We start from the raw sequence: 144,179 nt of genomic DNA, 5'->3' as shown, positions 1-144,179 counted from the left end.
TATTGAGACATGATTCACCTACCATACAATTCACCCATTAAACATGTATAATTAAATGGTTTGGCATCTATTACGTTATTGGCAAAATTATGATGAAATATACATAACAAAATATACCATTTTCACCATGTTTCAGTAGTATACAGTTCTGTGCATTACATACAGTCACACTGTTGTGCGGCCATCACCACCATCCATCTCTAGAACGTTTTCATCACCCCAAACATAAACTCCCTACCCATTAAACAATAATTCTCCATTCTCTCCTCCTCCCAGCCCCTGGTAATGTCTAATCTACTTTACCTCTATGAATGTGTCCATTCTAGATATTGCATATCAGGGAATTATATAGTTGTCTTTTGTGTGGTTTCTTTCACTTCGCATAAAATCTTCAAAGTTCATCCATGTTGTAGCACATATTACAATTTCATTCCTTATGGCTGAATAATATTTCACTGTATACACATTCCACATTTTATCCATTCCATGCGTTGATGGACATTGGAGTTGTTTCTACCTTTCGGCTGTTGTGAATAATGCTATAAACATTGGTATATTGGTCTGTTCTCACGCTGCTAATAAAGACATACCCAAGACTGGGTTATTTATAAAGGAAAGAGGTTTACTGAACTCATAGTTCCACATGGCTAGGGAAGCCTTACAGTCATGGTAGAAAGCAAAGGAGAAGCAAAGTCATGTCTTACATGGCAACAGGAAAGACAGCTTGTACAGGGGAACTCCCATTTATTAAACCATTGGATCTCATGTGACTTATTCACTATCACAAGAACAGCAAGGAAAGACCTACCCCATGATTTAATTACCTTCCACCAGGTCCCTCCCATGACATGGGGGAATTATGGGAGCTACAATTCGAGATTTGGGTGGGGACACAGCCAAACCCTATCAATTGGCCTATAAGCATCTGCTAGAGGTCCTCTGTTTAGTTCTTTTGGATATATACACAGGAGTGGAATTACTGGATCATATGCCAATTCTATGTCTGGCTTTTGAGGAACTGTCAAACCATTTTCCATAGCAGTTGTACCGTTTTGTAGGAGGGTCCCATTTTCTCTACATCCTCACCAATACCTCTTATATTTTCCATTTTTTGTTTTGTGCATGTGTGTTTATAGCCACCCTAGTAGGTATGAAGTGGCATCTCCTTGTGATTTTGATTTGCACTTCCCTAATGACTAATGATGTTGAGCATCTTTTCATGTGCTTATTGGCCATCTGTATGTCTTCTTGGGGTAAAAGTTGCATGAGTTTGCTAGGGCTGCCATAACAAAGTACCACGAGCTGGGTTCAACAACAGAAGTTTATTTTCTCTCAGTTCTGGAGGCTAAAAGCCCCAGACCAAGGTGTGAGCAGGACTGATTTCTGCTGAGGCCTCTCTCCTTGGCTTGTAAATGGCAGTCTTCTCCTGCGTCTTCACATGATCTTTCTTCTGTGGTTGTTTATGTGCTTTCTTCTGTGTTTATGCTCTAATCTCTTCTTATGAGGACTAGTGCTCACCCCAGTGATCTCATTTAACCTTAATTACCTCTTCAGAGACCCTGTATCCAAATACAGTCACATTCTGAGTACAGGGGGCTAGGACTTCAACATATGAATTTTGGGGGATACATTCAGCCCATAATAAAGGTCAGTTCAAGTTCTTTTTGCCCCCTACCCCCTCTCTTTTGAGACAAAGTCTCACTCTGTTGCTCAGACTCAGAGCATAGTGGCATGACTTCAGCTCACTGCAGCTTTGACCTCCCAACTCAAGTGATCCTCCCACCTCAGCCCCCTGAGTAGCTGGGACTACAGGCACGCAGCACCACGCTCAGCTAATACTTGTATTTTTTGCAGAGAGGGGATTTCACTAAGTTGCCCAGGCTGTTCTCAAACTCCTCAGCTCAAGCGATTCTGCCTGCCTCAGCCTCTCAAAATGCTGGGATTATAGGAATGAGCCACCATGCCAGCTTTGCCCATTTTTAAAATTGGGTTGCAATCATAAGTTTTGATGTTGAATGCATGGTTTTATTATTCATTTTGGGGGTGGTGAAGGTGTCAGTAGAATAAGAAAGAGAAAGGTTATAGGGTTTTTAGTCTTGGACTGTTTAATGTGATCAGTTCTAAGCACAGTCACTGTCCCAAAGGAAATGTCTCCATTTTTTCCCCACAGAAACCCAACCATACTATCTATCTTCCAATAAGTAGTGCAATAATAGTCATCAGAGGTAAACAAGAAATCACTGTATTATGATTAAACCAAAGTCAGTTTTCGAATGTCTGCTAGACTGTAAATTTCTTGAAGGTAAGTGTAATTTTTTTTTTTTTTTTTTGGAGACAGTCTCACTCTGTCGCCCGGGCTGGAGTGCAGTGGTGCAATCTCAGCTCACTGCAACCTCTGCCTCCCAGGTTCAAGCGATTCTCCTGCCTCAGCCTCCCGAGTAGCTGCAACTACAGGCACATGCCACCACACCCAGCTAATTTTTATATTTTTTGTATAGACGGGGTTTCACCGTGTTGGCCAGGATGGTTTTGATCTCTTGACCTTGTGATCTGCCCACCTCGGTCTCCCAAAGTGCTGGGATTACAGGCATGAGCCACTACACCCAGCTATCATTTCTTACTCAACTTTGAGTTGGAGTATGCCTCAGGCCATAAAAACATTTTCTCATGTAATAAACCCAATATCCCATGTGGTAGGTAAAATAATCCCCACTCCACAGATGGGGAAACAGGGCTCGTAGGGGTCAAGTGGCTTGCCCGAGTTGATGAGGCAAGCAGCAGAAGGAAAATGTGGGGTCCTGAATCTGTCCAATTCTTCTTTCCACTACACTACGATTCCTTCCTCCCTCAACATGGAAATAAGATATGCATGCTCTTAAATCAGGAAAAACATTCATTCCCATGAGATCTCTGAGTGAGCTGAGCTCATCTCCTACAAGTACATGTTTACCAGTTAGAAGATATCATTCATTATCTGTCTCCATAAAAGATTTTTCTGCCTTCCCCCACTCCCTTTTTTTTTAGACCTTACATATGAATTAAATAGATTTTTTGTTAATAGACAAGAACTCAAGCCCAGGCAGTTTTGTTCTATTCATGGTAATTGTAATAAAGATATGGGATTCAAAAGAAAAAAAGCAATAGGATTGGGGGTGGGTAGGCAAAGGGAAATGAGATGTAAGTTTCAATACACCAAGAAATGGAAAACGGTCAACAGTTGTTCTCCTCTTTTGTAAATGCTTAATCCAAAACAAGTGACTCACAAATTATACACACTGGTTTCAGCCCTCTGCTTCTGAGATACATATCTCTTTGTGTGGACATTCAAATAGACCTGGGCTTTTCTTGTAATGGACAAGCAGCTTCTGCAGGTAAGTCACAGCCCAACTCCACAGACTATCAGACAGCTGCTTCCCAAAGGGAAGGTGTCTCTGTTTCTGCCACAGTAGAAGCCTGTGCTATGCTGTATCCAATCACATCTCTTCATTTAATAAAGCCTAATGGGCAGTCTTTCTCCAGTGGCTACATCAACCATCAGTCACCAACATTGTTAAAGAGAAAATTCTAAAAATTCTAAGAAATTTTGCAAACATTACACATTCTTCTCATGCTGAGATATTTGTTTTTTGAGGAAGGACATACACAGCCATGTGGTAACTTGTTTAATAATCAGCATTCATATATCCCATCTTTTTGCCCAGGAAGGAAAACTAATCACATGCATAGTACCTGTCAGTGAAGTCCTTGTTTCATAAGAGGCAATCTGACCAAGGGTGTCCCAGAACACCTTTTTATATCTATATGTGTTTTTTTGTGTGTGTTTTACTTTTTATTCTCAACATACTCATTGCTCTAGAGGTATGGCCTAATACAGTACATGGTGGTGGGTGTTATGAAGACATGTTACACTTTGAGGGCCTGAATGATTGGGGTCACATGCTCTGTGGACAGTTTTATAGCCCAAATCACATGCGCTATATCAAAGTCACCTGGTTTGTACTTTATACAGTTCTTCTGGTGGGTGACTATTCGGGTGGGCTCAGTAACTAGTGGGATCACATGAATGTCTCTGACCAGCTTCGACACTTGTTTCCAGTGCTAGATTCAAAGCCTGGCAACATGTGTGGGCCTCTAAGAACAGGGATTCCAGAGCAATCCTGCAAAATGGTTTGGGTTGAATAGTCAGGCAATGTCCATTGCTGTTACTCAGTTTTATCCTGTTTCCCCTTTGATCCCATCCAGCCAGTGGTGTGCTAGTAAATGTTCAACAACCTGCTCTCCAAATAATGCATGGAAATATATACATACCTGAGGTGATTACTGATTTTACTGATACACAGAATGTGTATCACACAATTTACAAATAATAAAGTCTACATTGTAAATTCCATATAGCCAATTGATTCTCATAGAATGCTTCCCTTGATTTTTGCCAAGCTCTTGTTTTCATATCCAACCTATGGTTGTGGCTGATATATGAGTGCAGTTTTAATTAGAACGTTGACATTTTTGTTTGCATTAATGAGTATGGTGAAGGTGAAATAATGAAGATATACGTAGAAACACTACTTGATCATCAATGATCGGAGCAACTTCTTTGCTGATTCAGGTAACAGTTTTCTAATGCTAAAAGAGTATTTCCTCAAGTTTTTGTGCTATTGACAAGCTAATGGCTACAGACACGACAATCTTTAAATTTAATATGAATAACATTAAGAGTCATCAGAACAATAAATCAAGCTTTGATTTATAGCAGTTGCCAATTTCCATGACACAAATATCCCTACTATGACTGACTTTAAGCTACCGAGGTAATGTCCTTGAACATGGATTTGGGAAGAGATGCCCCATAGTGCCCCAAGATATACTATTTGCATGATATAAGTGAAATAAATGTAAATAATTCAAAAGGTCAGATGATATTAAAATAAGTAGAAAGTACTGAGGGTTTTAGTACTATATTTTTAATATAATTTAATTACAAGTTTAGACAATTTAATAAACCTGCTGTGTTTAACAACAAGTGCTAAAAATTCTGGAAAATTCAACAATCAGTTCTTGCAGCTCCAGCATGCTATGCCATCCAACCCATAAGAGGTTAGGTTACACCATGGATTTTTGGGAATGCTTTAAGCTCTAGGTAACAGGGTATATGACTAAAAGTGTCTAGAATACAGCTCTATGGAACTCAATGATTTTTGTTCATATTTGGAAAGTACTTAAAACAGTGACTAACAGATAATAGATGTCAATAAACGTCTGTTGAATTGAATTTATTAAAATAGAGGCATTTAGTAATCACACATTGTGAGCAGTCTGGGCACAGGTGATTCTAGAGCTGATCCCTCCAGGACTCTGGGTCAACCACTCTGTGAGGTTCTTGGTCTTTTCCCTTTAGCTGAAAGGTGGCCACCCTAAACACCATAGCCCAAACATAGCCCTAAACACCAAATTCTCACAGTGCAATTTCTAAGAAAGGAAACAGGGAACAACCACATTGATGAGTGATGCCTCCTTGCCACTTTCCTGTTTTCTCAAGTAGCTAGAACAGGATCCCCAGCAACTCTTTTCTAGACCCTCTGATGGGAGATGGGCAAAAAAAAGGAGGTTGGGTGTTTCTATGACAGTCAAATAATTTCCCTGGTTTCCTACCAGGCCAATTCAATGCAAGGAATCAAGCAATACAAATATTTATTTCAGTTCAAATATCTTTTTCTGACTAAGACATAATCATTATTCTGGAACTTTCCATTCTCCTTGAAGTATTTTGAAAATAAAATCTACAATGACTCCTTCTAATTACCAAATAATTACCCTTAGAAAGAAATCTTCTTTCTACCTTAATTACCTCTTCAGTGTTTATGTACAACTTGACTGAATGTGGTCTATATCAGATCACAAATTATTGTAGTCAAATTTTTAATAAATATAATCGTATTTTTAAATCCCTTATAAAAATTTCCAAATCCATAAAACATTTACATAAGTTACAATAAGGAAATTTCAACATCTTTAGGAGTATATTTTCCTGGGTTTTGAGTACCATATATGTTATGATTAACAAAGAGAACAATTGAAAGCCATTCACACATAAAACATTTGTACCCAAGTAACCTTCAAATATTTCAAAAAGTCCCTTTCTACCCAATACTCAGAGAGTGCCCAAGGAAATAAATGCAGCTTACCTTGGGCTCCCAGGCCTTTGGCATGGATTCTGGTCACTGGAGAAGATTCCCATCTGTCAACATCCAGACACATCTGTGGCAGAAAGATTTCCTGAGTTCAGGAAAAGGCAGCAAAGACATGCCAGAAATAATAGTGACCAGGATTGACTGTCTTTTCAAAATCAGAAAAGAGCCATTGTACTTAGAACCACAAGGGATCCTAGAGATGGTTTTCCTCACTTGCATCCAAAACTATGTTCTCCATGGTTAGTTCCTTCTGGGAAATGATTTTATAGAGAGGATATTAGATTTTTTTTTTTTTAAACTCAAGACTTCTCAGGGGGCTGGGCATGGTGGCTCACACCTGTAGTCTTAGCACTAGCACTTTGGGAGGCCAAGGCGGGCAGATCACTTGAAGTCAGGAGTTCAAGACCAGCCTGGCCAACATGGTGAAATCCTGTCTCTACTAAAAATACAAAAATAGCCAGAAATCACTTGAACCTGGGCAGTGGAGGTTGAAGTGAGCTGAGATCGTGCCACTGTACTGCAACCTGGGCAACAGAGTGAGACTCTGTCTCAAAAAAAAAAAAAAAAAAAAAAAACAAATAAAACACTTCTCAGGGGATTTATATACATCAATCTTTAAAATATATATGTATAACTACCTTTTCCAAACCTGATGTATCTATAGAACCTTTTTTTTAATGGAACACTTTAATTTTTCTGTTTTTGTGGTAAAATATGCATAACATGAAATTTACCCTCTTAACCATTTTTAAGTGTATAGTTGTGATAAGCACATTCACATTGTTGTGCAACCAATCTCCAGAAATTCTTCATCTTGCAAAACTTAAACTCTGTATCTATTAAACAAAAACTCCCCATTTCTTCCCCTACCCCTGGCAACTACCATTCTACTTTGTTTCTATGGATTCGACTACCCTCGGTACCTCATACACATGGAATCATAAAGTATTTATCTTTCCGTGACTGGTTTATTTTATTTAGCATAATGCCCTCAAGGTTCATTCATGTTACAGCATTTGTCAGAATTTCCTTCCTTTTTAAGGCTGAGTAATACTCCATTGTATGAATATACTACATTTTTTTAATCCATTCATTCACCGATGGACATTTGACTTGCTGCCACCTCTTGGCTATTATGAGTAATGCTGCTACAAACACAGGTGCACAAACATCTCTTTGAGATCTTGCTCTCGATTCTTTTGGGTATATACTCATAAGTGGAAATTCTGGATCCTATGGTAATTCTATGTTTAATTTTTGAGAAATGACCACATTGTTCTCCATAGTTGCACCATTTTACATTCCCAGCAACAGTGCACGAAAGTGGAACTCTTTTTTGAAGAATGCTTTAATTAACACAAAACTTAATAAACACCAGTCTAGTCCAAATCCGTCCTTTTAAAATGGAGAAGTAGAAGCTCAAGAGGGGAGGGACGTGTGCAACATCCCACAGCTCCTCAGTGGTGCGGCAGCCAGGGGCTTGCCGGGAAACAGACCACTCAGCTAGTTATGGAGAGAATTTAATTTCGGAATTGCTTACAGAGGATGGGTAGCACTGCAGGGTGCCTGTTAGGGATATAAAGACACTCAGGAAGAGTGACAGTGAGAAACACTTACCACCCTTTGGCCTAAAGAGGAAAAGAGAGAAAATGGCGCAAGTGAACCCAAGGAAACCTAGCACCTTGAGGGCAGGTTGCTCAGCAGGAGCTGTGCTTGGAGGGTGTGGTCGCCACCAGAGCCTCGGCACAGAAGAAGCAGGTAAAGAAATACCCCAATCGCTCTCTCTTTTCAGCCATTGATCTCCTGCCAGTACCTCCAATGGCCAAACAAACCCAAAGCCAGAGGGCAGGGGAACAGGGCACATACGGCTAAGTCCCCAGGTCCCAGAGAAGAGCAGAAATAGGTGAGGAGGAAAGAGAAAGGAGGGAGGATGGTGTTGGATGGGCAATCCAGGGTGTCTGATGCAGAGGGTGTCTGTAGGTGGTTTTCTACACTCAGTGTGTATCATAGAAAATTAAAAGTTTAGAATGTTTAGGGCCAGGCATGCTGGCTCATGCCTGTACTCCCAGCATTTGGGAAGCTGAGCCTGGCAGATAGTTTGAGCCCAGGAATTCAAGACCAGCCTGGCTAACATGGTGAGACCCCTGTCTCTACAAAAAATACAAAAATTAGCTGGGTGTGATGGCACATTCCTGTGGTCCCAGCTACTCAGGAGGCTGAGATGGGAGGATTGCTTGAGCATGGGAGGTCGAGGCTGCAGTAAACTGTGATCGCACCACTGCACTCCAACCTGAGTGAAAGAGCAAGACCCTGTCAGAAAAAAAGAAAGAAAGAAAGGAAGGAAGGAAGGAAGGAAGGAAGGAAGGAAGGAAGGAAGGAAGGAAGGAAGGAAGGAAGGAAGGAAGGAAGGAAAAGAAAAGAAAAGAAAAGAAAAGAAAAGAAAAGAGAGAAGAGAAAAGAAAAGAAAAGAAAAGGATGTTTCAGACATTAGAAAAATAAAAATAAAAAAATTACCAACAGTCTCATCACCCACAGATACCCAAGTTAACATTTCTGTTTCCAGTGTATAACATGTTGCAAGATGATATTGACAAATGAAGTTGGGCTTGTTTTCACTACTGTGCAGCGGCAGCTCCAGAATGTCTACAGAAGGAATAAAGCAACTGAAAGGAAGGACTAGACGTGAGTCCTGACATCATACTTACAGAGGAGGCACACTGGTTTTAACTGGATTCCGTGTTTATTTGGGGACCTATCTGGAGCTGCCGATGGAGACAAAAGGCTTTATTTCGAAGCTGCCATGTGCAGAGAGGCCTTCTCGTTTATTTTGGTAAGGTTCAGGAAGAAGGTGATGATTTATGTGGCAGATGAAAGCTCCCCTGCTCAAGGCACCCCTTGACAATGCTGTGAAAGAACTAACATGAGGGTTCTCGGGGAAGGGAGAGAACATATTTTACATGTAGAAGAATGTGAACTGTGGTGGCCAAAGGGCAGATTGTGTCGCATTGTGTGTTCCAAACGTCACCACCACAACCTGCCCCATCCCACTTGCCCTTCTGGCAATATCACCTTGACGCTTTTCTTGTGGTGGTAGTCTCAGTCCTCTCTTCTCGAATCTGGACAAAACTCAGGCTGCTGTCACCAATATAACAAGTGAAGCGACTATGAACTTCCAAGGCTAGGTCTTAAACATGCCACACACTCCTGCCTTGCTGTCTTGGGAAGCCAGTGCTTGGAACCCAGCCACAGTGAGGAAGCCCAAACAAGCCCATGTGGAAACAGCCCATGGAAATGACACCTCGAGGTTTTTAGGCTGATAACTCAGCTGATAATGAAAGTTACTTTCTCTGGATTTTTCCTTGCCCACCCCAAGAAAGCCTTTGTGTTTTCTTCCCCCATGAATAGAATCAGAAGTAGACAGTTCTCGAATCCTATCACTCTTTTGGAGATTACATCCTGAGAACAGAAAGGAGAACAATCGGTGTTTGGAAAAGGGAGAGGGGACATAAAAGGAATGACTATATATAAGGGAGAGTCCCCTACACTAGGAAACTAGAACAGAGGTAAGTATGGGAACTTCCAACCCACCAAGTCCCTCAAAATGGCCAAGGATGGTGGCCATACCTCAGGGGAAATGGCTGCTTGTTGTGTAGACACAGATTGGACTCCCAGCCCAGGGCACTGCTTTGGCAGAGATTTCTGGATCCATGATGGCAAAGAAGCAACAAAACTAGCAATGGGCCTCAGTGATGGGTTTCTCGGGGGTAACTAGGTCAGACTAGAGGTCAGCTTCCAGGATAACTATTCCTGCTTATGATACCCCAGGACCTTTCTATATAACGGGGTACCCCCAAATGACTGAATTTTTTGCCAATGATATAAGAAGGTGGCTTGGAGTTTACTTTCATTTGACATTTTAAACAAATGTTCCAAAACAGATTACCAGTCCCTCTTACATGACATTCATAGAAATTAAAAAGATATAAAAAAGTAAACATGTAAGTGCATAGCCATGACTGGAAAGAAGAACAGAAACTCTGGATGAACCAGAATCATACAGAATCTCTTTCTTTTTGAGACAAAGTCTAGCTTTGTTGCCCAAGCTAGAGTGCAGTGGTACCATCTCGGCTCACTGAAACCTCTGCCTCCAGGGTTCAAGTAATTCTCCTGCCTCCACCTCGTGAGTAGCTGGGACTACAGGCACATGCTACCATGCCCGGCTGCTACGTTTTGTATTTTTAATAGAGACGGGGTTTCACTATATTGCCCAGGCTGATCTCAAACTCCTAACCCTGTGATCTGCCTACGTCGGCCTCCCAAAGTGCTGAGATTACAGGCATGAGCCACTGCACCCAGCCCAGAATCTCTTAAAATTGGAAAGCAGGCAGGCATAAAGAGGAAAAACTGCAGCCCAGCTGGGAGTGGCAGAATTCTGCTATGAGCCTCAAGGGGTGCACCTGACCAACAAGGGAGGGATCCAGAAAGAGGAGGAGGAACTCAGAGTGGCCAAGGTGAGAGCAGCGTGGTAGGGCAGCCCCTGGGCTGGGCACCCGTGCCCATGGATGCAAGTGCGTGCCTTCCCCACAGCAGTAGGTACAGGAACTCTGAGAGCAACAGACGCAGTGCAGTGCCACAGGTATGCCTTAAAAACCCACTGTGAGATGCCATCTCCTTACACACCACAGGAGCCTCTGCCAGGCTCACTAAAGCCAGTGTAAAGCAGCAGCGACAATGGCAGTTCCCACCCCGTCTCAATCATCTGTGTGAACTATTATAGCAGATCTTCTAACAGGGAACCTTGGCATTGATTTACATAAGCAGAATCAAATATTCCAGCAGATCCAGCATCAGAAGATAGAAATAAGTGAAAAAGGAAAAACTTTCATTAAAGAAGCAGGTTGGTAAATAGAAGCTGTGTTTTTGTGTGTGTGTGCGCGCGCGCGTGTGTGCATGTGCACATGCACATATAAAATATTTTTAAATATTTAAGGACATAATGTGTGCGATCACAAGAATAGAAAGAGGCTGGGTGTGGTGGCTCATGCTTGTAATCTCAACACTTTGGTAGGCAAAGGCAGGAGGATCACTTGAACCCAGGAGTTCAAGACCAGTATGGGCAACAGAGCAAGACCCCATCTCAAAGAAAAAAGAACCAATCAAAACTATTGGATGAACATTTTAGTGGTTGAAATGTAAAAACCTAATATGTGGGTGAAAAACAAAATAAGCACAGTGGAGAGGCAAATAGATTGGAAAATGGAACCACGGAATTTGCTCAAAATGACACAAAAATTAAGAGGTTTGTAGAATAAATCTAGTTCCAGCATCCACGTAATAGGAGTTACAAAAGAAGAGCCTAAAGAAATTAAAAGTAAAAAAAAAAAATTTTTTTTTTGAGATGGAGTCTCACTCTGTTGCCCGGACTGGAGTGCAGTGGCGTGATCTTGGCTCACTGCAAGTTCCACCTCCTGGGTTCACACCATTCTCTTGCCTCAGCCTCTTGAGTAGCTGGGACTACAGGCGCCCGCCACCGCACCAGGCTAATTTTTTGTATTTTTTTTTTTTTCAGTAGAGACGGGGTTTCACCATGGTCTCGATCTCCTGACATCGTGATCCGCCCACCTCTGCCTCCCAAAGTGCTGGGATTACAGGCGTATGTAAAAAGGAGTCAAAAGTAAATAAAATTTTAAGAAATAATTGATTAGAAATGTACAGAATTGAAGTAAGACATGAGGTCTCTGAAAGAAGCCATCAATACCCAGCAGGATAAACATTTTTAAAATGATCCAGACACAGTTGATAAAACATTTGCATCCACATGGCTTAACTATTAGGGCCAAGGACAAAGACCACCTGTTTCAACATGACTTAAGTATTTGCTCCAGGAAATCCTTGCCCAGAAAGATAAAGCTGTAAACCAATAAATAACTGCTATTTACTTTAGAAAATTCCTGCAAACCAATTTGTCTGGGCAAATAGTTTGGGCATCTGGCCAGTTTTCCTCACAGGACAACCATGTTTTCATCTGGGCAAAGAACTCTTTTATCAAACAATTTACTTATCAATATTTGCTTTGAGCCTGTAGCTTCACTGTGGCCACAATCCTAAACTATTAGTTACACAAACTTTGCTCATCCCAGTCAGTTCCCCAGCTTGAAAGAACTGCCTCAAATATCATGAGCTTAGACCCCAAAACATTATAAATATCCTCTCCTGACTTCTCCCTTTGAGCCACTGCTAAGATCTCAAAGTGATGGTCTCTCTTACTATAGTAAGTTTAATAAACTTAGCTTTGCTTTATCAAAAGGTTATTTTGATAGATATTTTGGAGAGTTGACAGTTGAAAATCCATGAAGAAACTTCATCATTAAAATAAAAAGAAAATCCTTAAAATCTTCTGGGGAAGAATAAACTGGATATCTACAAAAGAAAAATAATATGGCCAGGCATGGTTGCTCATACCTGTAATCCCAGCACTTTGGGAGGCTGAGATGGGTGGATCACCTGAGGTCAGGAGTTCCAGAACAGCCTGGCCAACATGCTGAAACCCCGTCTCTACTAAAAATACAAAAATTAGCCAGGTGTGGTGGCAGGCACCTGTAATCCCAGCTACTTGGGAGGCTGAGGTATGAGAATCACTTAAACCCAGAAGATGGAGGTTGCAGTGAGCCATTGCACTCCAGCCTGGGTGACAACAGCAAGACTCCGTCTCAAAAAAAAAAAAATATATATATATATATAAAAATATATATAAAAAATATATATAAATATATATATATATAAATATATATATTTGATTGACCTCAGCCTTCTTGACAATAACCATGGGCACAGGGAGACCTTGGAGCAATTATCTTCAATATCTAAAGGAAAAGAATTTTGAACCTAAAATTTTCTAGCCAGACAAGCTATCCTTTAAAATTGAAGTCAGCAAACTATAGCCAATGGACCAGCCCCATTTTTACAAATTTTTTTGGAATACAGCCACACCCATTCATTTATGTAGGTATCATTTGTGGCTGCTTTTGCGCTACCTTGGCAGAGCTGAATAATTGCAACTGAGACCATATGGCCAAAGTCTAAAATACTTACTATTTGGACCATTTAAAAGGGCTTGCTGACACCTGCTTTAAAATAAAGACATTCAAAAACTAACAGATGCTGGCGAGGCTGCGGAGAAAAGAGAATGCTTACACACTGTTGGTGGGGATGTAAATTAGTTCAGCCACTGTAGAAAAGTTTGGAGATTTCTCAAATAACTTAAAACAGAGCTACCAGTAGACTCAGCAATCCCACTATTGGGTATGTGCCCAAAGGAAAAATAAGTCGTTTTACCAAAAAGACACATGCACACGTATGTTCACTGCAGCACTATTCACAATAGCAAAGACATTGAATCAACTTGGATGCTCATCAACGGTGGACTGGATAAAGAAAATGTGGTACATATACACCATGGAGTACCGTGCAGCCATAAAAAAGAATGAAAGCGTGTCTTTTGCAGCAACCTCTGTTATCCTAAGTGAACGCAGGAACAGAAAACCAAATACCATGTGTTCTCATTTATAAGTGGGAGCTAAGCACTGGGTACACACAGACATCAAGATGGGAACAATAAACACTGGGGACTACTAGAGAGGGGAGAGATGAAGGGAGCCAAGGGCTGAAAAACTACCTATCAGGTACTATGTTCACTCCTTGGGTAACAGGATCATGTGTCCCCCAAATGTCAGCATCGCTAAATTTACCCATGTAACAAACCTGCACACGTACCCCTATATCTAAAATAAAAGTTGAAATTATAAAACTTTCTAAAAATTAAGATAAAGACATTTGCAGATATGTAAAATCTCAAAATTTACTATCCAACGATCCTCCTTGGAAGAATTACTGAGGATTCTGGGGGAGTGGGAGGGAAGGTTCCATTAGGAAGAGATGAGAGGTATAATGCAATGAGTTATAAACACAACAGCAAAATTTATTTTTACATTAAAATAAGTGGTAAATGTTTAAGCTTTATGTTTTAAAATCCCATGCAATGTTAGATGCAATGGAAGCAGGTGAGATTTTAAGTAGAGAAAACTAAAAGGTCAGTAAAGTTTGTCTTCTCAGTGGGACTGAGGAAAGCAGAGGAAAAAGATAATTGCAGACAAAGCTTATTAATTCTAGATAATTTCTAGGTAATTATTAATTCTAGACAATGTTTTTAAGTATTTGATATAAAACGTGTACATTTCCAACTTACAGAAGGTAAAAATGGAAAAATGAACCACTAATTAAAGGCAACTAGAAAGCCTTTAGGAGAACACAAGTTAAGAAAATAGGAAAAGAAAAAAAGAAAAGGAAATAGGAATAAACCCAAACATACCAGTGAATTCCATAGATATAACTAAGGGACTTAGTTCATGTATATATTAGTCCATTTTCACACATACCCAAGACTGGGCGATTTACAAAAGAAAGAGGTATAATGGACTTACGGTTCCAGGTGTGTGGGGAGGCCTCACAATCATGATGGAAGGTGAAAGGCACATCTCACATGGCAGCAAGGAAAGAGAACTTGTGCAGGGAAACTCTCATTTTAAAACCATCAGATCTCGTGAGACTTACTATCAAAACAATAGCAAGGGAAAGACCCACCCCCATGATTCAATTCCTTCCCACCAGTTTCCTCCCACAACACGTGAGAATGGTGGGAGTTATCATTCAAGATGAGATTTGGGTGGGGACACAGCCAAACCATATCAGTTCAACCTTGTGCTGATGATGTGTATGCTTTGTGGCTGGCATTATTACAGGCACTAGAGACACCACAATTGATGGCTGTCATGAAGCTTACACTTTAGTAAGGAAACAGACCATCAACCAATAGGTATGTTATAGAATCTCGAATATAGGTGCTATTTTAGAGAGAGAAAAGGCAGAATTAAGGGCTGGAGAGCAACATAGGTTGGCCAACTTGGAGGTTATTGTCTTAGTCCAGGCAATATGTGATGGGGACTTGGATTAGGGTGGTATTTGTAGAAGCAGTGGCAACTTACAGAACTGGGGAGTTATTTTGGAAAAGATGACAGGATTTGCTGATGGAATCTATGACAGGTGGGGGGAAAGTTAGGTTAAATTGGTGTTGAAGGGGATCAGGATTTGTCACCCCAAAACATGCCATTTTGGCATAAAAATTATTTTGAGCTGAAGGCAATGGAGAATGAACAGGTGCAGGGAGTTCTCTGCCGTCTCCCATCCCCTAAAACTAGGGCATACATTTCCCTTTGTGAAGGTAGCATGTTTCCCTTTGTAAAGGTGTCCCCCTCTCCTGTCCCAGGAAGAGGAGAATGACTCTTATCCCCTGAGATGGAGAGGTGGCACCGAGATGAGTCTGCATAAACACAACTTACTAAAATAACCCTTTTCTTCGTTTGTTTCCCCCCACATATTTCATTGTCATTTCCCCACAATTTGTTACCCCTTTAAGCCCAAAGCCCCTTTCCTTTATCAAAATGACATTCAGGCCTAGTGTCTAATCCCCTCTTTGAGTTTTACTTCTCTTCTCTGAACTCCCATACACATAAATATTAATACAAATTGTGTCTCTTGTTTCTTTAATTCATGGGTCGCCATCACTAACCTTAAGAGGGTAGAGGAAAAAGTTTTTCCCCCCCTATGGCATATTAAAGGGAGTATTCAATTTAATATTAAAACACATACACATACAAACACAAAATCAACTACTTGTTTGTAAGACACAGACTATGGTAGACACTTGGGACTCCACCCAGACCCCTTTTCAGCCTGGTGAAGCCAACCCCAGCTGCTGTGAGTATCTGTTCTCAAAGCCTCACGGGCTGCCTGCCTTCTCTAGAGAACTGCTGACTGCAGCTGCCCTCCCCCACCCCGCCCCCAGGGTGGTTACCCAACCAAAAGCCCTCCAGGTGGAAAAGAGGAGCTGTCTTTAATGATTAATCATGTCATATAGGACACCCTGATAGGATCCAGTTTCTTTCCTGCATGACATACATTTCTATTAACTATTATATTGTAAGAAAGTAGAAATGTTGAGTCCTCTTGGGGTGTTCTGATTTCAGTTTAGAGTGGAGTGAAATGGTGGGAGTAAAAACTTTCATCTCCATTGCCACATCATTCTGAACCATTGTGAAAGGATAGTCCAATCTCAAAGAAGAATCCTCAAAAGAGCAAAGCGAAGAGAGCATTTACAAGAAACACTGAAAGCAAGAAGTACCTTTTTTCATTATAATATTTTTAAACATAAGCAATTATTTTCAGCTGCTCTCAATACTCATGCCTAGGATATTTTAACAGCCAGAAAGAAAAAACATTCAAATAGCAAAAGCAGTAAGAGTCGTGATGTTTTTGTTTTGTTTTGGTTTTGGTTGTTGTTGTTGTTTTTTAGTGTAACCAAAAGCTGGTTGCAGGAGCACACGCCTGTAATCCCAGCAATTTGGAAGGCTGTGGTAGGAGGATTGCTTGAGGTCATAAGTTTGAGACAAGCCTGGATAATATAAGATCTCATCTCTACAACTTTTTAAGATTAGCCAGGCATGGAGGCACATGCCTGTAGTCCCAACTACTTGGAAGGCTGAGGTGGGAAGATCCCTTGAGCCCAGGAGTTTGAGGCTGCAGTGAGCCGTGATCACACCACTGCAGACCAGCCTGGGCAATAAAGCTAGACTCAGTCTATAAAAATAAATAAAATAATATAAACAGAATTTTTCTGGAAATAAACTTTTAACATATTCCTGACAAAACTCACAGATAAAACACTAATATGATTTCTTGCAGATCAACAAGACACTTAAATAAAACTTTTTTCTGACCATAGTCTCTCCTCATGCCAGTTTATCACATAAAGTATTTTATTTTCCACTTCCTATTAAACGAATTAAAAATAAAGTGGATGCTGTGTCCTCTCATTTTAGTAATAGACCATATTGAACTATCAAATTCGCTTACTGTTGCTATAATAACAAATTATTACAAACTGAGTGCCTTAAAACAACGCAAATTGATCATCTTGCATTTCTGGGGGGCCAATCTGAAATGGATTTCAGAAGGCCACAATCTCGGTGTCTGCAGAGCTGCCTTCCTTCTGGAGGTTCTAGGGGAGAATCCAGTTTCTTGTCTTTTCCAGCGCGTAGGGGCTGCCCATGTTCCTTGACTCATGGCCTAATTCCTCCACCTTCAAAGCCTGTAACGTGAGACTGTCCTTCTCATGCTGCCGTCTTTCTGGTTCTCTCTCTTCTTTCTGCCTCTTCCACTTATCAGGATCCTTGTCATTACACTGGGCCCACCTAGACAATCCAGACTCATCTCAAGGTCAGCTGACTGGCAACTTTGCTTCCTTCTAAAACCTAATTCCCCTATGCCATATAACTGAACATATTCACAAGTCCTAGACACTAAGATACAAACACCATTGGGTAGCTGGTATTTTGCCTATCACAACTGTTAAGAAACAATTCTAATAACATGTAGCTTTAGGTTTATTATTTATCAAAATTTGTAGTATATTACTCCATATAATACATTCATATATTATTTTGATCAATTGTATTCTAATTTGTTATAACTAAATATAAACTTCTTGTCACCAGAAGTCTGATATTCATAAGAAATAAAGCAAGAGTTTGAATCAATAGACACAATTTTACTGCAAACAAATATAATGGAGTGAGTACTAAAGACTTTCAAGCATAAAATTCCATTATAATTTATTGGATAAAATTCTATGGGAGAAGTAGAAGAGAAATTCAAGCCAAAGAGAGAGATGAAATACACATTTTCCCAATGTTTAGGAAAGGTTTTTTGTGTATGCGTTTGTAAAAGATGACAGTGTATAATAAATCACTATAGCATTTAGGTTCCGTTGGATATATTTGGAAGTATAATTGACAGGTTTGCTTTAAGATGTTGATACTATCAAATCTCACCAACTATTGCTGAGCAAAAGAAGTCAAATGATATGATTCGTTTATATACTCAGGACAGTCCTCCCTGTGATCTTGGACCAACTCACTTCTCCCCCCACCCCCCACCCCCCACCCCTCTTCTCACTTGTAGTTCTCAAGAATAGCTGTAGAATGTGCTGGGATGGGGGAGCTGGCCAGAACAGCCCAGGCTCTATTCTAGCCCCTACCCTAGGAACGAGAGGTCCTTCAACATTTTAGCCCAGCAATTCACGTTTCTCCAGGGCATAAAACCCTAGGTACAAAGCCCAGGGCAGGCTGCTTTTCAGGGTCCCTCAGCTGTAATGGAAGTGGGTCATGTACAGTCAAGATTCCACCTGTCCTGGGCAGCTTTCCAGAGCTTGGGGGAACGGCTCATGGTGGATCCTAGGCTTCTGTCATCCCTTGCTGCTTCTATGTGAGTAATGAACCTGCTCTATGTAATTTGTATGTGGGGGTGCTCTGTCTCACCAGACTCAGAGAAGTTGGTAACCAGGGCACAGTGAACTTATTTCACAAGATAAAATTCAAAAATAAGCAAACTAGCCAATGGTATTAGAAGTCAGGATGGGCCGGGGGTGGTGGTTCACACTTGTAATCCCAGCACTCTGGGAGGCTGAGGCGGGTGGATCACTTAAGGCCAGGAGTTCAAGACCAGCCTGGCGAACAAGGCAAGACCCTGTCTCTACTAAAACTAAAAATAAGCCTGGCATGGTGGTGCATGCCTGTCGTCCCAGCTACTTGGAAGGCTGAAGTACAAGAATCACTTGAACTCATGAGGTGGAAGTTGCAGTGAGCCGAGATTTCACCACTGCACTCCTGCCTGGGCAACAGAGCGAGACTGTGTCTCAAAAAAAAAAAAAAGTCAGGATGGTGGTTATCCTTGAAATGGAGCAGGGAGTGACTGGAAAGGGGACAGGAAGCTTCCGGGAGAGTCTGCTAATGCTTTGTTCCTTAATCCAGGTGTGGTGCTGGTTATACAGGTGTGCTCACTTTGTAGAAATTCATGAACTGTACACTTATGCTTTATTCACTTTTCTGTATGTGAGTTGTAATATAATAACATCATTATTTAAGATGTCAATATAGCCTTTATGCATTATGGATATCTGTACACTGTTATTTATTTTCAGATATTTTTCTCACTCTGACAGTTGTACTTTAAATGCTTTATAGAAAACTGCACAAAATTGACAAGGAGGTAATTCAAAGAGGGTACCACACATTAAATAGCCAAACAGACATGAAACGACATGCAGTTTCACTGCTAACCAGGGAAATGCAAACGAATACAACATATAACTCTTTCACTCAAATTGGAAGACTTTCTGAAGGTTTCTAACATACACTGTTGACAATGAGAATGGGGAAAGAGGCATGCATATGATTTTGTTCAGGGTATTAAATAGTACAAAATTGCTGAAAGGCAGTGTATTAGTCCATTTTCATGCTGATGATAAAGACATACCTGAGACTGGGTAATTTATAAGGAAAAAGAGGTTTAATGGAGTTCCACATGGCTGGGGAAGCCTCACAATCATGGCTGAAGGCAAAAGGCACATCTCACATGACAGCAGATAAGAGAATGAGAGCCAAGCAAAAGCGGTTTCCCCTTATAGAACCATCAGATTTCGTGAGACTTATTCACTAACATGAGAACAGTAGAGGGAAACCACTCCCATGATTCAATTATCTCCCACCGGGTCCCTCCCACAACACAAAGGAATTATGGGAACTACAATTTAAGATGAGATTTGGGTGGAGACACAGCCAAACCATATCAGGCAGCTTGGCAGTATCTAACAAAACTCCACATGTAAGAACCAGAAGAGCCTTCTGACATTCTTGAGCAGCTGAATGGATGTAACCAACCATCTATCTGCAAATCTCTAGAGAAGAAAATAAACCCTAATAATTCTTTTATTCTCAATATAGATACCCCCACCTCCATCCAAATTCACACCTTGTGAATTCAGGAACCAAATAGAGTTTGGGTAAATCCCTCACTATCTGAACTCTCGCTACACAGCATCCAAAATTTATTAATTGAATATTATATTTACTATTAATATTATTCAAACATCATATTCTTTTGAACCATTTAAACTTACAATTTTTTTTTTTTGAGATGAAGTTTCACTCTGCCACCCAGGCTGGAGTGTAGTGGTGCAATCTAAGCTCACTGCAGCCTCCACCTCCTGGGTTCAAGCGATTCTCCTGCCTCGGCCTCCTAAGTAGCTAGGACTACAGGCACCCAACACCACACCTGGCTAATTTTTTGTGTTTTTAATAGAGATGGGGTTTCACCATGTTCACCAGGCTGGTCTCAAACTCCTGACCTCAGGTGATCCACCTAACTCAGCCTCCCAAAGTGCTGGGATTATAGGCATGAGCCACTGCACCCAGCCTTACAGTGCGTATTTTTAAATGCCAACTTAAAAATGTACAATGGGGAAAGGGTGTAAATTTTTGAAAAAAGTCTTTTAGAGCAAAAGCCTTTGAAGAAAGCAGTCTTAACATGCCTCTTTTGAAATACATTCTTCAAGCAGACCAAAAATAAATAAGCAAGCAAAAATTCAGGATTTTATTTAAACAATTAACAAGACTAAACAACTTATGTTTTCTGTTTCCCAAAGCAGAGGATATGCGTTTTTTTTCAAATACCCACTTCATATTTTGAAAAATTAGCCCTATTATAGGCCACACAAAGCTCAAAGTAGTTCAAAAAAATTGATATCATACTGTCCCAATCACTCCCCATGAAATAATGTTTTAGCCCCAATATATTTTTGCCTGGAAATGTTTAAACACACATCTACATAGCCTTGAATTAAAGAGGACATCAACATAGGGGGAAAAAAGAAACTAACATTTCTTACACTTCTCATGTGTCTGTGGGGTTCCCCTGGGTCTCCCCATGTTGATACCCAGCTGCCATGCTTGCCATGTCCCCTCCACTGACAGCACCTCCCTATGGCCAGGGCTCTCCCCACCTCCCCCAGCCAGTGTAACTAGCAGGCAAAGGCACCCAAGAGGCAGGGCTGCAGCAAATTGCTTGGGCCCTCCACACCCTCCCAGATAACCTTAAGGGGCTCTGCCAGTGGAAATTCCTGTCCTTCCATGACCAATTAGTGCTGTCTTATTGTTACACATTCGATGCCTATAACCCCTCCTTTTCTTTTGAAAGGGAGGTTTTGAACTTCTTTTTAGTTGCCTCCAGAAAGATCTTAGTTCATTTTGTTCTTGGACTTCATATTTTTCCTCAGCCTAAATTTTCTCATGAAAAAATCTCTTTTTTGTTCTATTGTAAGGCTTCGGCTTTTGGCTCTTGTCTAAGTGACTTGACGGTATATAGCTCCTCAAATCATTTTTGGAAATAGATATGGTATAAATATAAAACATACATATACAAACAAAACTTAAAAGGTGAAATTTTCATGATAGACTGGAGATCGTCAAAGGTGATATTTTTTGGCAGCTAAGCTCTTGATGTATTGTACAGTCATATCAGGGATATGACCACTCTGTGCAAGAAATTTTCTCCATTCAGAAACAGTATAGATTGAACAACACTGAGAAAACCTTGAATACGGTTATCTCCTGTCCTGAAAATGGTTCAAAATTGCAAAGGAAGAAATGCCTCCTCTGGAAAACTGAGAGTTTAATATTCTACAGACAGCCCTGTTGGGGACCCCACAGCAATTTCCTGTAGTAATTAATAGATTAGCTCTTGGGAGTTTACAACCGTCATTCTGTGCAGAAATGACTGAAAAAAAGACACAGGAGTTGCTTGGGGAACACAGTCATTTATTCGACCTTTGAGATAGAAGAACCTGCAATTCCAGTTGTATTATAAAGAGGCACTCAGAAAGTGGAGATAGCTGTATTTGCAATTTGGCACATTGCAACTTCAGTCATTCTTAACATGCTTTAGTTGGTTTTCCATCAAGCAGCCACTACACAAACACACCAAACCTTTTGATCTTAAATATTTCAAAGTGACATATTCACAATAAATTTCACAAGAAATAAGTAGAAGTTGGTTTTAGACTTTCAGGTAAAAAACAATATAAACCTTAAAGCTCTGTTCTTGGGAAAATTTATTTTTCTGATGCTTTCCCAGCACGGTTTTTGAAAGCAATAGAGAAGAGATATCTCTTCTTTTCCAAAATGCTGTACCAAAGAAAGTAGCTGTTGGCCAAATGAACCCTTCTTCTCAACCTGATGTTTGTTTCACAATGTGGTTTCCTGGAAGAGTGTTAGCGAATTTTAAGAGATTTATACCTGGAACAAGTAAGCCTAAAATGAAGAACGACCAAAAGTGGAGCTGATTGTTTTTTCATCAAGGACAAATGCTGTCTTTGTTTGAGTTGCTATAAAGTAATACCTGAGGCTAAGTAACTTATAAAGAAAAGAGGTTTGGCTCATGGCTCTGCACGCTGTACAGGAAGCATGGCACCAGTGTCTGCTTCTGGCAAGAGCCTCAGGCTGCTTCCACTCATAATGGAAGGTGAAGGGGAGGCCGCATGTGCAGAGATCACAGGGTGAGAGAGGAAGCAAGAGACAGTGGAGGGAGGTGTCAGGCTCATTTTAACAACTGATTCTCATAGTCCTAAAAGAGGAAGAGCTCACTCACCCTTAAAGGAAGGCATTCATTGATTCATGAGGGATCCACCCCCATGACCAGACACTTCTCACAAGACCCCACCTCCAACAATGGGGATCAAACTTCAACTTGAGGTTCGATCCAAACAGCCAAACTATAGCAAATGCTATTTCCATAAAATGCTAGCATTATGATCCTGCTACCCACCAGGGTCAGGGCAGTGAGCTAGAGGAAGTCCTGAGCCAGCAAAGAGTCCCACCATCTTGAGTTACTGTCCTCTCCTGCTCTTTTCTGGTGCCTTCCCTCTGGCACTGAGCCTACCGATGCCCCTACCCACCACACCCCTATGTCACCCTCACCCTCTCCCCCACCATGAAGAACAACCTGGAATTAGGTATGACCTCAGGCCCTGGCCCCAGTCCCTTCCCACCCCCAGCTCTGTATTCCTCTCCTATTGCTGCTAGAACAAATGACAACAAACTCAGTGGCTTAAAATAACAGAAAAATATTAGTTCTCAGCTCTGTAGGTCAGAATTCTCGGTGGGCTCAGCTATTTCTCTGCTATGGGTCTCGCAAGGCCAAAATTAAGGTGTTGGCCTGCATGGGCTCTTTGCTGGAGACCTGGGAGAACCTGCTTCTAAGCTTATTGAGGTTGTTGGCAGAATTCAGTGTCTCCCAGCTGTAGGACTGAGGTGCCCATTTCCAGGAGCCTCTCTCAGCTGCCTAAGGTCACCTGCATTCCTGAGCACATTACCCCCTCTGTCTCTAAACCAGCACTAGCACGTGGTATCGTCCTCACACTTGAGTATCCTACTGCCCTCTCCTAGGACTCTCTGCTTGAAGGGTTCATGTGACCACACTGGTATCCCTCCAACCCCTCCATGACTCAGGACAGTCTCACTATCTTCATGTCAACTGACTTAACAGTAATCTCAATCACATCTATAAAATCCCATTTGCCATGTAATGAAACATATCCACAGGCTCCAGGAATTAGAATGCGGACACCTTTGGGGGACAATTCTGTATACTCCCCTCCCTCCCAGGATTCACTTGTTGCCAAGCACATCTGTCATCTCTAGTGCCTGGGCTGGGGCAAGCCCTCTGCACCCAGGTACACCTTATGCTGGAACTAAACCACGGAATCAGCCTCCAGCTTTCGTTCCTGACTGTGATGCATCATCCTGCCAGGGGCCCAGGTCTCCTTCCCACCTGAGCACCCATATCACAGAAGCTGGGTTTTGGACAGAAGGGAGGCGGTTGGCTTCCTCTCCAGGAGCCTGCCACAGGCTGGTGTTACACTACAATTGCACAGCACTCTAGGAACTGACTGCCATCCATCAATATTCTCCATCCAAGAGTACTGGCCTCTGCCATGCCCTGCTCCCAGAATCCGGTACCAACAATGGCCAGAATTATCCTCCCTCCTCCATACTCCCCTGACTGCTGCCACCAAAGAGACTCTCTTTGCCAAAGCCAGCAGCAGGAGAGCAGGAACCATAGGAGGCTATGAAGCTGCAGGCTGCCTCTTTAAGCCACAAATCAAGACCAGTTAGTTTTTCTGTTGGAAATCCTGTAAATATTTCTGATCAAATCACATTTTTGTAATTTGTAGATGGTGATGTGTTCTCCCAAATATTGCTTGTTTAAAAACATTTCTCCCTAAAAAGAAATATGTTCTAGCTCTCTTTTCTCTAAAGCCAGAAACATAAACAGCACCAAGAATTTATATAAGAAAGATTTAATATTTCCCAACCTCCTCATCATTTCTACTCAGCTTTCAACTCCTACTCAATGCATTTTCCTCAGGGAGTCTAAGTTCTTACCCAATTCACAAACATGGAAAGCTGACATAAAGAATCGCTGCAAAATCTGTAGTAAGGAAAAGAGACAGGAAGGGCAAAGAAATCTGCCCACAGAGGTAAACCAACATGTTCCTTGACGCCAGCTAGTGAGTGGCCAGATAATTCATCTATCTCCCCTACTTCATCTTCCAGCCCCCCACACCATGAGTGTTTCTGTACATACAGCCCACCCTGAAATTATGCATACACACGTGAGATCGTTTGTATTAATTTATTCGATGACCCTTTTTTTGTTAATTTCATGTAAGTATCAAGTTCATACAGGAATTACAGTCCACAAACTCAGGAAACAGCACATCTATTTATATAAATTAATTTGATTTCTGATCCCAATGCTAATAATATCAGGCTGATAGAAAATTTAACCTCAATGACTTTCAGAGTTTCCGGATGGCTCCCTAAAGCTATCGCACGGTGAGGGAGGTCTCTGTGCACTGCTGCAGGTCTGTGACAGGCCCCCTGGACTAGCATCAGTTTGCTAATTGCTGAGACATCTTCTTCCACCTGCATGGCCCCAGCTGGGTCCCATTGCTGCCATGAGACTCCATCTCCCTAAATGAGCTGGATGGCCCTTGGATTCTTGGGTTCTCCCCTGGGTCCTTCGGCACCTCCAGGTGCTTCCAGGAAGCCATGACCAAGACCCCCTCTCCTCCAAGACCCTCAGACTTCCAGCTGTTAATTCACATACCTCTCCCTCTTGCCTCTCTACAGTATCACATCTCCAAGCAGGACACCTCACCAATGAGGTGCCTCTCAGGGACCTACAGTCTTATCTCCTCAGTGGGCTTAGAAGCAAGTCAGGCAGCCTCACACCTTCCTGGGGGCAAAGAATCTAAGGGTCTATCTGCTTGAAGGAGGTGGGTAAAGGGAGAAAATTGGGCTGAAAGGCCATAAATATCTCAAAAGCCTATTTAGCCAATAGCAATGAAAATACATAGCCTTTCTCATGCATTTATGGACAGTTATGCTCATGTCCAGCAGAGAAATCCTGAAGTATACATGAGCCCTCCGGTGTCAGTGATGCAAGCCTTTCTTAGAACCCTGAGCTGGCAGGAGGCTAACCCTAGCCACCAGCAGCCTTAGTGTCGGTGGCCTCAGAGGACTAATTTCTCCCTTTGGAGGTGGGACAACACGTCTCCCTTCTCAAAAACAGTCCACAAGTTATTTTAGCACTACTGTATCAGAATTTAAAAGGAGGCTCTTTAGGAATGCACCATGGTGTTTTTCAGCAGATTGCTGCAAGGTTGCCTTCCCAACCTCCTAGGACAGAAGGAATTACTCTTTCCTTTGTTCCCACACAGTGTGAAATTTGTAGGTATTTTTAGCACTTTTTTTATTCTGCCTTTTCTATGTAGAAATAAATTAACACCACCCACACGAGAAAGGCAAAGGCTATTTATTCAGAGCTTGCTCCATCAAGGGAGTTGGCCACCATCACTTTCGTTTGGCAGGGACTCAAAGGCAGGCAGGGAAGTAGGAGAACTTTACAGAGCACACAAGAGACAGCTTCAGGTGTGCCCTGATCAGAGGCTATTGGCCTGGGGAAGTCCACGGTGGCCAACTAGGAGCATGGAAGCCTATCTGATTGGTTGGAGCCACAGTTGGCTTTCTCTGGTTGGTCTTAAATTGGAAGCAGGCACAAAAATTAGGAAAGCTGTCAGTTATTAATCAAGTCCTGTCCATTTGGGGCTGACTACTAGAAGGGTTATTGTTTGGCTTCTTAGACCAGTTGCTAGAGATATCCTTCTTTCTAAATTTCTTATAGGAAGTAGCCTGACTTCCCATAAGTCTGGCTTTTAAAGGCAGCAGGTGGCTTCCTGGGCTGGTTACTGTATACAATGGGTTGATTTTCTGAGGTAGTTGCTGCAGATTTAGGGGTCAGAGTTCTATTTTTATATATGGTCTGGCCACTATCTATTTGTATATTCAGTCTCTCATCTACTACAGTTGGCTGTTTATACTGAAGGCTGTAAGATCCTTGAGGACAGGAGACAGATCTTTGTGTTTGTATTGCCAATGGACAGGGTCTAAGACAAACATATTTTGAAAATTGAGCTGAATCAATTTCACATACACATTTGTAGAGGTAAACCGAGTACATTTCATTTTCCCTAGTATAGTCATTAGTCTTATTTTTCCCTTTAGCACAAAATATTAACAGATAGCACTGCACTGTCTTCCATTTTAAGCAAGGCTTGCTCCCCGGCTAACAATACTGCTAACTCCACTGTATTAGTCTGCTCTCCCATTACTATAAAGACATACCTGAGACTGGGTAATTTAGAAGGAAAGATTTCATTGACTCACAGCTCCACATGGCTGGGGAGGTCTCAGGAAACTTACGATCATGACAGAAGATGAAGGGGAAGCAAGGCATATCTTACATGTCAGCAAGAGAGAGACAAAGGGGGAACTGCCACTTTTAAACCATCAGGTCTCATGAGAACTCACTATCACAAGAACAGTATGGAGGAAACTGCCCCCATGACCCAATCACCTCCCACCAGGTCCTTCTCTGGACATGTGGGGATTACAATTCGAGATGAGATTTGGGTGGGGACACAGAGCCAAACCATATCATCCATGTATGAATAATTTGTCCTCAATTACATCTCTATCCTTTTGTTATTTTCCTACAACTTCCCTTGCCTGCCTTCTGTCTGAATTAAGGCAACAGCCCATGAGCTGGAGAATACCACCTGATGGGGTTTGTCAATCTGTATTTTTTATTGTTGTTATGAAATTGAGCTGTGTCTACCTTTCCCAAGTTGGCTTAAAAACAAGATGCATTTGTATTGAACCAATATTTTCCTAGTATATTTTGGCTTAAGACATACCACAGACTGAAGAGATTTGAAGAGGGCCTTCTCTCCCAGGTGAGAGAATTAAGAATGTATCATTGGTATCCCTTTGGCTTTGGTATGAACACCCAAACAAGTAGTCCTCACCTCTCTAATCAAAGTAAAATTCTCATATATAACATTAACCATTTGGAAGTATACAATTCAGTGGCATTTAGTACATACACAATGTTATACAATGGTCACCTCTAATTCCAATGCATTTTCCATCACCCCAAAAGGAAATGCCAGACCCATTAAGTTAATCTCCATTCCCTTCCCCTACTAGCCCCTGATAAAACTAATCTGCTTTCTATCTCTATGTATTTACCTATTCTGGATTTTTTATGTAAATGGATTATACAGTATGTGTTCTTTTGTATTTGGCTAATTTCACTTCACATAATGTTGTCAAAGTTCATCCATGTTTTAGCATGTATCAGTATTTTGTTTCACTTATGTTATCTGTTCATGTGTCAGAGGCATTTGAACCAGAGCAACCCCATCTTGAATAGGAGCTGGGTAGAATAAGGCTGAAACCTACTGGGCTGCATTCCCAGATGGCTAAGGCATTCTAAGTCTCCAGGTGAGATAGGAGGTCAGCACAAGATACAGGTCATAGAGATCTTGCTGATGAAACAGTTTGCAGTAAAGAAGCCAGCCAAAACCCATCAAAACCAAGAAGGCCATGAGAGTGACCTCTGGTCGCCCTTACTGCTACACTCCCACCAGTGCCATGACAGTTTACAAACGCCACGGCAGCATCAGGAAGTTACGCTATTTGGTCTAAAAAGGGGAGACATGAATAATCCGCCCCTTGTTTAGCATATCATCAAGAAAAAAACATAAAAATGGGCAACCAGCAGCCCTTGTGGCTGCTCTGTCTATGGAGTAGCTGGGTTTTTTTTATTCTTTCTTAATGAACTTGCTTTCACTTTATTCTATCGACTTGCCCTGAATTCTTTCTTGCACAAGATCCAAGAACTTTCTCTAGAGGTCTGGATCAGGACCTCTTTCCTGTAACAGATGGACATTTTGTTGGTTTCCACCCTTTGTCTGTTGTGAATACTGCTATTATGTATGTGGGCATAAATGCTTTTGTGTAGACATATGTTTTCAGTTTCCTTGGGTATATACCTGGGAGTGGAATGGCAGGGTCATGTAATAATTTTGCATTTAACTTTTTGAGGAATCTTTTCTTGTTTTAAAGCAGCAGACGTAAAGAGTGCTGAATCCAATTGAAACATGCAGGGGGGCTAGAGAGAACTGGAACGGTTCTGCAGACGCTCCAGGGGTGTTCGCCTCCTCCCTGAAGCCTGCTGAGCCCTGTGTACCATACCAGACTGCACGATAATAATCTGTTTCCTACGTCTGTAATCCCAAGTAGCCTGCAAGTCTCTCTGCAGCAGGGGACACATTTTATAGGCACCTCTGTGTGTCCCCAGTGTTTAGCAGTTAGCACTGTGCCTAGCACATAGTAGGCATTCAAAAATGTGGGTGGAGTCTAAATCAATTTGTGAATGATTAAACTAATTAAGGCAGCATTGGCTTAGCGGTTTGGTCCTTGTTTAATAGGAACATACTTTTCCTTGGGATACCCACTGAGAGCTGCTGAAAGGGTACAGCACCATCATCTAACACAAAGAACATGTAAATTTGGAAAGCAATAAAGCCTGAGATGCGCTAAGGATGATAGCAATCTCCACTCTGGGATGGTACATTGAACTTGTGTTTAAATTAAAAGTGAGCGCCTTGGAGCATTTCTCCATTCTTAGTACAATGGCTCATTATCTAAAGCAAAACACAATCTCCAAAAACACTGTTCAAATAAAGCTACGTATTGTGTCTGTAAGAACAACGATCTAAGTGATTCGCAGTTATATTGTGTCTTCATCATTCAGAATTTCTAGGACTAAGAGTTCACCCATTCTGCTTCTACAGAATGATCAGTACATCTTAGGATCATGAAGGACAGAGTTAATTTTTAAAATGTACAATAAACTCAGCCCTACTGTTAAACACTACAGTTTCACAGCTCAATCCTCACAGCTCACTGCTTTGTTGGCATTAGGTGTTATCTGAATGCAATGCCATGCCATTTAAAAAGCTGTAAAAGAGGACTTAACACACCCAGCTCTGTGAAACTGGGTGTCATCGCAATGAGATCTTTTTCGTTCCCCTGTAAATTCTCCCTTGATGTTGAAGAGCCGAGACTAAAAATGATCAAACACCAATTAAGCCATAATGATCTAAGAATTATGCCAGATGATGACTTGGAAAGGAGGGTCTGCTCCTGGAAGATAAATCAAGAAGAATGCGAGGGAAAGAAACATTAATGCAGAGTGAAAGGGTATGATTTCAGAGTGGCAGACAGGGATGGGAGATGGAATTCCCCCTCTCCCTTCTAGACCAGCCCTTCTCTCTGTGTTTCAGATTCCTGCCAATGGCACCGCCTCTCCCCCCACTCCAGGGCATCAGTGGGGGTGCCTTCTCTCCTGCCCCCTGGCCAACACAGCGTCTGAAGTCCCCCTCCTGTGCACCGCATTCCTCACCCTCCTGCTGCCGCACCCTAAAAACTGATTTTAAGCTTTTGAGAACTCAGGATTATTAAAATAGCCTTCCAGCTGCCTTATTGCCTCCAAGTTTCCCCCACGCTAATGTATTGATTAACCCCCCTCCTGTAGGCTGATTGGCAGTTGAGGAGCTGCTGCTGACATCCCCTTCCTGCAGAACAGAGTGCAACCCAGCCTTGCCTGGCACTCGAAGCCGACTGCTCTTTCTGCACCGCAGTTCAAATGAGCTATTTCCACTCCCCAGACACTTTCCTGCTGTCTCAGGTGGGGTTCTGCAGAGGCCCTGAGATGAGGATTCATGTGCAGGTGACTTACTGAGGAAGCCAGACAGATGACAGGCAAAAGCCTAGATGGGGGTGACTTCAGACACAGACCTTGGAGGGAACAGAGGGGAGCTCTGAAGTTTATCTTTGTCCAGGCTGAGGGCACTGGGCCTTCAGACTCCCTATGGCCCCCAGCCCCTGCCTGCCACTGGAGAAGGGCCAGGTGGGGGCGGGAGGGAAGACGGGCTGTAAACCCAGGCGCTCCCGGGCCTCTGTAAGAGAAGGCAACGCTAACTGAGTCCCAGGTACAGAGCTGTGGGAAGCAAATCACACAGAAGTTTGTGTAGGGGGATGAGTGGGTGGGGGTGGAACAAGAGGAATGGAAAAGGGGCCTAAGGACTTTGGGTGGAGTCACATGTTGGTCACATCTGCTTCCTACCTGGTGTTTTATGGGTGACCATAGAGAAGGCCATACCTTCATCTCCACTTGCCTAAATCTAGACTATCTTTCATAGCCCAGCATCCACAAGCCTTCCCCAACGACCAGACACACACGCATGGACACACACATACACACACACAGAAGTAGGCCCAGGCAACACTGCCCAGCTACCAAATGGACGAGGTCCTGATGAACACAGTATTCCCAGGCCTGGCCCTGGGAGATGGGGGCATTGGAGGAAGAAGGGAGAGGGGGCACCCCAGCAGGGCACTGAGCCCAGTGACCCTGGGTCACCAAGGGTGGGTGGCACCTGGGAGTCCAGGTGGTTAGAAGAACAGGGCCAGGCCTCTTCGTGGGTGGTGGGGCTCCAGCTCCGGTACCAAGTTGGGAGCAATCCCTACCAGTCTTCCTGGAGGGTGGTGTAGCTGCGGGAGGCAGAAATAAAATCAGAAACAGAAGCCAAAAAACAGAAGTAAAATTACATGAACTGGAACCAACAGTGGAGACAGAAGGATGAGAGAAAGAAAGCTGCAACTTGGTAGGTGACCAGGCCCAACCAAGGTACCACAGCCCAGTCAGCCTGGCTGAGCAGGGGGCCGGATATTGACCTCCACCCACAGGCAGGAGGACGAAGCTGCTGAAACGCAAAGAGGTCCTCTCAAGGATCAAAGAGGCTGCCTTTAAAGTTCTTGAGATGAAATGCCAAAAAAGAGACTAGTGCCTACTTGCTCATTTTCAATACTATGTCCCTCTACAGTAGAGACTGGCAAACGAAATATTCAAATTCCCCGCCTCCTTTGCAGCTAAAGGTAGTCACATGCCACAAGCCTGGCCACTGAAAAATAGGTAAAAGTCCCCAGAAAAAAAATAAAAATAAAAAAATAAAAAAATAAAAAGAAAGTATAAAATATGAAAAAAAAATACAAATAAAAATAAAATAGACATGTAATTATGTGCCTAATATCACACCTGGTGCAGTAGATATTAAACAGAAGATTATTATTTGTTAGCAATTGTAACTACTTGTTAAGCAAAATCAAATTTTCATGATAATGTGTTGCAGTTTCTCATACATTATAGATAGTCAATAAATGTTCATTCCTTTAAAAAAAAAAAAAAAGTCCCCAGAAAGCGTTCCTCTCTGCTCTTTCCTGGTCTCCTTTCTTTTCTGGCTGGGATGCAGCTATTGGTGGCTGGTGATGTGGCAGTCATCTTATGACCATAAGGATGAAAGCTACATCTCAAAGGTAGACAAGGTAGAAAGAGACTAGTCTCCTGATGTAATCTTTGTAACTTAACAATAACTGCAGTAACAGGCAAACTCTGAACTCTCACACAACAATCGTTTATGATGTATGTAAAGTTCAACGAGCAGGAGATGGAAGGAATTGCTCTGCTCCATGTCATGATTCAGGGACCCAGACTGATGGAGGTGCTACCATCTTCAACATACGGTTTCTCAGATTACCCTGGGTGTAAACATCCAGCCAGCAGATAGGAAAAGAGGGAATGAACCAATCCTTCAGTAAAGTTTTATGAACCAGAACAAAAAGCAGCATATATCACTTCCAACTGCTTTCCTTTGGCCAGAATTCAGTCATCTGGCCACACTAACTGCAAAGAAGTCTAGGAAATGTAGTCCAGCACAGGAGGAAGGGAAAATAATTTGGCATATGACATAATACTCTCCTGTGGCTATGCAAACCCCAAACTGCCTCCCTCTTGCCTTCTGGTGGCAGAAGGCTGGAAGGAAGATATACATCTTCCTTAAGATATTGTTTGTTGGAGGTCCTTGCTATTCTCAGCCAAGTATAAACCCAGGATAACAGACACTGTGGTACAGTTCAAACATTTACATGTATAAAATTAATCCTTTTAATATTCCTACAACAAATGCAAGATTGTTTTTTGGTTTTCTTTTTTTTTTTTTTTTTTTTTTGAGACGGAGTCCTGCTCTGTCACCCAGGCTGGAGTGCAGTGGCCGGATCTCAGCTCACTGCAAGCTCCGCCTCCCGGGTTTACGCCGTTCTCCTGCCTCAGCCTCCCAAGTAGCCGGGACTACAGGCGCCCGCCACATCACCCGGCTAGTTTTTTGTATTTTTTAGTAGAGACGGGGTTTCACTGTGTTAGCCAGGATGGTCTCGATCTCCTGACCTCGTGATCCACCCGTCTCCGCCTCCCAAAGTGCTGGGATTACAGGCTTGAGCCACCGCTCCCAGCCGCAAGATTGTTAATCACAAGATAATTAAAGCATGTACTAAAAATATTAATTTATAATGCTATAGAGGTGTGGTTAGTAATAAGATGCAAGGTTCAATTTATATGACATCATTTTTTCTCTATCTTGTCAATCATTTCTGTCCCTGTGTGTTTAACTTCAACAGGAGAAGTGAAATCTAATGTCTGAAGTTTTTCATGGATGTGGGGCCTGGGCCAAAACGCTCCCCCTGCTCAAATTGGGAGAGGGGGAATAAAGGAAGAGAGGAAAAGAATTGATCTACCTCTGCCTCTGCCACTGGATTAAGAATAGAATTTATGTGACTCATCTTTATATTTCCAACACCTAAAACTTAAAAGTGGATAATGGATAAGACTTTCAGAGTGACTGCTACAATGTCAGATATTAGCAGCTACAATTTTCTACACAAAAGACATAATAACTTTGGAGACATGTAAAACTGAAGATTTCACTTTTGGTAATTTACGCATTTTTGAAATAAGGTATAATGTGGCTTTGTGAAATATGATTCAATATTCATTTCATAAATCTTAGGACTGGAAGGGATCTTAGTCCAGGCCCCTGTTTAAGAGGAAGAAAGGAGGTGAGAGGGTGAGGTGACTCGCCCAAATTATAAGTGACTGAGCCAGGATTGAAACCCAGACTGGGCTGACATCCTCCATATCGTGTGTGATAAAAAGAAGTGCAGCAAGGGTTATGATCCAGCATCTTTTGGCTACATACCCAAAATAACTGAAAATAAAGACTCAAACAAATACCTGTACACCCGTGTACATAACAGCCTTATTCACAGTACCCAAAAGGCAGAAACCACCCAAATGTCCCTCAACTGATGAACGGAGAAGCAAACTGTGACATATACCTACAGTGGAATACTATTCCACCTTCAAAAGGAAGGCAGTTCTGATACCTGCTACAACACACATGAACCTGAAAACATGTCAAGTGAAATAAGCAAGACACAAAAGCACAAATGTTAGATTCCACTTATTTGAGATAGCCAGAAAGCAAACGCACAGAGACAGACAGCAGAATAGAGGATATCAGGAGCTGAGAGGAGGGGGAATGGGAGTAACAGGAACAGTTTAACAGGAACAGAGTTTCAGTTTAGGATGATAAAAAAGTTCTAGAAATGGATAGTGCAGATGGTTGTACAACATCACGACTATACCTAATACCACTGAATTCTTCACTCAAAATATGGTTTAAGTGGCCAATTTTATGCTATATATATTTTGCTACACGAAAAAAAGGAACTACAAGAACTTTAAAAAAAATACTTCTGGCGGGCCGGGCACTGTTGCTCATGCCTGTAATCCCAACACTGTGGGAGGCTGAGGTGGGTGGATCACGAGGTCAGGAGATCAAGACCATCCTGGCTAACACGGTGAAACCCTGTCTCTATTAAAAAATACAAAAAATTAGCTGGGCGTGGTGGCGGGCACCTGTAGTCCCAGCTACTCGGGAGGCTGAGGCAGGAGAATAGCGTGAACCCGGGAGGTGGAGCTTGCAGTGAGCCGAGATTGTGCCACTGCACTCCAGCCTAGTCAATAGAGCGAGATTCTGTCTCAAAAAAAAAAAACAAAAAAAAAAACTTCTGGCTGGGCCCAGTGGCTCACGCCTGTAATCCCAGCTGAGGGAGGCTGAGGCATGTGGATCACGTGAGATCAGGAGTTCAAGACCAGCCTGGCCAACGTGGTGAAATTCTGTTGCTACTGAAAATGCAAAAATTAGCTGGGTGTGGTGGCGCGCCCCTGTATTCCCAGCTACTCAGGAGACTGAGGTGGGAGGATTGCTTGAACCCAGGAGGCGGAGGCTGCAGTGAGCCGAGATCGCACCACTGCACTCCAGCCCAGTCGATGGAGTGAGACCCTGTCTCAAAATAATAATAATAATACTTCTAATATGTATTTGGGAGAGAGGGTTCTGCCTAAGAATTTGATCTCACCAGGTAGAAGAAAGTTTCAAACACAAACTTTCAACCTGCTATTTGTTCTGAAGATGAGTGGTCCCTTGGCAGAACGCCTTAGAGGGCGCCTCAGGTCATTAAAACAGTGCCTGTCTCCTGGCAGGTGTTCAGGAAATCAACGTTGAATTATTTGGGGGTTTTCTGGATTTTTTGTTTTGAGACAGAGTTTCACTCTGTCGCCCAGGCTGAAGTGCATTGGTGTGATCTCAGCTCACTGCAACCTCCATCTCCCAGGTTCAAGCGATTCTCCTGCCTCAGCCTCCCAAGTAGCTGGGACTACAGGCATGCACCACCACACCTGGCTACGTTTTTGTATTTTTAGTAGAGACGGGGTTTCACCATGTTAGCCAGGCTGGTGTCGATCTCCTGACCTCAGGTGATCCACCCACCTCGGCCTCCCAAAGTGCTGGGATTACAGGCATAAGCCACCGTGCCTGGCCCAAATGATTTGTTTTTAACTCAAAAAGAAGGCCCAGAGTCCAGTTAGAGATGAGGATAGAGAACTAAATTGCTTTTTATAATTCAGTAACAGTTTTTTTAGTCTTGCATTGGTAATTGGAGAAAAATAGTTTGGAGGTGGATGTTAGAATGGAGGAAGGAAGTATGGGAGGTGATTTGAGAGAGAGGAGGAGGAAGAGAGAGAATAAGAAAGCACACATACCAGGAAACATGTGGAAAGCTAAATTTAGGAAGAACGTGGGCTGGCAGGTGAGGGATTCGTGTGCTCAGATTGGCTACAGAGCTTTCAGATGGAGTTGTTTAGAATATGGAGCTGGGATGAGCACGGGATTACAAACTCCAAGGAAATTCCCAGAAGCATGTAGAGAAGATGCTCAACACCCTATTCTATGCTCAATGTGACACGTGCCATGTTGCTTTTGTGTTAGAGAAAAAGGTAACCCCAGGAGTCTGTAGGACCTGGAAACACCTAGAATACCAAAGGGTGCCAAGTGAAGTGGCTCATACATGTGGTACCAGCTACTTGGGAGGCTGAGACAGGAGGCTTACGTGAGTCCAGGAGATTGAGGTTACAGTGAGCTATGATTGCACCACTGCACTCCAGCCTGGACAACAGAGCAAGACCCTGACTCTCTCTATATATGTACGCATGCGTATACATATATGGATATCTATACTTATATTTGTGTGTATATATACATACACACACAAAAAAAAAGATATATAGTCATGCATCAAATAACAACATTTTGATCAACAACAAACCGCATATACAACAGTGGTCTAATAAGATTATAATGGAGCTGAAAAATGTCTATCCCCTGGTGAAATCCTAACTGTCCTAATGTCATAGCACAACATATTACTCACACGTTCATGGTGATGCTGGTGTAAATCAACCCTCTGTGCTGCCAATCACATAAAAGTATAGCAATACAATTATTCATGGTAAATAATACTTGATAATAAATGACTATTACTAGTTAATGCATTTACTATACTACACTTTTTATCTTTAGAGTATGCTCCTTCCACTTATTTAAAAAAAGGTAACTGTAAAAGAACCTCAGGCAGGTTCCTCAGGAGGTATCCCAAAAAGGGACATCGTTACCATTGGAGATGACAGCTCCATGCAAGTTATTGCCCCTGAAGACCCTGCCATGTGACAAGACAGTAATATTGATGATCCTGACCTGTGTAGGCCTAGGCTAATATGTATGTGTGTATCTTAGTTTTTAACAAAAATATTTAAAAGGTAAAAAAAATTAAAAAGTAGAAAAAATGTATAAGAATATAAAGTTATTGTACAACTGTGTGATGTGTTTGTGTTTTAAGCTAAGTGTTATTACAAAAGAGTCAAAATGTTTTAAAAATGTAAAGTTCATAAAGTTAAAGCATTACAGTAAGGTAAGGTTAATGTGTTATTGAACAAGAAATATTTTTCCTAAGTGTAGCCTAAGTGTCCAGTGTTTATAAAGTCTAAGTAGTGACAGTTATGTCCTAGGCCTTCACATTCACACTGCACTGACTCACTGACTCACCCAGAACAACTGCCCATCCTGCAAGCTCCTTTCATGGTAAGTGCCCTGTGCAGATGGACCATTTTTAATCTTTTATGTGGTATTTTTGCTGTACGTTTTCTATGTTTTGATACATCAATACTTACCATTGTGTCATCATTGCCTCCAGGATTCAATACAGTCACATGCTGTAGAGGTTGGTGGCCTAGGAGCATAGGCTATACCATATATAGGTATATATAGGCTAAACCATATAGCCTAGGTGTGTGATAGGCAATACCATCTAGGTTTGTGTAAGTGTACTCTATGATGTTTGCACATGAAGAAATTGCCTCATGATGCATTTCTCAATCTATCCCCATCAATAAGCAACACATGACTATATACCATATATATAAAAGATTGTATATGCAGATGGTCCCCAACTTATGATGGTTTGACATAGGATTTTTTTGACTTTACAATGGTGAAAAAGTGAAATGCATTCAGTAGAAACTGTACTTTGAGTACTCACACAACCATTCTGTTTTTTCAATACATTACACGAGATATTACATACTTTATTATAAAATAGGCTTTGTGTTACATTATTTTTGCCCACCTATAGGCTAGTGGAAGTGTTTTGAGCACATTTAAGGTAGGCTAGGCTAAACTATAATGTTTGGTAGTTTAGGTGTATTAAATGCATTTTTCACTTACAATATTTTCAAATTATGGTGGTTTATTGGGATGCAACCCCACCAAAGTTGAGGAACATCTCTCTATATACAATCTTACTGGTTTTAGAAAGAATGTCCAAGGCAATTTTGCTCTTTGATTTTCCTCTGAAGAATTGCATGATGCCTAGAATTGTCATGTTCAACACACACTCATGGAATTCCCCGCATTCAGATGACAATAATTTATAATCACTACAGCTATTTGTTAATGCTTCAGTAATAGTCTGTCCTTACTGGTCGAAACATCAGCAAAATAGAGTTATGCACAGTTCACCCACAGCAACCTGCTCTTTCTCTGCAACTTTTATTCAAAAAGCATGTCAGCATATTAAATAAGTAGTGACCAGTCGTTAGTTTTGTCAAGTCAATCGTCTCCAGCTGATAGTGACACAACTCCAAAGTTGAGTGTTCTTTAGAATTACCTGGAGAAGTAATTCTTAGGAATGTACAGGTTCCTAGGCTACAACCCTAAGAGATTCCTATTAATATCATTTCAGGTAGCCCAAGAATCTGCATTTCAGCAAGTACTCTAGGAAATACAAAGCTATTTGGAAACGCTTATCTTAGAGAGACTTTATTTTTAATACAATCTCCAGAGGTACTAGCTAGAAGTGCCCCATCAAGGCTCTGGATGGTGGGGGTGAAGAAAAGGAAGAAAAGAAAGTCATATGCTCCTTCCAAAACCAATTCCTCTCGGCTAATCAGCTGTTATGGGCTAAACTGTGTCTTCCCCCACCCCCATATTCCGATATTAAAGCCCTAACCTCCAGTACCTCAGAATGCGACTGTATTTGGAGACAGGGCCTTTAAAGAGGTGATTAATTTAAAATGAAACCATGAGGGTGAGCCCTAACACAACCTGACTGGCGTCCTTATAAGAAAAGGCAATTTGGACACAGAGATACCAGGGATGTGTGCACACAGAGGAAACACCACACAAGGACACAGTGAGAAGGTGGCCATCTGCAAGCCAAGCAGAGAGGCCTCAGAAGAAACCAGACCTGCTGACACCTTGAAAAAATGCGTTTCTGTTGTTTAAGCTCCCCTGTCTGTGGTATTTTGCTACAGCAGCCATAGAAAACTAATAAACCAGCTGAAATGAGTCAGTTCTCACACTGCTATAAAGAACTACCTGAGACTGTGTAATTTTTAATGAAAAGAGGTTTAATTGACTCACTGTTCCACAGGTCATAGAGGAAGCAGGACTGGGAAGGCCTCAGGAAACGTGCAGTCATGGCAGAAAGCAAAGGGGAAGCAGCACATCTTGCCAGGGCAGGAGCAGGAGGAAGAGCGAAGGGGAAGGTGCCGCCCACTTTTAAACAACCAGGTCTTGCGAGAACTCACTCCCTATCACAGGAACAGCCAGGAGGAAGTCCACCCCCATGATTCCATCCGCTCCCACCAGGCCACTCCTCCAACAGTGGGGATTACAATTTGACAGAGATTTGGGTGGGGACACAGACCCAAACCCTATCACCAGCTCTCCGTGCCTGCCTCACCGTTGAATCACAGCCTGCGGAGCTGGCGCGCAATGTGTCACCATGATATAACTCTTTTCATTTTCCCACCTGGGATGCCAGAAATCAGGACCACAAAGCCCACTAATGTTCCTTTGTGGGTGAGTCGCAGGTTTGTGGGAGAGAGAAACTGGAGATCAGCTCATCAACCACTGAGCTAATACAACTGTGCCAATGAGGGTCTGACCTAACCTCTCACTTTTGCATGAATGATGGAAGAGAGAGACACCTGAGGTTTTGAGGCTCGGCTATCAGAAGCTGGCTCAGCTCGGTAAAGCCTCTTCGTCAGCAGTTACATGCGGCAGCTCATACAACTGATTGATCTAATTGGAATCCCTCAAGTATTCCGCAGGCACCAATGATGTACTAGCCAATAACAAACCCCACTGTGAGACAGAGTCCATGGATTCAAAGTCTTATTGCCAAAGTTAGGATCTGTAATCCCTTCTTACTTATTTTGAAATATGCTGCTGCACTTCAGCGAAATCTGATAACATTCTGGCAGGTATTATAAAAGTAGTTGAATAATATTAGCTTAATTAGACTAATTGCTTGCTGTGATTATCTAGGGAATTTCATCCTTATCTTCGCTCTCCTTTCTGGGCTCTTTCCTTCCAGTGTGTTTCCTTATGGGTGGTATATTCAAGATTGCAGGACACTGAGTGAATGGGAGAGGGAGCAATTGCTGAGAGGCGTGTCACGCTAAAGACATTCACCTGTGCTCTTGCTCACCTTCATACCCCTCTGGGCTACTGTGCCCCAACCCCAAGGGAGCCAGCACCACCACCAGGAGAGACATGGGGACTCCTATGAAGCTGGAAACGAAGGAAAGGCTGGTCTGGGGTGAAGGTGAATGAGACGGTAAGATACAACTGTGTAAAGAGAAAAGGGAACGGTAAAGAATGGAGTAGAAGAGAAGGAGGTTTCATCAGAGGGGAAGAGAAGGAGGAAAGAAGAACTTTGTGAGTGGATTGAAGACATGTTGAAGTCTTAATCCCCAGAACCTGTGAATGCGCCCTCATTTGGAGATAGGGTCTTTGCAGATGGAATCAAGTTAAAATGAGGCCATACTGATGACAGCCGGCCCTCATCCAACACGACTGCTGTCCTTCTAAGAAGAGAAAAATTTGGACACAGACACAGAGGGAAGATCACATAAAGACGGAGGCAGAGGTTGGAGTGATGCTGCTACAAGCCGGGGAGTGCTGGGGGCCACCACAAGCTGGAAGGGGCAAAGAAGGACCCTCCCTTAGACCTCAGAAGGACAGCAGCCCTGCCAACAACTTGATTTCAGACTCTAGCCTCCAGGACTAGAGAGAGAAAGTTTCTGTGGTTTTACGACTCCCAGTCTGTGGTACTTGGTTATGGAGCCTGAGCAAACTAACAAGGAGAGAGTGTATGGAGAAGCTTCCTGAAGGCTGTGTACTTCTCATGCTGCCTGGAACACGGTGGTACTCAGTAAGGAAGTGTGGATTAATAGACTAGGTGACACGTACACAAGGCACTGATGACAGACGTGTGAGAGGAAATAAAGTGCAAACTGATGCCATATCATATGTCTTTTTTTTCCCTCATTGGCTAGCTCAGTGCCTTACAGAAAACAGGTGCTTAACAAATGTGTTGATGAACTGATTAAACCATTTCCATAGTTATCTAACATTTATAAACGCGGGTGCGCAGTTCTGCAGTGAGATCTTTTTTTTAAGAAGTGGAACGGCAATTCGCCTTGAAAAATCTGGGCATCTCATTATGGACAGTTTTATCTCTTCGTGGTTTGCAAAGGAATGAGGGGAAGGACAAGGAAGCAGAAAGACAAGAAGAAAGAGAAGGGGAGAGGAAGGAAAAGAAGGAAGAGAGGTTGTTTTCTCTCTGAATGTAGGAGAAGTGATGAGTGTAGCTCATGCGTGGTACATGGATAGAGAAAATTTCACTCATCATAATTCTCTTAAAGGAGAGACTTTGTTTGGCAGGATGCCTTCCTAAGTTCCTGCCCACTGAGAACCTGGGTCAGCAGGCATAAAGTCCTCAGGGTGGGGAAAGACATTTTAAGTGAGGACAGAGGAGAAATTTGGCTAGTTTGACTCTTGAAGAGAAGTGATGGTGTTGGCAGGAGCAGGGGTAGAGATGGGGAGAGGATGGGTGGGGACCCAGCGAAAGTGGGAGATGTAGGGAGAGATGAAGGTTAAACTCAGTGGTGGAACAACTACTTCAGTTATGTACTGTTCTGTATAAGACAATCCACCCTAAATCTGGAGTCACCTGAGTGTTTCTTTTGCCCCACAGGATGAGTGCTGGGTCTGAAGACATCTAGGAGCTCAACTGAAATCTCCTTAGCGAAATCCACAAATTCATTGGCTACGTTTCCTATCTCCCACATTATCATAAGCAGCTGGAGTTGTGACATCTGGGTACTCAGCTAGACTAGAATGTCCAAGAAGGCTCACTCACAGGGTTGGGATCATTTTAATGGTCACAGAAGACATTCTCATTTTTAAAACTCCATCCGCTGCCTACTGTTAAAGATGGCAAACAAATTCTTTGTCATTCTCCTCATTAGAAGAGTTTATATCCCCTTCTTTTGAGTCTGGGCTGGCCTCACGCTGCTTAGCCAATAGATTGCAGTACAATTGATCGATATCAGTTTATTTGAGGACTGGTGGCTTCTGTGACCATTAAAATCATTTGCTTTGTTTCAAAATAAACCTCTTCAGCCTTCTTTGGGAGTATACATTGTTTATAGAAGCTTTGCATAGAGGATTTTTTTGAATCCAAATATTAACTTTCTCTTCTGGATTAATGTGGGATAAAATAAAAACATTAGATGCAGAAAAAGACAGCTGTAAGAATATGTATCCCTGATAATTCAGTGGAAGCCAGTCTGTTCTCTAACACTGATAAATAAATATAAATAAAATAGTATTTTCTTAACTTTTAGAAAGTCATTACAAACAATATAAGTAGAAGTATTTAAAACAGGGAATCCTGGGGGGTAAAACTGGATATCAGGCTGGTACAGATGACATATGAATTTAAAAATTTTCAGTGTTTTATTTGAAATATTTTTGAAAACAAAATTAAGCTTTTCTTGCCTATCAGAAAAATCATATATGGTGATAAAACCTGTTTGGGCAAAACATTGAGAAATGAGATTTTATGTATTGTTGAAGGAAATATAAATGGGTATAACCTTTCTAGAGATGTTTTGTAAAATGTTTGCAAAATGCCCCTTGATAGAGAGTTAATTAAGTAAATTATGTTACGGACAATGCGATGGTCTCCAAACATCATAAGTGATTTTTAGATTTAGATTTATCAAAATGAAAAGATGTCCATGACGATGGAGTAATGATGCTGATTACAGAACATGTATAGTATACATTTATAGAAAACTGTATACATACACTTAATGTGCCCGAATGCACCAATGTAGTCATCACTGTGAAGTAGAATTTCTAGTGTTTTCTTTCTTTACTTTCTGCTTTATTTAAATATTTTCCAATAGGTAGCATTTTCAGATATAAAGCTAAGTTTAAACATAGCTACGAAAACAACCATAACAGTATTTGCAACAACTCAAGGTTAAACCTAGGCTTTTGTATATCAACTACTCAGAAAAGATGAAAATATCTCTGTATTTTTGTAAAACAAAAACCATAAAGAATAATACAAAGTGTACTTTGGCAACTGTCAAAAACAAAGCAAAACAAACAAAACAGAAATTGTGGCCTCCTCTCTTCTGAATGAGGTTATTCTACCCAATTTTCTTAACTGGTTTTCCAGAAATAAGAACAGCACCAATCTAGGCAGAAAGCCAGAGTTGTCACACCAAGAAAAGAAAAAGGAAGAGTCACTTACCTCGGGGGTGACTTATAGTGACAGAAAAACAGGCAAAAGAAAATGTTACTGAACATTATAACCAGTTGAGCCATTTTGTCAGCCTGGGAAACAACCAAGGTCAGATCATTTTTCTAATTTCTTGTTTGAGCCCCTGCCTGTGCTATTTATTAGAACTTTCATTATCTGCTTCTTGAAAGCTTCGTTATATTTGCCATCTCAGTGCCAAGAATTCAAAGTTCAATTGCTCAGCCCCAAAGGAGCAGGCAGAGGAAAAGCTCAGCTGTGCAGACAGAATCCAGCACCACTGCTCGGAGGCCACTATGCCCAGTAGATGCCCAGCGCTTTCTGGTCTCAGACACAGCAGTGCCCCTTAGTGGGACCTTGAGGCGCTATCACATTTAGTGCAGCCATCTGCACAGCTGCTTTCCCCTGCATGATACTTGGCCAGAACAGCTGGATTTAGAAAGGCCACAAACAGCTATGGCTTGTGCTGAGCCTGGTTCACCAACCCAGACACCTCCTCCACCCGCATAGATACATACATGTGAGGTGGGATTTGATTTCTGGTCACAACCCTGCTGACTGAAACGGAATCTGGTCCATATGGCATGAAGTCAAGGAACCAGCAACTAGCAGATGGTGAAAAAAGCGATCCCTAGCTGTCCTCATTGCTCATTAGTGTAAGACACTCCCGCCAGCACCGTGACAGTTCACAAATGCCATGGCAACTACTTGGAAGTTACTGCCCCTTTCCATGATAACAACCCAGAAGTTGCCACCCCTTAAGGTTCTAAATAACTCCCCAAATTTGCATTAACCCACCCCTTAGTTTGCATGTAATTGAAAGTGCGTATAAGTGAGTATAAACACGGTTGCTCAGAGTCCATATGTTGCTGACCCTGGGATCACTGCCTATGAGTTAACCCTGGGCAAAGCCCCAATTTTGGAGCTCACCTGTCTTGCATCATCTGGCGACCATGAAGAGACAAAGATGTTGGCAAATGGCAATCAGTGGACAGGCAGTGAGACAGCAGAGACAGTGGTGATTGGCAGAGAGATGAGACGACAAGAGACAGCGAGAGATGATGAGATGGTAAGATGTCAACCAGAAAGATGGTGAGAGGTGGTGCTCAACAGGGCAACAAGAAACCAAGAGGTGGCGATCAGAGAGAGGTGGCTAGTGGCGATCAGCAAGCAGCAATCAGTGATTGGTGAGAGAGCAGAGAGACAGCAAGAGACAGCAATGGGCAAGAGATGGCAAGACGCTGATAAGCGCTACAGCAATCAAACCAGCAGAGCTACAGTACCAACCATAGACTCTTTTAAGAGCCATTATCTTTCCTGACAAGTGGCAGCGCCAGTCCCCTTGCATCAACCGAACCCACGCAACTGGGAAAACCCGGAGAGACCTTCACTTGGGTCCCATGTTGGAGACTGGACAGCTCCATTTTGGCTCCATTGAAAGGGTGTTCCCTCTACCACTCACCTCAATATCAGGTGAGCCAGAAAATAAGGCTTTTGGCTAGATAGTCGATTCAAAGTCCCCAAGAGCAGGACAGATCAACTACATCCTTCTTGCAACTTCTCTCGGTCATTTCTCCTATAAGGCCATTTTAATTTGCTTCACTGACCATTTTCTTTATTTCTGCTCTGAAATGTATGTTTCATTTGCAATTTTTGCTGTCACTCCCTGTTAACTATACTTGGGCAATTGTTTACGGCAGGACACTTGGCTATAAGAGGTCCCCTGTTGTGTTGACCCTGGGATGACAGAGTCACATTGTTCTGTCACCTGAATGAGGCCTTTGGTGTTCACTGTTGGTCCCCTCTGGATGTTTCAGGGTTTTCAGCCTTTGGTGTGGGAACCCTAGTTGGCTAATACTTGGGTACTCTGGGTTTTCAGCTTTTGGTATTGTTGGCCACCCCCAGGATTCTCTAGGGTTTTGGTGTTGGCATTTCCTCTAGGATTGGGGGTTGAAGACCCATCCAAAGGAATCTTGGTCTACCTTTTCTTGTTTTCTGTCCTAAAGTTATTTTCCATAAAAATTATTTTTCTTATTGTCACTGTATTACACGTTTCCTTCTATACTTTTATTAATCAATATACTTCTTTTGTCATATTTTGTTCACCGGCAAACACTTATAGTCCACTTTTGTAATGCCTTGCTGCCTATACTTACACCTTCTCTGCAGGAACTGGGAATCTAAAAGGGAACTTAATGAGCCCAGTTGCTTTCCCTCTCACTAGACTTAGAAAAACTTCTGTGTCTAGTAGAAATTCTTGTTAGATATGGGACAATGATGAGCATCTCATAGGACTTGCCACTAGGGTGCCTTTTAGGCTATTAGAGCAAATTCAAATCCAGCTTAAAGCAAAAGAAACTCATTTTCTTTTGCAACACCATTTGAGTCCAACACAAATTAGAAAACCAAGGTATTTGGCCTAAATATGGTTCTATACATTATAATGCTATTTTACAATTGGACTGATTCTGTAAAAACAGAAGGAATATGGGAGGAGGTCCCTTATTATGTAAAGGCTTTTGTGGCCCTTTTCTGGCTCATGTTACTTCTAGGTACCAGGACGCCATGCCTAAGGGATCCCCTCCTAGCGGCTCCCCCTAGAGGACTACGCCCTCCTCAGAGCCTCCTCTGCCCCACAATTCTGAGTCAGTCCGCCTCTTCTCTAACACAGGATTCCACCCCAAGGTCATCAGGCACTCCTCTCCCTTATCTGACTAGCCCCAGCTTATGTCCCCTGCTGCCCAAGAGAGTAAGCCCAACCAGTACCACCAGGAGTGGGACCTTATCTCAGCCCCTAAAATCAAAACTGTATCCGTTGTGGGAAGTAGCTAAAAGAAATGAGGAAACACTCAGAGTATGTGTGCCATTTTCTATCTCGAATTTGACTTTATACAAGGAGAAATGTGGCTGGTTTTCAGAAAATTCAAGGAGGTTTATAGAGGAGTTTGTTCAGTTGACCACATCCTTTAACTTGGCATGACTTGCAAATTTTTATCATCCACTTGCTGTGCCATGGAGAAGATGCAGAGGGAAAAGTGTGTGGTTAAGGCAGTCAATTATGACAAGGTTAGAGAAGTAACTCAGGGGAAAGACGAAAGTCCTGTTCTGTTTCAGGGTCGTTTGGATGAAGCACTCAGGAAATATACTAATACAGACCCAGACTCCCCAGCAGGGCAAGCTCTACTGGGCATGCATTTTATTACTCAATCTGCCCCTGACATTAAGAGGAAACTACAAGATGCAGGAGTGGGACCACGAACACCTAGGAGCCAACTCTTTTTTTTTTTTTTTTTTTTTTTGAGACGGAGTCTCACTCTGTTGCCAGGCTGGAGTGCAGTGGCATGATCTCAGCTCACTGCAACCTCCGCCTCCCGAATTCTAGTGATTCTCCTGCCTCAGCCTCCTGAATAGCTGGGACTAGAGGTGTGTGCTACCACGCCCACCTAATTTTTGTATTTTTAGTAGAGATGGGGTTTCACCATGTTGGCCACGATGGTCTTGATCTCCTAACCTTGTGATTTGCCCACCTTAGCCTCCCAAAGTGCTGGGATTAGAGGCATGAGCGACTGCACCCAGCCATGAGCCAACTCCTAAATATGGCCTTTTAAGTTTACAACAACAAAGACAGGGCACAAGAAGTGAAAAAAAACAACTAAAAATAATCAAAAAACACAATTAACACAATTATATGTGGCTGCTTTAAGCTGTCTGCCACTTCACGGTTACCTATGCCAAGAAAGTGTCCTGAGGTCAGTGTCTGGGATTCCCAGATGAGATCCCCTGACTCGCCTCCCAAACATTTTGCTTTTCTCCTTTTTTGATTTTTCAGACAGAGTTTCACTCTTGTCGCCCAGGTTGGAGTGCAATGGCACAATCTCAGCTCTCTGCAACCTTCACCTCCTGGGTTCAAGCGATTCTTCTGCCTCAACCTCCCAAATAGCTGGGATTACAGGTGCCCGCCACCACGCCCAGCTAATTGTTGTATTTTTAATAGGACGGGGTTTCACCACATTGGCCAGGCTGGTCTCGAACTCCTGACCTCAGGTGATTTGCCCACCTCAGCCTCCAAAGGGCTGGGATTACAGGCATGAGCCACCATACCCAGGCCCAAACATTTTTCTTTGGCGTCTCCACTGAGTGAGTTCTCCAGCAGCTCAGGGACTCTGAGGTCTCCCTTGAGCAATGCAGTTCACCCCCTCCATTCCTTATTTGAGACTACAGGATCCCCTTCCCTGCGTTGTCCTGTCTTCCATGTCTATTGGGGCAAACAAAATTTGGCCAGCAGATGAGTCCCAATTTTATAAATAACTTAGATCCAGTTATCTCATGTAGGTCACCTCATTTGTGTGATGTGTGTTGAGTCCAGTGTGCTATCCAATTGGCTTATAAATAGAAGAGTGCTCATAAACTCAACAAATAAAATGAGTCTAAACTTACCAGTTTGAAAAATATGTGTCTTCTAGAATTTAAGAATTTTACCTGGATAAACCACTGAGGATTCATAGGCTTTAGAATGGTTTAAATGGCTTTGAGTAGAGAGTCCTTTGTGTGGCTTAAAATCTTAAAATTGTTAAATGGTTCTCCTCTATAAAATACCAATAGGCATTTCAGGATTTCTTGCTCCCTAGGTTTATATAGAATATACCAGGGAAGGTGTATTTTTTATTGTGAAAAAAATTTTGTTGGAAAAAAGAATAATTTTTGTTTAATTCGGAAGTTACTAAAAGGAAGGATCAAAACAGGAGAAAACCAGTCAGTAGAAAAGAGAGATGTGAGGAAAGTTATAGATGGAAGATATATTTTTTGCAGGGAGAGATGTGGAAAAACAATGATTTTATATGAAGAGAGATCTTGTGTGGTAGATTCTTGTTTTAAAATAAAGTGACTGGTTGTTTGGGAGGTAGGTGGTACAGGCCAGGTTAGAGGGTCCAGCCATGTCACTGAATGGCCTTTGTGGGGTCATAATAGGGTTTGTGAAAGGGAATTTGCAACAGAAGTTTCGTGTGTGATTAAGCTGGCTGTGATTAAAGGGAAATTGTTTGTGGTAGACTTTCTAGAAAAATGGTCTATGTGTTGTACCTGGGTTTTCTTAAAATATTAATTTGCCAAATTGTCAGAAATGTTGCTTTTCAATCCCATGATCTATTTCTTTCAAAAGCTTTTCAAATTTGTGTCTTGAACATTCGGTTGTTATAGCGTCTTGCGGCTTTCAGATTTTTCTCCCTGTTAGAAGGCCTGAAATAACTCTTTCCTTTAGCTTTTCCACCAGCTCCTGTGACTTTTTCTCCTGTTTCTGATTATTGTTGTTTCTTAGAGGTCTGGGGGAGCAGTGTTTTCCCCCAATATAGCTTGATTCTATGCTCTTGGTGTCTTAGTCTGTTCTCGTGCTGCTAATAAAGACATACCCAAGACTGGGTAATTTATAAAGGAAAGAAGTTTAATGGACTCACAGTGCCACATGGCTGGAGAGTCTTCACAATCACGGTGGAAGGCAAAGGTGGAGCAAAGTCATGTCTTACATGGTGGCAGGCAAGAGAGCGTGTGCAGGAGAACTTTCCTTTTATGAAAACATCAGATCTCATGCCTGTAATCCCAGCACTTTGGGAGGCCAAGGCAGGTGGAGTACCAGTTCAGCAAATCGAGACCATCCTGGCTAACATGGTGAAACTCCATCTCTACTAAAAATATAAAAAATTAGCCAGGCGTGTTGGCATGCGCCTGTAGTCCTAGCTACTCAGGAGGCTGAGGCAGGAAAATCACTGGAACCTGGAAGGCAGAGGTTGCAGTGATCTGAGATTGCACCACTGCACTCCAGCCTGGTGACAGAGCAAAACTCCGTCTCAAAAAAAAAAAAAAGACAAAACAAAAAAAAATCAGATCTCATGAGACTTATTCACTATCACGAGAACAGATTGGGAAAGACCCGCCCACATGATTCATTTATCTCTGCCTGGCCCTTCCCATGACATGAGGGGAATATGGGAGCTGCAGTTCAAGATGAAATTTGGGTGGAGACACAGCAAAACTATAGTACTTGGTTTTTCTTGATATATAACCTTGTTTGTGGCTTTTTGACTCTTATATTGCTTTAAAAAATTTCAAGGGCTAATGAGGCCCCGCTTTCATTCACATCTCACCTGAAATATTTAATTGGTTGTAAGTATTTTGACTCTAAGTTCCTTAACCAAAGTGGGGGGGAAAAAACCTAAAAAATGAATTCAGGCCATGATTGAAAACAGAGTATCAGACATGCCTCACCATGACCTTTCTTAAATTTTAGGCCAGGTTCAAAAGGCCTTTCAAAATTACAAAATAAAGTATTGCCCTTCTCCCCCATCCACAAAAAAGAACAGTTTCTCTGTTCAACCAGAAGACTTAGTCTTACTAAGGACAAAAAAAAAAAAAAAAAAAAAAGAAAGAAAACTAATCCCTCAACGATTGTATTAGTTTATTCTCACACTGCTATGAAGAAATGCCCATTGACTAACAGTTTCACATGGCTGGGGAGGCCTCAGGAACTTACAATCATGGTGGAAGGTGCCTTTTCAGAGGGCAGCAGGAGAGAGAATGAGTGTTAAACAAAGGGTGAAGCCCCTTATAAAAACCACTTGAGCTTATAAGAACTCACTCAACAGCATGGGGGAAACTGTCATGCTGGGGGAAACTGCCCCCATGATAAATTATCTCTACCTGGTTCCACCCTTGACACACGGGGATTATTACAACCCAAGGTGAGAATTGGGTGGGGACACAGAGCCAAACCATACCCTGTCCCTGGCCCCTCCCAGATCTCATGTCCTCCAATTTAAAAACAGAATCATGCCCTCCCAACAGTTCCCTGAAGTCTTAACTCATTCCAGCATTAGCCCAAAAGTCCAAATCCAAAGTCTCATCTGAGACAAGCCAAGTCCCTTCCTCCCATGAGTCTGTAAAATCAAAAGCAAGTTAGTTACTTCCTAGATACAATGTGGGTATAGGCGTTGGGTAAATAAACTCATTTCAAATGGGAAAAATTGGCCAAAATGAAGGGGCTACAGGCCCCAACCACATCTGAAATCCAGCAGGGCAGTCAAATCTTAAAGCCCTAAAGTAATCTCCTTTGACTCCATGTCTCATACCCAGGTCACACTGATGTAAGAGGTGGGCTCCCACTGCCTTGGGCAGCTCTGCACCTGTGGCTTTACAAAGTACAGCCACCTTCCCAGCTGTTTTCACAGGCTGGCATTGAGGGTCTGTGTCTTTTCCAGGCACATGGTGCAAATTGTCAGTGGATATACCATTCTGGGGTCTGGAGGATGGTGGCCCTCTTCTCACAGCTCCACTACACGGTACCCCCAGTGGGGATTCTGTATAGGGACTCCTACCCCACATTTCCCTTCTACACTGCCCTAGCAATTCTCTGAGAGGGCTCCACCCCTGCAGCAAACTTATGCCTGGACATCCAGGCATTTCCATACATCCTCTGAAATCTACGTGGAGGTTCCCAAATCTCAATTCTTGACCTTTGTGCACCCACAGACCCAACACCACATGTAAGCTATCAAGGCTTGGGGCTTGCACCCTTGAAGCAATGGCCTGAGCTATACCTTGGCCCCTTTTAGCCATGGCTGGCACATAGGGCATCAAGACCTGAGACTGCACAAAGCAGGAAGGCCCTGGACCTGGCCCATGAAACTGTTTTCTCCTCCTAGACCTCTGGGTCTGTGATGAGAGGAGTTGCCAGGAAGGTCTCTGACATGCACTGGGGAGATTTTTCCCACCGTCTTAGTGATTAACATTTGTCTTCTTATTACATATGCAAATTTCTGCAGCTGACTTGAACTTTTTCTCAGAAAATAAGGGACAGCATTAGGAGAAATACCTAATGTAGATGACGGGTTGATGGGTGCAGCAAAGCACTATGGCACATATATACCTCTGTAACAAACATGCACATTCTGCACATGTATCCCAGAACTTAAAGTATAATTTTGTAAAAGAATATAAAGAAGAGTTTTTCTTTTCTATCACATTGTCAGCCTGCAAATTTTCCAAACTTTCATGCTCTGTTTTTCTTTTAAACATATGTTCCAATTCCAAACCATATCTTTGTGACTACATAAAACTAAATGCTTTTCAAGCCACCTCTTAAACCCAAGTCACCTCTTAAACACTTTGCTGCTTAGTATTTTGTTCCACCAGATACCCTAAATCATCCTCTCTCAAGGTCAAAGTTCCACAGAGCTCTAGCCCAAGGACAAAATGCCACCAGTCTCCTTGCTAAAAGATAGCAACTGTGACTTTATTCCAGTTGCCAACAAGTTCCTCATCTCCATCTGAGACAACCTCAACCTGGACTTCATTGTCCATGTCACTCACTATCAGCATTTTGGTCAAAGCCATTCAACAAATGTCTGGGAAGTTCCAAACTTTCCCATGTCTTCCTGTCTTCTTCTGAACCCTCCAAATTGTTCCAACCTCTGCCTGTTACCCAATTCCAAAGTTAGTTCCCCATTTTCCATGTATCTTTACAGCAGCACCCCACTTCTGGTATCAATTTAAGGATCAAGCATAACCAAAATAAAACAGCCCTTATCAGGTATTATTGAGTACCCCCACTGCTGTTAAACTTCAGAGAATCAGTAGCTGGGCACACCTGTCCAAGATTAAACCTTTTTTTAATGAGTCCCTGCAGGCATAAGAGGACTGAATGACCTATGCTTGTGAACCTGTAGAAGACTTAAAGCTGTTGTTTCACAAATGCACAAATAACATGACAAGGAGGAGTATGTGCCATAATACACCACACTTAATATTCTCACCTAGTTTTTACCTTTCCTAAGACCTATGATGGCTATTTTATTATTACTAATTTTTGCCCCTTGCTTGTTTATTCTCTTAGTTAAGCTTATGTCTTCTAGACTACGATTCCACCTGAAGATGATGCTGGCACAATGCTTCCAACCCGTCCTGTTTGCTGATGCAGAGAATGAAAACATTCTGCCCTTGGGTCCCTTAGGTTAGGTATCCAGAGATTTTTATTCTTCCAATGCCAGGCAGGGCCTATGCCCAGAAACTCAGCAAGAAGCAGCTACAGAAGATGCACCCCCCTTAAGATTAAGAAGGAGTATCTAATCTCTGAGTAGGGAATGCGGTAGGATACTAGGAAGACTTGCTTTCTGGTCACAACCCTGCTGACCAAAATAAGACCTGGTCCAGATGGGGTGAAATGAAGAAACTAGCAGGAACCAGCAGATGGCGATGAAAGTGATCCCTAGCTGCCCTCATTGCTCATTAGCATAAGATACTCCCACCAGCTCCATGACAGCTTACAAATACCATGGTAGTGACCCAGAACTTACCATCTTTTTCCATGGCAAGAATCTGGAAGTTGCTCCGCCTTTCCTTAAAAATTCTAAATAACCCACCCCAGTGAGCATTAATCTGCCCCTAAATTTGCATGTGCTTGAAAGTGGGCATAAGTGAGAATAAACACAGGTGCTAAGAGCCCATATGTTGCTGACTCTGGGCAAACTGCCTGTGAGTTAGCCCTGCTCTGCAAGGAGGAGTACCCTTCAATAAACTATTAGCTAACACCACCAGCTCACCCTTGAATTATTTCCTGGGCAAAGCCAAGAACTTTCCTGAGCTAAGCCCCAGTTTGGGGGCTCACCTATCCTGCATAGGATGGATGGATGGCTTGATAGAAGGGTGAATGAAGAGACCAATCAATCTCTGTCCCATTTGGGTTCTGAATGGCCTTTATCATCAGTAGACTTCGTCTGGGTTGGGGCCATCTTAATTCATCAAAAAGATCTCGATAAGGTAATATCTCATCAGTGAAAGATAGGAGATGCGTCTCAATCTGCTTCCTCTCCAATTTAGCCCTCTCCTAATTTAGTAATCATCTCTGCCAACCAGGACTTTTGGAAGAAAGTCTAGCCAAAAAAGTTCCTATTAAACTAATATAGACTCTTCCCTGTGGTAGGGAAATGGAGTAGTGTAATGAATCCCTACTCACCTAACATTTGTAGTATTAAGAAGCACCCTGGCTGGGTATGGTGGCTCATGCCTGTAATCCCAGCACTTTGGGAGGCCAAGGCAGGCGGATCACAAGGTCAGGAGTCCAAGACCAGTCTGGCCAACATGGTGAAACCCCATCTCTACTAAAAATACACGAATTAGCCGGGCATGGTGGCACATGTCTGTAATCCCAGCTACTCAGTAGGCTGAGGCAGAATTGCTTGAACCCGGGAGGCGGAGGTGGCAGTGGGCCAAGATCACACCGTTGCACTCCAGCCTGGGCAACAGAGAAAGACTCTGTCTCATGAAAAAAAATAAAAAAGAAGCGACCCCACTTCCCCCAAAAAATTCTGCAGAGACTTGCTGCAGAGGCTAACCTTGATAAGTGCTGGTAACTTCTCTGTTAAAAAAAAAAAAAAAAAAAAAAACTAAACTAAATTCTGCCCAACTGGACTTCCTACAAAAAAGCTTTTATTTAAACATAAAATGGGAGGAGGTGGAGAGCTGCCTATATAACTTAAAATTTCCTCCCCTATTCTTAATGTGTGCCAAGACTGACTTTCTGAGTCTGCCTTAATAATTCCAGGGACATGTCACACACCAAAACAGCTCAAGAAAATGATTTTTCCCAAAATAGTAACTGAACAGCTAGAGAACTGCCCTGGAAATTAAGTCTTTTGTATCATTACATTCAAACATTTTTATTTGATCCATTTCTTACATTTTTTATTTGAAACATATGTAATATCTTTCCTTTGTGTGGCATCATTAAATATAGAGCTAGCTCCAGCTGAATGGCTAACAACATGTGTGAGATGCCAGTGGAGAGACTGGGAAAGTGAGAGACTGGGAAAGTAAGCGACTACCCATGGTAAGAAGAGTACTTAAAACTTGGAAATAAGGGAAAAGAGTAGGTAGGATGTCCCTTTCTCTGTGTTATGGAGTATACTGAGTTGAATAATCCCTCCCTAAAAAAAAAAAAAAAAAAAAAAAAATTCATGTTCCTTCCAGAACCTCAGAATGTGACCTTATTTGGAAATAGGGTTTTGCAGATGTAATTACTTAAGACTAAGTCATATTGGAGTAGGTTGGGCCCTAAATCCAACATGACTGGTGTCCTGAAGAACGCCATGTGATGACAGAGGTAGAGGGTGACATGTCTACAGGGCAAAGAATGCCAAGGATGGTGTGTTAGTCTGTTCTCGTATTGCTATAAAGAATTACCCGAGACTAGGTAATTTACAAAGAAAAGAGGTTTAATTGGCTCACAGTTCCACAGGCTGTATAGGAAGCATGGCTGGGGAGGCCTCAGGAAACTTACAATCATGGCAGAAGGTGAAGGGGAAGCAGACACATCCTACATGGCTGGGGTAGGAGGAAGAGAGGGAAGAGGGAGGTGCTGCACACTATTACAGACAATCAGGTCGCATGAGAACTCACTCATTATTATGAGAACAGCAAGGGGGAAATTCACCCTCATGATACAATCACCTTCTACAAGGCCCCTCTTCCGACATTGGGGATTACAATTCGACAGGAGATTTGGCCGGGGACACAGATCCATACCATATCAGATGGCCAGCAACTACTAGAAGCTGAGAGAGGGGCATGAGACAGATTTCCCTCAGAGCCTCCAGAAGGATCCAACCCTGCCCACACCTTGATTTCAGATTTCTAGCCTCTTGAGAGAATACATTTCTGTTGTTTTAAGCTACTCAGTCAGTTATAGTTTGTTATAACAGCTCTAGGAAACGAATACCCTGGGCTATTGTTTAATAGGCTCACCCAAGTACCCAAGTATTATTAAATTTTTTAGGGGACTGTGACTTTGTTGTTTCTACTTATTACAGTAGGTAAGGGTACAGTCTCTGTAAAGTTACATGTTAATTTGTAGACCTTGCCCAGTGGAGATGCAAATAATTTTTGTCTAGTGAAAAAGATAACCTTAAAAGTTATGATTTTAATATCCTGTAAAGTATTAACCAGTTTTGCTTCAAACTCAGTAGACGTACCAGAATGTGTTTTCTGGTGGAGACAGTTCTGATCCTTCTAATTTTCATTTGAATTGGTTTTACCACCTGTTCCCTTATTAGAAAATGAAATAAAATTCTCAATGCTTCTTCATTCTACATACAGATTAGTCATGTTTTTAACTTTTTTGAAATTATATTTTAACAACCCAGAATCTTCACAGACCAGACATCTTTCTGAGGTGGTCTGGTTCAATGTCCCTCTGAATGGAGGAATGCATTATTTCCTCACTGCATTCATCAATAGGCTTGGTCAGTCTGTGCTTAAAGATTTTACTTGATGGAGAACTCGTGATTCATTTTTTTTTTTCAATAGGCTTTTGGGGGAACAGGTGGTGTTTGATTACATGAGTAAGTTCTTTAGCGATGATTTCTGAGATTTTGGTGTACCCATCACCTGAGCAGTATACACTGTAGTGTATACCCAATGTGCAGTCTTTTATCCCTCATGCCCCACTCTCAGTCTTTCCCCCAAGTCTACAAAGTCCGTTGTACCTCTTATTTTATTTTATTTTATTTGAGACAGAGTTTCACTCTGTCACCCAGGCTGGAGTTCCATGGTGCAATCTCAGCTCACAGCAACCTCCACCTCCTGGGTTCAAGCGATTCTCCAGCCTCAGCCTCCTGAGTAGCTGGGATTACAGATGCCCACCACCATGCCTGGCTAATATTTTGTATTTTTGGCAGAGATGGGGTTTCACCACGTTGGTCAGGCTGGTCTCAAACTGCTGACCTCAAGTGATCCACCCGCCTCGGCCTCCCAAAATGGTGAGATTATTGCCATGAGCCACCATGCCCAGATGATTGTATCATTCTTACGCTTTTGCATCCTCATAGCTTAGCTCCCACTTACGAGTGAGAACATATCATGTTTGGTTTTCCATTCCTGAGTTACTTCACTTAGAATAATGGTCTCCAATTCCATCCAGGTTACTGTGAATGCCATTATATTTCTTTTTCTTTTCTTTTCTTTTCTTTTCTTTTTTTTTTTTTTTTTTTTTTTTTGAGATGGAGTTTCACTCTTTTTGCCCAGGCTGGAGTGCAATGGCATGATCTTGGCTCACCACAACCTCTGCCACCCGGATTCAAGCGATTCTCCTGCCTCGGCCTCCTGAGTAGCTGGGATTACAGGCACACACCACCATGCCTGACTAATTTTGTATTTTTAGTAGAGACAGGATTTCACCATGTTGGTCAGGCTGATATCAAACTCCCGACCTCAGATGATCCGCTCTCCTGGGTCTCCCAAGGTGCTAAGATTACAGGTATGAGCCACCATGCCCAGACAAATGCCATTATTTCATTGCTTTTTATGGCTGAGTAGTATTCCATGGTATATATATACCACATTTTCTTTACTCCTTGATGGATGGGCATTTGGGCTGGTTCCATATTTTTGCAATTGCAAATTCTGCTGCTATAAACATGCATGTGCAAGTATCTTTTTCATATAATGACTTCTTTTCCTCTGGACAGATACCCAGGAGTGAGATGGCTGGATCAAAAGGTAGATCTACTTTTAGTTCTTTACGGAATCTCCACACTGTTTTCCATGGTAGTTGTACTAGTTTACATTCCCACCAACAGTGTAAAAGTGTTCCCTTTTCACCACACCCACACCAACTCTATTTTTTAAATTATTATGGCCATTCTTGCAGGAGTAAGGTGGTTGTACTGTGGTTTTGATTTGCATTTCCCTGATCATTGGTGATATTGAGCATTTTTTCATATGTTTGTTGGCCATTCATATATCTTCTTTTGAGAACTGTCAATTCATGTCCCTAGCCTACTTTTTGATGGGATTGTTTGTTTTGTTTTTGCTGATTTGTTTGGGGAACTCATGGTTGTTTTTATGGTAAGCTGTTCTATTGCTAGACATTTATAATTAGAAAATTATTTCTCAAACTAAGGCAAAATCTCCTTCCAACTTCTACCCACTAGTTTGAATTATGCTTTCAGGAGCAGCACAGAATCTGACAGCCCTTAGGATATTTGATATTATACTCTTCTTGTTTTTTTCTCCCCCAGGCTAAGTATCCTTAGATCCACGTGAGCACTAGAGTGTTCCTTACATATTTTGTCATCCTATTGAATTTGGGAACTGAATTAAATTCAACAACTCCACTCCTGTTTTTTGAGCTTCTACTGTGTTCAGTGCTGTGCTCAGTACTAGAAAAGGAATCAGATGAGAAAACACTACTCTTATAAAGGAATCTTTGCAAGAGCAATGAACAGATTGGAAAGACTCAATAGCTTTATGGGATCCATTGAGGAAAGCATGATTAATTCTACCTGAGGATTTAAGCAAGGCTGGTTTACAAAGAAAGTTCTCCTTGAACTAATTCCTGAAGGTGGGTGCGAAGTATCCAGGTGTGAGGGACATCCCAGGCAAAGGTAGAAAGACATATGACCAAAAAAAAAAAAAAAAAAAAAAAAAAGAACAAGAGAAAATTCTCAAATAATCACAAGGTATTAGAGCACCCTCCAAATTCTATGAGAGCTAAAAAGATATAAATGTGATTAGTGGGTAAAATAATAATTATGGAAATAAAGCCTGTCTCTAAAAATGTAGGCAGGAGGGTGGTAGTCTGCACAAAGACCATAGAACTTGAGCTAAAGAGCAAGATGTGTCAATGTTCACTCAGCCCAATCCAAGGAAAAGGGAGCATATTGGGAAGATTTATCAATTTGGAGGAGAAAAGCAAAACTTTGTAAAACCAGTAATCATATGGTAGGAAATTTTGTGTGCCGATTTTACAATGGGATCTGATGTCAGTTTGCCTAGTGACAAGTTCTGACTCTTGCTCTCCACATGACCTGGAGCAAGCTACTTAATATCACCAAGATTCAACTTCCCTATCTGTAAAATGGGTCATAATAGGCCAGGCACGGTGGCTCATGCCTGTAATCCCAGCACTTTGGGAGGCCAAGGCAGGCGGATCACAAAGTTAGGAGATCAAGACCATCCTGGCTAACATGGTGAAACACTGTCTCTACTAAAAATACAAAAAATTAGCCAGGCGTGGTGGTACACACCTGTAGTCCCAGCTACTTGGGAGTCTGAGTCAGGAGAATGGCATGAACCCAGGAGGTGGAACTTGCAGTGAGCCAAGATCGTGCCACTGTACTCCAGCCTGGGTGACAGAGCAAGACTCTGTCTCCAAAAAAAAAAAAAGAAAAAAAGCGTCATTATAGCAAACTTCAAGGGATTATTAGGTTTCTACAACATAATTAGGTTCATACACATAATGGAAGTGTGTATCACGTGCCTGGCACATGCTAAGTTATCAGTGCAGAATAAATTTTATTATTATTGTCTCATTTATGTAAAATAGCAATTTAAGGTGAGGAAGCTGCAATTAAAAGAGAACAAGACCCAGGGAGGGGCTCTTACAATCAAGCTCTTAGAATCTTTTACTTCATGTGCACATTTTCCTTCTACATGACCTTCTGGGCCTTGGGATCCTCCCTGCTCTCCTGGGCTGTCAACCCCATGACCCACAAGTCACGGCAGAGACCAAAGTGTCCATTCTCAAGCCCGGCTCGTGCGGACCACTCGTTCTCTCTAACTCCGGTCAGACAGCTAAGATTGAAAGCAGACAGGGCAACCATTCTCATGCCTGGCTCATGCGGACCACTCGTTCTCTCTAACTCCGCTCAGACAGCTAAGATTGAAAGCAGACAGGGCAAGGGATGGTGCGTGGAAGTTAAATTCACCCACAGGTCTGGTTCCTTGTCTGACACAGATAAATTCTCAAATCTTCTTTCCAACAACCTTCATCTTAATCAAGGTTCCTTCATCTAAAGGGAAGAAAAGCTATTCAACATATCTTAAGAAAAAAAGAATATATTGGAAGGAAACAAAAGCATCTCCCCGAATCATGGGGCAATAAGATCTAGGAGGCCTCCCAAATGAGAGACTTCGGACTTAAGTCACCTCTCTTGGCCTCTAGTGCTGCATGGTATCTGGGCACCATGTCTCTCTAAACATCTGATTCATCCTTGTTTTTCCAGCAAACTCCCTGCTGCTGGAGAAAAACAGGGTGGCTTCAGCCCTGGCCTTATCCCATCTCACTGTGTACAATCTCTGCTGATTAATCCCCTTTAACATGGCTCGGTTAATTCATTCTCTCAAGAGAAATTTCAGAGACCTCCTACTGCCTATAGAAAAAAGTCCAAGTTTCTTATGACATTGCATACCCTCTTCAATCTGGAAAGTTCAACCCTTTCCAGCCTGATTCCTCCACATGGATTCCATGTTTAGACGGTCTGGATTTCTATAAATATGGCCATAACTTTCCAAAATCTCATGCCCATTCATGGCTGGAAAGCTGTCCCTCACCAATCCTCTCCTATTAAAATCATACACAAGTGAAACCAAACTCATTTTCTCTTCTAGGCCTATAATTAAACTACATCGTCCAGCCCTCTTGCATCTAGACAGCATGACTACTTTTCTCCAATAGAAAGAGAGTGGAAGTAATGTGTGTAACTTCCAGGCCAAGGCAGTTAACAGCACATGTGTCTTTTCAATCTATTCACTCTTTTCTCCCCTCCTCCCAAGGAATAATGTCAAGCAACTGTTAAGCCAGTTAAAGATGAAAGCCTGGAGCCACGACATGGGTGGAATCTGAGTTCCAGAATGACTATATGGAGACTGTGCATGGCTAGGACATGAGAAAGAAAACTTGATCAGGCTAAGTCACTGAGACTTAGCATTGTCATAATAGCAGTTGAACTACTCTGATGGCACATCATACCTCGACACTTTGCTCAAATTTTATACCTTCTTATGTCACTCCTGTAGACAATGACCACTCTGTCATCTGAGCATTTTTCTCTAGTGCTCCATTTACAGTATTTATCATTTAGCCTTATGTCATACAGGTTGTTTATGTGTTCTCTCTTTCTCTCTACATTGTACATTTTTTGAGGACAAGTGTTGAGGTGTTCCTTGCCCAGCAACCACATTTTAGTCCCTGCTAGTATATGGTGAGGGTTGTTCCTGCTGTCCAGTGTACATGCTGTTCCTTGATGGAATTTCTGTCTGGTGAACAGGGGTGGCAAGCAAGAAGGAAATATGAGAGTCCCCTTACATTCTCCTAGGGCTGAGGGGCTCTCATGAAAGGAGTCCTCCAAGTCCAGGGAAGCTGCGTACACCTGGGAGAGCTGTGCCCCGCCCAACTCCAGAGGGCTCTATTCATGCAAATTATAGTGCACCTGTGTGCACATTTCAGAGCCCAAAGACTTCCCAGACACCAAAACCATTTCAACCACCCCCAAATCTACAAACAAGCTAACTGAAAGTAGTTATCCCCAAAGGCTCAAATGACTCATCTCCCTCCAACAACTTTTGACATCCACTCTTCATAAGGGAGAAGGTATGGGGAGACAACACAATATGCACTCTCTTTTTTGTTCCAGTTCTTTCCAGTCCGACATAACCTTATTAGGCAGGTAGGGGGTTCTTTAACTCTCTGACTACATCCCTTGGTTGTGTGCCCAACCTTGGCTTCATTGAGTAAAGTACTAACAGTTTAACCCCAGACCTTTCTCTGTGCTTCCTTTCTCATCTGTAGGATGAGGATAATGATATGCACTTGGCAGAAGTTGTTGCAGGAAGTCAGGGACCCCAAACAGAGGGACTGGTTGAAGCTGCAGCAGAAGAACATACATTGTGAAGATTTCATGGACATTTATTAGTTCCCCAAATTAATACTTTTAAAATTTCTTACGCCTGTCTTTACTGCAATCTCTGAACATAAATTGTGAAGATTTCATGGACACTTATCACTTCCCCAATCAACACCCTTGTGATTTCCCATGCCTGTCTTTAGTTTAATCTCTTAATCCCGTCATCTTCATAAACTGAGGAGGATGAATGTCGCCTCAGGACCCTGTGATGATTGTGTTAACTGCACAAATTGTTTGTAGAGCATGTGTGTCTGAACAATATGAAATCTGGGCACCTTGAAAAAAGAACAGGATAACAGCAATCTTCAGGGAACAAGGGAGATAAGACTTGGAGTCTGACTGCTGGTGAGCAGGACAGAACAGAACCATATTTCTCTTCTTTCAAAGGCAAATAGGAGAAATATCGCTGAATTATTTTTCTCAGCAAGGAACATCCCTGAGAAAGAGAATGAGCCCCAGAGGGTAGGCATATGAATGGCCCTCGTGGGAGTGGCTGCCTTTTATGGTCGAAGCCGAAGGGATGAAATAAGCCCTGGTCTCCTGTAGTGCTCCCAGGCTTATTAAGATGAGGAAATTCCCACCTAATAAATTTTGGTCAGACAGGTTGTCTACTCTCAAACCCTGTCTCCTGATAAGATGTTATCAATGACAATGCGTGCCGGAAACTTCATTAGCAATTTTAATTTTGCCCCATCCTGTGGTCCTGTGATCTTGCCCTGCCTCCACTTGCTTTGTGATATTTTATTATCTTGTGAAGCATGTGATCTCTGTGATGCACACCCTATTCATGCACTCCCTCCCCTTTTGAAAATCACTAATAAAAACTTGCTGGTTTTACGGCTCAGGGAGCATCATAGAAACTGCTGACACGTGATGTCTCCCCCGGACTCCCAGCTTTAAATTTCTCTCTCGTACTCTTTCCCTTTATTTCTCAAACCAGTTGAGATGCTTAGGGAATAGAAAAGAACCCACGATAACCGTCGGGGGTGGGTTCCCCCGATAAGAAGTTATTTTTTGTTTGTTTGTTTGTTTGAGACAGAGTCTTGCTGTATCACCTATGCTGGAGTGCAGTGGTGTGACCTTGGCTAACTACAACCTCTGCCTCCCAGGTTCGAGCTATTCTCCTGCCTCAGCCTCCCAAGTAGCTGGGATAACACGTGCCTGCCACCACACCCAGCTAGTTTTTTGTTTTTTATTTTTCTGTATTTTTAGTAGAGATGGGGTTTCACCATGTTGGCAAGGCTGGTCTTGAACTTCTGACCTCAAGTGATCTGCCCCTCCTTGGCCTCCCCAAGTGTTGGGATTACAGGTGTGAGCCACCGTGCCTGGCCAGAACTTTTGTGAGAATTAAATAACACAAGCACAGTGCCTGGAGCACATTGAGTGGCCCACCACCATCATGCCTTCCATGTGTGACAGCAACCCCAGAGCTCCTGTCCAAGGGGCTGGGGGTCGCTGTCACATTCAGAAGGCATGATGGGGGCAAGGGGTTGTGGTCAGTTTAGCGGAGCAGGAACAGGGAAATTTTCCCTGCATCTTATCCTTCTTACTAAACCATAAGATTGTAAGAGGTGGAATCAGTGTCATGTTTACCTTTATCCTCTCCACAGAGCCTGCCCCTATGCTTTGCACATAGTGTTATATCATTTTGGTTATGGCTGGCTTCACAATTTACAGCACAAAAGAACATTGGATAAAGTCAGGAGACTCTGATTCTAACTCCAGTATTGCTAATAACATGTAATGCGACCTTAAGAGTTGTGCTTCTCTAGGAGATACCTTGTTAAATGCCTGCTGTGTGGTAGGCATGGTAGCTGCAAGGGTGCAGGAGTTAACTACACAGACATGGTTCTTGCCTTCATGGAACTTACAGTCTAATGAGATAGTTAGAGATAGACTTTAAACAAATGGCCACACTGTTGGTTAATTATAGTTTTAATAAAAGCTATGAGAGTATATACAGATGGACCTATATGTGTTTGGGGAGATAATTCAGGGAAGGGTTTTCAGAGGAGGTGACATTTGAGTAGTGACCTGAAGAATGAATTAGGGCAGCGAAAGGTTGCTCCCCAACCTTTTTGGCACCAGGGACCAGTTTAATGGAAGACAATTTTTCCATGGATGGAGTTGGGGCAACGGTTTCAGGATGAAACTGTTCCACCTCAGATCATCAGGCATTAGTTAGACTCTCATAAGGAGCTTGCAACCTAGATCCCTCACAGGCACAGTTCACAGTAGGGTTCCCACTCCTATGAAAATCTAATGCTGTTGCTGATCTGACAGGAGGTGGAGCTCAGATGGTACTGCTCCCTTGGCAGGCTCACTTCCTGCTGTGCCACCCGGGTTCCTAATAAGCCATAGACGGATACCCATCCATGGCCCTGGGGAGTTGGAGACCTCTAAAGTAGAGGTAGCCAGGTGTGATGGAGGAGGGTAGGAGGGAGCACTGCAGGTGCATGTGCACAGCCCAGGATGGAAAGGAGCTCAGAGCACACTGGAGGATACAAGAAGGCCAACATGCCTGGGGCCTAGGGAATGCAGGAGAGAGAGGCATGAGATGACTCAGGAGCAGCAGGCAAGGGGCCTGATCATGCTGTGGCACTGCAGATCATGAAAGATTGAGGCCTTCAATCCAAGAGTACTGGGAAGCAGGGGCCCACCAAGAGGGGCCATGTGGGGAAAAGCCATCCTGAAGGCAGGAAATAAGGGGTGCATTGTCTATAGAGAGTTGACAATAATAAAACTGACTAGGCCAGGCGTGGTGGCTCGTGCCTGTAATCCCAGCATTTTGGGAGGTCAAGGCGGATGGATACCCTGAGGTCAGGACTTCGAGACCAGCCTGGCCAACCTAGTGAAACCCTGTCTGTACTAAAAATACAAAAATTAGCTGGGCATGGTGGCGAGTGCCTGTAATCCCAGCTACTCAGGAGGCTGAGGCAGGAGAATCACTTGAACCGGGAAGGCGGAGGTTGCAGTGAGCTGACATTGCACCATTGCACTCCAGCCTGGGCAACAGAGCGAGACTGCGCCTCTTTGACAAACCTGACAAAAACAAGCAATGGGGAAAGGATTCCCTCTTTGACAAAGGTGCTGGGAAAACTGGCTAGCCATATGCAGAAAGCTGAAATTGGATCCCTTCCTTACACCTTATATAAAAATTAAGATGGATTAAAGACTTAAACGTTAGACCTAAAAAAATAAAAACTCTAGAAGAAAACCTAGGAAATACCATTCAGGACATAGGCATGGGCAAAGACTTCATGACTAAAATACTGAAAGCAACAGCAACAAAAGCCAAAACTGACAAACGGGATCTAATTAAACTAAAGAGCTTCTGCACAGCAAAAGAACCTATCATCAGAGTGAACAGGCAACCTACAGAATGGGAGAAAATATTTGCAATCTACCCATCTGACAAAGGGCTAATATCCAGAATCTTCAAAGAACTTAAATTTACAAGAAAAAAAAAAACCCATCAAAAAGTGTGCAAAGGATATGAACAGACACTTCTCAAAAGAAGACATTTATGCAGCCAACAGACATATGAAAAAATGCTCATCATCACTGGTCATCAGAGAAATGCAAATCAAAACCACAATGAGATACCACCTCATGCCAGTTACAATGGTGATCATTAAAAAGTCAGGAAACAACAGATGCTGGAGAGGATGTAGAGAAACAGGAACACTTTTACACTGTTGGTGGGAGTGTAAATGAGTTCAACCATTGTGGAAGACAGTGTGGCAATTCCTCAAGGATCTAGAACTAGAAATACCATTTGACCCAGTGATCCCATTACTGGGTATATACCTAAAGGATTATAACTCATGCTACTATAAAGACACATGCACATGTATGTTTATTGTGGTACTATTCACAATAGCAAAGACTCAGAACCAACTCAAATGTCCACCAATGATAGACTGGATTAAGAAACTGTGGCACATATACACCATGGAATACTATGCAGCCACAAAAAAGGATGAGTTCATGTCCTTTGCAGGGACATGGATGCAGCTGGAAACCATCATTCTCAACAAACTATCGCAAGGACAGAAAACCAAACACCGCAAGCTCTCACTCATAGGTGGGAGTTGAACAATGAGAACACATGGACACAGGGTGGGGAAACTCACACAGCAGGGCCTGTAAGTGGGTGGGGTGCTGGGGGGAGGGAAAGAATTAGGAGAAATACCTAATGTAAATTACGAGTTGATGGGTGCGGCCAACCAACATGGCACATGTATACCTATGTAACGTACCTGTACATTCTGCACATGTACCCTAGAACTTAAAGTATATATACATAAAAAAAAAAACCCGACTAAAATTTCATCTGCTTTTTATTTCCACCAGGCACTGGTGATTCTATGTCAGTCAGCAGTGTGCTGGTAAAGGTTCAACAACTGACTCTGGGGAAAATAGAAATGTGTGCCTACATATACAACCATATGTGTGTTATAAATGTTTCTGATATAAAGGATGTGTAATAAACAATACACAAGTAAAAAATAGGCAGACACTCTTTATTGTCAGTTCTGTCTACTTGACTGATTCTCACAGAAAGTTTTGGTTCCTTTTTGCCAAAGGCTTGTATCTGAATCTATCCGATGCTTGTAACTCAACCATGATGTGACTAGTGAAATTACACACTGATTTTTGCTAACAAATTTATTGTCCTTAAATCTGATATGTGATGTGTTAAACTACTTCTAACCCTTGTATAAACTCATTACACTGCAATCTTTTTGTTTCAGCACTAAGCACAACACATTTTAAAGTTTAATCTACATTATTAACATTTTCCCCATCACTTTCTTAAGTCTAGAGACAATCAGCAAAACAAATCGATCCCTGATTCATAATGTTGGCTAATTTCCATGGTGTAAATACTTCGACCATGGCCCATTACAGTCTACCAATGAGACATCACTGAGTGTGGGCCGGGAAGACGCATGTGCAGTAAGCACATTATGATACCTAATACTGGAAATGGAAGGAAGTGGACAGACTGCAGAGATATTTAGGAAGTAGAATCTTGGCAATTTGTTAGATGCTGGGTGAAGGCAGAGTTTGGGAAACACTGGATGGTGGTGTCTTCACTATCACAGGGAGACAGGGAGTTGAAAGCAAGCAGGGAAAGCACACATTCAGCTTTGGATGGGTTCCATTTGAGGTGCTTATTACGAGGAATAGCTGAATAGGAAGCTAGACAAACGGATTTGGAGTTCAGAGGAGCAAAGATTAGAGTTGTAAATATGGGATATATTGATTTAAATGTTGACAGCAGGTTAAATCATTCAGGGAAAAACTGTGGAGAGGAAAGGTCTGAGACCTTGAAAACTCTGTTACTTGGTGGTCACCCAGAGCAGACAAGCACGCCAAGACTAGGGACAGATAGGAAATTGGAGCACCCTCCCGCCACAGGAAGACGTGTTTTAAGGAGGAAGATCAGGTAACACAAGAAAGGAGAGTGTCCTTTGACTTTAGTGATGTGGATGTTACTTGCGACCACTAAACAGGCAATTTCACCGGGTGTGAAAAAGAACACGTGAATGGAGTTGAGAGACGACAAAACTGGGGGGAGGCGCCTTTCACCAACTTCAGCGGTGCGAGGGGAAGTGGAGTAGAGTCTTGGGAATGATGAAATGCCGAGGATACGGATTCCAGCCCAGAGGGAGCAATGGATCGGATTCTTCGATACTGGAAAAACGGACCGGGGGGGAGGGGAGGGGGGGGGTCGGTGATGTAGGGAGCAGGTAGTGCAGTTTTGCCGGTGGAAAGTGGAAGAAGTTTCTCTTTTTTCCTGAAGCAGGCAGCAAAGACCTCTCAGAGTGGGAGTGTGGGGGATGTGCCGGCCACCCGGATGGGAGTGGAGGTTTGGGACCAAGTGGCCCGAGCCTGCGGTGAATGGGCCCGCCCTGGGTGGCTCTGGCCGCAGCAGGGTCGATGGGGCAGCACGGTCTCAGCAGGAAGAACACGGCTTCAGTCAGTTCTGTTCTGAGAAGCAGAAGGTGGAGACACGCACATTTTAAAAAACTCCTCCCGGACAGGAAGAAGTGAAGTTCTGGCTGTTCTGCGAGGACGCCGCAGTCCCAGCGCGGAAACCACCGCGCGGGCGAAGTGCGACACAGGCCAGAAATAGGGTCCCGCACGTGGACCGCGGAGGAAGAAAGAGGGCTCACCCGGGCTCTCGCAGCTAGCCTCGCCCGACCAGGCTGGTGCCGCCTCTTCCCGCCCCGGCCCCGCCTCAGCTCCGCGCCCACAACCCGGCTTCCTCCTCTCCCGCCTGGTCGGTCTGTCCCTGCGCCTCCTTCGCCGCCGACTAGCGCCCCCTGGCCTGACGTCACCGGCGCGTCCGCCAATGAGCTGAGGAGGGACTCGGCTGCGACCTGAAAGTGACGGGAGCAGCAGCCAATGGTCGGGCGGAGGGGGCGGGTCGAGATGGGTGTTGGTGGGGAGCCCGGGCGCGTGGGGAGCTGCGGGAGGCGCGGGGCGGGGGGCAGGGGCGCGGCGGGGGGGTCGAGGGGGGCGGTTCGCGGGCGGCCCCTCCCCCTGTCAGGTCCGGGCGGGCGCCTGGAGCCGCCGGAGTTTCCGCACCCGGGAGGGCGATGCGGCCGGGGCTCAGGCTCCTTGCAGGTAACGCGCGGGGCGGCCCCTGCAGGGCCGAGCGCGCCGCGGGGCTAGTGGAGTTGGACGCGGAGCCGGTGCGGGCTCCCCGCTGCTGCCGAGTCCCGAGCTCCGCACGGTGGCCCGGGCCCGGCCGCGGCGCTGCTAGAGGAGTTGGTTCCGGGACCTGAGCTGCGGCCCGGGCTGGGGTCAGGGGAGACGCGGGCCCCTGTGTGAGCTGCACACGGGACAAAGGGCGCGGTGTTGAGGCTGCGCGCCCCACCTCCCCGCGCCCCGCTCGGGCCCCTGCGCTACTCAGCCCGAGCGGAGGTCGCCGCCCCCAGCCCCTGCCTTCAGCCGCGCGGGCGCTCCTTCGGCCCGGGGGCACCCGGCGCCTGCGGCGCGTCCCCGGAGCGGCCATCTGGCCGCGGGGCCCCGCGCCTGGCCGCCAGCTGGCCGCGGCGCAGGCGATGGCTGGACACAGCCGGGCCGCTTGGCTGCTTGCCCTGGGTTCCGCGGCGGCTCCCCCACCGCGCCGCGAGCGCCTGCTACTCCATGCTCGGCTGCGGAGTGGAGCGGCGCGAGCGCGGGGCCAGCGGCCCGGGCGCCCGGGGCCACCGAGCCGCCACTTCCCGGCGTGGGCTCAGAGTTTGGGGAAGCCGAGCAGGTGGCGCAGCCACTGCCCACCTCCTGCGAACTCTGCGGGGCTTCTAGTCTTGTTGATGTTGTGACTATGGGCTGTGTGTGTGTGTTTCTTTTTTTTTTTTTTAACAACACACAAAAGAAGGGAGGAGTTAGAGGAAAGATTTAGCCACTATGAGTCATCCCACACTTCGCTCTTTCCCCGGGATAGCAAATGCATGGGGAGAATGTCTTGAGAAACAGTTATAGTAGGGACTGCCTAGGTCCCCTCCCTGTCCCCTTTCTCTGCAGTCCTGTCTGCGCCGGGCACGCCCCAGATGGAGGTGGGGTAAAATGACGGCCAGCGCACCTAGATGGGGGAAATGGCTACAAGCTAGCGAGCTGGAAACTTTCTGGGACAGTGGAGCTGTGAATATCGAACCACTCACATTCTTGCTATAGGCAGCCATGGCCCTCGTGCGCTACTGAATTATAAATGGGAAGGCCGTCGCAGCAGGACGATACCTTAGCCTTCAGTAGCATGAATTCAGCACTGCACGGAGGAGGGCGGTGGTGGTGGTTCACGCCTCTGCCTTGAGGGGCCCAGGATCGGATCAGCCAGGAAACTGCCAGGACCGGGGATGTGGGGTCACAAGTGATCATGTTCTCTAATCTGATTCCCAGAGGTGCTGTCACCTCTCAGCGTGGCAGAGGATGGCTGGCTATGTGGTTGAATGTCACAGGTGAGGTAGAAAGGCTGGGCAGAGGTCAGCAGGCCCCTGGATGCCTGGAGAGGAATATTCTTCTGTAGGTGGCTGCTGCTAATTTTTCCAAGGGGAAACATTTAGGTTTGGTGTCGCCATTCTGTTTACTGCAGTCCAGGCTGCTGTGTCAGCTGTCATTGGGTCCTCATGGTTCACAGCTGGATGACATTTGTTTTTCGCAGGTCCCTGTGTGGGGTCTTTTTGACCTTCTCACAGATAATTAATTTGTTTTAACCTGCTGAAAACAGAGGCTTGATACGAGAAGTTTGAGAAATTGTAGGATAAAGGGACCTCTGCTTTGTTCCAGATTTCAGCCCCTGTTGAGGGGCCAGTTGATTCTGTTGCAGGAGTCAGGTAGCGAGCAGAACACTGACTTCATTCCTCCCGGGTTGTGCCCTCTGCTTGGCCTGTAGCTGAGGCCACAGTGGGTCTCTCTTGTTGCTTCATAAGGTGAACTAACGATCCAGCTATGGCAGAGGAGCCAGGCGGGACATCACGTGGAGAAGAGGGACCAGAAAGTGCAAGCTAGGGCCCATCTGGAAGAAAACAGAGCATCCCTTCCTATTTCATGGCCTGAGTGTAAAAAACGGTGGAGGCTGGGCACGGTGGTTCACACCTGTAATCCCCATGCTTTGGGAGGCCGAGGCAGGAGGATCGCTTGAAGCCAGGCGTTTCAGACCAGCCTGGGCAACATGGTGAGACCCTGTCTCTACAAAAAAGTTTTTAAAATAGCCAGGCATAGTGGTATATGCCTATAGTCCCAGCTACTTGGAAGGCTGAGGTGGAAGGATCCCTTGAGCCCAGTAGAGTGAGGCTGTGATGAGCTATGATCATACCACTGCACTCCAGCCTGGGTGACAGAGTGAAACCCTGTCTCAAAAAAAAAGGGGAAGGGGTGTAGAGAGGGTGGTCCCCCATCTCTACCACCTTACTCAGACAGGGCTTCTTTTACCTGAGTGCCAAGCCTGGCTCAGGTCATTGAGGAACAGAAGTCGTTTAGTGTTAGAGGAAGGAGAGTTGGGAACAGGGTCACTGTGTATGGTTGTACAGTTTGTACTAGACACCGGACCAAGGAAGCCATGTGCCCTGGATCTGCCCAAAAGAAGGGTCTGCCTTTCTCAGTTGCACCAGGTCACCCAATGGGCTGCTGCTGGCCCTAGTGCTCAGCCCATCTGCAGGAATAAACAGTCGCAACATGGGTGTGCTCAAGACAGGCGGTCAGGGACTAGGAAGCAGCGGCTAATTTCTCCAAAATCTAACAATAATGAGAACTGGTTGTTTGCATGCATTTTCTCCCTTTAATCCTTTACCACCGCCCTCTGAAGAAAGTAGTGGTGGTACCATGTTGTGCCCAGTGAGGAAACTGATTCTTGGAAAGACTAAGCAGTTCAAGGTCGTGCAGCCGGCAGGTCCAGGTTTGTCCGTCACCAGAGCCTTTGGTCTCAACCACTGGACTAGACTGATCACTTTGCCTGGCCTTCTAACAAATTGTAGCTTTTTTTTTTTTTTTTTGCATTTCCTAGTGAAAGGCATTTTCCAAACTATTCCACTATGTACATGAACAGTAAATCCCTTGAAAGAAAAGAGCATTTGTCAGTATTTTCGGTGGCAGCAAAGATGAGGGAGGCCTTGGAGAAAGGAGAAGGAGCCCCCTGAGATAGAGAAGCAGGGGAGTCACAGCGAGGAGGGGAGAGCCAGCCAGAACTAGGAAATGATGTGGGGGCAGGGGCATTGGAGGTAGGCCAGGTTCTCTGCTGTCCCTGCAAGAGCAGAGGAGGAGATCATCTGAGATCCACTGAGTCATCCATCCAGTTGACTTCCCAAGAGTTTGGACCTGGCCTACCAGGGTACCTGGTTGATGGTACGGTCCACAGTCTACCTTATATATACTGGGGCTGTTGCTTGGAACATATTGCTTGGAACATGATTATGCTTAGAACATATTATGCTTAGAACATATATTGCTTAGAACATGACTATGCTTAGAACATAGTCATGTTCTAAGCAATCTGAGGTACGGCTGCTAATTTAGGAGCACAAAGTATTTCCTGATTTAGTATTCTACTTAGAAGGCCATTTGAACCTTGACAAACGTGTGTGAAATAATTTTCAAATATTTGGGACTGAAGCAGATAATATCCAGGCTCAGTGGTACACTCCTGTAGTCCCAGCTACTTGGGAGACTGAGGCAGGAGGATTACTTGTGCCCAAAAGTTGAATCTAGTCTGGGCAACATAGCAAGACACCATCTCCAAAAATATATTGCATGAGCCAGTAAATTCACTATTGAAACAATAAAGCAGATAACGTCAAAACCAGTTACATGACCTTTTGTCAACTCATGACTCTATTGTGCATTTCAAATTGCTATAAATTGTTTGTTTTCCTTCACAGTAATTTTCTAAATTTTCTTATTCTCTCCATGTTAAATCATAGTATCTTCCTAACTATTCAGTGTTTGGCTTTGTTGGGGTTTGTTGTGTCCGACAGGGTCTCACCCTGTTGCCCATGCTGTAGAGCTGTGGTGTGATCTCAGCTCACTGCAGCCTGGAACTCCTGGGCTCAAGCAGTACTCCCACCTCTCAGTCTCCCGAGTAGCTGGGACTGCAGCCATGCGCCTCCACACTCAGCTAATTTTTGTATTTCTTTGTAGACATGGGGTTTCACCTTGTTGCCCAGGCTGGTCTTGAACCTCTGGGCTCAAGCCATCCACCCGCCTCAGCCTCCCAAAGTGCTGGGATTACAGGTGTGAGCCATTGCAACCAGCCTTGATTTGTTGTTTTTTAAGTAGCAGGAGTAATTTCTTTAGCTGAAATGTAAGCATAGATGTTGAGGCCTGTGTGCTGACCTGTGTTATGTTTGCGTTGTAATTTAGATTCGAGAAGTGGTTTATCCTTTGACTGGAAAGGAAAAGTAGCTGCAGTATTCCCCCAGCACTTGCTGAGAGCATGCCTTACGTCAGGCTGTGAGGCTTGAGAGACAAGCAGTGAAAGAGTTGTGGCCTGTTTCATCTCTGGATTATACATCTGAGCCTCCTTCTGGCTCCTGGAAGGGGACAGCATCATCATGGAATGGTGTGTCCCGTTGCCTGTTGGATCTGTCTCCATCTTCACTCAGACAGAAGGCTATAGAAGGATGCCTGTGACTTCAGGTGGCCTATTTGGCTGGCTTTTTATTGATTCCGTGGTCTGGGGTATCCACTTAGAGATCCAGAAACAAATACATCCAAACTGTCTTCCCAATCAGGGGGCTGGGATTCTCTTTCATCTCGGCAGGAAAAGAACAGGGTCCAGGTCCCTTAGTAAAGACAGGAGCCTCGGTACCAATCAACCAGATACTAAAAGGGATTTCCCACAGAAAATCATCCTGTGCCTCTGCTTTCAGCCTTCTGGAAGAAAGTATAATAGCTGGCCTCCCCTGAGCCTTCATTACAGCCAGGCGGTGTTGGGAATCCCGTTTAACCCTCATGACAACTCTAGAAGGCAGGCACTCCTACCACCCCCCCCATTTTAGTGTTGAGGAAACAGGCCCAGAGAGGTCAAGTGAGTTGCCCAGAGGTACCCCAGGTCAGAACCAAGCAGTCTGACCCAAACCTGATCCTGGTAAGTCCAAAGAAAGCCCCTGTCCAGGATGTGGTGGGAATGGGGACAGATAAAAGTGTGAGTTTGGGGGTAGGTTGGGATTTGTTTTGGCGAATTCCAAGGCAGGAAGCTATCAGGCACCTCTCACCACTGACCGTTAAGATGCTTTCCAGAGGGCCGCAGGGGGTGGGCTCAGAGAGGAAAGAGGCTGTGCACAGGACCGCACAACTAACACATGGCAAGGATAGGGCACAGGCATCCCCGGTGAGAAACATTATGCCCATTTGAAAGAAAAGTTCAAAATAGTATATATTTTTATCTTGACTCTTTCACCAGGATTGAAGGTCATATCCTCACATCGAATAGCCTCCCTTCCTTTCCTTTGTATGGCTCAGCCTTTTCTGGGACAAGATATTGTCCCCACCAGTCATTTCCTCTATCTGTCCTCTGTGTCGAGCCACTAGCCTAGGAACCCAGCATTCGATCCTGTGCCCCGCCTTAGGGTTTCTCCATTCAACTCCCCTGTCTCTGTCTCAGAGTCTCAGCTCCCTGGCCTGTGTGCCTGAATGCTACAAATAGGCCATAAGCTCTTTCAGAAGCAGGATTGTGTTTTACACACTACCCTCTCTCCTGCCACACACGCAGTGTGCTAAAACCCAGCAATGACTATTTATTGATTTTTCTTGATTGGATGAGGTAAGATGGTAACTTCTTTTTTTTAGGCTCTGTAAACTGGTTCAAGGATGATTAAAAATGATTTGCCTTGTGGGCTTGATGAGGATACCATTAAATTCATGTTTCTAAAGGGTATTCCAGCATCAGAAACCAAAGGGCATCTGATTTGATAGATCCTGTGGTCGGGCCCAGGTATCTACATGTGTCCCGTGTGACTTTTCTGCCCACTAAAGTTTGGGAAGCACAGCTTCAAATTGTTAATGATCACATCCTATAAAATCATAGCATAAATGACTATCTAGCTGTTACTCACGGTGCCCACTGCAGAAACGGTCCTACCAGTGTTGATGAATATTTATATGGTGTTGTCTTTCCTGCAGATTCCTAACCAGCATAATGCTGGAGCCGGGGGCCACCAGCCTGCAGTTTTCAGAATGGCCGTGTTGGACACTGATTTGGATCACATTTTTCCATCTTCTGTTCTTCCTCCACTCTGGGCTAAGTTAGTAGTGGGATTGGTTGCCATTGTGTGTTTTGCACGCAGCTATGATGGAGACTTTGTCTTTGATGACTCAGAAGCTATTGTTAACAATAAGGTTTGTATCTCAACTCTCTTCTGGTAAACTTAACCGCCCACCTGTGTCTCAGTAATCATCTAAGTTTGTGTTGCATTGTTCTCCGTGGAACGTAGGTTAAGCATTGGCCTGGGCCCCAATGGTGCTCTCGATTTTTCTGTCTCTTTTCAACATCGCCTCCTTGATTTAGTGCCTTTCTTATTGCTGTCACCAAGGTTCCGAACCCCTGCCTGAGCTCAGACATTCCCCTCAAGAGCCCCAGTCCCCATATGGATCAAAGAGGCCGTTCTTCTAAGATGACAAGGCAAGGGTATTGCAGGGCATTGCAGACTTAGTATTTCAGATTTTGTGAAACATTTCCACAGTTGTTCAAAAAAAAAAAAAAAAAAACCCATCATGCATTTGCTGCAGTGATGGACGGGTGCGATCACCTGCCAGAAGGTGCGTCTTCAGCAGCAGGCAGGGAGCTGGCTGCCGCTTTGTCCTTCTCCGAGACTGTCAGGACAGCCTGCTGACAGCTGCTGGGGCAAGAGGAATGTGCTGCCAATGGGCGCTGCAGTTCCTGCTTGTTTGGTGTTCGGAGAGTCAGTTTTGCTGGACTTGCAGAATCCCAGTCAATTTTGCTTACCAGTGGTTGCTATGTATCAGTGCAGGAAAAATGGTAATCTTTTTCCACTCCCTACCCGGAGTTAGGGCAAAAGAAAGAGGTTTGTGGGAAAAGATGAAAAAGATTCAAGCAGGCTACAAACCAGAGCAAGAAATGCAGAGGCAAGCAAGACCCAGAGGAGAAAGAACTCGGAAATGGCACAAGTTAGTCTCTCGACTATCTATTACTCAGAAGATATTTTCTGTGTGTTCCTTAGCCAGTGAAGAAGACTTGGAGGAAAATACACATTTAGCTCCCTGCTAGATATAATTAGAGCAACTCTTTGTAACACTGTTGAATGCTCTTAAAAATCTAAAGTCATGGATTCTACCAAATAAGTGGAAAGTCATTTTCATGCTGAAAATGTTGAGAACTCTCTCTGTGACAAGCATGTATTGTATGGGGGGGAACATGACTGATTTGCGTATATTTATTTGTGACATAATATTGCAATTGATCTCCATTTTGATGGCACAGACTAGATCATTGTTAATGGGTTTTTGTTGTTGTTGTTGTTGTTGAGACAGTCTTGCTCTGTTGCCCAGGTTAGAGTGCAGTGTCACAATCTTGGCTCACTGCAACCTCCGCCTCCAGGGTTCAAGCAATTCTCCTGCCTCAGTCTCCCAAGTAGCTGGGACTACAGGCATCCCATGCCTGGCTAATTTTTGTATTTTTTGGTAGAGATGGGGTTTCACCATGTTGCCAGGCTGGTCTCGAACTCCTGACCTCAGATGATCTGCCTACTTTGGCCTCCCAAAGTGCTGGGATTACAGGCATGAGCCACCACACCCGGCCAATGTTTATTTTTAATTCAAGTTCTTCATTTGTAATTTTCCTCAAATTCACTCAGCAGTTACTGTAGATGATTCTGTTTCAGTTCTTTTTTAAACCATGCTTAAAAGAACTAAGTAAGTCTACACAGCTATGTCAAACTGGTGGCTTTTTCATGAGGTGGGGACAAAGTCTTACTCTGTTGCCCAGGCTGGAGTGCAGTGGTGCAGTCATAGTTCGCTGCAGCCTCCAATGCCTGGGCTCAAGTCATCCTCCCTTCTTAGCCTCCCGAGTAGCTAGGATTACAGTCATGCACCACCACGCGCAGCTGATTTTTAAAATTTTTTGTAGAGACAGAGTCTCACTGTGTTGCCCGGCTGATCTCAAACTCCTGGCCTGAAGTGATGCTCCCACCTTGGCCTCCCAAAGTGCTGGGATTACAAGCACAAGCCACCATGCCCAGCACAGATTGGTGGCTTAATGGCCACAGAATTGTTTTTCTCACAAAGATAGAGTTTTATTATTTAAATTCCATTATTCGTTTTGGTGAGAATATCTTGACTCTTCCATGTGTGAAGCAGAAGACATATAAAGTCTTAATTCAGAAACCATGTTGAAAAATATTGGTCAGCTAGGAAGAACAAAAACACGAGCCGTGTTGTGTGTGGAGGCCCTGGTGTCTGGGTGTAATTCTCGTTCCTTCTGTGGGTGAGGCAGATGAAGCCATTTCGTGGTTCTGCTGAGCATGGTCTTGGCAGTGTTTTTGGGAGCATCACACTGTGCCCCTTTTGTTAACTTGCTAGCCCTCCCTTTTTCTTTTCCTAGTTAATGAAAGGCACTCCTCCATTCATTGGCACTGTGCCTACAGTAATGTGAAACAGGCTGTTACTGGATTTTAGTGATGTTAGAGACTGTTTTCCAGATGCTTCCTTGCCGTGTGGAGTTGCCTTTTTTGTTCCTTGAGATGATGATCTTTGAGACAGTGGAGTTAGGGGGAATTTTAGACACAATACATTTTTTCCATAAATCATTATGCGGAAGAATTGACCTTTCTTTCTGTAGCACACCCTGCTGTGGAGGCTCCACCTAATCAAATATTTAGAGCCTCGTTGGTGTTCATTTCCTGTTCAAAGGGAGGAAAAGATCCTCCACCCAAGCCCCTCACAGCTGACCGGGTGCTTCTGTAAGAGTGTAGAAGAAGGTAGGTTTCCACGCTTGTCACTGAGTCAACGAAGGGAGCAGGTGACTCACACGACCTTCACAGAATCTCTAACCCATTCTCGGGGAGTGGTCAGTGCACTCCTGGCCTCTGAAGCTGATCACTGTGGAAGCAAATGTCACCCTTAACAGTGGACATTGGTGACCAGCTTTGCATCTGTCACCTCTTTTCAAGCCTTTTCCTTTGAGTCAGCAAGCGCTTAAGTCGCAAGTGCCGAGCTGCACGGTGGGTGTGGACCTTTATTGCTCTTTGGGGCCACCCATCATTTGACCCATTTCTGTTTGGGGCATTCTTAGGTGCTCAGAAGACGATTTGATTAGGGAACTGGCACAGATGGGCTGTCCCGTCAGGTGCGCCCACCTGTTGGAGTTAGGAACTGGTCACGTGAGGTGGGGGCCCAGAGGCAGCCGGGCAGTCTCTGCGAGGTGCCCGGGGCATGATGGGTGGCTTTGCTCCTGCCATGTGGCCCTGCCCTGGCTTTCCAGGCCACAGGGGACTCTGTGAGCTGCACACTGCCCTTTGAAGAATTCCCTTTTTGTTTAAATTAATCAGAGTTTGGTTATTGCAATGAAGAATCTTGACTGACAACCCAGGGAAATGATCAGCATGTTGTTATTTCTAGTCCCTAAAACATTGGTTTAATTACGCTTTAAAGAGAAAGTTAATCTGTCATTTTTCTTACTTACTCCACCACAGTGCCTTGTTTGCCTCTCTTCTCTTTAGACACAATTTAAGCCATCTACTTTCATCTTTTAAATGTAAAAAAAATGCATTTTAAGCATCTGTAGTATAGTACCAAATTAAACTACCTCAGCAGTAAGACAGGTATAGAGTTTTTTTAATATTGAGTGATTTTTCTCTGTAAAAATTAAGGATTTTTTCCTGATTTCATAGTCTGCTAGCTCATGATCAAAAATGGAAACTTACGAAAATATGTTTATCCAGTTTTGTGTTTTAACTGGGACATTTTGGTAAGTTACCCTATTTATTAGATGTGAGAAGTTAATAGTGATCTTATTTAGCTGTGTGGTCCACTTATATTTGACACATATTAAGCACCTTCTGTATATAGCCAGCAAACCCAGATGTGGCCCAGTCCTCGTGGAGCCCAGTCTAGTGGCACAGACAAATAGTCATGTGACTGTAAGTCGCCAGGGTGCCACGCACTGCTTGACAGGGTGAGATGCCCAGAGACCCATGGAAGAGGGACGGGATCAGCTCAGGAAGGGCAGAGCTGGGCAGCTGGGAGATGAATGGCGGGAGGAGTTGAGCCGTGAAGAGTTGAGGGTGACTGTCCCGGGACGACCCGCACATGCAGAGCCTCTGGGTTGGGAGCTGGCAGGAACACAGCACCAGAGACATGGGCCTGCAGAGTTCAGGGGAAGCTGTTGGTCCCAGGAGGGTGAAAGCTGATCGGTGTTTGAAGCCCGGTGGGGTGAGCCCATGTGTAGTTTGAGATGATCAACATAGAGAACCTGCTGGGCGCAGCAGCCCCGCTAGGAGGCCTGACTGCATCCCGGGTGAGAGATGGAGGAGCTTGGCTTAGGGCTGGTGGGAGACCCTTGTCCAGAACGTCCCCTTTGTGTCCCTGCAGGACCTCCAAGCAGAAACGCCCCTTGGGGACCTGTGGCACCATGACTTCTGGGGCAGTAGACTGAGCAGCAACACCAGCCACAAGTCCTACCGGCCTCTCACCGTCCTGACTTTCAGGTAAGCCGTGACATCGAAGGGCCTGGGAAGGTCACTCCCGGCTTGTGTGTGACATTGGAGACAGGTGTGTGTCAGCAGGCTCTCAGCATTCAGGAGTCCAGTCAGTGACTCAGGTGGGGTCTGAGCTGCTCACATACATGGATGTCTGGGTGCAGAGAAGGCGAGCGGGGCCCCTGTGAAGGACGGCATGCACATGGGTGGTGGTTCATAGTTTTCTCAGTTCTTGGAGGTTTGACCCTTTGCTGGTTAACACCAATGGAATAATATGAGTGAAAGCGACATGAGGCCTGTGATGAAACTTATCTTTTTCACTACAGAAATAAATAAGGTATAAGTCTTCCTACTGTTACCAAGTCAATATGCAAAAGCAAGATGCAGCTTGCAAACAATCCCCCCTCCATTAAACAGGGAGCCACTTGCACTGAATAGATGCATTCACCTCACAAAGGTTCTCGTCCATACCTGCTTCTCGGGTGCATTTAAACACTTGTGTGTAGACGTCCCACAGGAGCGTAGGAGTGATGAATTGGAACCACCAGCAGCTGAGAAGCAGTCAGACTAGGAATCCCTGCCAGCGGAGGGTGTTCCGCTGGGGGAAGGCTGGTGGGCGTACTGATAAGGAGCCCTTTGGAGGATAAGCAAGGTATAAGACTCTCTTAAATCCAGGTCCCTAGGGGGTAGCCATGAGTAATGTGTGGAATATTGTATCTTCCTGGAATGCAGCCTTGCCCCTTCTGCATGTAAAACATCGTCTAGCTTTCCTTTCGATTTTCCTCTGCAAGTTGCTTCAGTGCCACTCGCCTTGGACACATCCATTTCATCCCTTTTTCCCTGTAGTTACATTCCCACCTTTTCCACAGCCTTCTTAGCTCAACAGGCATTATTTATCTTGGCTATTTTTATCAAGCTGGCACAAAGTCTTCCACTTCTCCTTTTAGTATTTCCACACACAAGCCTTCCCCTCCAGACCGTTGCCATTTCTTGCCGCTTGCCGCTGCACATGTACCCTGAACTCCCTGTGTTTCTGCAGGATTAACTACTACCTCTCGGGAGGCTTCCACCCCGTGGGCTTTCACGTGGTCAACATCCTTCTGCACGGTGGCATCTCTGTCCTCATGGTGGATGTCTTCTCGGTTCTGTTTGGCGGCCTGCAGTACACCAGTAAAGGCCGGAGGCTGCACCTCGCCCCCAGGGCATCCCTGCTGGCTGCGCTGCTGTTTGCTGTCCATCCTGTGCACACCGAATGTGTAAGTGTCGTCTGCACGAGGCATCTGTATGCACGTGAGAAGTGATGTGACACCCCCGTGTCGCCTGGTTTCCTAAAACAGGCTCCCTTTATGTGCCCATCTTGGTTCCAGAGCTGGAGAAAGTCTACTCCACAGTATACTCTAGAAATAGAAAGGACACTACATAAATACCCTGCCAGACATTTGAAACAATTCTGTCTGGGGCAGAGACATCTCTCTGGTGAAACAAAATGCAGAGCACCATATTGGTGGAGACTGTGTAATAAGGTATGGTGTGATCTCTGCTGATACTTTCTGTTGAGCTTCTAGGATAACACCAGCGGTGAAGGCACGGATGTTAAATATTGCCGGGCTTTGGGGTCTGAAGTTCAGCGGCTAAGAACTATTCTCCAATGGAGGGTCTGATGCAGTGTTTCTGTGTTCGCTGACAGTTTTATGATTTATAAAATCCTTTCTTGGACTTAACATGATTGTTACGAAAACGCTGTGACATCACCTGGGCTAATATAACCGTTTCCACTTTAGGAATGAGGGAAAGGCCTGGGGGGATAAAAATTTATCCAGGGTGAGGAGCAAGTGGATGTCGGGCAGGACTTAAATTCTGGGCTTCCCCAGCCTCCACTGAGGAGATGCTGACATAGTTGGTGTTGAACTGGAAAGTGGTGCCCGTGCCCTGCTGGGGAGCTGCTCGTGAAGCCTCTCCACCCTCCTCCTCCTCACCCTGTGTGATCCTCTCCCCAAGGTGATCAGGCAGCTCTGGTGGGTGCCCACCCTCCTGGAGGCTACGTCTCCATCCCATCGAGCTGCCTCTGTGTATTTGGAATAGGCTGTGCTGGGATTTCACTAGACATTTGTGAAGTTTTCAGGAACCACCCGCTGCACCACCACATGGACCCTTTGAAAATGCAAAAGGCAGCATGTTTGCTGAGGGACGAGATTTGACTCGAGTCATTCATTCTGTGAGCACGAAGTGCATAAAATAATCACATACACTTTATAACTTCCCTCACGGTAGAGTTCTCATTTCATCGGGATTGAAATCTCTACATTTAACCAGTTGCATGTTGCTTCTTGGAGTTTCAAGATGCTGAGCAGAAGTCCTGTTTTTAGCATCTGACTTTATTAAACTGTCTGTTCACTCCAGTATCAGGAGTGTTGTGGAGTTGTTATCACACCCTCCTCCTGATATCTTTTTAAATCTTTATTTTTTACCTCAGCAAATTCAGAGGACGTTAAGGGCTGGATAGGCTGGGGACTGCTGTGTAAAAATTTAGTTATAAGCTCTTTATAGATAACTGTGACTGAATTAGACTTTGTTTCAATCCGAGTTCTCTCTGGGACCCAGACATAGTGTAGCCAGTGGTCCTGAATAAGGGACTGGAAGACAGGGACTCACTGGAGAAGTTCTGGTTCTGTCGTCCTTCTCATCTAATTTAGTGTGATCTCAAAAGCAAAATAATACTTGAATTATTAGCCAAGGAAAGTTTTCTAAAATTCTCATTTTAAATATTCAGAATTTGATTTATAAAAAGGTTTCAAGTGCCAACAAGTATAACAGTGTGCTTACACACGTACACACTCACACACACACATTCTCTCTCACACACACTCACACTCCAGATAAATGTACCCTGGGAACATGTAATCTTAAAAGTCCACATTCTAGATGGTTAAAAGGAAACTGAGGCAGACTAGCTCTAGGAGAAAAAGGAGTATTTGAAAAACCTCTATCTCTTCCCCTCCCCACCATGACATCCACTCAAACTCAGATTTCAAGAAATACTTGCGGATAATTAAGAGTTAGCGTTGGAAGACAGATATTTTGTATGTTTACCTTTCAGTGTTTCCGCAGATAGTATTCAGTTTCCTTCTGTCTGCATTCCCCTGTTATCTCCTACCCTGCAGTTAAAAATTCCAGCTCTAGGCCAGGCACAGGGGCTCACACCCATAATCGCAGCACTTTGGGAGGCCGAGGCAGGTGGATCACTTGAGGTGAGGAGTTCCAAACCAGCCTGGCCAACATGGCGAAACCCCATCTCTACTAAAAATACAAAAACGAGCTGGGCATGGTGGTGCACACCTGTAGTCCCAGCTACTCGAGAGGATGAGGCAGGAGAATCGCTTGAACCCAGGAGGCAGAGGCTGCAGTGAGCTAAGACCATGCCACTGCACTCCAGCCTGGGCAACAGAGCAAGACTCTGTCTAAAAAAAAAAAAAATTCCAGCTTTAAAAACATGCAAAGAATGGAACACCCAAGGAAACGGGTGGCAGGCGAGCTCCTCCTAGGTGTTCAGCGAGGAGCCAGTCCCGCTTTCTGGCCGGCAGAGCCAGCAGCCTGAATCATGGCCTTGGGCACAGCAGCCCCAGCCACATTGATCCCTGTGGGATGAGGACAATGGGGATTTGGTTAGTAAACTGCCTCAGTTTACCCCATTTGTCTCAGTGTACATTTATTAAGAGACAGTAATAGCAGTATAGGCCCCTGCAGGTTTTAGTGACATGAATTTCTTTTTTTTTTTTTCTTTTTTTCTTTTTTCTTTTTTGATACACAGTCTTACTCTGTCACCTAGGCTGGAGTGCGGTGGCGCAATCTTGGCTCACTGCAACCTGCACCTCCCAGGTTCAAATGATTCTCCTCCCTCAGCCTCCCGATTAACTAGGACTACAGGCGTGCACCACCACACCTGGCTAATTTTTGTATTTTTAGTAGAGATGGGGTTTCACCATGATGGACAGGCTGGTGTCAAACTCTTGGCCCCAAGTGATCCACCTGCCTCAGCTTCCCAAAGTGCTGGGATTAGAGGCATGAGCCAGTGCACCTGGCCTAACATGAATTTCATTATATTAACATTTACATTAATATGTTTTAGGTCTTTACACTCTCCAACATTTCACACTGAAAATGATTTTGCCCACTGCAAATAAGCACCTGAATTTTCCGGTCTTCTAGGGTGATCAGCCGTCTCGTGTGCCTGAGATTGAGAGGGTTCTGGGACTGGGGACTTTCCATTTGAAAGCAATGACAGCCGGGCAACTAGGGATGACTTGGGCACCCCACAGTCTTGCCCCCTCCTGGTCTCCGCTTGGTGATGCTGTAATTGCAGTCAGTGTTTTGTGCTCCTCAACTGACAGGAGTGTCTGTCTTTTTCTAATGAGCCACCGCACATTGCTGAGTGGTTTGTAGACACCCAAAGCCTCTGATAGGCCAGTCCCCACTGCAGAGAGGAGAGTCTGGGAGGGCCACACAGCCCCTGGTCTGCTGGTGGCTCTTCAGCTCTGTGTGGCCATCAGCAGGAGGATCCCAGTGCTTCCCTGAGGACAGAAGTGGCTTGTATGGGCTTTACTTTTTATTTTCCTCAGAGTGTTGGGGAAGATTTCACTTTGTCTGAATTCCAACATCAAGGAAAGAAGCTCGGGCCCCCTTAAGAGTTCTTCCTGTAGCCGGGTGTGGTGGTGTGCGCCTGGAGTCCCAGCTACTTGGGAAGCTGAGGTAGGAGGACTGCTCAAGCCCAGGAGTTTGAGGCTGCAGTGAGCTATGATCACGCCAGTGCACTCCAGCCTGGAAAACAGAGTGAGACCCTGTCTCTGAAAGTGAAAAATGAAACAAAATGTTTAAAAAGAGTTCTGTCTATCTAATGAACCCAGACTTTAATCCAGAAGGAAGTTTCCCCACCCCCCTAATTCCTTTTCATGGCCCCCATGCAAATTGTACCTATTGGGGAAACTGATACCACCTGCTTTATGGATTCAGAGGGATTGCAGTGATTTCTCCAGAAAACTCTGAGTGTTTCACGTTATTTGTGAGAAAAAAAAAATAGCCTTTGTAGAAAAGTTTGCCTAAAAATACATATTATGCAAATATCAGAAAAGGAAAAGAAAATGTTTTCTTGCTTATGTACATTCTCAAACAGTGATTGGATACAGTCCCTCCTTGGGTAGCTTTTTAACAGTCTTTTAGTGAAATCTCTCTTAATTACTATGCCAAAAACATTCATTGTAAATACTAAATGCTGTCTTGCTTTAAAACACTTCCCATACTTTAAAAATTTTGTTTTTCTTTATGTCAAGGAACATAATGTACATTGCTTAAAGTCGTGGGATGGTCTTCGACAATTAGCAGAAAGAAACATTTCTGTAAAATTAAGCTTTTGATGTTTATATTTCATTTTTGGTGGTTCTTCAGATCTACCCTAGCCATCCAGATAGCAAGTGGTTTAGGCAGCCTGGCCCTCCTGGCCCCTAGCCCTAGTATTTTTCCAAACCACTTCCTTCCCCCTCTCTCACCTCACTTCCGCTTGGTCTCTGACACCTGCTCCCCCTGTTTCCTGTGACCCTGTTCTCTGTGGTCTCCTTCAGACAGGCTTGTCTGGCTCGGCGTTCCTTGCTTTCTCTTCTCCAAAGGGTTGGGATTCCAGTCCATCCCGAGGTGCTGTAGATAGCCACAGCTCTAAGATGCTCCTGTCTCCTCTTGTGTCCTCCTGGCATGAGGACCACAGAGCCAGGATGCTGCAGCTGCCTCCTCACTCACCCAGGGCTGTGGAGATGACACCTGAGCTTCTGCATCCTTTGTCCTTTGCCTTTCTGCTACTCTTGTTCATAGACACACCCCATAGGACCCACTGGGGAACTCACAGTGAGCCGCACCCACGCTGTACCAGGCTCTGTTCTGTGTGGCTCCATCTCTGACTATTTTACTGTGTCCCTGATGGAGTGAGTTTCCAGCCCTGAGTATTCCAGAGCTCTCACTGTATATTCATTTCATTCATAAAGCAATTGGATTGTTCCCCTCCAGCATACTGGCATACTTGTTCCAGATCTGTTAAGCCTTTGTTTTGTCCCTAGCTTCCTTCTCGGTAGCGTTTGTGTGTGTGTAGTGTTCGTTGGGTGGATTTATCAGCTTATTCAATCTTCCCAACCATCACCTAACACCATAGGCTGCCACGTACGCATCATCGGGAGGTCACAGTTACAGTGACAAATGGTCCTTGGCATTTCATGTATAACCGGTGTAGGGGAATCTGCTCCTAAAAGACATTCTTTTTTAGCTACTGACTGCATGTGAACTTGAGAATCACATGTAAATATAGTAATTTCATAGTCAGTGTATATTTTCTTATCTTGATTTATAGAAAAGTCCTTTATTCTACAGCTCATATATCACATCCCCATCCTCTGGGAAGGGATTAACCTACCAGCCTTTAAAGTGATACCTGGACAATCACAGCAGAAGCTTTGGTCCATGTCACATTCAGGTGCCAGCTAGTAAAGAATCCCACCTAAACTGGTCCAGTACCTACCCCTGGGTGGAATTCTGTGTCTTTCATCACCGTACAGCATTGGGAGAACAATGACTGGAGTCATCAGCCTGAAAGAAAGAAACACATAGTTTATATTGCTTCATTCTCACTGAGGAAAGGAAGGGCAGAGTCACCATGTGGAAAATGTGAGAAAGAAATGGCAGAAATTGTATTCTGTGCTCATCCTACTTGTTAATCACTCTTGAAGCATTCGGCTTTCCAGGTTAACCCACTTAATCAGTTTTGGTCTGAAGGGAAAAAAAGGGGCAGAGGCAGCTTTGAAGGATTACTCCTGTGTCTTTTTCTATCGGCAGGACGGCTTTTCACACTTCTCTCGCACCTTTATGTCCTTCGTGTTTCCAATCACATTTTATTTTTTAAATGTCATGCCCTTTGAGCTGATAACATTTTCCAATTGAAAATCCACTTTGTGACCTCAGAAGACTGTCTTTGGAGCTCTTGGGTATCGTGTGTTAAAGAACACAGCTCACAGCTTTTACGGCACACACATATCGCCGTCTGTGTCCAGCAGAGTAGCTAGCAGCAGGTTCAAACCAATCCGCTGTTCTCTTGAAGCAGTTAAATCAAGTCCTGCACCCAAAAGGAAGGAGAGAACCGATTGTAAGATAACACCAAGCACCGTTGCACAGCTACATTGTGTATTTATTTTAATATGTGGCAGAGTCTGGGAAGTTTCTTGTTTTATATGTCTAAAGAATTTTGGTTTTGGCCAGGCACAATGGCTCACACCTGTAATCCCAGCACTTTGAGAGGCAGAGGTGGGTGGATCGCTTGAGCCCAGGAGTTCAAGACCAGTGTGGTCAACATGGTGAAACCCCGCCTCTACAAAAAATACAAACATTAACCAGCTGTGGTGGTGTGCTGGTGTGCGCCTGTGCTCCCAGCTACTCAGGAGACTGAGATGGAAGAATTGCTTGAGCCCAGGGGGTTTGAGGCTACAGTGAGCCAAGATCACACCACTGCACTCCAGCCTGGGTGGCAGAGTGAGACCCCGTCTCAAAAAAAAAAAAAAAAAAAAAATTGTTGTGTCTCCTAAGTTTAGGATTTGCTTAAATGTGTTTTATGTAATTCTTTGTTTTCTTCCCCCTCTTTTAAGGTTGCTGGTGTTGTCGGCCGTGCAGACCTCCTGTGTGCCCTGTTCTTCTTGTTGTCTTTCCTTGGCTACTGTAAAGCATTTAGAGAAAGTAAGCATTCCGTTTGCCTTCTTAATTTTCCACCTTCTTAATGTTTTTGTCCTGTTGAGCAGCGTCTTAACAGGTGGGAAAGAATCCATCTATATGAGTGTGTCACTCTGAGGGGATGTGGACCAGAGGATGCATAAACTCTCTTTAGATATGTATGTCTGTTTGCGCCATCACTGTTTCCATAATGCAAAGCTCTGACATTGGTGTTCACACTGTGGCCTATCCTATTGGGTATTGAGACCAAGAGCAGAAGCAGCAGCAGGATTGAGTTTTGCTATTTTATTTCCTGCAAAATTATAGGATTGCGAATGATTCCAGGACAGCCTTTCCTGTTTTGATGTTCTAGGTATTTATTGCCCAGCTGTCCTTCCACAGCTTCCAAAGGTGGCTTGGAAAGAGCCAGGGAGATTTTTCATACACTGTCCCTCCTTCATCCCATCCTGTCCAGACTGAACCCAGGCTCAGGCCCTGTCTTGGAGCACCTGCGACTGCACTAAGGTGCAGTAGAAAAGTGACCCCAGTGGCCCTAGCCTGTGCCAATACCCACTCAGGGCATGGGTACACACAACCACACCCACCCCCTTTTATTATTATTACTTTATCATGCCTGGATAAAACCACCACTTCTTCCCATCGCTTGTCAGTTTTCTGATACATTAGAGAGTTTGGGGACAGCTGAGCAGAACGGCTTCAAGTATTGAGAATAGTGGTGGTGACTTTTCTTCCTGTAGCTTAGCAATAATGCACTTCAGTCTCTCCCTGGGGTGGGGGTCTCCCCACCTGTGATGATTATAAATCTCCCAAGAGACACGCAGCCGCCAGAGACCTGGCAAGGTTGCATCGGCTGGCCCTATAATGAATTCAGTACTGTCGTGTAGCTCTTCATGAGACAGTGAATCAGGAACAGGACTGGGAGGGAGGGGTACCTTCACTGCCTCACTGTTAAGATTCACTACAGATAATGGTTCTTCCTTTTCAAAAGTTGGCAATTAAATCTGAATTTACAGATACAGATGATAACAGTTTATCAGAAATCATATTTTTCCTGAAGAAAATTAAAAATTAGGAGTTGTGGGCCCGGCACGGTGGGTCACGCCTGTAATCTCAGCACTTAGGGAGGCCGAGGTGGGCAGATCCCTTGAGGTCAGGAGTTCGAGACCAGCCTGGCCAACATGGAGAAACCCCGTCTCTACTACAAGTACAAACATTAGCCAGGCGTGGTGGTGTGTGCCTGTAGTCCTAGCTACTCGGGAGGCTGAGGCAGGAGAATTGCTTGAACCCAGGAGGCTGAGGTTGCAGTGAGCCGAGATTGCGCCACTGCACTCCAGCCTGGGTGACAGAGCGAGACTGTGTCTCAAAAAAAAAAGGAGTTGTGACTTTTCTCAAAGACAACTCTGAAGTTTCTGAAAGTGCCATTTTATTGATTTTAACATAATTTTAACATATCTTCCCTTAAAGTCACTACTCCCTATTCTGAATGGATTTCAAAGACATCAAAGTGATTTTTGAGGAAAGTACTAAACCTTGATAGATTTAACTTGTGGGGGACATCATTTATTAGATATGATGGAACCTGTCACTACTTCTAAAGATTGCTCTTGTGAAATAATGAAAAAGCTATCATGATACGAAACACTCTTCCCTCAGGTGAACAGATATGTGTATTGGCCTCCTTTAATGGAGTATTCTCACAGAAAACTGAAAAGGCTAGATATTTTATATCCTTTTTCTGGAAGCTTTTACTAACCTTTTCTCTGTTTTAATTCACAAATTTGTATATTAGTATATATTACATGTATATTTTGGATACATTTGTAAATTATACAATTATTTCCAAGTATCCATACAAAAGATACTTTTTTTATAAAGCTTTTGGCAAGAAACCAATACCAAAGTTAAAGGTACTGAAATATGTGATGGCTGTTCAGTTAGTTAACACTTTGACTTACGAGAAATAGACGAAGTATATTTCAATACTGACATAAATATATTAACTGTAAGTACCAACATGACCTTTCTTTTTTGTCCGGTAACATTCTTTTAGCATTTATAATGTTTATTTTAAAACTGGAAAGAAATTACGAGGACTTTAATGTTAAGTTTGTAGATGTTTTTGAGAGTGTTAACCTGGGCGTTTTTGCATTTGCAAACCAATAGCAGTGGTAGATGTGGCTTCCGTAGAAACCTTTTTAAGATGACTAGATTTTGATTTGGTTGAAGTTACTTGGGGCAGTTGAAAGACGGATGGATGGACTGGGAAACCTTTGAAGAATGCTTTCTCTTGACCTCTTGTCTGCAAGCTGCCCCTTCTTCATAGTATCTGTTCTCTTGTTAACATGAACCCTCTTGAGGAAAAGGAAAGCGCTGATTTAAGTGGAGCCGATGGAGTCGCCTCCAGACTGGTCTCTGGGCCTTTGCAGGCACCAACAGCTTACTGGGTCTTTGGAAAATACAAAACTAAAATACAATATGAAATACAAAATAAAATACAAAATACAAAAATAAAAAACTACTTTGGACAGTAGTTTGCATCTTATGCTCATCCAGGCCTTGATGTCTTGACCCCGAAACTGATTGTTCATCCTGCATTTTGTGTCCTTCCTCTCCCCTCATGGTGCCCACCTGCCCCGGCAGGCTTTGAGTTACGGATCATCACAGTTTTTCTCGGCAGTGTAAAGTGGATGGTTTGAAACACCCATCCTCGAGCTGCAGTTTCCATCCTTTGGAATTGGCTTTCACTGCTATTTTCCATTCCCACTCATCACTTCCAGACTTCCGCCGGAGTGATCGGATTCTGCCTCAATTCCATCGCAGGCCTGGAGGCACAGAGCCGCCTGGATTCTTGAGAGAGGGCCTTAGATACACGGTGACCAGCTTACTTGGGGGAGTCCCCTGTGTCCCACATGTGAGCAGGTCTCTGACCCCTCCCCAACAAGGTTCTGTGCCCTGAGACCCACCCTCTGTCACTTCAGGACCTCAGGACTGGATACCCAGCCCCACCCACCTCGTTCCCTGGCCCAGCGACATCAGAACAGCCCCTCACGCTGCCAGCCCGTCTCTCCCCTCCTCCTCACAACTCCCAAAGTTCCCTTTGTCTGATCAACCCCAGAACCAGGGCTAATGAAATCTGCTGGAGCCTCTCCTAGTCTCTTAGCAGAGGCACTGTTTTTAGCAACTTTTCTGTTTCTGATTTTCCATACTCCTTTTTAAACATGCTAAGAATAGAATGTGCTTCTTTGTTGATAGATGACAACTCTTTGGAATAATCCTTGAACGTCATCATGTTAATGTTCAATTAAGTTCGTAGGGTGCTTAAGAGTCTTTTTTAGGAGGAGAAAACTTTCTACAAATGAATAGTAACTTTACAGAGAAGAAGCAGTAAGAGCCCCATATGCAAAAATAATTCTGGTTAACGTGTTCGTGAAAAGCCGTGGTTTCTGATTCTGTTCTAAAATAGTGGAAAGGCTTATTGATTTTAGTCATTCATTCCATCACCAATAGTTAATCAAACTTTAAGGGTGTTTCTTGTACCAGGTCCGGTTTCCGGTGCTGGAGATACAAAGACTAGAACAACAAAGTTCATGCCCCTGAGGGGCTTACCGTAACTCCAGTATATTTTGATTAAAATAAAGCTTCCGTGATTCAGAATGTCTACAGAGCAGAATATTCTGGTTCTCCTTCCTTTCCTGTTGACTTTTTCCTTCCTGTACCCCTCATAGCAGGCACTCAGTAAGGATCCTTTCTTTTCATGGTGTGTTTATGCAGAATGGGAGGCCATGGCCTTTATTCTACTTATTTCCTTCATCTTCTATTAAATTTCCTTCAGTACAACAAAACAGAACTCTTGATCCTAATGAAAATTCAATTGTATATATATTTTCATTTGGATCAAGAGCTCTGTTCCTTTGGAGTTTGAGATATCTTAAACAGTCACATGTTTATTTACTTATTTATTTTGAGACCAAGTCTTGCTCTGTTGCCCAGGTTGGAGTGCAGTGGTGCAATCTCAGCTTACTGCAACCTCTGCCTCCCAGGTTCAAGTGATTCTCCTGCCTCAGCCTCCCAAGTAGCTGGGACTACAGTCACCCGCCACCATGCCCAGCTAATTTTTGTGTTTTTAGTAAAGACGGGGTTTCGCCATGTTGGCCAGGCTGGTCTTGAACTCCTGATCTCAAGTGATCCGCCCACCTCAGCCTCCCAAAGTGCTGGGATTATGGCCTGAGCCACCGTGCCCAGCATTGGTTTTTTTGTTTGTTTTCTGTGGGGTTTTTTTGTTGTTGTTGTTTGAGATGGAGTTTTGCTCTTGTCGCCCAGGCTGGAATGCAGTGGCACAATCTTAGCTCACTGCAACCTCTGCCTCCCAGGTTCAAGCAATTCTCCTGCCTCAGCCTCCAGCCATGTTTTTATTTTACCCTATCTAGTCAGTACAAATTGTACAAAAAGCCGAGTGGTAAACACTTGTATTTATTGTCATTGCAGTGGTGATTTGTTGTTCCAAGTGCCCGTGTCTATAAATGTTCAGCAGAGAACAAAAACTAACTCTTTTGTGGTAGACAAGTCCATTATTATTGAGTCCATGTATTTATTGATTATACAAATAATAATGCCATTTAATGTTTAAATTTCAGGTTTAAAGTAACCCTGGTCTTTGTACTTTTGGGATCTGAACATAAATTCAAAGAAAGGCCTAACATCAGAGGAACAAATTTAATATTATTTTATAAGGGAACAAAAAATTAAGTACTCTGAAATTAATGATTCAACTAGTTAATAAGTTCTTTCAGAGAATGCATTTTTTTGGTAACATCATTAACTTTTTTTATGGATGGGATGTCTTTATTATAAAGCTCTGGACAATTTTTAACTGCTTGAGTTTATCCACAAGCAGTCCTGTCCTAACCTCTGGAATCCTAGTATTTTCAGAAAATGAAAAATGTACTCACATTTCTGGGACTCTGCCTCTTTTTTTTTTTTTTTTTTTTTTTTTGCGGGGGTGCATAAATAGAATGTCTAGCAAGATCTTTGCAACAGAATTTTTTAAAAGTAGGTGTCCTTATAAAGGAAGCATGCATTTTCTTAAAAAACAAAACAAAACAAAACACTAAGTCAGATGAAATCAATGGCACACTGGGTATTACTTCTGAATGCCCAAAACAAAAAGTGTTATTCTTACAATGAGGCATCTTGTATTTACATCTCTCTTAAAGCCTGGTATTTCAGATTGGAAACAGATCATCTCTGCACATTAAACTCGCTAGAATAGCCAAAACAATTTCATTTCCAAACTAATACCTTAAAATACTTGTTTCATGGGAATTAGGACCAAAAGGAGAAATTTAATCTCATTTATAGTGGGGAGAAGAGAGTCTTTTCCAGAGGGGGATGGATTTTCTATATACCTAGAACAATCATTTTAAGTTCTAAATTCTTATTCATAATACCAAAGGCAGGATCTCAAATCTCCGTTATTCTTAAGCTGTATAGCTTCCCTTAAGCTGTGTAGTTCTATAGCTGTATAGTTCACCTTAAGCTGTATAGTTCAGGCACTAAAATGGGATAACTCTTACTCTTGGGATATCATTCCCTCGTATTTTCATTCTGATTAAAGACACCTGTTTTTCTTTGACGTAGAATCACACTGCTTACAAAATAGGGCAGTTGGCTAACTCATGTCCGATAGGACACTTGGTTTTAGATTTGGGGCCATTGCTGACTGCATTCTGACGGTGGGAGTCATGCAGATTCTCTTTTCCCTGTTTCTTTGGTTCCTTCATTGCTTGATTTTCCCCCAAATGGACCCGTGTTTTAGAGCAGCAAGCCTGACTTCTTTCATTCTGTGCATAGAAGCACGGCTCGGTCGTTCCAGCTTTTGGAACGTGAATCTGATGCTCATTGTGTTGCTCTGGCAGAGAGAGAGTCGCGGCCACCTGTCGGGGTGGCGTGGTTCCCACACACAACATGACGTGCCAGTTTCGAGCGGCAGAGATGCCAGGCATAGAGTGGTGGAGAGGGGTAACTTGTATAATGTGATGCTTTTTCTGAAAGGAGATCTTCCCGCTGGAAAGGAGTGCCAAATCCGAGGCACATGCTTCATTAAATGGATCACATCTGCTGGCACTTGTGGGTGTTAGCACTGACAAGTGTCTTTCTGTCATTGCATTTTTTTCCCTGTGCTCCCTTCACTCCATTAGCCTTTGCCTCCATTTACCCAAGTGAGTGAATTCTCTTAGATGCTAGAGACAATATACTGAAACGAGAAGAACATTGCCTCGGCACATCTCTAGTCAGTTCTGGATCATAAACTATTGATGTTTGCTAATGCTGCATAATTATCCTAGAGCAAGTTGTCTTCTTAAAGGATGAGAGAGGCAGCATGATGTCCAAATGGTTTTTGTTTTTTTCCCATCCTCTCCTGGGTCATTGGTACTTAAAATTTAACAGTCTTGATGGAGAGGAGACGGAGAATGCTGGGGAAGAGTGATGTCCTCAGATGCTTACCTAGAGCCATGTACAAGTTAGAATTTTAAATCTGGGGAAGATGTTTCTCAATAAAAATATTTATAAGCGCAGCTGTGCTGAAGGGGACATCTGCCACTCAGAATTTATTTGTACTGTTTTTACCAGTTACTTCTAAATTTAAAATGAAAATTATTGATTTTCTCCATGGTTTTTAAATATTTCTTATATAATTTTTATTTATTGATTGATTGATTTTAAAGAAGAATATCTTAATGATGGCGATTCTTCCAGTGTGAAGGGGTTCAAAGATTAAAAGTGAAAAGACCTGAATTCTGGCAGTATTTGTCCATGCTGAGCAAATGATTAACTTTTGGGTATTAAATTACATATCGTAATTGCAAGAAAAATGTAATATAGTAAGACTCTGATAGACGTAGAAATAAATGAAACTATTTATTGATTCAACAGATACTTATCGAGTGCCCACTATATGCAAGGTAGACTCCTGTCTCGTCTTATTAAAATGCTCTAACTTGGAAATAAAATAATGGTTTGCATTTGTTACTGTATAAGAACATAGCCACAAAAGCACAGTCTAAATTCCTCTAGATTATATGTTGATAATTATTAGCATTAGTCACCTTCACAAACTAAGGCTTAAAATAAATCTTAATTTGGGGAATTATGTGGGCCAGACTTTGGTGGAGCAGGTCATATTTCCAGAAGTCCACTAGTCTGGGCCATCTGAATACTCAGAGCTAGTTTTTCACTTGAATTTTTGTAAGGCCTTTTTTGTTCACCTCCAAAACTGGAAACATTTTGTCATCGCTGTATGGGCTGGCCTTGGTTTATCATTCATGCACATATATACTGCATATATGTAAAGAGGGCCCCTTTCATTTATATAAAATGGTTTTAAAATATTAAGCTTTCCAATTTGGATTCTGGGAAACTCAAAGTTGTGTGCATGCTTCGTCTTATGACTCTGGATAAAATACTGAGTGGCAGCTGGGCACAGTGGCTCACACCTGTAATCCCAACACTTGGAGAGGTCAAGGTGGGAGGATCACTTGAGCACAGGAGTTTGAGACCAGCTTGGGCAACATAGTAAGACCCCCTTTCTCTACAAAAATAAAAATTTTTTAAAAATCAGCCAGGCCTGATGGCATGTGCTTGTGGTCCCAGCTACTTAGGAGGCTGAGGCCGGAGGATTGCTTGAGCCTGGGAGGTCAAGGCTCCAGTAAGTCGTGATCACGCTACTGTACTCCAGCCTGGGCAAAAGAATGAGACCTTGTCTCAAAACAAAAAAAACACCAAAAATTGTCAAGTGACGAATCTGGTAGGGATTGGAGAAAGAGTTGGATTTAAATAGGCAAACTCATTTCATATTTTCTGAGTTTTCAAGGACAGAGCTGGATACAAACATAGCAATGTCCACACTATGTCACCTGTGAGCTGGGTCTTTGATCACATGGTCTAGACACTGCCATGCAATAGAAATACAACAGGAGCCATACATGGAATTGAAAACTTTGAGGTAGCCATGTTTTAAAAAGAAACAGGTGAGATGGATTTTAATAATATATTTTATTTGCCTTGATATATCAAAATTATAATTTCAACATGTAATCAATATAAAAAAATGAAAATGTTCACATCTTTTTTTCATACTAAGCTTCCAAAACCAGGTGTGTATTCCACACTAACAATACATCCCACCTGGGTCTAGATACATTTCAAGCACTCGTTAGCTGTAATTATTACTTTCTTGGACCATGGCGGGTCTAGAATGTGGTGCTCACTAGGTTTATCTCTGACCATCGAGCTTTTGCCTTTGATCTGAAATTGCCACAGTTTTGAGAAGTGATACTTAATATTTAATAATTGCTGAGACTGAAGACACTTCTTCAGCAAAGAAACATTACCTTCATCTTTCATATCTTTTCATGCTGGGTGTGTTTGAAGCAAAATCGGAAGTCTAAGGAAAAACAATAGGACTCTTCTGTCAGAATTGCAGTAGAGGACGGGAGAGGTGGGGTTTAGAGTTTGAGAATGTGGTGAAATTTTGAGGTGAGATTAGGGAGAAGGTTATCAGTAAACCTGAAGGCTGTGTTTTCTAGTTGTTATTTTTCTGTTTTCAACTAAGTCTCTGGTTTAGCCTTATAAGGAGAAAGCCATTTTAAATTCCAGATAAGAGGAATATCTAGAATTCTTATCTAGAGGAATTCTAGAGGAGCCCATCACTTTCCTGTCTGTGTCATAATTTAGCTTTGTGTAAATAGGGTGCTTTCAAGAGCCGTCTTTTGGGCATTTTTAATGAAGGTAGTGGAAATGTTTTCCTTTTCAAAGGCCTCCCGGTCCATGGAGGAAAATTAATCTATGTTACAGTCAAGTAAAGATACAAGATAATTCCTTTTTTTCTAGGCAGAAATGTAAAATCAAGGAACTTGCTTTTGAAATTAAGAACAGAGACTATTACATTGGGGAATGTATTATGTTTAGTTGAGAAGTACCAACACATTCTGAGAGTGAGAGAAGCCTACAAAATCCCAATTCAGGTAACGGGTTGGTGGGATGGGGTGGGGTAGAGGGTGTCCATTTGGTTTCTAGTGAGCCATGGAGCCGAGCGCCTAGTCAACTTGAAAACAATGGATGGAGCCCAGCCATGGCACCATCTCCTCATGCTGGGTCTAGAGTGGCCAGCGGGGGCCCGGGGTCTCTTGCCCTGTTTATCTCTGGATGAGATCCCATGGTAATTAATCAGGTCATTTATAATTAAAAGTTTTGTTTGCAAATAAACTGCTAATAGGAGAAAATCCTAAAGGTAGTTTGACCCAGACTCAGGAAAACGTGTCATGGGAAGAGGGGCTGTACCCTGAGACTGAGTGGACAAAGCCCCCCATCTCTCATGACGTGGCGGAAGGCCTGGACTTCTCAGGCTCTGGCATGAACTTGTAAGCTGGACGCTGTGCTCTCCCCCTAAAGCTTGTGGCCCTTTCCCCAAATCATAGCCTAAAATAATTCATCAATCTGTTAGCTTTTGGGTTATTTTGGCTGTAATTTTTTTTTAAAGCTTTAGTGCCTGCCAATACTTATCTGCCAATGAGTGCTAGCAAATGCCCACATGAAACAATAAATCCGTAAGTGCTCAAGTTGGAATTGCATGTAATTTGAAAGGGTTTTGTTGTTGTCGTGGCTCCTTATTGTGATCTTTTGGCATTAGATACATAGAAAGTAATTACTTTCTGCAAATAAAATGATCCTTACTTTGCTTGACGGATCCAAGAATACTCATGTGTAATGGTTTTCAGTGGCGGGAGCCTGGCTTCTGGGCGCCACGCCTCCTGAACAACTTGGAGCGGCGCTGCCCAAGGGCACAGCTAAGGCCTGAAGTTTAGGGAGTCTGGCTTGGGCTCAGCATTTAGAATAATCTAGCAACCCAGAGTTTAAAAATGAAACGGGTTGTGGTTTGAAAATTAATCCCCATCACTGAAGTTCCTCAAGTCAAGACCAGGTGGCCCCCTGCTGGAAGCATCTTGGAAGGGATTCCAGCATTTCCATCCTTGCAGGAGAGATGATGCACAGCCTCTAAGAAGCAGTGTTGACCCCTCCGTTTCCATGAGTTGTCGGGAGCTCAAAGCTTATTGCACCCCTTTTGATAGAGAGTAGATAGTCACTTCACTTACTGAACATGTTCTGCCCTTCCAGAGTCAGTCGGGCCTGCTGATTCAGTCAGAATAATTTTTAGTTGCTCCTACGAGCCAGGCGTGGTGCCAGCCGTCCAGTCATGAGCAGGCTTACTCTCAAGGGGGTGCACCCTGCCTTTAGGGAGCATCAGAGCCACCTGGAAAGCTTGTTAAAGGCTGATTATTGGTTCCCATCCTCAATTTCTGATTCATCTGGGGCCTGAGTCTAACAAGATCCAGGTGCAGGTTCGTGAACCATACACCTGTGAGTAGCACTGGTTTAGGGCAATGGTTCTCAACTGGGAGGGATTTCCTGCCCTCCCCACGCCCCTACTCACATCTGACAATATCTGTGACATTTTTGTTTGTCACCACTGAGGGGAGCTGTAGGGGGTGGTGCCACTGGCCTCTGATTGGTAGAAGCTGGGGGTACTGCTAAACATCCTGTGATGCACAGGGCAACCCCCCTCCAAAAAAAGTAACCAGCCCACATGTGATTAATGCCAAGGTGGAGAGAACCTTGACTCGGGAATGACAGAAAATCAAGTGCTGGCGATAAACTCCGTGAGGAATGTTTTGATAGACTGTGATCAGGGCAGTTTAGAGCACCACAGCTGGGCCTAACCTAATCTAGGGGGGCAGTCAGGGACATGGAGAGGTGAACAGGGCTCACCTGCTCACAGGGGCAGTCGGGACATGGAGAGGTGAACGGGCTCACCTGCTCACAGGGGCAGTCGGGACATGGAGAGGTGAACGGGGCTCACCTGCTCACGGGGCAGTCAGGTGTGCATACAGCAGGGGTGTTTGCTCTTTTAACTGAGGAAGGAAACAAGTGAATTGCAAAGAGACCTGCCTGAGAGGGCGGGGTTTGGCATTTCACAGCATAAGTGACATTTAACAGCTTTATTGATTGGGTAGGATTCCTCCAGGACTGTTCTGCCCCAAGGGAACTCAGTAAGCACACCTAGGTGAGAACCTGCAAGTGGGCAGTGGTGGTGGGCCTGGAGTGAGTGTGTGCTGGGAGGGGCTGGAGAGGGCCCGTGGTGGCCACTTCAGCAAGGCCTTTAAAGCCACAGTCAGAAGAGGAACCATTATCCTGAAGGCAAAAGAGATAATTGGAAGGCATAAAACAAGAATGTTCAGGCCGGGCTCAGTGACTCATGCCTGTAATCCCTGCACTTTGGAGGCCTAGGCAGGTGGATCACAAGGTCAGGAGTTCGGGACCAGACTGGCCAACATGGTGAAACCCCGTCTCTACTAAAAATACAAAAATTAGCCAGGCATGGTAGCGTGCACCTGTAGTCTCAGCTACTCGGGAGGCTGAGGCAGGAGAGTTTCTTGAACCTGGGAGGCAGAGGTTGCAGTGAGGTGAGATCGCACCATTGCATTCCAGTCTGGGTGACAGGACAATACTCCATCTCAAAAAAAAAGAAAAAAGAATGTTCATTGTGTTTTATGAGACAATGGGATCTCAGTTAAGAGGCTTTCCTGTCGATCAGTTGGCCTTGTGAAAAGCTTTTAATTAAGTGCCTCAACTATAATGGCCAAGTCAACTTTTTGTATAATAGCTATTCCATTTGTTTGTATTTTAAATCTAGAAATTTGATACACAGATTCTTCCCCCAGAAAGCTGAAAGGGCCAGAGTCTCTGCTGCCGCTGAAGCCTGTGTGGGAGTGAGGCGGCTGTCCCAGCAGCCCAGCCGTGTAGCGGGTCCTGCAGGCCGCAGGTGTTGGGCACATCGGGAGTTAGTCCTGCTCATGCTTTATTGAGAGCCAGGGGCCCAGCTGGGGACAGGCCTTCTCATCCTGACAGGGTCTCAACCCCAATGTAGAGCATTTGAGGTTAAGAACACCTCCGAGCCGGGTGCAATGGCTCACGCCTGTAATCCCAGTGCTTTGGGAGGCCGAGGTGGGCGGATCACGAGGTCAGGAGATCGAGACCATCCTGGCTAACATGGTGAAACCCCGTCTCTACTAAAAATACAAAAAATTAGCCGAGCGTGGTGGCGGGCGCCTGTAGTCCCAGCTACTCAGGAGGCTGAGGCAGGAGAATGGTATGAACCCGGGAGGCGGAGCTTGCAGTGAGCCAACATCACGCCACTGCACTCCAGCTTGGGCAACAGAACGAGACTCCGCCTTAAAAAAAGAAAAGAAAAAAAGGAGCGCCTCCCACCCCCAAGCCAGAGCGCACTGGCTGTTTTTGGGACAGGAAGGCCTTCCATCCTGGGGTGTTGCTGATTCTGTCTCAAGTATTCACAAGTATTTTTCTGTCCCTCCATGCAGGGTCTGCAGGACACACACAAACACTTGTTAATTTCCCCAGCAGGCAGTTTAATGAGCTCACGGTGTATTTTTTACACGATCCAGTTGTCTGGCAGATTTTGGCTGATCAGCCACCCCCTTGACTACTGCATCAAAACCCCATTGGAAATTGCATCTCCCTCTAAGCTGATCAGGTTTGACTGACCCAAGTGCCACAAACATTAATTAAATGATTTCTGTAGTCCCAGCATTATACCAAGTGATTTTTAACATGTTTAGTTTTTAACATAGTTTTTTTAATACATGCACATGGTTAAGATAATGTAAAGAGTACTGAAGGTTATGTAATGAAAAGTAAGACTAAAAGTAAACTTTCTTCCTCCTCTACCCCAATTCTTCATTTTAGAACTTCTTAGAAACTAGTCAGTGTCTTATGTGTTGTCATAGAGATATATTTTGCATTTGCAAACATTCTTTATGAGTGTTTAACAAAAATGACCAGGTGTTCCTGTGTAATTTTTTCCTTTCAAATATATCCTGAGGTTGGTAACGTTGCCCCCACGTTATAGGTGAGTTCCTTGAGACCGTGAAAGTCACTTGCCCAGTGTCACACAGTGAGTGGCACAGCTGGCATTTAGATGCTTATGTAGAGCCATAGGCATTCAGACTGCGAGTTCTAGTTGTAAGTAGAATTGAACCGAGTAATGCCAGGCGAGCTAACAATTGGATTCTCCAAGAAAGTTCGCTTTTGTCTCACTTGATACCGATGTCTTTTTTATATGTTGGCTTATTTATTTAGATGAAGAATGAGGGCTTCGCAACAGAGAGGAATATCCATGCAGCTTCCCTCTCCTCCCTAGCAGTTTAGTTCTGGCCCCCAAACTGCACACACCACTGACCAGACAGTGTACAGCCAGACCCTGCTCCCAAAAGGCCACTTAGGGACCAGCGGTGGTTACTCGAGCTGCCGCCCAGCCCAGCTTCTTACAGTGTTGACACGTCTGGGGATGTTTTGGCTTCTTGTTGGTGCTCGAGCCCCCGTGCAGATTGGCAGCCCAGCCTGGTCTGTGTCTTTACCTGCCCCAGGTGCTAGATAGGCGCCAGCTCTTGTCAGTGGCCGCGCACCCTTTGGTAGAGGTTGGAGCTGTTCCACACAGGGAGCAGAGCAGATCCATTCTAAGCCACCTGGTGTCCAGAGGGCCTGAACTCCCGTTCCAGGAGGAATGGAGATTCCCAGAGGCTTTCCCAGCAGCTCCATCATGACAGCAGCAGTGACCACTGGGGGCATCTTGAAACCAGATGGACTGTTTGCAGTCTCAGTGGGAGTTCTCAAAAAGACTCATCAGAATGGTCTTGCAGGTGATTGGTAGGTTGGGAACGAGGTACCTGCCGCATGGGGACTCTGGCATGAGGTGTCTTTGTGGCCAGGGCTTCATGACGGTGCCTCCCAAAGGCCCTGGGCACCTCCTTGGGAGAGCTTTGAGAGGGGACATATGTACCATTTAGAAGGTATTGTCTAATGCACTCTTGCCCACAGAGAAGTGCTGTCTGAAGCGCAAACCCTGTTTTTAAGTTACGGTTGTTTAAGGTATTTGCTTAGAATTTTAGTTCCTGATGCTAAAAAACTGAGCTGCATTCCATGACTTTCGCACTGATCATTTCTCTTAATTGGCAGGTAACAAGGAGGGAACGTATTCTTCCACCTTCTGGGTGCTGCTGAGTATCTTCCTAGGAGCAGTGTCCATGCTGTGCAAAGAGCAAGGGATCACCGTGCTGGTGAGAGCCGCGACATGGCCGCCGGGGCCTGCTTTTTCTGTGTATCCTTTTCCCTCCTATAAAGACATCTGGGGCTGGCCCTGCCCTTGTGGCATTCTCCACGCCTTCATCCCATTGCTGGCCTGAGGTGATGACCTTTCTGGGCAAATGACTTTCGCTGTCACAATTCTGGCATTTCAGATGGAGAACTGACTGTCTTCCTTGACAGTCACGTGCAACTGGCGAGAAATGGTGAATGAGGAGTTCTCAGGGAGCCACGATGAGTCCTCTTGAGAGGCCCTATCGAAAGAGATAAAAGAATGGTTTGAGTTTTCTGGGATACTCGTACATATTTCAGCAGTCCTAGATCACCTAGGACTGACCTCATCAATCATTTTGATCTCAGATCTAGAAAGGGTGGCGGATAGTTTAGTAATGAAGAAACAGGGCCGGGCGCCATGGCTCACGCTTGTAATCCCAGAACTTTGGGAGGCCGAGGCGGGCGGATCACCTGAGGTCAGGAATTCGAGACCAGCCTGACCAACATGGAGAAACCCCATCTCTACTAAAAATACGAAATTAGCCAGGTGCAGTGGTGCATGCATATAATCCCAGCTACGCAGGAGGCTGAGGCAGGAGAATCGCTTGAACCTGGGAGGCGGAGGTTGCGGTGAGCCAAGATCGTGCCATTGCACTCCAGCTTGGACAACAACAGCGAAACTATGTGTCCAAAAAAAAAAAAAAAAGTAAGAGATGAAGGAACAAGAGTTTTGCAGCCACTCAAAGCCTCACGTGCACACACATTCTGTCTCTCTTCTCACCATTGCCCCACCGCCAGCGGTTACCTATGGTTATAGTTAACCATTACCCAAGTGCAACTTCAAGCAACGCTGGAACCAAAATGTTCCATGGTCACAAATGTTTGACCTGAAATTAAAAGATTACTAACTAGTATTTAAAGGAGAATCTGTAATGCTGCTAATGTTTCTAGTGGGACTTTGTTCTCAGAAGACTCTTTTTATGCCAGATGTGCTGAGTAATCACGTGTTTTAACTTCGAGCCTTGAAGTCTCTCTCTGTGTAATATGGTGCATACACTGTATTCTCTTGGGGTACGTTGTTTTCCTGGAGAGAACCTGTACCTCGGCTTCCACCGGCAGCGTCGAGCGGGTCGGGGAGAGAGCTCTCTGAAGCGGAAAGACATCTACCTTTTCAGTCTGATCTGAGTAGAAGCTAGGATTAAAGACCCAGGAAAGGAGAGGTGTTGAAATCCATTTTTCTTTTTCTCCATTCTAACCAGTTTGCTGCAAGGTTGTGAACAGAGGTAGAAAAATGGAAAGATGTGGAATTTTTTCTCCTTTTTTTTTTTTTTTTTTTTTTGAGACAGAGTCTCGCTCTGTCACCCTGGCTGGAGGGCAGTGGCACAATTATGGCTCACTGCAGCCTCAACGATCCTCCCACCTCAGCCTCCCAAGTAGCTGGTACTGTAGGTGCGTGCCACCACCCCGGCTAATTTTCTAAAATTTTTTTGTGGAGATGGGGTCTCCCTGTGTTGGCCAGACTGGTCTCAAACTCCTAGCCTTGGGATTACAGGCATGAGCCATCGCGCCTGGCCGAGTCGTGGGATTAGAATGATCATATAGAAATAGCTTGGAAAGGAAAGAACAATTAAAGCCGTTTGGGGCTTGATACAAGTCAAGGCAAAAATCAGTGGTTGTATTAGGTTGTATCTATTAAGATTAAGCTAGCAAGGAGATGGTATAGGGAGAATTACCGTGGAAAGATACTTGAATTTCATGAGTTAATTTTCTTTAAATTTGCTCTAAAACAGTGTTTCTCAACCTTGGCACTATTAATGTTTTACAGCAGACAATTCTTTCTCGTGGGGGCTGTTCTGGGCTTTGTGGGATGTTTAGCGGCGTCCCTGGCCTCTACCTACTGGGTGCCAGTGGAACCTCTCAGTTGTGACAACCTAAAATGTCTCCAGACAGTGCCAGACACCCCCTGGGGGGCACAACCCTCCCTGAGAACCACTGGTTTTAGAACCTTTCCCTAATATGAAGTGTGGTTTGAGGACCAGAAGCATCAGCAATATCTGGGAGCGTGTTGGGAATTCAGGATCCCAGGCCCCACCCCCTCCCCAGGCCTGCTGAGTAAGAATTTCCTTCCACAAGGTCCTCAGGAGGCTCCTCTGTGCAGTATTTTATTTTATTTTATTTTATTTTTTATTTTTATTTTTATTCGAGACGGGGTTCTCTCTTGTCGCTCTCGCCGGAGTGCAGTGATGCAATCTCAGCTCACTGCAACCTCCGCCTCCCAGGTTCAAGCCATTCTCCTGCCTCAGCCTCCCGAGTAGCTGGGATTACAGGCACCTGCCACCACGCCCGACTAATTTTTGTATTTTTAGTGGAGACGGGGTTTTACCATGTTGGCCAGGCTGGTCTCAAACTCCTGACCTCAGGTGATCCGCCCGCCTCAGCCTCCCGAAGTGCTGGGATTACAGGCGTGAGCCACTGCACCTGGCCTCCTCTGTGCCATTTTTCAGGAGCAGGAGAGAATTCGGTTGAATTTACATGAATAAAGATACAGTGGAAGGTAGCTATTCTCAAAATTGGATTAAAATGGGGCCATTTTGATGAAGCATTTAAGAGGGAAGGGGGCAGTCTTGTGTTCGGCTCAGGCCTGTTCACCACATGACTCTGCCATCCCTTGGTAACTGTCCTGCAGCTCACAGGAAGACTGTGAGAAGACAGTGGCTGCTACGCAGGGAGCATCTGCCTTCTAGAAAGTGGTTTTCAACCAGGCGGAAACCGTCTTCTGTGGCCCACTAAGATCATGTCTCACATGGGTGAATAAAATCAGGATTCTTTGAACTGATTAACCCAGCACTGGCCCATGTATCGGATAATTAGTGGCTCCCAGCATTTCCGGGAGAGGGTTAAGTAGGGATGTCATCCTTGCTCTGAAAACCACAAATTACCACTGACTTCTGATGATGTGTGATCTCCTTTGCTGCAAAGAAGAGCATATTAAAGAGACCCAAGTCATTTAGGGGCAGCTCTGACTATATCCACTGAGCATGTGCAGACCACGTTATCCAGATTGAGCAGGGAGTTCTGTCGATGACGTTGCCTGCAGCAGTGACATTTGTAGAAAGTCCATTGCAGGAGAGAGAATAGAATCCAAGGCCCATCTCTCCTTTCGCCTGTAACTACAGGTTTAATTTTACCAGCTAGAAATTAACTATCATGGTACAATTGGAAACTGTTAACATAGGTGGACAGCTAATTGAAGTTGTTGTTCCCTTCATGGGTCATGGGCAGAGCTGTAAATTAATAGAGGTGGCCATCCTCCACACCACGGCCCCACCTGGCAAAGGCCTGCTCTCATCAATGTGTGGTTTCCAAAGTCACCTTGGGCATCTCCATTCCAGCCAGCTGGAAGGGGAAACCATGTGGGAATGTGTGCCCAAGTTTTACAACCAAACCTCCAAAATGGTACACGTCACTTCTCCCACATTCCATAAGGCTAGAACTCAGCCCTGCGACCTAGCTTAACTGCAGGGGAGACTGGGAGATGTCATCTAGCTGTAACCCAGGGAGAAAACTACCAGACAACTAGATTTCTGCACAAGAGATCTCCAGAGCTCCATCAGAGATTATCATGTATGTTCATCCCATTTATAAAGATGCCGAAGTCCACTGGCACTTAAGGTTCACTTACGTGGCTGGGTTTTTGAGGTTGATGGCTGCCTTTATCTTCCAGTATGATTACTGCCCAGGAGAAGAGTCTGTTGCATGAACTAAAGGACTGTTTTATAGTGACCAAAAGAAGTGGGGGGGAGGGATCTCTTGAGGGCTTTTTCTAGGAATCCCAAATTTCTAGTTATCCTGAATCTTGTAGAACTCCTACACGTAGACTGTGAAATCATTACTATCAGGGACTTAGTAAATAATAAATATGATCTATTACCTTGAGCTAATTTCATAGAAATGGAGGAGGGCTGTTTTGTGTTTTTTTAGAGAGCTGCAGAGGTCTTCCGTGATTCTCTATGTGTTCCTTGTCTAGATGGAGTAATGAAATTGTGAAGTCTAATTGCTGCCTAACAGCCACACTCTCCTGTGGCTGATTGTCTTGCTTTGCTTTCTTAGGGTTTGAATGCAGTATTTGACATCTTGGTGATAGGCAAATTCAATGTTCTGGAAATTGTCCAGAAGGTACTGCATAAGGACAAGTCATTAGAGGTGAGTCTGCACTTTTATCTCCAGCCCAGACATGGAAAATGTCAAGTACCAGCTGATTTAAAATGCCATTTTCAAATATTCCTTGTGATTCTGAATTCTACAATAACCAACCTTTTAAAGCATGGTGTTGAAGTAGTTCAGGCAGAATTGCTGCACATCTGTACCTGGCTCAGCCACACTTTTATTTGAAAATCAGCCACCTCTGGGGCTTTGCGGTGTCCTTGCAGAGTCTCGGCATGCTCAGGAACGGGGGCCTCCTCTTCAGAATGACCCTGCTCACCTCCGGAGGGGCTGGGATGCTCTATGTGCGCTGGAGGATCATGGGCACGGGCCCGCCGGCCTTCACCGAGGTGGACAACCCGGCGTCCTTTGCTGACGGCATGCTGGTGAGGGTGAGTTCTGAGCCTGCCACTCCCTGGACTGTTTTCTTCCCCCACCAGATTCCCAGATCCCTCACCCCTCCTCCTCGTCTCACTCCCCTCCATGCCAACAGACTCCCCAATACACGGGCCACCTCCATGTTTGTTTGCGATCACTGAAGATGTTCTGGGATGAAAGCAGGTCTTCCTGAGGGGCTTGAAAGGGCGTGCGGAAGCTCTTTGCATTTCTGTTCTAACGAGGAGTAAAGAGGGTGGTTCCTTCTCACATAAGGGTCCTTGCCAGTCCCGTGAAAGGGCTCCCTAACCCTGCGGCTGGGTTAAGACTAAATATATAACCTTGTTGGTATCTTTAGAAGACTAGTGGTATAAGACTATTCTTTTAGATTTGCCTTTTTTTTAAAGGCAGGAGTATCAAGCCACAAATTCTTAGCTGTGCATTTCATAGAGACCAAAATCAAGAGAACAGCCATCGAACCATGTTATGTTATTGGGTGCATAGGTGACCCTGGGGCCTCAGATTTCAGAGGTCATGGGCTTCAGGCAGCAAAGAGATCATAGCTTGGCCAGAAATATAATGAATGTATTGCGTAGTCTGGTGGCTTTGCCATATTTTTATAGACCAAAATCTGAATGCATTTAACACATTACAGACTACAGCCTGTATTACAACTTGTAATACAAGTTGGCAACATTTTAGTTGATACAACTGCTTTCATTGAACAGAAGCATATGAGTGCCTCAAGAGTGAAGTTAGTGCATATATATATGTTTTTTAAGTTCAGTATCAAATAAATGTTTGTTTTCCTTTTGACCAACAGGCCGTAAACTACAATTACTACTATTCATTGAATGCCTGGCTGCTGCTGTGTCCCTGGTGGCTGTGTTTTGATTGGTCAATGGGCTGCATCCCCCTCATTAAGTCCGTCAGTGACTGGAGGGTAATTGCACTTGCAGCACTCTGGTTCTGCCTAATTGGCCTAATATGCCAAGCCCTGTGCTCTGAAGACGGCCACAAGAGAAGGTAAGAGGCAGCACTGAATCTTAAGTTCCACGCTGGTTGAGTCAGAAGCGTTTTGTGAAATCCTGTGCTGATCATTTTAACGATTTTGTGGAAGTCACATCTAAGGACATTTGTTTCAAATGCATATTTATGGCTAGGATGAGTTCCACCATTCGGAATCCATGGCTGGCTTCCGCGGGTGGGGAGCGAGGCTGGAAGAGGGGCTACGGATGACTGCTTCCTCCCTCCCCCTTTCCCCAGGAAGTAGCATTTTGCGATCCTTTTCGCCATAGGTGGTAAAGAGTAATTTACGGTCAGAACAGAGAGTGTAATTGATGTGTGTTGTGCCCATTATTGCACAATTCTTCCTTAAAACACCCCAGTGAACGCTGCCGTGATTCCTTCTGTTGTTGCTGGGGACAAAACAAGCCACTGCCCCAAAGAGACTGTTCTTTCTTGATGGGAAAAAAAAAAAAGTTATTGAGAAAATAATTGGGGAAAACAAATGTGTTTCATGAAAAAGAAAACTGTTTAAGGTGATTTCTTTTAAGCCTAAGTGTTTATGGAATTAGTAATTTCTCAAAATAAATTAAGTTTTACATTTACCTGTGTCTTAAATCGGTTGGTAATTCTAAAGAGCCACAAACCTTCGTCCCCGTTCCGTTATCCACAGGAAATGGGATTTTTAAAGAAATACTGTAGCCACAGGGCCCAGGAAGGAGCCACCAAAATGGACCTAGAGTCTTAATTCATCCTCTTGCATCATAGGGGACATTGGGAATGATCAAGTGGTTCTAGAAGTGTTTCAGTGCTCAGCTTCGTATCTCCCTGACTGAAATTTATGGTGACGTAGCAACCAAACAATGGTATTTGTTTATTTCAGATTTCATAAACTTTAAACTGCTTCAGTGTTATTATTCTCATTACATTTTGGAGGAAAATTTTTCCCCCATGAAAACTGATTGGGACAGTTTTTGAATTAATTGAGACCTACAGTGTCCACTGAACTGTTCAGTACCTAAACGGGTTGAGGCATAGTAAGGAGTAGAGGAATTAGTAAGGCCTCAGAAATGTGGTCATTCTAACTTTCTCCACACGAATTGTCTAGCTTTTAAGTTTTACCCTTAGACTCTCTGTGAAGTGCCTGAGGAATATTTTTATGCCTTATCCACATGCTGCCACATGCTAAACTCTCTCTACCGATGATATCCTTTGGCTGAAACAATATCTTTTCTCTGTTGATGCCATGGAAAAGAAAAGGTCTTTAGCATTAATTTAATGTGGAGTAGGACGTTTTTCTTGAGAAGTCTGGAAATAGCCATTTATTTAAATACTTTTCATCATCCAGGATCCTTACTCTGGGCCTGGGATTTCTCGTTATCCCATTTCTCCCCGCGAGTAACCTGTTCTTCCGAGTGGGATTCGTGGTCGCGGAGCGAGTCCTCTACCTCCCCAGCGTTGGGTACTGTGTGCTGCTGACTTTTGGATTTGGAGCCCTGAGCAAACATACCAAGAAAAAGGTATCAGCCGCCGGGCGCGATGGCTCACGCCTGTAATCCCAGTACTTTGGGAGGCCAAGGCGGTGGATCACGAGATCAGGAGATCGAGACCATCCTGGCCAACATGGGGAAACCCCGTCTCTACTAGAAATACAAAAAATTAGCCGGGCGTGGTGGGGGGCGCCTGTAGCCCCACCTACTCCGGAGGCTGAGGCAGGAGAATGGCGTGAACCCGGGAGGCGGAGCTTGCAATGAGCCGAGATCGCGCCACTGCACTCCAGCCTGGGCGACAGAGCGAGACTCCGTCTCAAAAAAAAAAAAAAAAAAAAAAAAAAGTATCAACTGAGAATGCTGTTGATTGATGGACAAAACGACCGGACGCATCTCACCGGTGACATTTACCGTGTCTCTCTGTTCTAAGAAACTGATTGCTGCTGTCGTGCTGGGGATCTTACTCATCAACATGCTGAGATGCGTGGTGCGCAGCGGCCAGTGGCGGAGTGAGGAACAGCTTTTCAGAAGCGCTCTGTCTGTGTGTCCCCTCAATGCCAAGGTACCTAGCTGCCACATTTCTTTTAAAGAGACCTTCCTAGGATATCTGTTAAGTTCTTGGGCTGAATAAGAACATTTCCTGTCATACAGTATTTAATGTAAGACATGACCGAATACTTGGGTTTTTCTTTGTTGTGTGTGTGTTTTTTTAATGATTTTGATAAGATTCATTAAAATTCCACTCAGCCAAAATTGAAAAGAAATCATTTAAAAGCAGACAATATCAATGAAATAGATGACTCTAATGAGGTGTTACTCATCTTCCAGATGATCTACTCACCCTTTGAAGTAGCTTCAGGGGAGGTGACATTACGTATTCAGACTGAGGGTGGCCACGGCACAGATTCTGACGTCTAGAGCACACTTTTCAAAAGCCACTCTCTAGTGATAGCATTAACTAGCCTCCTTCAAGCTATAATTTAAAGGGGTAGTAATACCTACAAATTGGCAATAATTTGGTTCAGGAAGTTTAAATTATGCTATGTGCTGCACAATAGTACACATTTTTGTCACCTTTGGGTCCCCTGCTTGTGATTTTTTGGGGGTCAGATTAGGTAAACATAAATGTACATACAGTCATGTGCCATGTAACAATGTTTCAGTCAGTAGACTGCATATAGCGTATATATGACCATGGTCCCATAAAATTATACCTTTTTTTTTTTTTTTTGAAACTGGGTCTTACTCTGTCACTCAGGCTGGAGTCCAGTGGTGTGATCTCGGCTCACTGCAGCCTCCACCTCCCGGTTTCAAGGGATTCTCCTGCCTCAGCCTCCTGAGTAGCTAGATTACAGGTGCCTGCTACCACACCCAGCTAATTTTTGTATTTTTAGTAGAGACAGGATTTCACCATGTTGGCCGAGCTGGTCTTGAACTCCTGACCTCAAGTGATCCACCCACTTCAGCCTCCCAGATGCTGCGTGAGCCACTGCCCCTGACCAATATTTTTACTGCCTCTTTTCTATGTTTAGATACACAAATCCTTACCACTGTGTTACCACTGCCTCCAGCACTCAGTACAGTCACACGCTACACAGGTTTCTGGCCTAGGAGCAGCAGGCTAGACCGCACATAGCCTAGATGTATAGTAGGGTGTACCATCTAGGGTTGTGTAAGTACACTCTATGATGTTCAAACAATGACAGAATCACCTGACAATGCATTTCTCAGAATGTATCCTTGTTGTCATTAAGTAATGCGTGACTGTGCTCTAAAATTGGCAATGTTTTTGGTTGAAGCAATCTGGTAGGAATTTTTTCACTTGTATTCTTGATGAATCCAAGCTCTTCACTTGACTAGCTGGTGCCCCTTTAGGCAAAACTACACTTTTTAAAACTTCCCATGCACTTTTCTATCAGAATTGGATAATACCCATCTGCTGGGTTTGTTGTTAGGGCTGAATGAACTAAAATGCCCTCACACGGTGGCCAGCACATAGTAGGTGCTCAGAAAGTGTTCGCTTTTTTTTTTTTTCCTCTGAGACGGAGTCTCGTTCTGTCACCCAGGCTGGAGTGCAGTGGTGTGATCTCAGCTCACTGCAGCCTCTGCCCCGGGTTCAAGCGATTCTCCTGCCTCAGCCTCCTGAGTAGCTGAGATTACAGGCGTGCGCCACCATGCCTGGCTAATTTTTGTATTTTTAGTAGAGACAGGGTTTCACTATGTTAGCCAGGCTGGTCTCGAACTCCTGACCTCGTGATTCGCCCAGCCTCGGCCTCCCAAAGTGCTGGGATTATAGGCATGAGCCACCGCGCCCAGCCAAGTGTTAGCTTTTGTAGGCTCATTTCAGTTTGGGTTTGCATTATGTTGAGTAGAATGCTATTTGCTCAAAATGGGGGCCAAGGGAGTTAGGTTAGAAGAATTTCCTGTTAGTATAGATTATTATCATTAAATAATGATTCATTCTGTCTTAGGTCCTCAGAATAACAGGTGCCTAGATTGCTTAAATGCAGTCCTTCTGGGTGGAGACAGGGCACTCTCTGGATCTGTTTCATGTGTATGTTCCATATTTAAGGGAAAGAATGATTTCAGACAAAATTATGTAAACAAAACTAATGAATAGTTGACATCTTCTTATGAACCTTAAGTAAAGAATAATATATAAGAGATACTGGCTACTTATCTTTTTCTTAAATTAAAACCTCTCGTTCATATTTTACAGTTAAGAGACTTAGATAAAATAATGAATTACTTTCAGCTTTTATCTTTAGTTTGATTTGCTGATTTATCAATTTATTTTATGCTACCAAAAATAAATTGCCTGTGATTTAATTTCATAAACATTAATAGATCTGCTTTATTTTTCCTTTACTGTTTGAATCATAGTAATTGCCCCTTCTATTTGTGGAGTTCCTCATCACAAGGAGTTCAGATTTCTTTACAAAGGCTCTATAATTCATCTCTATTATCCTGTCACTCAGCTTTTTAGAGAGAGAAGGTATTATTTTCTCTGTTTTCCCAGATGAGAGAAACTGAGGCATAGCAAGATTAAACTGACATTATCTAGGTTAGTAATGTAGGTGGCTCGAGAGATACTTGGTGTGCATGTGCCCAGGTGCCTCTAGTAAATAAGGGGGATGGAACACAGGTGATGTCTGAACCCAAAAATCTGCCCAGGAAGTGATTTCATATGTGACAGGCTAGAAAACACAGGGTGTGCACTTGTGGGCATGCACATAAGTATTAGGAGAAAGAGGGTAAGAGTGAGAGAGAGAGAGGGAGAGAATGTGGTTTCCTCTTCTTAATTTAAGGAATACATATAAGACCTCATCTTCAAAATGGACCCAGTGGTAATAGTCCTTTCTCAAGAACATTTTTCAATGATACTATTCAATATAAGCAGGATCGAGATTTTTAGGGGTTTCTTTTTAAATTGAAGTGTCATAAAATTATCTTTACTTCTTTTTTTTTTTTTTTTTTTTTTGAAAAAATCTAAGTTAATTTTAGGAAAGAAATCTCAGGAAGACACTGGTTTCCTTCAGTCCCATTATGATAGATGACATATATTCTATACTGGTTTCATTTGCTATCTATTAAATATAAAGTAAGAAACTGGCAACTGGCTCTAGTTTAGGGCCAGATGTATGAGTTAAGACTCATCTTTTTTGAGAGATTGCAATGTCAGTGTAGGTAGTGCGGGTGCCTGGTCTGCATGTAAATTACCCACAGTGCCTTGCATATGGTAGACACTCAATGTTAGTTATTGAATTGAGCCAAATGGAAATTGAATTCACTGAGACTACTATGGATGAGATACCAAGTATACTTATAATCATTTTTATAGTTTTTAAGGCTTAAAAGTATGTCATACTATCAACTCTGTGATACAATTCTGTAATAAATTCTTTTAACAATGAAACAGATCATATGCCACAATGAGGTATTTTCTTAAGGAGTAAGTGACCCAGGATGCTATAGGATTTTTATGCTTTCAAAACATTTTAAGTTTAACATTAGATGTTGCCAGAATATTTATAACAAATCAGCCCTGGTATTAAAGGTGCCTTTCATAACCAATACTCTTACTTTCTTGCATTTACATGTCACTGGGTTGTAATGGTTGTTTCATCTTCAGCTTCTCCTGTGCTAGTTCATTGCCTCAGCGTGTGCATCACAAATGCTAGGGGAAAGTTGAAGAATCAATAAGCTTTTCCAATCATTTGTATTTCAGGGAAACAAAAGTCACTCTCTAAACACTATTTTAAGTGACCTGGTTGTGAGATTTTTGTACTGTTTTGTTTTGTTTTGCAATCTAGGCAGCTATTTTTTATTCAAAGAATTCCCTCTACGTAACCCATAGGATAAAGCTGGCCTCTGGGTAAACCTGTTTACCAGTTCTTAAGGATGGCCTGCCTTCTAAGGCTGTATCAGATTTTTAACTAGTTCCTGTTCCAGAGTCCCACATCCTTCTCCCTTGATCTTCTGGTCTCTGGCATTCTGAGTGTCTAACAGAACACTGTCTATACTGCAGAGGGCGGTTGAACTCTTTGTCTGGGCTTTTTATTGAGAAAACAGAATTTGCCTGGAACAAAGGGAAACAGCAGGAGCTTGGGGCGGAAGAGGCGGGCGTTGTGTTGATGTCTGAGTAGAAGCTATATTTGTATTCTGAAGACCACAAAGACATCACTGGCAGATTGGATTATCTGACCCTAGGTTCTTTTGTGCATAGGAGAGGAGGTAAAGTCATATGTCCAAGCTGGGTTGGGGAAAGCTCAAATTCTAATCATTTAGAGCACTTTTCTCAACACACACTTCACCGATAGCATTAACTGAGCCTCCTCCAAAATACAGTTTAAGGACAAAAATGCCTATGAATGGACAATAATTTGATGCAGAAAGTTTAAATTCTACTGTGTAGTGCACAGTAGTACACACATTTTTATCACCTGCGATTTCTCTGCTTGTGAGTCCTTTCATCAGAGTGGTTAAACATAAATCTACATGCTTTTAAATTGGCCGTTAAGAAAACCTGTTAATATGCACTGCTGCATACTCTTCCAGAAATCTAAGTATGTTTGAGGAAGTGCTGTAACTGTAGGTTAAGATAGATAAGGCAGGATGTGGTTGTGTTTTCAGGGGTCATTTGGAAGTAGTGTTCTGACATAATGTTACTTGAATGTGTTTAAACCATTTCTGTATTTCGAGATTTTGTTAGTCTTCTCAGGCTGCTATAAACACACACACACACACAGAGACACAGAGACACAGAGATTGGGTGGCTTAGACCACAGTTTATTTTCTCACAGTTGTAAATGATGGAATTGGCAGATCAAGGTGTCAGCAAGGTTGGTTTCTTGTGAGGCCTCTCTCCTTGGCTTGCAGACAGTGCCTTCCCCCTGTGTCCTCACGTGATTTGTCTTCTGTGCACACACATCTCTGGTGTCTGTGTTCATATTTCCTCTTCCCGTAAGGACGCCATTCAGACTGGATTGGGGTCATATGGATGGAGGCCCAACCATATGACCTCATTTGACCTTACTTACCTCTTTAAAGACCCTACCTCCAAATACATTTTCTTTTTTTTTTTTTTTTTTTTTTTTTTTTGAGATGGAGTCTCGCTGTGTCGCCCAGGCTGGAGTGCAGTGGCCGGATCTCCGCTCACTGCAAGCTCCGCCTCCCGGGTTCACGCCATTCTCCTGCCTCAGCCTCCCGAGTAGCTGGGACTACAGGCGCCCGCCACCACGCCCGGCTAGTTTTTTGTATTTTTTTAGTAGAGAGGGGGTTTCACCGTGTTAGCCAGGATGGTCTTGATCTCCTGACCTCGTGATCCGCCCGTCTCGGCCTCCCAAAGTGCTGGGATTACAGGCTTGAGCCACTGCGCCCGGCCAAATACATTTTCATTCTGGGGTGCTGAGGGTTTAATGTGAACTTTGGGGGACAATACCATATAAAAAGAAATGTGATTTTACTTAGGAAAAAGGCCAGTGGTATGAATGAATGGATCTAGAAAGTGCCTCGAGCAGTCACCCTCATCGTCCCCCAGCACTGTAATCAATGTGTATTATCTAGTGGGAAGAAACACAGGCTTCAGAGCCTGGTTCCAGTCCAACTTCACAGCCCTAGATGAGATGCTGAACGGCCCCGAAGCAGTTTACCAACTCAGAAGAGAGGGTCGCAGCAGCCACGGCCTTGAGCCACCGTGAGGAGAGACTGCGATCACACAGCACGCAACACCACACCCGGCTGGTGGGTGCCACTCGAGGCGTGCCAGCTACACACCATCTTACCATTCACCGTGACTGTTGTTAGCAGCACCCACACTTCATGCTTCTGATTGAGTTTCTTTAGCATCACCTCCTCTGGGCTTGCTACTCCCTTTGTATTGTAAAGTCCCAAAAGGAGCTTTTGGTCATCAACAAATACTTTTTATTTTTATTTTTATTTTGTGTGTATGTGTGTGTGAGACAGAGTCTTACTCTGTCACCCTGGCTGAAGTGCAGTGGCTTGCTCTCGCCTCACTGCAACCTCCATCTCCTGGGTTCAAGCAATTCTCCTGTCTCACCCTCCTGAGTAGCTGAGATTATAGGCGTGCACCACCACGCCCAGCTAATTTTTGTATTTTTAGTAGAGATGGGGTTTCACCATGTTGGACGTGCTGGTCTCGAACTCCTGACCTCAGGTGATCCACCCACCTTGCCTCCTAGAGTACTAGGATTACAGGCATGAGCCACTGCGCCCAGCCAACACATTCTTTTTATTGTAGTCTTCTTGAGCTTGTGTAGTCTTGCTGCCCTGGGCTTAGTTCAGGTCCCTACTTTTTTCTTTTGTCAATTATTCTAAGCCCACATATAGTTGAGAAACTACCAGACATTGGCTTCCCTGATGCCCTCATTCCAAGGTGACCTGAGAATTCCTAGTAAATTGGCAGCTGGGAGCCCCGTTCCATCCAGCCTACTTCACCCCCTCTTCAATCATTGAAAATCCTTTCCTCATTCTCTCTCTTTTTTTTTAATGGAGGTAAAATTCCTATAACATGAAATTATCCATGTTAGTACCTCAAAAAATTAAAAACAGAATTCTGTTATCCAACAATTCCATTTCCAGGCAAATACCCGAAAGGACTGAAAGCAGAGACTCAGAGAGGTATTTGTGCACCCATGTTCACAACAGCTTTATTCACAACAGCTAAAAAGTAGAGGCCTCCCAGGGTGTCCATCCAGGGACAAATGGACAAACAGAATGTGGTGTACTCATGCAAGAGAATATTATTCAGCCACAAAAGGAAGGAAATTCTGGCACAAGTGACACAAATGGACAAATCTTGTACAATTCCACTTACATGAGGTACATGGGAGTCAAATGCGTAGAGATGGAAAATGAACGGAGGTTGCCAGGGTTCGGTGGAGGGGAGAATGGGTACAGAGTTTCAGATTTGCAAAATGAAAAGAACTTTGGAGATGGATGGTGACCGTGGACTTCCACGTCGGCCTATCCTGTCCCCCTAAACAAGCCTGATCGCCCATCACGTCTCTTAAAAGCCATCACACACATTCTGTCCTGAATGTTGGGAACCTACCATTTGTTCTTGACACACTTCCCTCTCTCCTATCAGTTGGTCACCAGTTTCTATGCTTTTTGTTTCCTCACTGTTCTTCAAACCCCTCCACAGATTCACCAGCACCCTAGTTCAGTATGCTGACCTCTCTCCTAGGACTGCAGCCACAGCCTCCCCAGAGGCCCTGACATCTGCTTCTCCCCCACTCACATCCCTTTCCCACCACGGGATTTGTTTCCTATGGACATAAACCTGATGACGACCTCTGCCACCCCCGCCCCGGCCTCCTGCTCTGGGTGGAATTGTGCCTCCCAAAAGCTACGCTCCAGTCCTAACCCCTGGGACCTGGGAGTATAGTCTTTTTTGGGAATAGGGTTGTTGCAGACGTAATTAAGATGTCAGTTAAGATGAGGTCATCCAGGAGGATGGTGGGCCCTTAATCCAGTGTGACTGGTGTCCTTTGAAGACAGGGAGACAGACAAGAGGTGAGATGGTCATGAAGACAGAGGCAGAGGTGGGAGCGAGGCATCTGCAAGCCAGAGATTACGGGCAAGCACCATGAGACAGGAGAAAGGCAGGGAGCAGTCGCTCTCTGAGCCTGTGATGGGACCGGCCCTGCCAACACCGTGATCTCAGCCTCCAGGACTGTGAGAGAAGTGTGTTGTGTTAAGCCCCTCAGTGTGTGGTGCTTTATTGCTGCAGCCCTGGGGCACTCACACACTTACAGACCCCGCCCCGCCCCAGCCTCGTGGCTCTGAGGACAACAACTGATCCAAGCCTGCCCTTGCCCAGGGTTCCCTGCGAGCACAGCTGCTCCTCCTGGGCTCTCTAGCCTGCATCCCTGCTCTGTGTGCTCCAGCCACACTGAGGCCTTTGCTCAGACCCTGTGAGAATAATACCAGAGACAGGGTGGCTTCAACAGCAGACACTCACTTCTCACAGTGCCAGAGGCTGGAAAGCCCATCAAGGTGCAGGCAGTTGGTTGTGTGGTGAGGGCCTGCCTCCTGGTTCACAGACGGTCTTCTCACTGTGTCCTCACGTGGCAGAAAGGGGGCATGGGAGCTCTCCAGGGCCTCTTTGACGAGGGCACTGATCCATTCATGGGCCTCCACCCTCATGACCCAATCACCTCCCACAGGCCCTGCTTCCCAACACCATCACATTAGGAGTCAGGATTTCCACATTTGGATTTGGGGAGTCCGTAAACATTCTGCTTAGAACAGATACAGAGTAAAATGCTCTTGATGCTAGCTATAGAAGAAAGGTGTCATCCAAGAAAGGGCCATATTTGCTTAAATGAGTGGACAGAATCATGCTTTCTTCCACTCATGTCCACATGAGATTGGACTTTGTTATCTCAGCTCTCGTGGAGTGTGTAGGTGAGGGGGATTTGAGGTTTTGATGATAAAAACAAGCCAGGTGTGGTGGTGTGTATCTGTAGTCCCAGCTACTTGAGAGGCTGAGGCAAGAGAATCCCTGAATCCCAGGAGTTCAAGGCTGCAGTACGCTATAATTGTACCTGTGAATAGCTACTATACTCCAGCCTAGGCAACATAGCAAGACCCCATCTCTAAAAATCAAAAGTAAAATTTTAAAAAGCCAAGCTTTGTAGTTTTCTGGCTTTCTCTGGTGAGGTCTTTAGTTATTTCCCTTCTGTTGTGCTTTAGAGATGTACCATGCCTGTACCCCCTTTCTTCTGATCCTCTTACAGGGTTGGAGATGAAAGCACAAGCAACTCCTAAACCCTGTAAGGTTTTAGCTAAAGTTCTGGTGGGTGATTTTTTTCCTCATCCTTTTGTCTTCAGTTAGAAGATATGATGGGGTCCAGGCTCTGAACAAGAAGTCTATATGCTGATGGCCCAGTTATTCTCTCTCTGCAGGTTCACTACAACATTGGCAAAAACCTGGCTGATAAAGGCAACCAGACAGCTGCCATCAGATACTACCGGGAAGCCGTAAGGTATGGCGAGTATGTCTTACAGAGGAATTATGTACACAGATCGTTTTCACTTTCTGTTATGAAACACCCATTCCTTTAAAGACCCCAACTTTACAATATCTTTGCCGATTCCTGAGAGTTTAGTAAAAATTTACACTGACTATTTAATGGTCAGCTTGGTTTTTCTCTCAACTTCCAGATTAAATCCTAAGTATGTTCATGCCATGAATAATCTTGGAAATATCTTAAAAGAAAGGAATGAGCTACAGGAAGCTGAGGAGTTGCTGTCTTTGGCTGTTCGAATACAGTAAGCATTGTTTTTATAATTATGCTAGTGACAAAGAAAGGAGCTCCTGCATTCCGTCGTCTAAGCCTTTTGTCTTCTTGTTTATCTTTGTGAAAACTGCTCCTCTAGGCCAGACTTTGCTGCTGCGTGGATGAATCTAGGCATAGTGCAGAACAGCCTGAAACGGTTTGAAGCCGCAGAGCAAAGTTACCGGATGGCAATTAAACACAGAAGGAAATACCCAGATTGTTACTACAACCTTGGGCGTCTGGTAAGCTCGGGGTGCCATGCCTGCGGAAGGAAAGATGGGTTCTTTTTCTTATTTATAATAAAATGACATAGTGACACCCACCTACCCCATACATTTTATGAAGTTCTTTCACATGTTTTTATCTCATTTGAAGGTAGCTATTTGATTTCCTTATGAGTAATTTTTTAAAGCTCTCATTAGAGAGCAGAGCAGTGTGAATTAGTCAAGTTTAAGAAGTCACCCAGGCAAAAGGTTAAACCAAGGAATAAATTAAAATGTTAAAAATCCCATCTGCCCTGTAAAACAGTGCTCCAACGGGTAACTTCCTGATAAACATCGGTTTCTCTGTTTTTAAAACAAAAATTGAATAAGAACAGAAATTAAATAAACAAATCCGTAGTATGATTTCTGAGCTCCCTTGTTCTCCTTCTTCAAGGGAGCAGAGCTCTTCATCTGCAGGGAGCATTTCTCCCAAAAGCAGCTTTGGAGGGCATGGGATTTACTTAAAAGGGCTTTGACATTATTTGGTGGAAATAAAAAATAATGTGTTCTATAGTAGCTTTATATTTTTGGTTATTGACAGGATGTTTGTGAAGATCTGATTGCTCTTGATTTTCTTGACAAAAATAAAATGAGACACACACATAGCAAAATTCTTAAAACACGAATGGTTGTATTCTTCCTATAATCAACCATTTAATTTGGTTTCAAGAAACCAGATATGTATGTTCCTAATATATTTAGATGTATTCGATAAAAATTGCTAATTAAAAAAAATTTTGTTCATTTTAACCAAACTGGAATATATCCATAGTGATGTGACTTTCACGGAAGTTTATATGTAGATTTCCAGATTTTACCCAGCTTAGCCTTACAGGTAGGAAAGCATCCTCGTGTTCTAAAGAGATACCTGCTTACCCTCATTTTAAAGGCCTGAAGCTTCTTGGTTTTGTTTATTTTTTTGTTTTGTTTTGTTTTGTTTTTTGAGACAGAGTTTCACTTTAAAGAATTCTTATGTTGTCAAAACTGGTAGTTCCCTTTGCTGCTTGTTGTGGGTGTGATGGCTTTCAAGGATACTTCATGGAGCTGGAGCGCTTGGCTGCACACAGGCCCTGAGAGCCGGCTATCCCAGTGGCATGGCCGCGGTGCGTGCCATAGCTTCTGGAGGTGGTGTTGTGTTTTGTTTTGTTTTGTTTTGTTTGAGACAGTCTCGCTCTGTCGCCCAGGCTGGAGTGCAGTGGCGCTATCTCGGCTCACTGCAAGCTCCGCCTCCCGGGTTCACGCCATTCTCCTGCCTCAGCCTCCCGAGTAGCTGGGACTACAGGCGCCCGCCACCACGCCCGGCTAGTTTTTTGTATTTTTAGTAGAGACAGGGTTTCACCGTGTTAGCCAGGATGGTCTCAATCTCCTGACCTCATGATCCGCCCGTCTCAGCCTCCCAAAGTGCTGGGATTACAGGCGTGAGCCACCGCGCCCATCCTGGAGGTGGTGTTTCTACTGATAACAAGTAGGTGACTGGCTTAGAGATGGAGGTCATGATGACCACAAGGAAGGGACTGGACCCATACAATGTACTACCCCCCAAGACAGCTTTAGGCACCAAGGAAGACCCTAATTTAGCCCCCTTCTTCACCAACAAGAAAATAGTGGGTGCATCTGTGAAGAGGACAACAGTGCTGTCATCTGGTTTTGGCTGCACAAAGGCAAGACCCAGCAATGCCCCAGCTGTGGAACCCATTACAAGCTGGTGCGTTGAGCGCCTGCACCAAGTTACTCAAAATGTACTGTAAAGTTTCATCTTTCCAGTAAAGACTAGCTGTTGCATTGGCTCCTTTTCCCTCTGTAAAAAAAACAAAAACAAAAACAAAAACAAAACCCTAACTAGTAGTTTCCAAACCTGACATGCATCCAGACTGTCCCACCCCATCTCACATTTAGGGAATCAAAGACTCTACAGAGAATCTGTATTTTTAAAATAACAATAATAAACTGGGCCCAGTGGCTTACACCTGTAATCCTGGCACGTTGGGAGGCCAAGGCGGGCAGATCACTTGAGATCAGTTCAAGACCAGCCTGGCCAACATGGCAAAACCACGTCTCTACTAAAAATACAAAAAATAGCCAGACATGGTGGTGTATGTCTGTAATCCCAGCTACTTGGGAGGCTGAGACAGGAGAATCACTTGAACCTGGGAGGCAGAGGTTGCAGTGAGACAAGATTGCGGCACTGCACTCCAGCCTAGGCAACAGAGCGAGATTCTGCCTCAAAAAAATTAAGTAAAATATCAATAATGAATCACCCAGGTGATTCCAGTACCCTGTCGTTGGCCCTGCATCTGGGAAGCAGCTCTGTCTGAACTTGGATGACAGGGTAATCACATCAGAGAGAAGCCATGGTTTGTGGGGAACAATCCTAGAAAACATTGCTTTACATTTATTGGAAAACGAGGCTTTGGTTTTTACCGTAATGTGAATGTCTTTGGTCTTACTGTCTTTGTTTCTGGACTGGGTAGCCATGATTTTGCGAGTTGTGGAGATAGAATCTTATGAATGGAGAAAACAAGATGGCAGGAACGTCTGGCTAACGGTAAAATGTGACCTTTCCCCCTCTGCAGAAGTCCCTTTACGTGGACGAGTAATGCTTGTGTTAGAAATATTAAAGTAAAGTGGTTGCATGCATTAGTCTGTTTTCATAATGCTGATAAAGATATTCCCGACACTGGGTAATTTATAAAGAAACAAAGGTTTAATGGACTCACAGTTCCACGTGGCTGGGGAGGCCTCACAATCAGGGCGGAAAGTGAAAGGTACAACTTACATGGCAGCAGGCAAGAGAGAATAAGAGCCAAGCAAAAGAGTTTTCCCCTAATAAAACCATCAGATCTCATGAGACTTAATCACTACCATGAAAACAGTATGGGGGAAACCGCCCCCATGATTCAGTTATTTTTCACCAGGTCCCTCCCACAACATGTGAGAATGATGGGAGCCACAATTCAAGATGAGATTTGGGTGGGGACACAGCCAAACCATATCATTGCATTTTTATTACTCAAAAAATGCAAAACATGTTTCAGTTATGATATGCCATAGGAAGATACATCCTCTATGTGCTGACTCCAGTGTGGAAAGGAGGAATTATTTCTTTCTGGGGACAGAGGCAAGGGTGGCAGGAGTGGCCGAACCCATGGAATGGCATGATGCTTGAACAAGGAAGATTAATGGCAAGATACTCCTTTGTCTCACATTAACTTTCTGCAGAACCACTGACCTTGCGTGCATTTTTGTTCTTTTACATTTTAAAATTCTGTGCTTTATGACCTAGTTACATGCTTTGATGTTGAAACCGCTTTCTCTGTGAGACCTGAAGATTCCAGGAGAGCTGAAACTATTATAATGATCGGCTGTTTGTTCCTGGGGTGAAGGGGAGGCTGTGAAACCTCAACATAATGTTATGAGTGGTGACTTCAAAATTCAATCACATACAAAGGAGGGGCGATCCTCACAAAGTTAGTGAAGTGAGAATAGGGGTGGGGTGGAGGATGGGAACACATGAGGTCTTACCTGAATTCATGCATTTGGGTGGTTATGAATATATGGGTGTAGGGATTATCGTTTCTGTTCACTATCTGTTAAACTAGTAGTCAAGTGACTAAATATGAGACTTGATATTCATATGAATTCTTCTTTTGTCCCTTTTTTTTCCTTTTCTGGAGGTTGCTCTTCTGTTACTTTATTGCTCACAAAGTGAGTGGGTCTGCCCACAGCCTCCCAGGTTATCCTCTAGGCTCTACAGCTTAGTCTTCTCCCCTCTCCTAGTAACTGCCCGTCACTGCAGTTCCTTGGGATTTGGAAAATAGAGGATTTATAATAAATGCTCCTTCTGTAAGAGTGATGTCCAAAGGGAAGAATGTAGAGTATAAAGTACCAGCTTTCATCATGTGCTGTAGTCCTTGGGATTCATTACACTTTCACTTGGAAGATCATCTGTAGCACTGAACAGATTGAGACCTTGTACTGCTTTTTGTTTATATTGTTTACTAATTACGCTACCGTGAAATGGTCTTCCTGTGTTCCCTTCCGCCAACTGTTCCTGCTTATTTCAGGCTTTTGCTCTCCATTGTGGTTTAATTATCCAGCTTTTTCCTGTTTGACAGCTTAAAAGCATTAAGAGCTTAATCTTTAACAACTCGACCAACCCATTTATATATTGGCAAATAAGAACTTAATAACTTAAGAGGGTTTTTTTTTTTTTTAATTGTTGGTGTTTTAAGAAATCACTTTCTAGTAACAGGAGACAGAGATTTGTTTTGATTTCTAGACCCCAATATGGAAAGCATATAAGGAAGTTCTCTTGTGGAATAGGAAATCAGGAAGAGCGCGATTACTGGGACATATTACTAATCTTAGAAAGTTACAGTAATAGTGGCTAGAGGGATTACCGAAGACAATGCATGATGGAAGGACTGGATGTGTTCAAGAAAACAGAAACCATTCTAAGTGTTTTAGATAGAAAAGACTTAATATGGGGAATTGGTTAGACTATCATTGGAAAGCTGGCTGAGCAAAAACGGGATGGTAACATGAACTCAGAGGTTAAAGGGAATCCTATAGGTTTGGGAACAGACAGGAGAAAGTAGCACTACCAGGAGTTAAGAAATCACAAGAGGTTCCAATCTCTGGAGCTACCACAGCCTCAAGAGCTGTGATCATGGGAGACAGACCACTGCTTCCACCCTGGGACGGTGGAGGAGGGGATGTAGTCACTTCAGAGACACTGCCAGGGGAAGGAAGGAGAGAGTGAGAGTGGGAGGAAAGGACTGCTCCCCTCTCCCCACCACCTGGCAACTGTTGACAGAAAGGAACCAAAGGGTGAAGAAACCTGGGAAATGTAGTTGCAGACTCCCAGCCCCTGCTTCTCGGAGCAGAGTACAGAAGGGTGGGCGTAGGACTGCTGGGTAACTGATGTTACCCGTCTACTTCCTGGATGAGCAGTTTTGGGTAAATCACCACTTTTCTCTGCCTCCCTGAAAGTTTGTTCCCTTTGTGTAGATGCTATAAGATGAGTAGGGTTTGAGACAAAATGAAACCAAATTTTATCTGATTCAGTCTATTCTTCAATAAATAGCAGTAATAATTGTAGTAGTAACAGTAAAGTAGTAACGAATTTTGTCATGTTGGATAAATGAAGTTATGTTGGTTGTTCTGGGTGTGTTCAAATGTCACCATGGATTTTGTCCAAGTGACTCAAATGCATATTATGGTGGAGTGAATTGATCGGAGGAATCACTGGAACATCAAATAGAGATAATTAAGTGTTAGAATAATTAAGCATCCCAAATTATTTTAATTTTCTGAACTTTTCCTATCATTTCCTCATTAAAGGGGTAAAAATATTGTAACTTGAGTTTCTGAGTCTCATGGGAAATTCCGAGAACATCTTTAGCAAATGGATGTTCATAAGTGTTTCCATAATTCCATTAAAGCTTTCTTTTTCTTGCATAATATGCTATCTATTTGCTGTGTAGCATAGGACAAGTCAAAATGGTTTTGTCATCTAAAAAAAGGACAGACTTGCCAGTGAGTAAGTAAACAGTCTTAAACTCTGACAAATTGTGATCATTTGTACTTTTTGCAGAGTTAAAGGATCAAGTACACTCAAATAAAATGTGCATTTGAACTGAGATAAGAGGGCAACAGGGTCACCTGGTAAAAAAAATCCATCTCTCTCTCTCTCTCTGTGTGTGCTTTTATTAACTATGCAAATTGAGAGCTAGCCATTTTATATTCTGTTACCAATGTTAACATTCCCTCTCAAAAGAAGCAACAAAAATCTGGAAGCATTCCCCTTGAGAAATGGAACCAGGCAAGGATGCCCACTGTCACCACTCTTAACATGGTATTGGAAGTCCTAGCCAAAGCAATCAGGCAAGAAAAATAAATAAAAGGCATGTAAATAGGAAAAGAAGAAGTCAAGCTATCTATCTTCATGGACCATGTGATTCTACACCTAGAAAACCCTGCAGACTTTACCAGAAGGCTCCTAGAACTCATAAACAACTTCAGTAAAGTTTCAGGATACAAAGTCAGTGTACAAAAGTAAGAAACATATCTATATACTGATAACATTCAAGCTGAGAGCCAAATCAAGAATGCAATCCCATTTACAATAGCCATAAAAAGGGTAAAATACCTGGAAATTCAGCTAATCAAAGAGGTGAAGGATCTCTACAAGGAGAACTACAAAACACTGCTGAAAGAAATCAGAGGTGACACAAACAAATGGAAAAACGTTTCATGACCATGGATTGGAAGAATCAATATTGTTAAAATGGCCATACTGCCCAAAGCAATCTACAGATTCAACACTGTTCCTATCAAACTGCCAATGTCATTTTTCACAGAATTAGAAAAAAGCTATTCTTAAATTCATATTGAACCAAAAAAGAACCTGAACAGCCAAAGCAATCCTCAGCATAAAGAACAAAGCCAGAGGCATCACATTACCTGACTTCAAACTATGCTATAAGGCTGTAGTAACCAAAACAGTATGGTACTGGTGCAAAAACAGACACACAGATGAGTGGAACAGAATACAGAACCCAGAAATAAAGCCACACACCTACAGCCATGTGGTCTTCAACCAATTTTTTTTTTTTAAAAAGCAATGGGGAGAGGGCTTCCTAGTCAATCATGCTGGGATAACTGGCTAGCCACAAAAGAGTGAAACTGGACCCCTACCTTTCACAATACACAAAAATTAACTCAAGATAGATTAAAAATTTAAATATAAGACCTCAAACTACAAGAATCCTAGAAGAGGCTGAGCTCAGTGGCTCACAGCTGTAATCCTAGCACTTTGGGAGCCAAGGTAGGCGAATGGCTTGAGCCCAGGAGTTTGAAACCAGCCTGGGCAACATGGCAAAACTTCATCTCTACAAAAAATCCAAAAAAATTATCTTGGCATGGTGGTATGTGCCTGTAGTCCCAGCTACCTGGGAGACTGAGGTGGGAGGATCACTTGATCCCAGGAGGTCAAGGCCATAGTGAGCCACTGGTTGCACCACATCACACCACTGCACTCCCGCCTGGATGACAGAGTAAGACCCTGTCTTTTAAAAAAACAAACAAACAAAAAAGAATCCTGGAAGAAAACCTAGGAAACAGTATTCTAGACATCAGCCCTGGGAAGAAATTGGTGACTAAGTCCTCAAAAACAATTGCAACAAAAACGAAAATTGACCTAATTAAACCAAAGGGTTTCTGCGCAGCAGTAGGAACTATCAAGAGAGTAAAAAGACGACCTACAGAGTGGGAAAAAATATTCATAAACTATGCATCCAATATCCAGATCTGTAAGTAACAAATCAACAAGCAAAAAACAACCCCATTAAAAAGTGGGCAAAAGGCATGACCAGACACTTCTCAAAAGAAGATGTACAAGCAGCCAACAAACATGAGGAAATGCTCATCATCACTAATCATTAGGAAAATGCAAATCAAAACCACAATTGAGATACCATCTCACACCAGTCAGAATGGCTATTATCAAAAAGTGAAAAAACAACAGTCACTGGCAAGGCTGTGGGAGAAAAAGGAATGCTTGGACACTGTATATAAATTAGTTCAGCCATTGTGAAAAGCAGTTTAGAGATTTCTCAAAGAACTTAGAACTGCCATTCGACCCAGTAATCTCATGACTGGTTATATACCCAAAAGAAATCATTCCACCAAAAAGACACATGCAGCTGGGTGCGGTGGCTCATGCTTGTAATCCCAGCACTTTGGGAGCCTGAGGCAGGTGGATCACAAAGTCAGGAGTTCAAGACCAGCCTGGCCAAGACGGTGAAAGCCCATTTCTACTGAAAATACAAAAATTAGCCGGGCATGGTGGCGGGTGCCTGTAATCCCAGCTACTTGGGAGGCTGAGACAGAGAATTGCTTGAACCAGGGAGGTGGACGTTGCAGTGAGCCACAATCGTGCCATTGCACTCCAGCCTGGGTGACAAAGCAAGACTGCGTCTCAAAAAAACCCCAAAAATACGCAAAACCATGCATTCATATATGTTCATCACAACACTATTCACAATAGCAAATAGAATCAACCTAGGTGCCCATCCACTGTAGACTGGAGAAAGAAAATGTACATATACACCATGGAATACGACACAACCATACAAAAAAAATCATGTCCTTTGCAGCAACATGGATGCCACTGGAGGCCACTATTCTAAGGAAATAAATGCAGGAACAGAAAACCGAATGCCGCATGTTCTCATAAGTGAGCACTAATACATAAAGATGGCAACCACAGACACTTGAGACTACTAGAGTGGGGAGACGAGGAGGCAAACAAGGGTTGAAACACTAACTATTGGGTACTGTGCTCACTACCTGGATGACAGGATCATTCATATCCCAAACCTCAGCATCACACAATTTACCCATGCAACAAACCTGCACATGTACATTCTGAATCTAAAATAAAAGTTGAAGGCCGAGCGTGGTGGCTCATGCCTGTAATCCCAGCACTGGGGGAGGCCAAGGCAGGCCAGTAATTTGAGACCAGCCTGGGCAACATCGTGAAACCCCATCTCTACTGAAAATAGAAAAATCAGCCAGGTGTGGTGACACGTGTCTGTGATCCCAGCTGCTCAGGAGGCTGAGGCATGAGAATTGTTCAAACTTGGGAGGCAGAGGTTGCAGTGAGCCAAGATCATGCCACTGCACTCCAGCCTGGCCGACAGAGCAAGACTCTGTTTCTAAACACATACATACATACATAGGCCTGGCGCGGTAGCTCCTGCCTATAATCCCAGCACTTTAAGAGGCCGAACCTGGCAGATCACAAGGTCAGGAGTTCAAGACCAGTCTGGTCGACATAGTGAAACCCCATCTCTACTCAAAATAGAAAAAAATTGCCGGGCATGGTGGTGTGCACCTGTAATCCCAGCTACTCGGAAGGCTGAGGCAGGAGAATCACGTGAATTCAGGAGGTGGAGGTTGCAGTGAGCTGAGATCGCACCATTGCACTCTAGCCTGGGCAACAGTGCGAGATTCTATCTCAAAAATAATAATAAAAAAAGTTGAAATTATTAAAAATAAGAGAGCAACAGGTATTTTTCTCCTTCCTAAATGAAGCAAACAAACTTGAAAGTGCCAAGAGGTTTTACCTTACCATAGGAGACTTTTCCAAGGATTTTACAAAGTAGGTCTGATATGCTCCTGTTTTTGTATTTACGTTAGACGCAGGCAGGAAGAGGCCCCGAGACCACCCTTCAGAAGGTGAATTGGACACATAGCTTTTGATCATGAGAAACATTTTGTTTACTATTCTAAGTAATACTTTATCAACAATGAACTTACGAAGTCTTTAGTGAAAAAGACTAATGATGAGGCTTGCTTCAGTATTTCAGCAGTCTGAAATATGATTTGATTCCTAAAATCACTAAATAACAGGAAATGAGACATTACAGGTTTGGACCTGGTTCTTATTCCTGCTTTGCCGTTTCTAGTCTATAACTTTGGGCAAGTTCATTTCCTCGTGCCTTAGTTGCTTCATCTGTAAAATGGGGATAACAATAGTATTTACTTCATTGGTATTGTTTTGAGGATTCAGTGAGTTGATATGAAAAACTAGAAGCTACATAAATTAAAGTTAGGTTGGTTTTTTATTTTTGTTTGTTGGGCTTTTTCTTTTGTTTCATAATGTCTTGGAACGAGGAAGCAGGAAACTTGGAATACTAATTTTTTGGTGTGTTTTATTTTCAGTATGCAGATCTCAATCGCCACGTGGATGCCTTGAACGCGTGGAGAAATGCCACCATGCTAAAACCAGAGCACAGCCTAGCCTGGAACAACATGATTATACTCCTCGACAATACAGGTACAGAGAGGTGGATGGAACAAATCTCAGGACATGGCTCCACAGTAAAGTGCCACTGAAGACTTAGGAAATAGAGATTATTGTGCTTTTTTTCCCCGAGTTTTAAAAAAAAATATGAAGTTAAATATTTTATATTACAAAAATGTCTATTCTTCTAGAAAATGGAATTTCTAGGCTGGGCACAGTTACTCATACCTGTAATCCCAGCATTTTGGGAGCCCGAGGCAGGCAGATCACCTGAGGTCGGGAGTTCGAGACCAGCCTGACCAACATGGAGAAACCCCATCTCTACTAAAAATATAAAATTAGCTGGGTATGGTGGCACATGCCTGTAATCCCAGCTACTCGGGAGGCTGAGGCAGGAGAATTGCTTGAACCCGGGAGGTGGAGGTTGCAGTGAGCCAAGATAGCACCATTGCACTCCAGCCTGGGCAACAAGAGCAAAACTCCATCTCAAGAAAAAAAAAAAAAGAGAGAGAAGAAAGAAAATGGAATTTCTTTAGACATACCGGAATGTGAATTCTGGGAACGTCACACTTCATCTAGAACTGGTGTTGAGTAATGGGGGAGAGGTATGACAGTATCTTGTTTCTTCTGAAGCCTGTTATCTGCCATTGGCCATCCTTTAGGGCGCTGGGAGCACCCAGAAGTGAGCAAGAATGGCCTTGGGGCTAATGACATGGATAGTGCTAGGTCCATGCCCCAAGTTAAGGGACTTCACTAAAACGAGCCCCCTCAGTCTACACTCAGAGCCATGGATTCTTTCTTTTTATATGCTGCTAATTGACTTGAAGATCTGGTTTCCTATCCCCGAGCAGACCAGATTCAATTGATGAGGAGTTACTCTGCCTCCTTCACTTTAAAACTCCAAATGTCTTTTAAGAAATGATGGTGTTAGGAACAGAAAGGCAAATATCACGTGCTCTCACGTGCATAGGGGATCTGAAAAAATGGACGTTGTGGAGCTAGAGAGCAGAACAGTAGTTACTAGGGTCTGGGAACGGGGCAGGGACAAAGATAGGTTGGTTAATGGGTACACACACAGATAGAAGGAGTCAGTTCTAGTGTTCCATTGCACAGTAGGGTGACTGTAGTTAACACTTTATGATATATTTCAAAAAAGCTAGAAGATTTGAAATGTTCCTAACGTAAAGAAATGATCAATATTTGAGGTGATAGTTGTCTTAAATACCCTGATTTGATCACTACACATTGTATGCATGTATCAAAATATCACATGCACCCCATCAATATGTAGTTATGTGTCAATAAAAATATGTTAATGATGGTGTTAATTTGATCATCTGCATGGTATAGAGCAGATACATGCTTGTTTCTAGGGAAAATACAGAATGTATACTTCAATGTGATAAATTCTCAGTTATGAAAGTGTTACTGTCATCCTCTTATTTTGCAGATTTGTTTGGGTGTAACTGGTATCTGAGGAAAAATTAAAACTAGGTTTTAGATGGTTTTACAGAGGTTAATCAAAAGCTGTTTATATGTTGTGTCAGAAATGTGCTGAATCACAGTGGCTTTGCCACTGATAAGGTCGTGTGTGTATTTGTATGTGGGTGTGTATTACATGATCTACACAGATTTTCTTCAGTAGTTTATTCATAATTGTCACGTGCTGTGCACATAAACCCTGTTAGTTAGAGGCTAAAATGCGAGTACAACATTAACATGTCTTTTATTTTTCCATGTTTTACTCCCAGGTAATTTAGCCCAAGCTGAAGCAGTTGGAAGAGAGGCACTGGAATTAATACCTAATGATCACTCTCTCATGTTCTCGTTGGCAAACGTGCTGGGGAAATCCCAGAAATACAAGGTGCGTAAACCGCAGGCTGTGAGTTCTTGCAGTTAATGCCAGCATCTGACAGAAGCCGTAAGTGTTACTTCTGCCCAGTTAAATTAGGAATCAGGCCAAAACAGTGGCAGCGGTGCACCAATGCGGCTTGGTCAGTTTGTTTCCTGGAAAAGTTGCTTCAAAGACAGCAGTGTGGGGGCCAAACCCAGTGTCCTTTCTCATCAGAATTAACCACTGTTGTTCACACGTGGAGAGAGGAAGAGAAGCCCAAGGAAGGGGCAGGAGCAGGCAAGGAACTGTGGAATGGTTGGCCGCAGAGGCCGGGCACGCTGGTGCGAGAGGAGGACTCGGGCAGCCACAGTGCATCCCCGGAGGTGCCCCAGTCCCACCCTGGCACAATGGGGTTTGACTCTGTCACTTGCACATGGGCTGGAGCTCTGGGTTTTATCTGCAGGTTCCATCTTCTGCACAAAAGAATAAGCGACCCATGGAGGATGCATGACTGGTTCTTGCTGCTTCCAGGTTTTTCTTTATCTGAGTTATACAGGCCACCAGCAAGGCCCAGAGTTTTCTGACCAACAAAAACCACAAGATACTAAATCTTTGCTCCAGTTGGCAGCCAGGGTGGAGCAGGAATAGGCTGTGCATAACTCCCTGTGTGTTGAAGGGGACTGGTTGTAAACTTTAATTTTGTCTATCAGAATCACTGAGGGAGCTTGTTAAAGCAGAGATGCCCAGATTCTCCCTACAAGGGATTGGCTTCGTGGATTAGGTCAGGTCAGGGAATATACATTTTTACCTAGTATCCTGGGTGTTGAACACAGATATCACAGAAGTAGTGCCTTAGTCATTTCTTAAGAGAAATACTTTATTCCAGAATCAGGGGCTGTATCTTATTTTGATCACTCAGCCTATGTATAAGACCTAAAGGCAGCAACTAGCTAACATCGGTCCAGTGTTATTCACTTCTCTTTTTCTGTTTAATACATGTCATTATTAGTATAATTTTCTATAACAATGGTGAGATAATTTCATGCATTTCTCTAGTTTTATAATGTTGGGGAGTTGAATAGCTTCATTATACATTTTTAAAATTTCTAGGTTTTGCTCCAGAAATAGCTTTTTGAGAGGGTTTAGTTTTATTTTTTATGAATCTACTTGTGTAGCAGGGGAAGGAGGTGAGGTTTACAGGTTTCCCTTCTAATGACCTTTCCAGCCATCTGTCAGCCTGGGACAGGTCCCAAGTCTCAGTTCTCCTCCAGTGACCCAGCTATAGCGAGTCTTCTTGAAGACTTGGCTTATATAATCGTATTGATTTTTCTATCATCACACAGTCTGTAAACTGCTGGAATTTCTATTAAGGGGACAGAACACAGAGTTCGTTTGGCTTCCAGTTCATGTTGTTCTTCCCCCAACCCCCAAATAAACTAGAAAATACTCTGTAAAACAGAATGAAGAAATCAGCTTCCTCTTTCTCTACACATTTTGCATTTTAATTATCAAGGCCAAGGCGCTGGGCCTAACGTAAGGAAACAGAAGGTGAAATCTGAAACACAGAACTCACGATGAGACCTTCAGGAGCTACCAAGTGGGGGGAACATGATGTGACTTCCTGAGCCCTGGCATCAGCCACCAAGCAAGCATTCCATGTATTTTTTTTATTAAGGGTTTGAATTTTAAACAACTGTTTAGGTTTTCCTCTTATAATGCAAAAATGATACCGGTTGGCCGGGCGCGGTGGCTCAAGCCTGTAATCCCAGCACTTTGGGAGGCCGAGGCGGGTGGATCACGAGGTCAGGAGATCGAGACTATCCTGGCTAACATGGTGAAACCCCGTCTCTACTAAAAATACAAAAAATTAGCCGGGCACGGTGGCGGGCGCCTGTCGTCCCAGCTACTTGGGAGGCTGAGGCGGGAGAATGGCGTGAACCCGGGAGGCGGAGCTTGCAGTGAGCCGAGATCACGCCACTGCACTCCAGCCTGGGAGACACAGTGAGACTCCGTCTCAAAAAAAAAAAAAAAAAAAAAAAATGATACCGGTTGCTAATGGTCAGCTGCATCCCTGGCACTGCTTGTTTCAGGATGGAGTGAAAGGGTCTGTTTCCTTGCAGAGCACTGGGCAGGATGTTCCAGAGAAGAGGGGATATGGTGGTGAGTTGCAGGGCTGGGTGAACAGACCCTTCAGCCCAGCTATCTTGATGGCAGAGCAGGTGTCTGCTGCCCAACAACTCACTTTTTACCCAAGCGCGTGTGTTTTATTTATCATGCACTTGGTAAATCTCCTCAGAGAGCCTGGAGGCTTGAGGTTGGAGCTAAGCCTTCAGTCCCAGTTCTGTATCTCCATTGCTGTCAAGCAGTTACAAAGCACCCGGTTAAGTAATTGTAAAATGATCGCATGCATCTCTCATTTGACCCTGAAATGTTCAGGGTTCCAGAACCTATTTTGAGGTGTTGATAGGCAGAGGGAGTGTTCTCGTTATATCTGCGTGGCTCTAAGCACCTTTTTATCCTATCTAAGCAGCCCTTTTTAAAACCTAACAGCAGTCGGCCTCTCTGGGCCTCAGTTTGTTCATCTATAAAATGGAGATAGTGATCTGCCCAACCTCTTGACAAGGTGATACAAAAAAATGCACAACATAATTTGCAACTATCAAATGGTTAATGTGTATATGCATATATATATATGTATGTATAGTGAGCATTCAATCATTCAGTGGATCTCTAGGGATCATTAAAATGTATTAAAACAGGTACCTGTAGTCCCAGCTACTCGGGAGGCTGAGGCAGGAGAATGGCATGAACCTGGGAGGCGGAGTTTGCAGTGAGCAGAGATCGCGCCACTGCACTCCAACCTGGGCGAAAGAGCGAGACTCCATCTCAAAAAAAAAAAAAAATGTATTAAAATTTATGTTACTTCTTGCCATTTAATTTCCAATTTCAAGCTAATGTGGTAAAGCAAAAATAGAAAAGTAATGTTTTTCAGTGCTTAAATTATTTCTTCTCGTACTGATTTCTTTTTTTGTAGTGCTAATTCCAATGGCCCGGTAGCTTAAGTGCAGGTTATGTTGATAAAGTCAGTTTCCTAAGCTCCAGACATTTATGTCACACCTTTATGATTTTTTTTTCTTGCCACATCTAGATGTTACCTTATTTACTTGACATTTTTATTTAAATAGATTTTTAACACGAATATATTTAAACGAGAAACAATGCATCATTACTATAAATATAGGGTAACTGAAAGTTAAATAATCATACTAAATCCCAGCTAGATGCTATTGCTGGCCAAGGCTCTGAGCTCTCTTAGCTGCAAGGAGAGATTGGCAGGTGTGTTGAGGGTAGGGCCCACACACCACCACCAAGCGCAGACTTCAGCCCGATGCAATCAGAAGGAAGGAGGGAGAATAGAGAATAACTCTCTTCCTGTGTGAGTCACGGTTTCAACTTCACATCAGATCACCCATGTTACCCTTCCTATTCTAGCAGAGGCACAGTGGCCCCTGTGTTCCAGAGTATTCTTGGGTGGTTGCTGTGGCTGAAATGACCTCCACCCACCCGGGCTTCCTCACCTAGACGTAGAGACTAGCGCTTGTTCCTACCTAGAGACACAATTTGCAAGGCTTTCTCAAGTCCTACGCCTTTGTTAATTACATTTTGTCTAATATGCTTTAGAAAATAATACATTATTTTTCCCCTTTCTGTTGAGAAAAAAATATCCCCAACTCTAAATGTGAGTTTATTGGTTCATTGGCATAAATTGGCTCATTGCCTGGGTCTTTACACATCCAGAGACCTCCACAGAAGATCAATTTATAAACAGTTCACTGCTTTCCTGAATGAGGCCATTAGAAGCCCTGATTTAATAGATGAACGTTTCATGGGCTTTGAATACTCACAGATGCTGTGTTCTAAAGAGGCCCATCCAACCCCACTCCCAGGCCCAGGTATAGGCCCAGGGGCTGCCCCCATGACTTGGATAGAGCCAGACTGGCCCACCCGCACCTCCTCTCAAACCAGCCCTTCCTCCTGACACCCCTTCTTTTGTCCACATGCTGTCATGTTTCTGTTGCCCTGGCTTGGAAATCTTGACTCATTTTTCCTCCCTTGTCCCTCTGGCCCAGTGCTCTCTGCCTGTTCATCCTCATCCCTGTTCCTTCACACCGGCCTCCTCCTCACCCTGCAGAGTTTGGGCCCAGCCCTGCTGAGAGCAGTAGCCCTCTAACAAGTTGTCAGATCTGAGCCCTTCCCTGTCTTCAGCACCACTGTGTCCCCCAAACTGCTGACTCCTCAATGTCCTGAATGATGTTCGTCCTCACAGGCATCTGAGAACTTAGCTGAATAAATAAATGAATATAGCAACACTAGAAAACTCCTCACTTTTTGTCCCTAAGCCATTTCTCTCCAGTTAACACTACTTCATTTACAGGTAGGGAAGTATTTTTGAGTAGATTTGGTTCCCTGACCTTCCTGTGTCTCAAGTTTTAGGTTTTAAATGCAAATGTTTGAAAATCATCAGAAACAGCCCAGCAACTCAGAAACCCCTGCAAAGCTACACAACTCATTTGACTTTCTTTCTGCAGCCTTCCTGATATGGCCAGAGTCTTAACCCTCTTGGAAGGAGTTTCAGCCCCTGAAACTTGGAATGTAGACACTGACTTTGAACTGACATCCCATATGTTATCCTGATGTCTTTCTTAAGTCCCTCTTGGATGACATTTTTAAAATATAAATATTTCTCTGCCAGCTCTGTCCAAAAGGTCATGGTTTTGGAGGTGGTTCCCCCACATTTCCCAGCCGATTTATCAGGGGTACCACAGGCTGTAACAGGGCAAAGGAACTGGTGGTCTTGCACATTATAAAATGCACAGTCCCAGATGTGGGAAGCCCACCTGGAAAAATTCATGTATGACCCAGGTAGAAGGCACTAGAACTATCCCCACACCAACAAATTTGGTTGGTTAAGCTCAGTGTGTGATACCGAATTTTTTTTTTTTTAAGGCAGCGTCTTGCTCCCTTGCCCAGGCTGGAGTGCAGTGGTGCAGTCTCGGCTCACTGCAACCTCCACCTCTTGGGTTGGAGCAATTCTCCTGCCTCAGCCTCCCGAGTAGCTGGGACTACAGGCACGCACCACCACACCTGGCTAATGTATTTTTAGTGGAGACGGGTTTTCACCATGTTGGCCAGGCTGGTCTCGAACTCCTGACTTCAAGTGATCTGCCTACCTTGGCCTCCCAAAGTGTTGGAATTACAGGCATGAACCACCATGCCCAGCATGTGATACTGATTAAAACATGCTGCCCTTAAGGAATGTGAAGGTGGATGGAGTGAACAGCACCCCCAGGGCACATGTCAGTAAAAACAGGTTAGGCGTCTTTATTTCTCAGCGTTATGGTAGAAGGGGCCATCCAGCCAGCAGTTCTCAGCAGTGATCAGGGTAGGAAGACACTTTGCCCTGCCTCTTAGTGGCCAGGTTGGAAGTGAGGATGACTTGGAAGAAATGCAAGGTTGTACAAGAATCAGTTCACCCCCATCAGGGGCATTTGGTCATGGTCATGTCTGGTACTGTGACAATGTAGTTGACAGGTGGCCATCCCTTTCTCTTTTCTGCTCATCCTTTCCAGATGGATGGGGATGCTTCTGGGCTGCCCAGAGTGTTGTAGGTTCTTGGGGGAGAGGAAATGGGCCTCAACTCCTACCCCGGGAGCTCTGGAAATGGCATTGGCATGGGCGTGCTCCACGGCTCAGCCCTTTCCTGTTCCCTGGGCCTCCTGTCTTCATCACGCACCCTGACCTGGGCGACTTGCATAACATTGCGGAAGTCCAACCACTGCAGGGAGGCAGGTGGTGGCACTCACGAACATGTTCGTCCCCTCTCTGCGGCCACTGCTCCCTCCCGCTGCCCCTTGTCAGCCTCTCTCTGGCAGAGCGTGGCCCCCCCGGGCCTTCTGAGTGTCTCTAGAGGAATGCGGTGATGCAAAAGGAGGTGGTTAAAAGTTTGACAACCATAGGTGATAAAACTGGGAACTGCTTTTGCTTCGTGTACAATAAATATCTTCCTTTTTATATTTCTCATTTTTTAGGAATCTGAAGCTTTATTCCTCAAGGCAATTAAAGCAAATCCAAATGCTGCAAGTTACCATGGTAATTTGGGTAAGAAAAATGTTCAACTTGAATCGTGTTGAAATTCTGTTACTTTAATGAAGTGGGTGCATGTCTACAAAATTGATGTTGGGAGAGTAGTTTTTTCAAAGCTAACCTGGCTTTACAGTGTGATTCTGTTATTACATTAAAGATAGCAAAGTGATAGCCACACTTCCAAATCTTAATTGCATGACCAGAACGGCCCTAAAGTTGCCCACTCTGTTTATCACCTTCTCATGATGAAACTCAGATTGTCCTTCTTTGTGTTAAGCTGAGAAGGGTGAGATCGGATCAAGAGAATGAGGCTATGGTTACGAAGGGTTATCCTAGTAAATGAATCGTATGTTCTTTGGAAGCTTGCCATTGAACTTACCTCCTTTTCCTTCCTTCTTACAGAGTAGACCTTCCCCTTCCAGCCTGGTCTTCTGCTTTCTTATATCCTCTTATGCCTTGGCTAAAATGCATTCATAATCATTTATTCCCTAGAATTCATTTCTTGCACCCTTTCGTGTCTCCATGGTTAAGATGTTTAGAGCATAGCATGGTGATGTTTAGAATGCCCACAGAAATGTTTTTGGATCAAAGCTGTTCTCTACCAACTCTGAAGCTTCTCTTCACAAAAGCCAACAAGCATCCACAGGTGCTCTTCTGCCCATATAGAAAGTTAGTTTTACTAACAAAATCACTGCCATGATCAGAGGCTAATCATCCTAATGATTAGGTTTTTTGTAACTATCATTTTGATATTAGAGGCCTTATTTCCAAATGGCCCCACACAAGCTTTTACTTCCCCAAATGGTGTGGGGAAATATCTATTTAAAATAAACAGCTGAACTTCTGCATAGTCAAGGCTCTAGGCAGCGCCTAGCATCCGTCACCCCCACCTCCCATACCCAGCCTTGCTTCCTGGAAATTTCATGGCAGCACTGAGACATTGCATGTAGTCTTCTTACTTCTTTATGTAATAATGTTCCTATAGGCAGATGTATCCTGTCTAGTGCTATGAAGAGCCCTAGGAGTAACTGGCAGTAAATGGATAATCATCAGGGAGTGTGATTACAATAAATAAAGTTTTCAGTACAAACAATATTGTTTCATACAATTGACTTTTGAAAGCTGTTTGCATAGGATCGGTAATATTTCTTTGTCCAAGAGGGTAGGAATTCGGCACGTTACTCAGAAGCATTCCCAGTGAAATTTATCTCCTGCTATTTCAGCTGTGCTTTATCATCGCTGGGGACATCTAGACTTGGCCAAGAAACACTATGAAATCTCCTTGCAGCTTGACCCCATGGCATCAGGAACTAAGGAGAACTATGGTCTGCTAAGAAGAAAGCTAGAACTAATGCAAAAGAAAGACGTCTGATCCTTTTTCCTTCATGTTTTCAGTTTGAATGTGTGTGTGCATGAGGCATATCATTAATAGTATGTGGTTACATTTAACCATTTAAAAGTCTTAGACATGTTATTTTATTGATTTTTTCTATGAAAACAAAGACATGCAAAAAGATTATAGCACCAGCAATATACTCTTGAATGCTTGATATGATTTTTCATTGAAATTGTATTTTTTCAGACAATTCAAATGTAATTCTAAAATTCCAAAATTGTCTTTTTTAATTAAACAGAAAAAGAGAAAAAATTATCTTGGGCAACTTTTAGTAGAATTGAACTTTCATTTGGGATCTGAGCCTTGTCGTGTGTGGACTAGCACTATTAAACTTCAATTATGACCAAGAAAGGATAGACTGACCCCTACAATTTGTATAAATATTGAACGTGTCTCTATATTAGCATTTTTATTTAATGACAAAGCAAATTAAGATTCTTGTTTTTTTATCTCTTTTTTTAAAACAATATACTGTGAACTTTGTAAGGAAATATTTATTTGTATTTTTATGTTTTGAATAGGGCAAATCGAATGAGGAATGGAAATTGTAACATGTAGTATATCTAGATCTATATGCGTTTCCCCATAGGAAGAAACTGACTTCTGCAGTAGTTTTTGGATGCTCTGACTTGTGCAATTTCAATACATAGGAGGTTATATAATGTAATATTTTACATAAACAATTACTATCAGTTGAAAGTTCAGGCCATGCTTTAGGCAAAAGCAGGCAGCCTCACATCTTTATTTTTGTTACATCCAAGGTGAAGAGGGCAACACATCTGTGTAAGTTGCTTTTTAGTGTTTTTAACTGAAAAGCCGTTTTCCATTTTGCTTAATGAAACTACAGACATTATCCAGAAAATGCAAAATTTTCTCTCAAATGGAGCCACATTCGGGGAATTTGTGGTATTTTTAAGAACGGAGTTGTTCCTGCTGTTATTTGATCCAAACAGTGTTTTGTTTTGTTCTTCTCTGTATGCTGTTGACCTAATGATTTATGCAATCTCTAATTTCTTATGCAGTAAAATTATTACACAAACTAGCATGAAAATGTCAAATTGCTTTCTTAATCGATGATTTTCAAGTAGTGAACTTTATATCCTCCTTTACCTTAAAATGAAATCAAAGTGACCATATCATCTTTTATGTGGCTTCTATTTGACGTAGGGACCATTTCATAGAATTGCACTACAGTGTTTTCCAAGTTCAGAGAACAGAGTGAATAGATCCACACTGAGAGGAATTTGATTCTCTGGACTCACTTTTTGGGGGCAGATCTGTGTAGTGTTTAAGTCAGTAATTATAACTTCTGGTGGTTGAAATAGATCAAGAAATAAAGTGCTGTGTGTAAAATATTTCTTTTTTTTTCTTTTTTTCTTTTTTTTTTTTTTGAGATGGAGTCTTACTCTGTCTCCCAGGCTGGAGTGCAGTGGCACCATCTCAGCTCACTGCAGCCTCCGCCTCCCAGGTTCAAGCGATTCTCCTGCCTCAGCTTCCTGAGTAGCTGGGATTACAGGCGTGCACCAACACGCCTGGCTAATTTTTGTATTTTTAGTAGACATGGGGTTTCACCACATTGGCCAGGCTGGTCTGGAACTCATGACCTCAAGTGATCCATCCACCTCGTCTTCCCAAAGTGCTGGGATTACAGGCGTGAGCCACCACACCTGGCCTTCAAATATTTCTTAAATGGTCCCAAAACAACAGTAATAATTTATAGCTCTCTTCAGTGGCGAAGACCATCTTCCTCTTATTTATGTTCCTATAGTGCTTCACTTGTCCTACGATAGATGCACTATATGCTTTGTTGATTTTTTTAAAGCAAACTTCTTTTTTTGAAACAGTACTTGTCTATTGAGAGTAATCAAAAAATGATGTTTCTTACAAAAACCCCTTCAGGATCCTCTTTTTTTTCCTACCGATTCTAAAACTAGTGCCAAATCAAGTTATGCAAACCTGTACCCCTGCCTACCGACAAATTCCCTTAGCTTTCACTGCTTCAGCTTCCAGCATTTCCATCGTAGCTGTTTTCTTTCCAGAGAACACAGTGATTGATTTGATTGATATTTCAGGAAGTCTTTGTGCAGATTTTGGAAGCATACCACACTGGCTCCCTTTTCTTCTTTTTCCATCTTAAGGCAGCCACCCTCTTTGTTTCTTGGCTTTCCTTTCCAATGAGACTGAAGTGGAAGGCCACCTCGCAGTTATTCTCTTACTTGGAGTCTTTTACTCTTTCAATGTTTTTATCACTAATGACAGTTGGGAGGCAGGTGTCAAAACAAACATGGGGAAGTCAGAAGTTTGAGACTTCATCATCCTTCTCTTCCTCGATAGCAAACATCAGCAAAGCTGGAAAGAGGCTTGGAGCTGGGTGTTGGTTTGTTGGGTGGTTTAACATATGTAGCACATGTGAAAATGCAGCACTTCTTCCCTGTTCTTGTTTGGATTTTTAAAAATTTAAACGCAGGCTTACATTTGTTTCTCTCCCAAATTCATCCTGTCAGGCATAGCCTACAGGCCTTGACAGGGCCCCTTGAGGTTCTCATCCTGTCACATTGCTTACAGATGTTCTTTCTCTCTCTCTCTTTTTTTTTTTTTTTTTTTTTTTTTTGAGACAGGGTCTCACTCTGTCACCCAGGCTGGAGTGCAGTGGTGCGATCTTGGCTCACTGCAACCTCTGCCTCCCGGGTTCAAGTGATTCTCCCACCTCAGCCTCCTGAGTAGCTGGGACTACAGGCACGTACCACCGTGCCTGGATAATTTTTATATTTTTTGTAGAGACAGGGTTTTGCCACGTTGCCCAGGCTGGTCTTGCATTCCTGGGCTCAAGTGACCCGCCTGCCCTGGTCTCACAAAGTGCTGGGATTACAGGCATGAGCCAATGTGCCCGGCCATTCTTCACAGTTTATTTCAAATTACTAACAAAATATCGGAACAGAAGACTGAGCCCTCCACCAAAGCACTGGACATCTATGTCCATATTCACACCCAACCTGCCTGGACTTTGGGGTGAGAAAACCCAGACTTGGACCTTGGTGTCTCCCCCTGCAGTATCACAGGTAAGGCATTGAGCATTGCTCAGGCCCCAGTTTCCGATCTGTACAGTGGAGATAAGATCCCTCATAGCCATAACTTAGAGAGCCCAGTAGACCCTCCATAAGTGATAGGCTGGACTTTTGAAAGAGGGGGTCGGTTGGGAGCACACAGATCTGGCCTTAGATACCTTTATTCCCCATTCACTCAACACATACTAAGTGCTATGTACCAGATACTTCCTTAGGCTGTCTAAATACTAAAGTGGGTGGAAGAGGACACCAGTGGACAGTCCAGTGAGAAAACAATGATCAAAGGGTCGCATGAGTAGTAGCTGAGGAGGGAGGCCTGCTCTAACCTGGAGAGTCAGGAAAGGGCGCCCTGGGAAGGTGGCTTCTGGATGGAGATTGATAGGCAGAGAAGGGGAAGGTCACTCCAGGCTGGCTGTTCTCAACCAGGGAATTTCTTGCCCTTTGGGTCAGGGAGGCATTCAGCAAGGCCTGGGGATATTTTTGATTGTTAAAACTGATTGGAAAGTGATGAGGGAGAGAGAAGCTGCTGCTGTACATGGAATATGCACAGGACAACCCCCCACAAAAATCACCTGGCCTAAAACATCAGTAGTCCCAAGGTTGAGAAAACCTGGACCACACAGAAGCAACAGCATTTGCACAGGCCGTGCTGTGGGAAAGCTGAAGTCCGAGGAGGCCGGGGAGGGTGCTTGAGAAGGCTGGCCTTGGTGATGAGCCGGCTCATACAGGGTTCACAGACCACGTGGTGCTTACTTTAAACTGGGGGAGAATCCAAAGCAGGTCAGTGACATGATCCAAGTTAGTGAGGTTTTGACAAGGTCACTTGGCTGCTGGTGGGAAGAGAATTGGAGAGAGGCTAAGAGGACATAAGCAGAGAAGCCAAGAGACCATCCCAGGTGTCAGCGTCGAAATGAAGGTGGCTCTGTGCAGCCAAGTGGCAGAGGAGCTTTGGATGCCTTTGCTGAGGCATCCCAGGATTCCTCTGGCCTCAGTCTTCTCTCCTTGCAGCGAGCCAATAAATCTGACTTCAACCGACTATAGTTTTGCACCTGGTGGTCTTTGACTGGGCTCAGACAGGCCACGTGCCTATCAAAGCAGAAGAAATTCTCCCTGGTCTTTACTATTTCATGCAAGAATAAGGATCAAATGGATCATGTGTGTGAAAGAGCTTCATTGAAAGAACTACATACATAGGATTATTTACTGGAACTAATAATTTTAACAAAGAGGTTCAAACATAAATGATGAGTCCTAATAATATACATTTCAAGGTATATTACCCAGCTTCCCCATTTAAACCTCACGTTAAGAGCATGGGTTTTTGGCTCAGCTGCGTGTGAGTTCAAGCCGTTGCACTCTCATTTACTGGCAGTGTACCTTTGAGTGAGTTATTTTACCTCTCAGAGCCATTTCACAGATAGAATGGGGATAATAATATCTGGTTCATACTATTCTTCAAAGGATGACACAAGAAGCATCATGAAGTGCCTGGCATATGAGGCCCACTCAATATGCATTCATTCCCTACATTGACCACTCAAAGGGAACCAAGCTACATTTCACTGTGTAATGTTTACATTTCTAGACACCAGATTAGCATTATTTCCTTTTAAAAGTTACTGTTTGGATAGCAGGGCCCAATGACTTGACTGGCAGCAAGGTGATAGGGTTAGAGATGGCTGTGGCCTGCCTACAGCTCTTTCAATGTCATTAGCTTTGAGCATGGTGGATAGTATACTTGGCTGGTCAGATTACTTCTGAGAATTCTTAGTTAGTCTCCTATTCATGATGAGGGATTTATTCAACAAAGCTGAGGAAATAATCTCATAGTGCTTTGCTCCGGCCTTTGCTTGTTTCTGAAATTACAGAAGATGGCAAGAATAGCATAAACCATCTCAACTTCAATTTCTTGGAAAATTTCATATACTTTTTAAAAAAGATACTGCGTATCTTTTGTGGAGAAAAGGTCAATGTCTTATTCACAAAAACCTGACAGCAACTCGCATCATCTTTAAAACATTAATTCTAGAAATACTGGGATTGAATTTAATGTGAGTGAACTTAGCTTCGTGAGGTTGGTTTTCTCTGCTCGTTAATTTGTCATGGGTTTAAATTGTTCGGCAGTGAGACCTGTTGTAACAAGTAAAATAATCACACAGAAAGAATAATCCTGCTGTTTTCAAATTTAACAACTTTTTAGAGCCAGGTTTAGAAGTGGAAGTAAGGAATCCAATAGTTTGCAAAATATACACTATTTGCTGTCTTTTGCACACACATTTTCTGAATTAGCCTAATAATCCTATGTTGAAACTTGAAAGTCTTCTCATTAAGTTCATACTGATTTGCAAAGGGAAGTGATCAGAAAGTAAACCTCATGGCATGAGGTCCTTGAAACATACACACAAAGCATTAAGGTCTGTGCTCGTGAAACTGGGTTCAGTAGGGAGACAGTTACAGAAAGGAGAGGAAGGTGTTGAAACAGACGCAAGAGCAAGAAACACAGTTTGCAGGGTGGGCAAACTTTCTGTAAAAGGGAAGAAGTTAAGTATTTTAGGCTTTACAGGCCATATGGTCTCAGCGGCAGTTACTCAGTGCTGCCGCTGTCCTGTGAAAGCAGTCACAGACAGTGTCAACAAACCAAATTTTATATACAGAAACTAAAACTTAAATCTCATGAACTATTATGATTCTTTTGTTTCCAAAATGTAAAGTGTTTAAAATGTAATTTAAAATTAAAATTAAGTATTTAAAAATGTAAAACTCATTATTTGAAGGCCGCAGACAACCAGGTTGGATTTAGTCTGCAGGCTATTTAGGCCCAAAGATGATTATTGAATGGTTTACTGGAATAATTTGGTAATACTTCAGCAGATTTTACGGTGTTATTCCGTTGGACTTCAAGCCTCTTATATAGCACCTCCTTTCGGTTGTTTATTTCACATTATAACTAGAGTTTCAAGAGACGCAGGGGATATCTTCCCCTCTATTGAGTGGTACTTGCAATGCTGGAGACATGCAGGAGAGGTAACACCCAGAGGAGGTTGACCTCATTTACATAATATTAAGTGGCAATGTATTTAAATAGGAATGTAAATTAGACATTACACCCAGGTCTAGAAAACAGAGATCAGCAATTACCTGCTCTGATTTAGGCAGTACAAATGCCAAACTGGTTAATTCTGGTTAAAGGCAATTTGCTGGTTTAAATCCTTGGAGTTGATAAAGAAAACGTTTGCTGAGCTTTGAACAGGTGCTGATATGATTTGGGTCTATGACCCCACCCAAATCTCATGCCGAATTGTAATCCCTGGTGTTGGAGGAGGGGCCTGGTGGGAGGTGATTGAATCATGGGGACGGATTTCCCCCTGGCTGTTCTCGTGATAGTGAGTGAGTTCTCACAGGATCTGGCTGTTTAAAACTGTGTGGCACCTCCTCCTTTACTCTCTCTCCGTCTGTGGCCATTTAAGAATTTAAGATGTGACTCTTTCCTCTTCACCTTCTGCCATATCGTAAGTTTCCTGAGGCTTCCCCAGTCATGCTTCCTGTACAGCCTGTGGAACTGTGAGTCAATTAAACCTCTTTTCTTTATAAATTACCAAGTCTCAGGTAGTTCTTTATAGCAATGCAAGAACAGATTAACACAGGTGCATAGTGATTTGCTGACTGCATGACCCGAAGCCTAGAGGATGTGGGAGTTTGTAAAAAGGCAGAGTAAAGGGGCCAGAATGAACAGAGCTGAACCCTTTGCAGTGAATGACTCAATAGTACCATTTGGACGCTACCAAACAGATTTGGTGAGTCAACCCACTTCCTAAAAGCCACCAGAGCAGTTGGCTTGCCAAGGGATCCTGAGTAACTGACCACCCCTAAATGTGACAAGCCCGGGACCTGCCTAGACTGACCAGTCTGTTTCCTTGAGACACTCTGTGAGTTTTATCTCTATGAGACCCTTGCTTTGCTGTGGAGCTGTCTTCACAGTGACAGCACCCTGGAGTGTGTCCATACACAAGAAAATCCTTACTTAGCACCCTCTGTCCACCTGCAGAATCTCAGACCCTACTCCTGGCTAGCTGAACCAGAATCTACACTTTTCAACAAGATCCTGGGTTGATTCACATGCACTTTAAAGTTTGAGAAGCACTGAGGTACATCCTCAAAAGACGATGGTTCTCAAACTTGAACTGGCATCACTCATTAAAATGTACATCTCTGGGCCTCACCCCCAGAGTCAGGACACCTCCGGTGTGGCTGGAGATTGTGCATTTCTAAATACCCAGATGCTGCCGATGCTGCTGGACTGGGACCACATTTCAAAAACTGCTCTTCAAACTGTGAGTTGTTTTCCAAGAAGTTAATCTGAAGGCTTCATCCCACAGAGCCTATTCTATGTTAAATTGGGCTTTCCCAGCCTTACCTGGTGATAGATGCAACTTAACATTTGTCTTGACCGGGTGCTGTGGCTCATATGTGTAATCCCATCGCTTTGGGAGGCCAAGGTGGGTGGATTGCCTGAGCTCAGGAGTTCAAGACCAGCCTGGGCAACGTGGTGAAATCCTGTCTCTACCAAAAATACAAGAAATTAGCCGGGCGTGGTGGTGCATGCCTGTGGTCCCAGCTACTCAGGAGGCTAAGGCAGGAGGATCACTCGAGCCTGGGAAGCAGAGGTTGCAATGAGCCAGCACATGCTACTGTACTCCAACCTAGGTGACAGAGTGGGCACCCATCTCAAAACAAACAAAAAATTCATCCTGTCATCTTTAATTTTCCTTTATCAGAAGAATTAATCTATTTGCCTTACTTTCCTTTGCTGACATGATTTTCCTCCCTCAAAAAAGAAAGTGGAATCATTCTTTCGCTTCAAAAAGTTATTACTGCTCCCTTTAAAAATATTAATATGAGCTAGACAAGTTTTTTT

General features: G+C 43.7%; 1 protein-coding gene across 5 annotated transcripts; it reads left to right on the top strand.

The window, feature by feature from the left end:
• The first annotated feature begins 67,180 nt into the window (after positions 1 to 67,180).
• Positions 67,181 to 137,244, top strand: TMTC4 (transmembrane and tetratricopeptide repeat containing 4). 5 transcript variants are annotated; one of them, XR_003116511.1, is made up of 19 exons: positions 67,181 to 67,389; positions 73,381 to 73,596; positions 77,806 to 77,921; positions 78,952 to 79,168; positions 85,583 to 85,670; positions 99,753 to 99,853; positions 103,983 to 104,075; positions 104,303 to 104,467; positions 105,274 to 105,476; positions 106,804 to 106,975; positions 107,376 to 107,507; positions 116,378 to 116,457; positions 116,636 to 116,743; positions 116,852 to 116,993; positions 126,744 to 126,858; positions 128,577 to 128,689; positions 133,671 to 133,788; positions 134,749 to 134,818; positions 136,027 to 137,244. XR_003116511.1 is itself a non-coding variant. In XM_025364580.1 (19 exons), the coding sequence occupies exons 1-19, from the start codon at positions 67,195 to 67,197 to the stop codon at positions 136,173 to 136,175; spliced, it is 2,649 nt and encodes an 882-aa protein (XP_025220365.1). In that variant the 5' UTR covers positions 67,181 to 67,194; the 3' UTR covers positions 136,176 to 137,244. The 5 variants fall into 5 exon arrangements, 4 of the variants coding, with proteins under 4 accessions (XP_025220365.1, XP_025220367.1, XP_025220366.1 ...); XM_025364580.1 differs by lacking the exon at positions 133,671 to 133,788 and adding an exon at positions 103,155 to 103,328; XM_025364582.1 differs by lacking the exon at positions 133,671 to 133,788 and having other exon boundaries at positions 104,303 to 104,461.
• Positions 137,245 to 144,179: the final 6,935 nt, after the last annotated feature.

This window comes from Theropithecus gelada, chromosome 17, assembly GCF_003255815.1.
Source record: "Theropithecus gelada isolate Dixy chromosome 17, Tgel_1.0, whole genome shotgun sequence".
NCBI lineage: Eukaryota > Metazoa > Chordata > Mammalia > Primates > Cercopithecidae > Theropithecus > Theropithecus gelada.
Note: the sequence above shows the minus strand (reverse complement) of the source record. Positions and strands in the feature narration are given on the sequence as shown.

Bases quoted from the DNA above. Each gene is read 5' to 3' on its own strand.
- TMTC4 (XM_025364580.1), top strand. From the start codon at position 67,195: ATGGGTGTTGGTGGGGAGCCCGGGCGCGTGGGGAGCTGCGGGAGGCGC. The intron at 79,169-85,582 runs GTAAGTGTCGTC...CCCTCTTTTAAG, and splicing joins ATCCTGTGCACACCGAATGT to GTTGCTGGTGTTGTCGGCCG. The intron at 116,744-116,851 runs GTAAGCATTGTT...CTGCTCCTCTAG, and splicing joins TCTTTGGCTGTTCGAATACA to GCCAGACTTTGCTGCTGCGT.